The following is a 144,179-nucleotide window of genomic DNA, read 5'->3' as shown; positions in this document are numbered from 1 at the left end:
AGTGGAGGTGCAGAGGAGGCAGGTGGGAGGGTTGGGAAAGCACAGAGGTGGGTGCCTGAGGCTAGCTCCCCCGCTTCACAATTTTACCAACGGCCAGCCCATGGGCTATCTACTATTTTTTAAATCTGGACAATTCCATATTGTTAATAACAATGATCATAAAATAACAGTGATAGGCAATGTTTGTCGAGTGTTCATTACAAGCCCACCTCAGTGGTAAGTGGCTCTATATAAATATAACGTTGCTTTCCTTGGTATTAATGCTGATTTCATTCTTATCAAATTACATTTGTTCATGACTCAGTTGCAACACAGCAGTGAACATCATTTGGGGGTCTTGCTTACTGGGATTCTGAGCACAGTTCCTTTAGAGAGGAATCCCTGAACTGTGTGCATCTTGGTGGATGGCCAGGCCAGGTGTGCCATGCTGACTGCTACTGAGTGGGCATGTGACCTCCACTGGGCCAAGAAGAAGCTCCTGCCCCAGCCTCTGCATCCAGGAGGGTGACCCAAAGATGCCGGCATGGTGGAGAAAGTTGCTCACAGTGGCTGCTAAACAGAGCGGGTATCCAGAGTGGCCTCTGCCCCCAGGGCATGTCAGCATTGGCACTCAGTGTCCAGGAGGGGCCACACTGCCAGCAACAATGACCAGACTGGAGGGCCCTTGGCTCCAGCCCTGCTGCTGAGTCTACCTGGGTCACTGCTCTTTCTCCAGGCTTCCCTTTAGTTCTGGAAGTTTCCAGGGACTTCCTCTCTGCTTCACCCTAGAGATTTTGACAATTCACTCACTGACTAAATGGTCCTGGAAATCAGGAAGTGGATATGGTAATATCTGGGCCAGCAATGCCTAGTGATGTAAGTCATGTGGATGTGTGTCACCCCCCCGCCGTGACTCCCTGACTAGTTTACATTTCATATGAGCATCTGTATTATTAACATGCATTCCTTCATTCAACAAATAATACTGAGAGCCTCCTCTATGCTAGTTCTAGAAGATGGCATGTCTTTGAGCAAAGAAATAGAGCCTGAGATTTACATAAGTCTTCATCAGCAATTAAAAGATATGTCAAAGCTTCCCCCCACCAACCCCGTCCACCACCCACACCCCTTTCTAGAGGGGTGGGGTAGGGAAGGTGGGAGGGAGACGCAAGAGGGAGGGGATATGGGGATATATGTATACATATAGCTGATTCACTTTGTGATACAGCAGAAACTAACACAACATTGTAAAGCAATTATACTCCAATAGAGATGTTAAAAAATAAAATAAAATGTGTTGGTTACTCTTAAAAAAAAGTATGCCATATCTCACATAGCCAGCTTTTTCCGAGAGAAATTAGAAACTCATTCAAGGACACAGAGGACTAACCATAAGTGAGGCAGATAAATCTCTATTCTGTGTCTGTGCTTCAAAGTCTCATTTTGCAAAACATCATTATAATAATTGATCTGAGTGACAAAATAGGTGGGGTTTGGCTTTACAATGGAACCATCGGCAAGGGCTTTATGAAGAGAGATGTGCAGATTCCTTCAGCCCTTGGTCTCCGTGGTCGTGAAAGCCTTCAGCTACCATAGAGAGCAGTGCCAGCCAGAGATGAGGAAGAGATTCCAGTTCTCATTTAAGGAAATGTATACTTGCTATGTATCTCCTAGCCTGCCTCAGTCATCAGGTGTGAGGAAAGACTGGAAGCTTCCTTCCGTTCCATTCAACTTCTAACTGTGGTCGTGACAGGGAGGGTGGGAGGGAGGGAGACGCAAGAGGGAAGAGATATGGGAAATATGTATATGTATAACTGATTCACTTTGTTATAAAGCAGAAACTAACACACCATTGTAAAGCAATTATACTCCAATAAAGATGTAAAAAATAAAAATAGTAAAAAAATGATGCAGAGGTGGCCACGGACGAGGTTCTGGTCCAGGTGCACATAACGCGCCATCAATCAGTCTGATGTACTAGACACGCAGCCGCTAACGTGGTGATGGACTGACTTTGGCATACTCATTCCTGGGGACTCTTCTTGCGCCCTCTGTTGCTTCCCCTGGGTCAGGAGGCAGCCTGGACATCATGGGATCTTTCCCTGTGTGATCCCTTCCTGCTGGGACAGTGCAGCAGAACCAGGGTATCAACCCTCAGCTTTTGAGTTCAAAAATGCCCTTTGCGACTCACTGGAGAAAGCATGGTTTACAAGAAAAGCCATTTGAGTCACAGAAACTAAAATCCTGATGGATCCAGGGATATACATTTTATACCATAAACAACAGATTTGGAAGAGCATAGCATAAAGTGAGAGCCAGTTTTTCCTGCCGCGTGGGAGAATTTTTAATCATCCCCAGGCTGGGATGAAGGAGCACAGAAAAGGATGCCTGACAGTTAGGGGTCAGTGAGTGTCCTGAAACAGGGCCCAGGCTGGTCTGTCCTCTGGAGCCAAGTCATGCACAGAGGGGTGTGATAGTTAATGTTATATGTCAACTTGGCTAGGCCAGGGTGCCTGGTTGGGTGGTCAAACACCAGCCTAGATGATGCTGTGAAGTTATCTTGTAGATACGAATAAGATTTAAATCAGTAGGCTTTGAGTAAAGCAGATTACCCTCCATAATGCAGGTGGGTCTTGTCCAATCAGTTGGAGACCTTAAGAACAAAGACTGAGCTTTCCCAGAGAGGAAGGAATTCAGCTGGAGACTGCAACATAGAAATCCTGCCTGAGATTCCAGCCTGCTGCCCTGTGCAACTTGAACTCAGGACTGAGACATGCCCTCTCACCGGAATTTCGAGGCTGTTGGCCTGACCTACAGGTTTCACACTTGCTAGTTCTCACAATCACACAATTCTGTGAAACAATTCTTTAGAATAAATCTCTCTTGCTCTCCCCTCTGTCAATAGACAGACCCATAGATGAGAAGAAAGAGCAAAAAAAAAAGAGAGATCCTATTGGTTCTGTTTCTTTGAAGACCCCTGAGTAATACAAGGTGTGGATGACAGATGCCCCTCCCCACCTAGAGAAGTTTGGGCACCCAAGGGCAGAAGCAATTTGTGCCTTACTTCTTAGCTGGAGACCAACATCCACCACCCCAGGTGGTGTGATGCAAAGTGACCGCTGGTGCAGCCCCGCAAAGTTCCGCACAAAACAGAATGTCTCTTCTGTAATAGTCAGGGTTCTCCAGAGAAACAAAACCAAGAGACCAACAGGAGAGAGACAGAGAGATTAATTATAAGCATTGGTTCACGTTGTTATGGAGGTAAAATTCCCACAAAACTAGGAAATCTGATGGTATAATTCAGCCACAGGTTAAACCAGTTGGGAAGGGGTGTCAGTCTTGGAGTCCAAAGGCCAGAGAAACGGGGGAGCCAATGTCATGGGCAGACGATGGTTTTCACAGCTCAAGAAGAGAGAGAACTTGCCTTTCTTCCACATTTTGTTCTATTTGGGCCCTCAATGGAGTAAGAGATGCCCACCCACACTCGGGAGAGTGGATGAGTCTTCTGATTCAAATGCTAATCTCTTCCAGAAACACCCTCACAGACATGCCCAGAAATGTTTTAGCTGTCTGGGCATCCCTTAGACCAGTCAATTGACACATAAAATTAACCATTACACCTTCCCTGCTGAGAATTGCTCAGTGGATGCTGAAGGGGAGGTCAAGGACACCTGCAAAGGGCTCCAGGTAGAAAGATCTCGGTGGACCAGTGACCCCCAATTAAATGGGAATGTGGATGTCTCAGAAGCTCACAAGAGTAGACAATGGCATCCAAGGACAAGACGTCCCCTCCCGCCCAGGCTGCAACAGTTTCTAAACTCACAGCCCTTGAGTGGACACACCACTATGTGGGGAAAAGGAGGAACCCTTAATTGCCCGAGGAACCCCTGAAGTGGCTGTGGTTGTGCTTAATGAACCAGGGCTCATTCATTTCCGCCATTTAGTGGGAGCTTAGGGTATACATGAAACGAAATTGCATTTTGGATGCTTGAGTTTGAGGACTGAGACTCATGCTCTCTGCAGAAGCTTGAATACTAACATGGCAAATTCTACATCTTCACTCAGGAAAGTTAAAAAACACTCTTGGTCATAAGTCATGGTGTTTTTCAGTCTGGAGTCTATAAATTCATGGAGAGCACTCAAGTCCTATGATGATAGGGATCTTTCTATTGATGTTAACCTTTAAAAGCATAAACATAATCTGAGATCCTAGACATTCATGTTTGCCTCTGAATCTGTGATAATATTAGACCAGGTTGCAACCAGATAAGGAAAGGGGTCCCCAGAAAAAGAGAACCAGGCATGGTTTTCTTGACATAAGAGAAGCCATTTCTGGCCTAAGCCTGGTCACAATGCTTGCCTTTGAACAGGTCTCAGTAATGAATCTTAAGGGAATAAAATAAGGCAGAAACAAACAACTGTTATCAGGCAAGCAAAGTAACAATAGCAAAGATAATGTATCAGTTGTAAGGACTCCCAGTTCTGTTTCAGTGGTAAGGATTAGCCTGAAGACCAGCCACCAGATCAGCTGGAACCTACGGGAGGATGATGTGGACCTTTTCTGACCCTCGTGACTTCAATCAACTAAAGCTTGAACTCTGTTGACCACCCAAGCCCCTTCATGAATATACACATACTCTTAGCCTAAAACATCCCCAATTTTGCTGTTCCGGGGAGACACTGCTTTGGGAAAGACCCCTGGGTGTTCTCCTTACTTACTGCAAGGAGTAAATCCTTCCTTCTCCCATCTTTGGCTTGGTTGTGTCTTTTGGCTGGACACCCACCAGGAGGTGAACCCAGTTTTCAGGTAACAATGTGATCACCAAACTGGCAGCATTTCACTTTTGTGTTTCTCTCAGGGATCCATACGAAGGCTTTTTCCCTTTCAAAGGGGTCTGTACAATACTAGTAAAGAAGAAGGTGGAGGAACGGGGTCAGAAGACTTGTTCTCGGGTCCTGGGAACGCCACTCTCTCATCTCTGGTCAGTTTCCTCACCTCCAGTGGTCATTTTGGAAATTAAATCAACTAAAACACAAAATGCGGGCTGTAAATTATAAGGCCCTGTAGAACTGTAATGTCCATTGAAATTCAGTTAGATGTTTCAGTAGTTTTCATGGCAGTTTGCTGTGTATGTGTGTGTGTGTGTGTGTGTATTTTGAAAAGGAAAATGGAACTAAATGTCTAACATTAAAACTATAACCATGGAAGTCCTTTGCTTTCTTATTACAAAACAAACACCTATTTTGTCCATTGAGGACACAGCAGTTTGTATAAACTGGTACTGCTATTGAAACCTGTGGGGCTCCTGGGCATGGAAGCCTTTCAAAACATTGCTACTCAGGGAAGGGAGGGATGCAGAGACAAGGGAGGAGCAGTCAAGAAACAGCAGTGCAGCCTTGGGGCAGGGTCCTGGTTCCCACCACAAGAGATACATATAACATCTTTGAGCTCTTTATAGAACAAAAACCCTCAATAAATGGAAGATGTTAGCATTCTTCACTCCGGAGAAGCTCATCAAGAGACCACCTGCAGCCAGATTAAAGGCGTGCAGGCCGTGCCCACACCCTGATCCTTATCAGCAACCCTTCCCTTGAACCTTTGTTATAAAACTCCTCACCAAGCCCTCCCAGGTTGGGACACACAGTTTTGAGGGCATTAGCCCACTGTGTCCCCCTTTGCCTAGCAAAGCAGTAAAGCTATTCTTTTCTACTTCACCCAAAACTCTGTCTCTGAGATTTGATTCAGCACTGGTGCACAGAGGCTGAGTTTTCAGCATCACTGTTTTGAAAAAAACTATGAATTTTGGAGTCCAAATGAAAATGAGTTCAAAACATCTGGTGGGGATGGAGGTGTGGATCAGGGTATCTATTACCTTTCTCTTCTCCTTTAAAGAGCTTGATGACTTCTTACACAGGATCTTGATTCTGCCTCATGGCCTAGGGCATTGAGCGTGTCATAGCCACTTGGGAGCAAGATGATTATGCTATTAAATTGAGTGCAAAGTCAATCAACAATCTATCATCAAAATTAAAATGTAGCTTCTAAATGTAATTTGGCTCCCCCATGATATGCTTGTGTTGGAAGCACAGAAAACCTAATCTAAAATGGCTGGACATTTCCTAGCCAGAGGCAGAAAAGAGTCACCGTGATTTAAAGTGATAGAAAGACTTTAAGGGCTCATTCACGAGGAGGATGTTGACTGTTCTTCTTTTTCCCCAATCTTCTGAATATTCTAGTCTTCCCTAATAGAGTAGGAACCGTTGCCTCTTCACAAGGTATTTAAAAACACTTTCAAAACAGGGTATGAATAAGAGATAATGTGGCTACTGAAACTGAGCATAACCCTGTGGGGCTTCTGGACACAGAAGGCTTTCTGTCCCCCATTTCTTGTTTGTAGGGAGTAGAGGCCAGCCTCCATGACCTGCCCTGAGTTCCAAAGGGCAGATTCTTTAAGCTCTTCTGCAGAACTAAAACCCCCACCAAACAGAAGAAGTTCCAGAGAGAAGGTCACAGTTTGATTACCTCAAAGCTCATCAGGAGACCACCTGAGGCCATAGTAAAAGAGGCCCTGCACACACCCTGATCCTTATCAGCAACCTCACCCTTGAACCATTGCTATAAAACTCCTCACCAACTCCTCTTGGGTCATACTTCTTCAGGGCAAGAGCCTGCTGTGTCCCCCTTTGCCTGGCAAAGCAATAAAGCTATTCTTTTCTACTTCACCCAAAAACTCTCCAAAATTTGATTCAGCACCAGTGCACAGAGGCCAAGTTTTTAGCATCGCTATGACATAATTTCTATATGAACATGAGTTTGAAACTCTCGAAGTAGTCACCTTCTGTCTCCAGAATCTGTTTCAGTGATGTTAGAACATATAAAGCCATGTTGGAATGGCTTTCTGAACTTATTTATAAGTGATTCAAGAAATACAGGCTTAAATTTTTTATTTATACTCTGTTTTTAACTTGCAGAGAAGGCCTCAAGTTAATCCCCTTTACTCACTATTCTCAATTCTGAAAGACTTTAGACAATTTTAAAAATTAAAATCCACCATCAAAGAGCAAGGATTTGCCAACAGTGAGAAGAACGGGACTGTCTTTGAAAGAATTTGTTGTTTACCACTATATGCCTAGTTCCAGCCCATAGGACTTGTTAAATAAACAGCCATACTTCTGAACTTGTTCAAAATGTTTTGGATGTGTGCTGTAGAGGAAGAAAAACTTAACTTTTTTTTCCTCTACCACCTTAGGCTTATTGGCTGGAACCCTGTAAACTAGACTGACAAAAGTCAGATTAACAAGAGAAAAACAGAAGTTTGTTGAAACGTGAAGCTTCTATACACAAGAGAGTACCCAATGATGAGTAACTCGAAGGAGGGGTTAGAACTTGGGCGTGTATAGCATCTTAACAAAAGAACAACACACTTTCATAGAAGTGATAAGACATAGAAAAAGGACTTTGAACTTCTAGGGAAGGCAAGCTCTGGGAAGGTGAAGATATGAGGACACTAATGGAAGAAAAGGGCTACCTAGTAAAGTGAGTTATGTAGGTTTCTCTGGGGCATCTCTGGGCTGATAAAGGTCCAGAGTTGTCTCCAAGAACTATCTTCTGTCCTTTCTGGTCGTGTGGGAAGGGGGAACACCTTTACAAATGTATACTCTGCTTTTAGGCAAATGGGGGAGAGCAAGGAATTTTTCTTCTATTGGCTCTATCTTCAACTCAAAATACTCTTTATTTCAAAGCGTCCTATTTGGGGATGGCACATCCTGCTACCCTTCAGTGCTGTAAGCCAAGTGTGACTAGTCAGGGATATGCTTGGTTTCTTTTTTATTTCAATATATTAAAACATTCTTGTATTTATATGCTGAAATAAATATAAAATTTGAAAGTTATATAAATCTATTCTTTTTCAGATTATTTTCCATTATAGGTTATTACAAGATATTGAATATAGTTTCCTGTGCTATACAGTAGACCTTTTTTGTTATTAATAGGTGTTTACTGAGCACATAGAGTGAGTCAAGCACTGCAGGCTCACAGATTAGGAAAACATGCTACTACTTCCTGAAAGGCTCATAGTTGAGGTCATTTTCTCAGAACTAGAAACTGGTTTGGGGGCTGGATAGTCCTTTGCTGTGGGGGCCATCCGCTGCCTTATAAAATGTTTAGTAGCATCCTTGGCCTCTACTCACTAGATGCTGTTAGCAACCCCCAAAGAGTCACCACATAAAAAGTCTCCAGATATCATCAAATTCCTCTGGGTGGGGAGAGTGGTTCAAAAGCAGAGTAGATGAGAACTACTGCTCTAGGGGAGCAAGAAAGACAGTTAGCAGGGGACGCACTGCCGGGTGGTGAGTGCATGATGGAAACACACAGAGAAGTCCCATCCCCATCCTGCCTCCTGCAGCCTGAGGGACCAGAGATGGATGCCAGAAGGGCAGCATGACCTGAGTCTTGGAGCATAAGTGGAGATTATGAAAATAAAATTTCAGGGAAAAATATTGTTTTTAGGGTAATAATGACCCAATCATATGGAGATGTCTGGTAAGCACTTGAAAATTCAGAGGTCACACAAATAGAAGTGGATGTTGAAGTCCTGGGTTGTAGTTAAATTAGGAGAGAACATCCAGGGACAGGAGAAAAAAGCACAGCAAGTGGGGAAAGATGTGTCAAAAAAAGGATCCCTCAAGGGAAACACGAAAGAAAAGAACAGAGGGGGAGAGTTTGTAACAGTAAACAGGGCTGGATATTTGGGTGTGGAGAAAGCTGAGAAGAAGCCTCTTGGCTTCTTCAAGAGGTCACTTGAGGATCTTACAGGGAATTTTCAAAAACCAAAGTATAAAGGACACACGTGGGAGACGAGGCTGCTGTGAAAGGGGAGAGGGAGTGCTGTTTTAAGGCATTGTCAGGGTTGAAAGAAAAATGGATTTGTTTAGAAGAGCAAAAACATAGAGCTGTTTGGAAGCCAAAGGAGCAGAATAGGAGCGAAGGGAGATTTCAGGGAAAGGGCATACACTTCATGGAGCAGGGCCTCAAGGACTCAGAAACAAGAGAACAAACAGGATGCTTCCTTTCAAAGGAAGTGTCTGCTTTTGCCTCAGGGAAGGATGTAGTCAGGCCAATGCTCCTACTGATACAATCACAAAAATGTGGATAAATTACAGAATTATATTCTCAAGGCATCAAAGAACTGTGGAAATGATAAGGACTAGAGGAACTAAGATTTCACATATGGGAAAACCATTCTGAGGTGAAATGATGGTGGCCATCCGTGCTTCCACAGGGGCACTTTCAATTCCTGGTGGGTGCTGGGGATAAGGACAAGCAGAGGGCTTCTGCTGAAACAAAGAGAAGCAGCAAAGCATGTAAGGGCAAATGAGACTGCTGTGACAAACTGGAAATGAGAGGGGCCTCAGGACAGCTTCTGGGTTCTGGAGCAGTGTGGGAGACGATGGAAGCAAGCCAAGATCTCTAAACAACAAAGCGACTTTGCTTACATTCTCTTGGTGCTTAAAAGGCAAAGTCTTTCTGGGAGTCTGCCTGAAACACAAAGCAGATCTTCCCTGAAGTCGTTTGCCAGATTTTGAAAAATGTGTGTGGAGGTGTGGCAGTTTAAAATATGTTCACAGATGCTTTGATACTCTTCCCTTCAGTGGAGCTAATTCCCCTTAGTGACTCTCTTCCAGGGAATAGAACGTGGCAGACATTGATGGAGTGTGACTTTTGAGCCTAGGTCATAAAAACGCTGTGATTTCGCCCTTGCTTTCTCTCTTGAGTCACCCTTTCTGAGAAAAACCACCTGCCATGTCATAAGGATGCACAAGTGCCCTGTAGAGAGGCTACGTAGTGAGGAAATAAATTCTCTGGCCAAGAGTCAGAGAAAAAAGGAGAGCCCAGGTGAACAGCCAGAGAACTAAGCTTGTAAGATCTTCCCGCTCCAGTCCAGTCTTCACCTCAGTGGCAATCCCAGCCCACGTCTTGGCTGCAACTTCGTGAGAGACCCTCTGCCAAATCACCCAGCTTAGCTGCTCCCGAAGTCATGACCTACAGAAACTGACATAATAATGTTGGTTGTTTTAAGCCTCTAAGTTTGGAGTAATTAGTTATGCAGAAATAAACAAATATTACACATATAAAGTTAAAGGGCTACTTTGAAAACCTCTGAAGGGCAGAACAGAACTTTCTGGTCTTTCACAGCTGAGATGAAGACTTGCTAGGCTCTCTATCAAAAGCCAGAAACATGGTGAAGCAGATGTAAGCTGAGTCTTACTAAAAGTGCTGCTCAGCACCTAACTCAGCTCAATCTTGATTACAGTAAGGTGATCAGTCCCTTATCTTCTCTGCCTAGCAAAGGAAAAAGCAAGTCTTTCTGTTGGAAGCTAACATCCCCCGGAGTCTCTACTGTTCTTTTATCAATATACACAATATACATTTTAAAAATTAGATAGGCAAAGAGGGAAGATCATATTGAGACAGAAGGGAAGGGACAGGATACAACCTTTAAAAGAATGACACAGCCATTGAGAATACAACATAAACAGGTTAGAACCAACTAGGCCCAAGATGGCAGAAGATTCAACGTCCAGTGGAACTTGAGCCTTATTATAGGCTGGTTGTAATACATTAGCTAAATGACACACCCACAGGTGCCATGACTGTTTTGAGTCTAACCCTAAAAGGTCAAAAAGTGAGTGGTGACCCAGTTCTTTGGAAATCTCTCCCCCTTTCCCAAAATAGTTGGAATAATCCTCCCACTTGTTAGCCTATGAAAGTGCCCAACACATAAAAACTAACTACCCCATATTTCAGAGCCTCTCTCCCTTCTGGGACAGACTGCATTCTGTCTATGGAATGTCTATCTCTCTAAATACAGTTGCTTTCACTTTACTATGGCTCTCTCTTGAATTCTTTCTTGCGTGAAGCCAAGGACCCTCACTTGGTGGCCCATCCCAGGGACTCACCTGAGACCGAAGACATGACCATCCTCTTGCGCCCCATTTTCCTGCAACAATATGACTAATAGTCAATTGAAAGAAAAAAATATTCAATAGAAGTAGAAACACAGATAAACTGGATAGTGGAAATAGCAAACAAGGATTTTAACTTGATTAATATGGTTCTTTAAATGAAGGAGAAGAATCATAATATAGAGAAAAAGATGAAGAATTTTCGCAGAGAACTTAAGTTCAGAAAAAACCAAATGAACATGTAAAATTGAAAAACGTATAATATCTCAAGTTGAGATAATAGTGGGTAGATTTAACAGCAGACTGGACATGCAGAACACAGTATTAGTGAGTTGGAAGAAAAGCTAGTAGAAATCACCCAAATTGCAGAGAGAATAAAACAGTAGGAAAAACAAGTAAGAGCATAAATGCCCTATGGGATACTCTCAGAAGGTCCAACATACGTATGTTCAGTGTCCTAAAGAGGAGAAAAAAAGAGGGAAAATTGGGCAGAAGTAATAGAGAGATAACAGCTGAGAATTTTCCAGCAATGAAAAAGGAAGAGAGATACTTTATCTTCTGAAAAATTAATTAGCGAAAGAGAAGAGAGGAGGAAGAGGAATTCTGATGCTGAGGTGTAAGAAGCCATGTCTTCTCAGTGAAGCAGGACATAGGTTCACCTTCAGAGAGTGAGGCAGTTTAAGGAAGTAAGTGTGAAACTTGAGGAGAACAGAAAAGGGGTAGATCAGCCATTCTGGGCAATTCACTAGGGAATTAACTAGAATAAACTACAAGAAATGTCAGGTAGCAAGGAGACCTCAGATGAGGTTATATAAAATAATTTTGTGATGAGAGCAATGAATATGATTATCTTTTTCTAATAACATCTACAAGCTCAACATCAAGACCACACACACACACACACACACACACACACTCACACACACACACACACCCCCCACATGAATCTAATCAAAGTTAGGCAAAAGCAAAAGGGAGGTCAAGAAATCAAACAGATACTGAAACTTAGGACACTAGTAATAGAACAGTTAAGATGGTTGATTATCTAATCCAGACCAAGTGGGGAAACTAAGATAAAAGAATACTGATGGACTGAGAGAAGAAGGGGAAGGTTGCAGGACTGCTGGTTTGATGGAGGGGTAAAAAAGGACATTCAGAGTGAGACAGTGGAAGATACCAAAGGTCGTAGCCACGGTGAGGAAGTTTCCCTCCTTGAAGGCAGAGTAACTCTCAGTGGTTATAAGATCCAGAAAAGGGCCATGAATAACAGTTTTTGAAATGAAATTGAGGTGAAGATTGTTGATGTCAAAATGGTTGAAAAACTGTGAAGCCAAAAGTTGCTTCATTTCCCTAGATCTGAGGAAAGAACCCAGGTGAGACCCCTACACTCTCCCCTATATTTTATCTCTCCACACAGTTTCCTACCTTAAGCTAAAACGTAATATTTTTACCGGGATTTTTAGTTAAGTTCGAATTTTTAAGGAAAGTTTCATTCTGCAAGCTTCCTTGCTGACATGAAGCAGTCTTTTTAAATGTCTGCTCAAACGGTTAAAACTAAAAATAGAGAAATAGCATTCTTTGAAAAGTCACGCTTTTATAAATGCTCGCCTATTTTCGTTTTGAATCCCAGCTAAAGATAACATACAAACTTATAGAATTTGTACTTCCAAAAAAATCCACCTGGCTCTTGAAATTCAAGGTGAGAAACAACAGGCCAGCACGTTTTTAAAAAAGAAGCAGGTAAGAACATCCAGCTCAACCTGACAGCTCAGCTTATCCATCAAACATCAGCACTGATAGCAAATTGTTGGGACAACTTAGAGAAAAGGTGACTTGGAAAATGCAACAGTGATATGTGTGACCATGGCCTCCCCTTTACCCTGCCTAGATAATTAAGGCTTCCTGTTTGCCTGACGGTGATCTATACCTTGTGGAGCTACAGGTGGTAATTTGTGAAACATAGTGTTGAAATATTCTATAGATCTGTGGTTGTAAGGCACTTGGAGCATCAGATAACTCTCCAGTGCATGTTAGATGTCTCTCAAAAGGGGCTCCATGATTTAACCACACGTCCATAGAAATGTCTTCATCCTCAGATGCAGTTAACTCCGAGAACCTCAGAAGTGTCACTTCTTTTCATGAAACTTAGTTTCTTGCCGTTGTTTCCTTAAATTGAGGACTGTTTCTTGCCGTTGTTTCCTTAAATTGAGGACTTATAAGCAGAATCCACCTTTATTTTCTTTCTTTTTATTGAAATATAGTTAATTTACAATGTTGTGTTAATTTCTGCTGTACATCAAAGTGATTCAGTTATACATATATATATATATATGCATTCTTTTTTTATATTCTTTTCCATTACAGTTTATCACAGGATACTGAGTGTAGTCTCCTGTGCTATACAGAAGGACCTTGTTGTTTATCCATCCTATATATAAAAGCTTACATCTGCTAACCCCAAACTCCCACTCCATCCTTCCCCAACCCCCTCTCCCTAGGCAACCACCAATCTCTTCTTTATGTCTGTGAAAATCCACCTTTAGAACCAAGGACAGAGTTAGTGGACTTACATAATTTTCTAAAATACTATTTCTATTTTGTTTTATTCTGTCATGTACCATACCTCCCCAAGGTCAGAACTTATTTTTAAAATCTATTTTGCAGTGTTTATTCAGAGTGTTAAAACCAGAAAGAGACTAATTTTTCATAAGCTTCATTTCATTTCCATGGCATTGGTCTGCACTTCTAAGTTTTAAAGACATTAGTAAGCTTCTAGAAATAGTTCTTTGAACAATAGCTGAGAGAACATGGCCAGTTTTTATCAGCAGGAAGCCTGACTATCCTAGGATGTACTTTTTCTTTTGTAGCATAATAAGTTCATTTTATAAAATTCACCTTGGATTTGGGACTTAGGAACAAAGTACCAAAGAAAATCCAATGGAAATTTATAAGGATCTACATAAACATCTTCCTAACTTTGCACCAAAGTGACTAATGCACGATTTTTAGTTTCTTAAATCATTATCTCCCCATTGATAGGAGATAGCTTGTTCTAGGGTGACTTTAAGCTTTTCTTTCTCCCATTTAGAGCTTTTGTGTGGCATAACATCAACAATATTCAAAAGCAGTCACTCTCTCTTCTGCCAACTGCAGTCTCAATAAAATCAGTGAATAAACCCCAAAGAAACCATCACTACATCGTCGACAGTTTTGCAAACGAAGCGTCTTTTTCATGTTGGGCTTACCAAATTAAAAGTTCCAATGGGAAACCTGTGAATTAAAATCCCACAGCCATTTTAGCTTCCCAACAATTCTGCTTTTTTGAGAAAAGTTTGCAGAGCCTGTTACACTAGCCCATTGCATCTCCACAGGTTACTTCTATTTTTAGCAATAAGAACTTTAATTTTCTCTAAGGTCATCCTCCATAGCTAACTCTAGAGGTAGCTAGGAGAGCTAAGTATTGAAACTTACATCTTCATGTTTTATAAACTCTATGTTCATCACTTCCTCTTGAAAATCACTATTTTAACACAATTCATTAGAGCTGTAGTCTGAGCCAGGCTTGTTCTCAGGCTATGAGGAGAACCCTGAACTCAGGGCTCAGAAGGAGTAGGAAATAATGTAACAAATCCCAAGATACATCTTCCCTAAAGACTGACTGTATTCCTTGAGGGGTAATTTACAACTCAAACACTGGAGAATAGAATAAACATTCACGTGAATTTTGGGGCCAGAACACCAGATTTCAAACACCTTTGGGCCTTTGGGCTGGTCATGTCTTGGGCTGGACATGACATTAAATTTAACTTAGAGTTTTTGTTTCTATGGTCTCAGAAAATAAGTCTAAACAGAGCAGTCACTGCAGAACTTGAGTTTCAAAATAGATTTCCTCTATGATGCAAAACACCCCAAGTTAAGATATATAGGAAAAGTTCCAGAAGTGGCAGGTTGCCCTGCAACTGTCTTTGAATTCTATGCCTTGGGATGGTTTGGTCCTATTATAAAATGTTGGACACAGCTAATCCTCTAGGGCAGCGTTCATTCAGCAAAAAGTCATTGAATGTTTGCAAAGGTGTCAGGTATTGAGCTGTGCCCTCAACTCAACCACCTTCCCCAGGTCTGCTGTGTTGGCCCTCTCTCCTCAAATTCTGGAACATCTAGCCCCCTTTTGAGGCCCGTTCTGGGGGACCCCATTCAATTCACAGCTGAACCAGATGGGTTTTATTAATATTTAGATCCAGTAATAATAAAAACCATAGTGGGAAACCATAAATACATCTCTACCAGATAAGATCCTACTGTGTGCCAGACCTGAGTGTCTTGAGAGTGAGGAAAGGCCGATAGCCTAATTCTTGTCTTTAAATAATTGGTCATCTCAGTGTGCAGAAGAGTGTACATGAGACAATAGATGAACAAACTTAAATAAACAGAAGAAAAAGTCTAACATGTCACAGTATACGTTGGATATGTACAAAGTATAGGTAACCTAGACAAGGTAATTCACACAGTGCTACGTTCATAGAATAGTCCACACGTTGACCCTCAGGAGAAGACCATGACTCAGATCTCAGCAAGGATACAGGAGCTGGAGACCCCTGAGGAGCAGCCAGTAGAACACCCAGAAGAGATGCAGAAAACAGAGGACTGCAATCAGGGGGCCCCAGACAGATCCACACCTGATTTTCCAGAGCAGAACCAGCCCAAGGCATAAAATTCAAAGATTTTTGCAGGGCAACCTGCCATTTCTGGAGCTTTTCATATGCATCTTAACCTTCCTTTTCCAAGCATTTTGGCCCTAGGAGTGACCTAGGGTTGACAGGATGTGCCCGCCCTCAGAGTGGCCCAGCCCTTTCACCTGGGCTCTGCCTCTGTGTGGCCCAATCATGTGCCAGTACCTTCTCAGAGCACAGAAAACCCTTCAACACCTGGTGTCAAGGTGCTTTCCCAGTGGTTGGGAGTGCTAACAAGCCCCAAGATTCTCTGCGTGGTCTCTGTTCTGTACCCAGAGCACAACTGCTCCAGGACATTTCTGACAGAACGTCCACCCTTGCTGGGCCATTGTATCCTGCATAACAAAGTGGCACATTTAATATGAATAGATTTTCTAGTTACCTCATTTGCTGCTTAATGACCTACTGTACATAATCTTCAGAATTTTTCATATATCAGATTAGCTGTACCACATTGGTTTCTAGCCTATTCTTTCTGGGAAGCATTTTTACAGACTCATTAGTCAACCATCCAGTCTTTGTGGAGGCAAGGTATTTTCAGAATATCTTTTTTTTAATTAAAGTATAGTTCATTTACAATGTTGTGTTAGTTTCAGGTGTACAGCAAGATGATTCAGTTATACATATACATGTATATAGGTGTATATATATTCTTTTTCATATTTTTTTCCTTATGGTTTATTACAGGAGACTATCTCCCTTTTGATCAGTATAAGAAACAAGAAACCCCCCAAACAGAAGAGCAGTGGTTAGGGCAAATGTATTAACTTCCAGCGGCTGCTGTAATAAAACCTCTCACAATTCCAGAGAAATCCAAAGTCAGGGTGTTGACAGGGCCACACTCCCTCTGGACGCCCTAGGGAAGAGTCTTCTCCTTGCCTCTTCCAGCTTCTGGTGGCTCCTGGGGCTCCTTGGCTTATGATGGGATCAACCCATACTCTGCCTTTGTGATCCCATGGCCTTCTTTTCTCTCTGTATAATCTCCCTTGGTCTCATTCTCTTAAAGACCCTTGTCATTGGCTTTGAGGCCCCCCCGATAATCCATCATGATCTCCTCATTTCAAGACCTTTAACTTAATTACATCTACAAAGACCCTTTTTCAGAATAAGATCACATTCACAGGCTCCAGGGCTTAGGACAGGGATACACCTTTTTGGTGAACATCTGTCCCAGTTTTCCTGAAGATGAGGGGTTTCCCAAGATGTGGGACTCTTAGCACCAACATGAAGACTAGCTGGTTACCCTAACAGTAAGAAGCAAACTTCAGAAGACTGACATCCTCAGGCAGCGATTCTCAAAGTGTGATCCCCAGACCAGTAGCGTCAGCATCCCCTGGGAATTTGTTAGAAATGCAATTCTCGGGCCCCACCCCAGACCTATGGAATCAGAAACTCTGAGGGTGAGGCTCAGAAATCTGTCTTAATAAGTGCTCGAGGTGATTTTAAAATACACTAAAGTTGGAGAATCACTACAAGTAAGATTTTAGTCTTGGCCAAAATGTGGGCAAAGGAAAAATACTAACTGGAACTGTGGCTCTCAGCTCTGGCAGCACATTTGAATCACATGAAAAGCACTGATGCCCAAGCCTCATAATTGGTCCAGGGTGGAGCCTGAACAATGGTGTTTTTTTTAGAAGCTCCCCAGGTGATTATAGTGTGAGTCGGGGCCAAGAACCTCAGCCACAAGACTTAATCCAGGGGCAGCATAATGAGTGTGTGACTGAATTTGGGTTTCAGAAGAGGTTTGCCTGGCCCCTTCATGCTCCAAGTCATAGCATAAACAAAACCATGCTTTTATTTTGAACTTAAAAAGAATGAAAGACCATATTTCTTTGGTCTAGTTACAGATGGACTACAAAATGTAATTTCAGGGTAGTTCGAGAAAGAGAATTATGTGAATATTTTAGGTGTGAAAAAGGTCCCAAATTAAGGCAGAGTAAGGTAAGGATTTAATGTGGAAAAAGAGCAGAAATACTGAATCTTTAGCTGAGAGGGAGGCTACTTCCCACGCTTGATGATGTGGGCTCACTAAGGAATTACAGCATGTGGACAGTATGCTGTCCTCTGCACATGTGACCCCAGCCACCATAGCAGCATTTTGACTACCATCTTTTCCCCCCACATAATCTAAAATCAAGTTTTAGTTTTACCTCAGGAGTACCTTATACGGATGGAGCCTGAGCATTTAAAACCAGGAAGTTGGTGATGAAGATCTGGGAGCCAACTGATAGATGCCATGGGTATAAATAAGAGTATCCTGGAGAGAAGATATGAAGGCTGGGGCTTCCCTGGTGGCGCAGTGGTTGAGAGTCCGCCTGCCGATGCAGGGGACACGGGTTCATGCCCCGGTCCGGGAAGATCCCACATGCCGTGGAGCGGTTGGGCCTGTGAGCCATGGCCGCTGAGCCTGCGCGTCCACAGCCTGTGCTCTACAACGGAAGAAGCCACAACAGTGAGAGGCCCGCGTTCCGCAAAAAAAAAAAAAAAAAAAAAAGATATGAAGGTTGAGTGTAGAGCCTGCAGCAATTCGTCCACTTGTTAGCAAGTGGGAGGAAGAGAAAGACCCAGGAGAGGGAGAGAAGAAATCAGCAGAGAGGAGGGGCAGGGACAAGGGGGCAGAGAAACATGGGAACATCTCTGAGAGGACACTGGGCAAGATCCTCATCAGTGACATGACGAGGGCTGGTCCACAAAGGTCAGGTGGGAAGTGCTTTCAAGCAGTTTAGACAACTTTTACAAAAATATGTGTCTGTAAAGGGTAGGATAGGAATCTTAGGAAATACCAGGGTCATGGGATGAGTTTTTTTTAAAGACAGAGCAGATCTAACCATATTTTACAGGGAAAAAGGAGGCTATGAAGACAGAGAGACCAAGGATTCAAGAAAAAAGTCAAGACATGGAAACGACCTAAATGTCCATCGGCAGATGAATAGATAAAGAAGATGTGGTACATATACACAATGGAATATTACTCAGCCATAAAAATAATGAAATAATGCCATTTGCAGCAACACGGATGGACCTAAAGATGACCATACTAAGTGAAGTAAGTCAGACAGAGAAAGACAAATATAGGTTATCACTTATATGTGGAATCTAAAATATGACACAAATGAACTTATCTGACAAGCAGAAACAGACTCACAGACTTAAAAAACAAACTTACGGGTATCAAAGGGGAAAGTGGGGGAGAGATAAATTAGGAGTTTGGGATTAACAGATATACACTATTATGCAACAAGGGCCTCCTATATAGCACAGGGAACTATACTTTATATTTTGTAATAACCTATAAGGGGAAAGAATCTGAATATATATATATATATAAACTGAATCTGAATACATATATAATCTAAATATATATATAATCTGAATATATGTATATATATATATATATATAAAACTGAATCACTTTGCCATACACCTGAAACTAACACAACATTGTAAATCAACTGTACTCCAATAAAAAAAAAGGATTTAAGAGAAAGAGTAAGGCTGTGGAGTACCTTTCCTAAAGAGACCAGAAGGAGTAGATCCCACAAAGGGGCAATTGTGCACATTTTGGAGGGAATAGGTATTTCTTTGTAAACAGGAGCAAGAGAAGAGATGGGGCTGAGAAATGTTGTCCATGAGAGAAACAGAGTCAGGGACTTATGTTGAAATGGCTTCAGTTTGAGAAGTAAAATGAGAGGTGAGCTCGTCTACTAAGAGCTGAGGGAAGAGCTGGCAATAGGATGTGTGTGGCAGTTGCCATGGGAAAGCAGCGGAGTCGGTTCTGTCCACACTATTGACATTTGGGGCTGGATAATTTTTTGTTGTGGGGAAGGGGGTGAGTATCCTGTGCACTGTAAAATGCTTAACAGCATCCCTGACCTCTACCCGCTAGAGAAGGTAGCATCCCTACCCCAGTGGGGGCAACCAAAAATATCTCCAGATATTGCCAAATATTCCCTGAGGGTAAAATCTTCCTCCTGCCAACCTGTTCACTCAGTGGAAAAGGAAAGACAAATCCTAAAACAAACAGGAAAAGGGAAACTAGGGTGATGGAAGGAGAGTAATCTATCTTTGGGGAGAAAAAACTACAACTAATATCCTGATAAATATGGGTAGATACGGTTTTATTAAAACAAGAATAAAGTACATTGAGTACTTATTGAGGCAACAAAAAAACTATATATTGGAAACTAAAAATATGAGATCAAAATGGAAAAGATAAGAAAAGAATTAAAAGACAAAACTGAAAAGAAATCTTCCAGTTAGTTAGACAAAATGATAGACAAATGAAAAAAATAGGAGAGAAAAATAAACAAAACGAAAGTATCGTTCAAGAAACCAACATTCAAACAATAAATGTTTTAGAAAATGAATTCAGAGAAAAATAGAGGGGAATAAATTACCAGATAAATAATCTAAGAAAATTTCCAGGAACTGAAGGACATGAGACTCCAGTTGGAAAGATGGCCTTAAACATTCAGTACAAGAGGATGAAAGTCACTTGACTTCAAAGCACATCTCTGTAAATTTTCAGAAAATTGGGATAAAGGGAAGCTCAATAACAAAAATTGGGGCACAGACAAAAATTTGTAAATAATAATGGTATTTGATTTATTTTCAGCAACAATGGAGCCTATAAAATAATAAAAAACACCTTTGAAAATCTTAAAAAACTACTAAGTGTTGACAAGGATTTGGAATTAATAGAAATACCATACATTGCTGGTGGGAATGCAGAATGTCACAACCACTTTAGGACACAGTTTGGGCATTTTTTAATAAATCGAAACATAAACTTACCATATGACGCAGAAATCCTACCCACTTATAGAGAAAGAAATGAAATAAAAATATATGTCCATATAAAGCTTGTGTGCAATGTTTGTTGCAGAATCCAGTGTCCATCAGTTGGTGAAGGGACAAATTGCAGTATATTCATACTATGGGATACATCTCAGTTGTAAAAAGGAAAAAATGCATATAACAAAATGGATGAATCTCAAAAACATACTAGATGAAAAAGGACAAACACAAACATCTATAAACTGTAGGATTCCATTAATATGAAATTTTGGAAAAGGTAAAACTATAGTGACATGAAGCAGGGCAATAGTTGCCTGAGAATTGACTGTAGAGGGACAAATTTTTAGAGTGATAGAACTGTTCTATGTCTTGATTGTAGGGGTATTATTTACACAGTTATACATAATTACCAAAATTATGAAGCTATATACTTTTTTTGAATTTTATTTATTTTTTTATACAGCAGGTTCATATTAGTCATCAATTTTATACACATCAGTGTATACATATCAATCCCAATCGCCCACTTCATCCCACCACCATCCCTACCCCGCCGCGGCTTTCCCCCCTTGGTGTCCATACGTTTGTTCTCTACATTTGTGTCTCAAATTCTGCCCTGCAAACCGGTTCATCTGTACCATTTTTCTAGGTTCCACATACATGCATTAATATACGATATTTGTTTTTCTCTTTCTGACTTACTTCACTCTGTATGACAGTCTCTAGATCCATCCACATCTCAACAGATGACCCAATTTCGTTCCTTTTTATGGCTGAGTAATATTCCATTGTATATACGTACCACATCTTCTTTATCCATTCGTTTATCGATGGGCATTTAGGTTGCATCCATGACCCGGCTATTGTAAATAGTGCCGCAATGAACATTGGGATGCATGTGTCTTTTTGAATTATGGTTTTCTCTGGGTATATGCCCAGTAGTAGGATTGCTGGATCATTTAGTAATTCTATTTTTAGTTTTTGAAGGAACCTCCATACTGTTCTCCATAGTGGCTGTATCAATTTACATTCCCACCAACAGTGCAATAGGGTTCCCTTTTCTCCACACTCTCTCCAGCATTTGTTGTTTGTAGATTTTCTGATGATGCCCATTCTAACTGGTGTGAGGTGATACCTCACTGTGGTTTTGATTTGCATTTCTCTAATAATTAGTGATGTTGAGCAGCTTTTCATGTGCTTCTTGGCCATCTGTATGTCTTCTTTGGAGAAACGTCTATTTAGATCTTCTGCCCATTTTTGGATTAGGTTGTTTGTTTCTTTAATATTGAGCTGCATGAGCTGTTTATATATTTTGGAGATTAATCCTTTGTCTGTTGATTCATTTGCAAATATTTTCTCCCATTCTGAGAGTTGTATTTTTGTCTTGCTTATGGTTTCCTTTGCTGTGCAAAGGCTTTTAAGTTTCATTAGGTCCCATTTGTTTATTTTTGTTTTTATTTCCATTCTTCTAGGAGGTGGATCAAAAAGGTATTGCTGTGATTTATGTCAAAGAATTTGATTTATGTCCTATGTTTTCCTCTAAGAGTTTTATAGTGTCCAGTCTTAAATTTAGGTCTCAAATCCATTTTGAGTTTATTTTTGTATGGTGTTAGGGAGTGTTCTAATTTCATTCTTTTACATGTAACTATCCAGTTTTCCCAGCACAACTTATTGAAGAGACTGTCTTTTCTCCATTGTATATCCTTGCCTCCTTTGTCATAGATTAGTTGACCATAGTTGTGTGGGTTTAACTCTGGGCTTTCTATCTTGTTCCATTGATCTATGTTTCTGTTTTTGTGCCAGTACAATGTTGCCTTGATTACTGTAGCTTTGTAGTATAGTCTGAAGTCAGGGAGTCTGATTCCTCCAGCTCTGTTTTTTCCCCTCAAGACTGCTTTGGCTATTCGGGCTCTTCTGTGTCTCCATGCAAATTTTAAGATTTTTTGTTCTAGTTCCGTAAAAAATGCCATTGGTAATTTGATAGAGATTGCATTGAATCTGTAGATTGGGTAGTAGAGTCATTTTCACAATATTGATTCTTCCAATCCGAGAACATGGTGTATCTCTCCATCTGTTGGTATCATCTTTAATTTCTTTCATCAGTGTCTTATAGTTTTCTGCATACAGGTCTTTTGTCTCCCTAGGTAGGTATATTCCTAGGTATTTTATTCTTTTTGTTGCAGTGGTAAATGGGAGTGTTTCCTTAATTTCTCTTTCAGATTTTTCATCATTAGTGTATAGGGATGCAAGAGATTCCTGTACATTAATTTTGTATCCTGCTACTTTACCAAATTCATTGATTAGCTCTAGTAGTTTTCTGGTGGCATTTTTAGGATTCTCTATGTATAGTATCATGTCATCTGCAAACAGTGACAGTTTTACTTCTTCTTTTCCAATTTGGATTCCTTTTATTTCTTTTTCTTCTCTGATTGCCATGGCTAGGATTTCCAAAGCTATGTTGAATAATAGTGGTGAGAGTGGACATCCTTTTCTTGTTCCTGATCTTAGAGGAAATGCTTTCAGTTTTTCACCATTGAGAATAATGTTTGCTGTGGTATATGGCCTTTATTATGTTGAGGTAGGTTCCCTCTATGCCCACTTTCTGGAGAGTTTTTTATCATAAATGGGTGTTGAATTTTGTCAAAAGCTTTTTCTGCATCTATTGAGATGATCATATGGCTTTTATTCTTCAATTTGTTAATATGGTGTATCACATTGATTGATTTGCATATATTGAAGAATCCTTGCATCCCTGGGTTAAATCCCACTTGATCATGGTGTATCATCCCTTTAGTGTGTTGTGAGATTCTCTTTGCTAGTATTTTGTTGAGGATTTTTGCATCTATATTCATCAGTGATATTGGTCTGTAATTTTCTTTTTTTTTGTAGTATCTTTGGTTTTGGTATCAGGGTGATGGTGGCCTCATAGAATGAGTTTCGGAGTGTTCCTTCCTCTGTAATTTTTTTGGAAAAGTTTGAGAAGGATGGGTGTTAGCTCTTCTCTAAATGTTTGATAGAATTCCCCTGTGAAGCCATATGGTCCTGGACTTTTGTTTGTTGGAAGACCTTTAATCACAGTTTCAATTTCATTACTTGTGATTGGTCTGTTCATATTTTCTATTTCTTCCTGGTTCAGTCTTGGAAGGTTATACCTTTCTGAGAATTTGTCCATTTCTTCCAGTTTGTCCATTTTATTGGCATAGAGTTGCTTGTAGTAGTCTCTTATATTTCTGTGGTGTCTCTTGTAACTTCTCCTTTTTCATTTCTAATTTTGTTGATTTGAGTCCTCTCCCTCTTTTTCTTGATGAGTCTGGCTAATGGTTTATCAATTTTCTTTATCTTCTCAAAGAACCAGCTTTTAGTTTTATTGATCTTTGCTAGTGTTTTCTTTGTTTCTATTTATTTCTACTCTATGATTTCTGCATTATGATTTCTTTCCTTCTGCTAACTTTGGGTTTTGTTTGTTCTGCTTTCTCTAGTTCCTTTAGGTGTAAGGTTAGATTGTTTATTTGAGATTTTTCTTGTTTCTTGAGGTAGGCTTGTATAGCTATAAACTTCCCTCTTAGAACTGCTTTTGCTTCATCCCATAGGTTTTGAATCATCGTTTTTTCATTGTCATCTGTCTCTAGGTATTTTTTGATTTCCTCTTTGATTTCTTCAGTGATATCTTGGTTATGTAGTAACATATTGCTCAGCATCCATGTGTTTGTGTTTTTAATGTTTTTCTTCCCTGTAATTCATTTCTAATCTCATAGCATTGTGGTCAGAAAAGATGCTTGATATGATTTCAATTTTCTTAAACTTACTGAGGCTTGATTTGTGACCCAAGATGTGATCTATCCTGGAGAATGTTCCATGCACACTTGAGAAGAAAGTAATCTGCTGTTTTGGGATGGAATGTCCTATAAATATCAATTAAAACTATCTGGACTATTGTGTCATTTAAAGTTTCTGTTTCCTCATTTATTTTCATTTTGGATGATCTGTCCATTGGTGTAAGTGAGGTGTTAAGCTCCCCCACTATTATCGTGTTACTGTCGATTTCCCCTCTTATGGCTGTTAGTATTTGCCTTATGTATTGAGGTGCTCTTATGTCGGGTGCATATATATTTATAATTGTCATATCCTCTTCTTGGATTAATCCCTTGATCATTATGTAGTGTCCTTCCTTGTCTCTTGTAACATTCTTCATTTTAAAGTCTATTTTATCTGATATGAGTATTGCTACTCCAGCTTTCTTTTGATTTCCTTTTGCATGGAATATCTTTTTCCATCCCCTCACTTTCAGTCTGTATGTGTCTCTAGGTCTGAAGTGGGTCTCTTGTAGACAGCATATATATGGTCTTGTTTTTATATCCATTCAGCCAGTCTATGTCTTTTGGTTGGAGCATTTAATCCATTCATGTTTAAGGTAATTATCGATATGTATACTCCTATGACCATTTTCTAATTGTTTTGAGTTTGTTTTTGTAGGTCCTTTTCTTCTCTTGTGTTTCTCACTTAGAGAAGTTCCTTTAGCATTTGTTGTACAGCTGGTTTGGTGGTGCTGAATTCTGTTAACTTCTTTTATTTTTTTTTGTGGTACACGGGCCTCTCACTGTTGTGGCCCCTCCCGCTGTGGAGCACAGGCTCAGTGGCCATGGCTCACGGGCCCAGCTGCTCCACAGCATGTGGGATTCTCCCTGACTGGGGCACGAACCCGCGTCCCCTGCATCAGCAGGCGGACTCTCAACAACTGCGCCACCTGGGAAGCCCTGAATTCTGTTAACTTTTGTTTGTCTGTAAAGCTTTTGATTTCTCCATTGAATCTGAATGAGATCCTTGCCCGGTAGAGTAATCTTGGTTGTAGTATCTTCCCTTCCATCACTTTAAGTATATCATGCCACTCCCTTCTGGCTTGTAGATTTTCTGCTGAGAAATCATCTGTTAACCTTATGGGAGTTCCCTTGTATGTTATTTGTCACTTTTCCCTTGCTGCTTTCAATAATTTTTCTTTGTCTTTAATTTTTGCCAATTTGATTACTATATGTCTTGGCGTGTTTCTCCTTGGGTTTATCCTGTATGGGACTTGCTATGCTTCCTGGACTTGGATGGCTATTTCCTTTCCCATGTTAGGGAAGTTTTCAACTATAATCTCTTCAACTATTTTCTATGGTCCTTTCTCTCTCTCTTCTCCTTCTGGGACCCCTATAATGCAAATGTTGTTGCATTTAATATTGTCCCAGAGATCTCTTAGGCTGTCTTCATTTCTTTTCATTCTTTTTTCTTTATTCTGTTCCACAGCAGTGAATTCCACCATTCTGTCTTCCAGGTCACGTATCTGTTCTTATGCCTCAGTTATTCTGCTATTGATTCCTTCTAGTGTAGTTTTCATTTCAGTTATTGTATTGTTCATCTCTTTTTGTTTGTTCTTTAATTCTTCTAGATCTTTGTCAAACATTTCTTGCATCTTCTCGATCTTTGCCTCCATTCTTTTTCCAAGGTCCTGGATCATCTTCACTATCATTATTCTGAATTCTTTTTCTGGAAAGTTGCCTATCTCTACTTCATTTAGTTGTTTTTCTGGGGTTTTATCTTGTTCCTTCATCTGGTACATAACCTTCTGCCTTTTCAACTTGTCTATCTTTCTGTGAATGTGGTTTTTGTTCCACAGGCTGCAGGATTGTAGTTCTTGCTTCTGCTGTCTGTCCTCTGGTGGATGAGGCTATCTAAGAGGCTTGTGTTAAGTTTCCTGATGGGTGGGACTGGTGGTGGGTAGAGCTGACTGTAAACTTTTTACTGAGCTCTGCTCTGGTGGGCAGAGCTCAATAAAACTTTAATCTGCTTGACTGCTGTTGGGTGGGGCTGCGTTCCCTCCCCGTTGGTTGTTTGGCCAGAGGCAGCCCAACACTGGAGACTACCTGGGCTCTTTGGTGGGGCTAATGACAGACTCTGGGAGGGCTCACGCCAAGGAGTACTTTCCAGAATTTCTGCTGCCAGTATCCTAGTCCCCATGGTGAGCCACATCCACCCCCTGCCTCTGCAGGAGAACCTCCAACACTAGCAGGTAGGTCTGGTTCAGTCTCCCCTGGGGTCACTGCTCCTTCCCCTGGGTCCCGATGCACACACTACTTTGTGTATGTGCTCCAAGAATGGAGTCTCTGTTTCCCCCAGTCCTGTCAAAGTCCTGCAATCAAATCCCACTAGGCTTCAAAGTCTGATTCTCCAGGCATTCCACCTCCCCTTGCCAGATATCCAGGTTGGGAAGCCTGACGTGGGGCTCAGAACCTTCACACCAGTGAGTGGACGTCTGTGGCATAAGTGTTCTCCAGTTGTGAGTCACCCACCCAGCAGTTATGGGATTTGATTTTACTGTGATTGCGCCCCTCCTACCCTCTCACTGTGGCTTCTCCTTTGTCTTTGTATATGGGGTATCTTTTTCAGTGAGTTCCAGTGTCTTCCTGTCGATGATTGTCCAGCAGCTAGTTGTGATTCTGTTGTTCTCACAAGAGGGAGTGAGAGCATGTTCTTCTACTCCACCATCTTGGTTCCTCTTCTCCACTATATACTTTTAATGAATGAATTTTATTGTCTGTAAATTATGTATCATTAAAGGTGGGGGAAAAAAACAATATATGAATCTGAAAATAATTATTCACAACCTAAAATTTTATGCCTAGCCAAACTATCATTCAATTGTAAGAGTTAAGAAAAACACATCTTCAAACATGCATGGTCTCAAAAACTATATCTTCTGGCACTCTGTCTTAGTAGGAACCCAAAGATACATTCCATCAACATGAAGAAGTTAACCAAGAAAGAGTAACACATGAGAACCAGAAGACAAGAACCCCAACACAGCAGAAAGGTTGAGTACCTGAGAGGTAGATAGATGGACAAGCCAGGATGAAAGCTGTTCTGCAGTCCTACTGCAGCAAGAAGATGGAGCACTATGTATGAAAAAATAATGAAGGAAAATACAGATGACTTGAGGAATTTGAATATACTGAGGATAGATACACCTTTGGTAGAAAGTTTGGGATTAAAATAGTGATAAGTACATGAAACCTAAGCAAAGAAAAAATTAGGCAGTTATTAGCTCCAAGGAAAGAAAATGCAATGACATGGGCTTCCCTGGTGGCACAGTGGTTGAGAGTTCGCCTGCCGATACAGGGGACATGGGTTCGTGCCACGGTCTGGGAAGATCCCACGTGCCGCAGAGTGGCTGGGCCTGTGGGCCATGGCTGCTAAGCCTGCACATCCAGAGCCTGTGCTCCGCAATGGGAGAGGCCACAACAGTGAGAGGCCTGCGTACTGCCAAAAAAAAAAGAAAGAAAGAAAATGCAATGACAATACATTAAATGACTCAGCTCTGGATTATATTAACACACTCATAATCATGAAAATACCAAAATTGATTAAAACAATGTTTATATAGCTCTTAGCATTTCAGTTTCAGATGTTACATGTGGACTTTCTAAATGGACTATGAGAATTTACCTCCCTCTCAATCTTTCCCTTCTTCTACTCTCTGCAGATGAATGTGCTTACCTTTGAAAACCCTGGCCTACAATTCAAGATTAAGTGAAAGGCTGCAAGATTTGTGATGAGCATGATTAAGAAAACAAAGCCTAAACTATTACCTGAATACCAATATTTAAGAATTGATCTCAAAGAACTTCAAAACTATAGATAAGTTAAAATCCCTAAGGTCTAGAACACAATAAATGGTTTTAAATATATCTTCAAAATGGAACTAATCATAGTGCCTACCTCATGGGGTCAATGTCCAGGTTAAATGAGAGAAAACGTGAGAGTACTTAGAACAATACCCGGCACAGTGTGTGCACCTGAAACTCCTATCAGCAGTAATGGCAGTAGTTGTGGTGATGGTGATGGTGGTGATAGTGATGGTGGTTCTGACAGTTGAGGTGGTGCTACTGGTTGTAGTGGTGGTGGTGATGGTGGTGATGATAATGGTGGTGGTGGTGTCAATGGTGGTCATGGTGGTGGTGGTGGAGGTGTTGGTGGTGATGGTGGTGGTGGTGTTGATGGTGTTGGTGGTGATGGTGATGATAGTGGCGGAGGTGATGATGGTGGTGATGATAGTGGTGATGGTTGTGTTGTTGGTGTTGATGGTAGTGGAGGTGTTGGTGTTGGTGGTGGTGGTGGTGGCAGCAGCTGGCAAGGTAGGAAGTGGTAATGCAGTTGGGCAGGCTCACCTTCCACCCACCCATAGTCTCTGCTCCCCTTTCTGGCATGTGGCTCCTGCCCATTCTGTTGGTTGAGACTCAGTTGCATGGCCACATCTAAGTGTGAGGAAGGCTGGGAAGGGTAGTCTGGTTTCATGCCCAAGACAAGAAGACAGGCTGGTGAACAGCTAGCCATCCCTGCCCTGGTGGCCGTCTGTAATCTGGCCTGGCCTTCACCTACCTTTTTAGGTTTCAATCCTACCACCCCACTCCAAGCTCCCTATGCATTTCCCAAATTGCAACAGCTGCTATTATCCCAAAAAGCGTTTTCCTGCCTCTGTGGCTGCCCCTGTTGGAATGTCCCTTTCCCTATCTCCACACATCCAATTTCTGTGTGTTCTTCAAGACCCATACTTTGTCACAAAGGATTCTTTGGGTTAAAATGTATCTCACTCCCTTCCCATTCTTCATCTATGTGTCTTTCAGAGACCATGCCACTTTTACCTTCTTTGTGGGCATGTCCATCACATCCATTAAAAATCAAGCTCCTTGCAGACAGATGGTCATGTCTTAACATTATGCTTAATCAAAGCAGACATGAAAGAAAGATTTGTACCTAATTACATCATTCTCTCTATGTTCCTGTAGAATTGATACAATGCCTCCTATAGAGCAGGTACCAAGTAAACTGATGCCAACTCAGACCCTCAGATGCCCCCTTCCCCCATCCATGGATGGACCACAGCACTCCAGCTCCAAGGATGAAATCTACTGCATCTACAGTAACTGAGAGCAGATTTGCCATAACTTTTAGCAGGCGTGTCCCCTAACTATGCCCTTGTCAAGGGCATGGAGAGAAGTACTCTCTCTTACCTCAAAACCAAGCTAGAGGGAAATTATTTTCTTTCCCCCTATTTTTCTTTTCCCTTCCTCTCTTTCCCTTTCTTTTTCTCTTGGATTTTTTTTTTCAATCTTACCCTTCCTCCAATCTCACTCCTCTCCTGGACTTTGTTTCCTTAAACAAATATTTATTTCTTTGTGTCTATGTGTACAAGACAGATCTGGATCAATAATCGTAATGAAGTACAAAATTACACAAGCATGTTTTTCACTCTTTGGACTTCTGCAAGCCAGCAGAAAATTTTCCAGAACAGACAGGACAGCAGGGAGAGAGACAGTAACCCTGGTTCCCTCCTCCCCACCCTCCGTGAATCCAAGGCCCTTTTGCTTACAGATATGCTGCATGGCTCTATTCAGACAAGGTAGTTTGGATCCACCTCAAACAAGCTGCCAACTGACATTTTGCAGGTTGATGCAGATTATGCTAGAGATGCTGAAATGCAGTTCTGTGAGCAGCCAAAATAGAAATAAATTTTCAGTGTCCTCTCACCCGAAGGTCAATAATTGTGCTTGAGGAACATATCATGCTCCACTAGCCAGCTTTTCTTCTTTGACAGATGATCTTGTTAACATTTACTTCAATCAACTTGGGGTATCTGCATTGTCATCCTCGTTGATTGGTGTCATCCGGTTGCAGACCTAGACGGTAAGAATTTTGGCTGTTTCATCATTGTCCATTGAGGTGTCCTTGAACAAGTCATTGTGGGGAGAAGAAAGATGAGACCCTTTCCAGAGTGAAGGAAAGAGCATGTAACCCTCTAAGCACTTTGCTCCAGACAAGCCAGTGCCCAGTGATGAGTACGGGTCTGAGAACAGACTAGGGGATGTGTGGGAGAGGGTAACAATTGTGCCCACAAAGACCAACAGCCAGGCATCAGGGCTGCTAGAGGCTTTGTCATAGGAGCTAAAGGCACAGACCCTGAAAACAGTCTGCTCAGATGAAAACAGCGGTTCTCCCATTTACAAATGACATGGGACATTGTTCAGAGGATTCTGTGCTTCTGTTTACTTACCTGGATAACAAAGAGCATCAACCTCAGAAGTTTCTTGTGAGAATTATGATGATTAAAGATGATTAAAATGAGATTGTCCTTGCAAAGCCCTTAGCAGGGCACCTGGCTCAGAGGAAGTGCTCCCTTGAGTATTAGCCAATGTTGGGGACTGGCCAGATGCCCACCACCTCTGTCTCCTCCCTCTGAGCAAACAGAACAACTATATTTCCCAAGCTCCCTTGCAAATAGAGCTGTACTGTGCAACTAGTTCTGGGCAATGGAATGTGGGTGGACTCTTGTGCCAGTTCTAGGGCTGACAGTAAAACAAACCTTGTGTAGTGCGTTGAAGAGTGGCTCCCAAAAAAAGACATATCCAAGTCCCCAACCCCCAGAGCCTGTGAAGATGTCCTTATCTGTGACAAGGAGTCTTTGCAGATGTAATGAAGTCAAAGATCTTGAGATGAGATAACCTTGAGTCTAGGGTAGGCCCTAAATCAAATGACAGGTATCCTCGTAAGAGAAGAGAAAGGGAAAGAGAGTGAAAGAAAGAACAGAGATACACAGTGAAGGGGTCCAAGTGTAGATAGAGGCGGAGATTGGAGTTATGTGTCTATAGCCAAAGAAACTCAAGAATTGTCAGAGGCACAAGACGCTAGGAAAGAGGCATGGAATGGATTCTCCCTCAGTGTCTCCAGAAGGAACCAACCCTGCCAACATCTTGATCTTGAATTCTGGCCTCCAGAGCTGTGAGACAATAAATTTCTGTTGTTTTAAGCCCCCAGTTAGTGTCAATTTTTTATGGAAGCCCTAGGAAACTAAGACACCAGGTAAGCACTCAAGCTCTTTCTCTCACAAGCAAATGACCCAAGGAGAGCAGACTCACCCAAGAGATGGAGCCTGAATCCCTGAGTCACCACCTGGATGGAGAGCTACCCGGGAGAGCTGACAGTGCTTATCAGATTGTACAGGAGTGAGAAACATGCTTCTTGTATACTGAACTGCTGAGATATGGGGTTGTTTGTTACAGCAGCTAGCATTAATTACCCTGAGCAATACAAATATTATGATGAAGAGATCAAAAGTAGGAATCCAGGTGAGACAGAAAGGAAGAGCAGCCCAAGAGCAGGAAAGTTGAACAGAAGAGGAGGCAAGTGGTTCTCCCTCCTCACCCTCAGTGGTATATCAAGTTCTGGGTCTTGGGGATTCCCTGGCAGTCATTGCCAAAAAAAAAAAGTTCTGGGTCTTTCTCGTTCAGTTGCACTCAAAACTCTGCTGGTCCCACCTTATCCTCAAAACCTGCTGGAGCTATTGTTGGCTCAGAGACATAGTCAGACCCCTTATTACAGAACAGGGCTGTCAAGTCCAGGACCCCATGGAGAAACACTAACATGATGTCCTGGGGAGACCTCACATAGAGGAGGAGTGTGGTCTCAGGCCAAAGCCAACCCAAGAGCACACCCAGGACTGAGCCAACACTGCTCAGGCATCCAGGTTAAAGCAAGATAAAGATGGTATAATCTGTCCAGAAGACAACTCAGTTTGTCAGATCGTCCATTAAGAAAACTGGGAAATCATAGCCTGGGGCTTAGAAACTATAGGAAAAGAGGAGAGATGGTGCTCAGGAAATTCTGAGGGGCCACAGTGCAATCTGTGTCATCCCAAATGGAACTGATTTTAACTGGAATAGCTTATCATGGTCCTAGGACAGCATAGGTGCAGGGAGACAGGCTCTGTTCTGTGCAGCCAGGCTGCCTAGATCTTGTGTCCATCAGAGAATTATTGTCACAGGCATCAAGGACCCTCCTGGAAAGCAGTAACCCTCTGGCAGAGAGCCTTGAGGGAGCAAGACTGGACCAAATGCAAGGGAACGAGGATCATTTGGAGAGCAGCCTGGAGGGTAAGGGGGCCGAGCGAGACTCCACAAAAACAAGCAAGGGAACATCTGGAAGGAGCAGGGAGAGTGGGCCCTGGGGAGCATCCCTGGGGGGAGGGATGGATGCACACATGCAGAGAGCATTACTCCTGTTCATCCTGAGATGCAGAAGCCATGTCCCAGAGACCTGAGCGCCAAGTCATAACAAATCAATAAAGAAGGCAGCATCCCTGAAACGACCTGAATTTCCTGTTCTCTGACCTGAAAAAGCAGAGGAGCATTCACAGGAAATTCCCAAGGACGAGAGGGAGGGTTTCTTGGCTGAAGTTCCAGTGATGAAGCGGGTGAGGCTGCTCCAGAAACATAAGTCAATTCTTCCCATTTTTTAATTCTTAAGAAGCTGATTTCTTCATAAAAGGAGGTTGTAAAACGTATAATATAAACAAAACATATCTTCCATATGGTCCAGAATTCTTGGAACCTGGAGTTCTGGCTAAAAATGCCCACACATCTCCCTTGTCTCACAGTCTTGGCTTGGACTCCCCCAGAAGCAAACTTTAAGGCAAGGATTTGGATGAAGGTGGTTTGACAGGTTGGTTATCAGAGGCAGCATGGGCGGGGAAGTGCTGACATGAGGCAAGAAGGGAGTAAAGCCAATAAAGAGCATGTGGTCGAGCAGGTCACTACGTGCTATTGGGGGTCACCTCCACCAGGATCTCTGGAAGGCAGGATGGTACAGCCTCGGAGTGACCCCACCTGAGGAGCAAGGGAGCCAGGATGGTTGTCCTCTAGCCCCCCACTGGGCATTGGCCAGGGACTGCCTTGAGTAGCAGTGATGCCCCATCACCACCGAGACCTGCATGCAGGCTGAGACAAGCCCCCAGGGAGTAGCAGAGGCTTGCAGGAGGCCATAAGCATTAACTGGAGTGACCAGGGCCAGGAGACACGGGAGACACGCAGACCATTTGTCTCACCACATCAATCCCAACTCCCCAGACCAGACATACCAAGAGAAGTGGACAGACAGCAACTGTCCAGGGAACTTGGTCCATATACGATGCCCATCTCCATAGTTAGGCCACCAAAGGTGACCCTTGTGTGGCAGAGAATGTACCACCCCTCTATATCCATCCTCCCAGGTGTCCGTCCCTTGTCCCCTTCCTGGAACTGGAATGTGGACATCATGGTGATCCATCTTAAACCAGAAGGGAAAGGGCAGGTCCTCAGGATGGAGTCAAACGAGACAGAAGGAACGTGTTTCTGATCCCAGGAGCTGCTCTCCCAGCCCCGGAAGGCTTCACCCAGACTGTCACAGGTGAGACAAGCCTGTCGTTGGAGCCACTTTTACTGGGGGTCTTGGTTAAAGCAGCTGAGCTCAAATCTCGATTGCCACCCCCTACCGTCTGCTTTTCTGAGATCTGGACGGTAATAGCAATGGAGAGGCTCCATATGTGTTTGCTTCCGAGCTTTCTTCCGCTTCCATTCCCAGGGAATTTTAGCAAAAGGTTGTGTAGCCTAGCAAGCGGGGGGCCTCCTGAGGCCTGGCTGGAGGAAAGCACAGCCTCGTGTCTCTGATGGAAAGTCGGGGATATGTTCAATCAGCCCTGTTTGTGGGTTAAGCTTCCTTGGGAGACACGCTGGCCCTTTAGGACTCTGGGCCGGGTCCAGGTGGTGCAGCCATGGACCAACCACTCCATTTCTCACAGCCTTGCTTTATTTGTTTATGAAATGCACGGGTGGATGAGATCCCACCCCCGGCCCACCCCCGGTGGCTTGAAGCATTGAACGCTTTTTGATTTATGAACAGGAAGGCACATAAGGGAGCGGTAGATGGGGGTGAGAGGACCGAGTGAGTGAGTGCTGGATTGAGAGCCCACAAGTTCATTTAGACCCAGACAGTCACCAAACACACTCCTCAAACAGCTCCCTGGAATCACCATCACACACCCCCTCGGAGGTTATCACATTAATAAAGGATCCCGAGTTCTGCTTTCCCATCCAACATTCAGCTCCACCAGGAGGATGCCCTTGGAGCTACACTGCAGCGGGAGGGTGGCAACGTTGGGGGAAAATTACAAATGCTGCAGAGTCTGCACTGCCCCCTCCCCACTCACAGCTCTGCAGCAGCAAAGCCATTCCCATGGCCACTGTGCTCGTCAGCTTGGCTCAGTGCCCTAGTGCTGCAAAGGCTGCCAGCTAGCTGGGTTGCAAACAGATCACACACAAAAGAGCCTGAGCAACACCTGAACCACGAGAAGATCTGCGATGACAGCCAGTGCTGGCCCCAGGCCAACCTCTGCAGCAGGACACACCTATGCGTGGCCTTTGCCCACAGTTCTGCGGTCTTGGTAGCTGTTGATGCCGTGATGCTGCCAGGTCACTTCAGCCATCAACACCTCCCACCTTGGGGGATCCCACAGAAAATATGGGTGTGACGATGCTATGCAGCTTCCATCCACAGAGACTCACCCTGGTGACACGGTGATCTGCCGGTCATCTCAATGGCCTCATCCCTGGGCCACCATCTTGGACCTCAACAGATTTCTACTCGACGCGTTGATGTGTCTGCACTGTCCTCATGGAGAGGGGTAAACTGTGGTCTCCCCCTGCCAAGGGATTCTCCATTAGCTAGTGCAATAATAATTAACACACGCATAGCAGGTAAGTTACAAGACCACACCAAGTGCTAAGGTACAAGAGATACAGCACAGAAAACACCACTGTATGAATTTCCTATTGCTGCTGTAACAAATTACAGCAAACCGGTACCTTGAAATAACACAAATTTACTATTACAGCTGTGGAGGTCAAGAGTCCAAAATGTATTTTAAGGATTGAAAATCAAGATGTGGGCAGGGCTGAGCTCCTTTTAGAGGCTCTGGTGGAAGAGCTGTTTCCGCCTTTTCCACCTTCTGAATGCCACCTGCATTCCTTGGTTCACAGCGCCTTCCTCTGCCTTCAAAGGGCATCACTCCAACCTCTATGCCATCATCATATCTTTTTCTAACATGATCCTCCTGTCTCCCTCTGATAAGGACCCCATGATTATGTTGGGTTCTCCCAGACAACCAGTATGATCTCCCTACCTCAAGATCCTTAACTTAATCACATCTGCAGAGGCCCTTTTGCCATCTAAGGTAACATATTTATATTTTCTGGGGCTTAGAACATGGGCATCATTGGGAGCCATTATTTTATCTACCACCTCTGTTGGAATTCGGAGGCAAAAGGAACTCCTAAGGGCTTGAATGAATGAGGGAGGCATCATGGGGACCACTAAAGATTGTAGACCCCTAAAGCCACCCTATGTGCATAAGAAATTGGTATTTGATGCCTCGTACTGAGTGATACAGGTGTCAAGGACCACAGGCTCTCAAGTCAGACACAGATGAGAGATTCCACTTCACCCCTCACAAACTGCATGACCCTAAGCATTTCCTGAGCCTCTCTGAGCCTTAGTTTTCTCATCTGTAAAATGGGGATAAAGCACCTACTTTATAAGATTATTAAGACTCAATGAGATAATATATGTATAAAGTGCTCAGTGGCTTGCTTCAGCCTGACACACAGAAGGGACTCTGTTCCCTCCCTACCACCCTGGGGACTTTATTATACCCACTTTACAGAGGGGGAAATTGAGGCCAGTGGAAGTTATGGTTCTTGCCCAGGACAACACCGGTGGAAGTAACTGAGTTGGAGTCAAAGCCTGGCTCTGCTGACCACAGGTGCAGGGCGGTCTGCTCCCCTGAGAGGGTAGGTGGAGAGGAGGAGCTTCATTCCACATGGAAGGAATGACAAAAAATATGCTAAGCAGGATCCTGGATTTGCAGTGTTCAGACACCTGCTGTCTTCACAGCCACCACAGGCTTGGGGATTCGTTTGCTTTTTTATTTTTATTTTGTGGAAGGAAGTGTCCTAGAAATGTACATGTCTTGGTGCCCATCTATCCTGATTCTATTGTATGTCTACACATTGTCCGCTGGGCTGACTTAAAAAATCTACCAGATGACTGCCTTTCTAAGACCCTCTTAAGAAAGAAAAATGAAGCATGAAGGCTGATTTTGAACTCTGACCAAATCAAGGTCTTGCTTGGCTGTTGACTGAATGAAACCACAGGGTCCCTTTATGTCTCTCAAATATGGATTTTCATGCCCTCAACTACAATGGGAGCTGATTTCCTCAGAGTACATGCAACTTGGATATGTATTTATTCATTCACTCTCCCAGCAAATATTTAGCAAGCAACTAACTTGCCGTCAAATGGATGTCCCTGACCTCACGGAGCTGAGCAGAGGATGTGACACTGATCAAAGAAGCACATAAATGCATGTGAAAGTGAAGCTGTAATAAGAGCCTTCAAGAACAGGACCTTATGTGTGGAGTGGGGGTGTGAGGGGAGGAGTTGCACCAGAAACAGTGGTGTGTTTCCTCCACCTCCTGAGCACACAAGTGGACAAATTTCCTGCTTTCCTAGAAAATATGTGTAGCCACGTGCCTGTGTTCAGACCAGTGGAACTGCTTTGAGTCATTTCTGGGCCTGGCCCTTTACAAACCTTTGATGCCATCTTCCATGAGGAGGACAGCCATGGCTCAGAACACCTGCCTCAGGCTCTGCACTGAGTAAGAAATAAGCTTCTACTGGGTGTGGTCTCCTGGATCTGGGCGCTGAGCTCTTCCAGCAGTTAGTTTTACCTCAACTGCTCCTGAAGGTAACTTGTCAGCTCAGAACTAAAGCATGGTAGGAGGTAACCGGATGCAAAGACTGAGGGGCAGGCTGAAACGCCTTGACATGGGAGGAAGGCCAGCACATCTGAAAAGCTGAAGTATCCAGAAAGTGAGGGGAGAGGGCACGTCAAGGAGATTGGCTTTATCCTAAGAGCACAGGGAAGCTGGTGCAAGGCTTTAAGTGTGGGGACAATAAGGCAAGGAAAAGGTGACACAATCAGATTCACATTCTTAAAAGAGTACTCTGGCTGCTACAGGGGAATGTTCTAGAAAGAGAACAGCGGGTGCAAAGTGGAGGAATCAGAGGAACAGTGAAGTGATCCCAGTGTGAGTGGTGAGGCTCTCTCCCAGTTATCAGGTCAACCCAGACCTTTGGACCAGTGGATCATTAGAGAGTGGGGCACAAGCTCTCCTGTCTCGAGGTGGATATGCTCCGTGTGTGGCTTCCACAGCACAGTGGATGGTTAGAGGACTAGGGCGCGGGTGGCCGTGGCAGTACCAGAGGGAAACATGTAGTCAGGGTGATGCTTCTGGCATTGGTAAGGTACACATGAGAACATGGCAGGGAAGACTTCTCCCAGTCTAACTGTGCTTTCACCTGCAACCAGGTGTCTCTGTGCAGGAATCTATCTCATAAGTCAATGACAGCCTGGCTTGGGACAAGACAGTCATCTCACTGGAACTCCTCAGTTCATTTTGCAGGTGGGCTAGGAAATGGTTCTTTAGTTGAGGGGCTGTAAGAAAAAAACCCTCCCTGAAACCCAAAAAGCACTAACAGAGAAGCCTTTCTCCATCCATCCACCCTTTGTGAGCTGTCACAACTCGTGTGATGGCATCTTTATAAACTCTCAAGCAGCAGAGACCCTGCAACACTGGCACATAGAAATAACGAGAATGGTAGCTTCGGGGATTCAAAATCTTCATATTCACATCTGCTTTACAGGGCAAGGAGCAGAGAAAGGGCTAGTTCAGTGTTGTACTTTTGACAATCCTCTGGTCATTTTATCCATAAACCCTGATGAGGCCCTATGCAAACCCATCATTATCCCTGCCCTGCAGACCCACCCCTGACTCCCACGGAGGTCACATAAAACAAAGTAACAGTCACCGATATTCAATTAAGCATCTGTTAGCAAAAGAACAAACTATTTCCAAAAGGGCAACGTGGCACTGAGCAGAGTCCACTGTCACAGCTGTGAGGAAAACGTCAAGGCAGCAACTGAGAGGAAACAGTGGCAATGAGAACACATCAGAGCCAGGTGGTCGATCAGTGGGGTTGCGGAGCAAGGCCAGTGTGTTATTCAGTCCAATCACATTACGGTAAAGGACTTTCAGGAGAGCTGGTGAGCCCTGCCCCTGAGAAGGTGGATCTTGTGGACTGAATGTGCTCCCCCAAAATTCATAGGGTGAAACCCTAACTCTTAATGCAATCATGTTAGGAGATGGTACCTTTGGGAGGTAACAGGCTTTAGAACAGGTCATGAGGGTGGACCCCCATGATGGGATTGGTGCTCTTATAAGAGAAGAAGAGACACCAGAGCTCTCTCTCTCCACCATGTGGGGACACAACAAGAAGGAGGCCGTCTGCTTAGAGACAGACGGGTGGTTGCCAAGGGGGGAGGGGGACGGATTGTGAGTGTGGGGTTAGCAGATGCAAACTATTATATAGAGAATGGATCAACAACAAGGTCCTACTGTGTAGCACGGGGAACTATATTCAATATCCTGTGATAAACTGTAATGGAAAAGAATATGAAAAAGAATGTATATATATACACACATATATACATGTATGTATATGTATGTGTGTGTGTATATATATGTATAACTGAATCACTTTGCTGTACAATAGAAATTAATACATTGTAAATCAACTATACTTCAATAAAATAAATTTTAAAAGAAGAAGAAGGATGCCTCCTGCAAGCCAGGAAGAGAGCCCTCACTGGGGAACCAAATCTGCTGGCACCTTGATCATGGACTTCCAGCCTCCAGAACTGTGAGAAATAAATATTTATTGTTTAAGCCCCCCACTTTATGATATTATGTTATAGCAGCCCAAGCTAGGATATTGGACATTGCACAGTGACTGAGAAACCCCACCTGGATCATCCATGATTTGAATTGGAGTCAAGTGAAAACTCCTTAACATGCCATTAATATGAATCCTCACCTTAAACACAAATTCTAAATGAACTCTAATCGTAAACTCTTTCCCCCTATCTAACCTTCCCCTACAATTATACTAACTTATCGAGGTTAAACTTCAGGGTATACAAAATGTGTGCATTCAAAGGTACAATACTAGGCTTGCAAGACTTGAGAAAAGACAACGGCATGAAGTTAAACTCAAACAACTCAATTAAATGACCTATGGAGATGCCTACCTCATGCATGAGATGGTCTCTCACTGTCACTTGAGATGGAAAAATCCCTTCGCCTCCCTCAAAACACAAGGATGGAGTGTAAGGAAGACAAGAAAGAACAAAGAAAGAAGCTAAAAAGAATAGAAAAGAAGAGAAAAAATATTGTTAATTACAGATCATAGATAAGACTGTCTGCTTGGAAATCTTAAAGAATCCACTGAAAAATGATCAGAGATTATGTAGTTCAGTAAGATGAGTAGTTAATGAGTTAAATATACAGATATCAGTAGTTTTCCTAGAAAACAGCAAAACCAGCTAGAGAACACTTTGGGGAAAGATTCTATTTAGAAGGACCAAAAAACTATGAAATCCCTAGAAATAGAACAGAAAGAAATCTGCAAGACCTATATGAAGAAAACTATAAAACTTGACTGAAAGTCATAAAATGCTCTAAGGACAATATTATAAAGACATCAATTCTTCCCTCACTGTACCCCAGTTTAGTTATAAATTCGTGTAAGTCTGCTTGTCCGTGGCATTTTATTTTTTTCCTGCATGTCTTGGATGTTCTATTCTTGGATGTCTGTGAGACCCGAATAATTCTTTCCTTTTTTAGTTCATGTGAGTGGGTTTCTGCTCATTTCAACCAAATGAGTCAACCTAGGCTGCTCTCCCATCTCTCGTGGGCCCATATATCTTGGGTCTTGGATCCTCTTATGCATCCCCCTGCATCTCTCTCCACATGAAATTTTGCAGCTTCTTGCAAAAAAAAAGTTTGTTTTAAGAATTTGGGGCAGCTTTAACCTGCCACCATACCAGCTTCAGCCCCTACTCAATATCTCCTTCCCATTAACTGGCTCAGGTCCCATGACTATTGGTTCAAACTCACGAGGAAAAGATTCCTATTGTCAGAGCCCACCTCTTGGGTCAGGTGCCCACCACTGGCCCAGCTGGCTACAGCCAAGAGCAGAGTCCCATGAATTGGGTTGACTCAAGAAAAAGCATGCTGGTGGTGGAGGTGACGATTGACTCTTTACCTCATGGTTTATCATTAATAATCTTCCATTTATCACACACCCACAATGAGATATTTTAAATCCCTAACATTTTCCCATCTACCTTGCCAAGAAGATTTTATCATCACCTTGATAGTAAGGAAACCAGCTGCTCAAGGTAAACTTCTCTGCGGTCACTTGGCCAACCTGTAGGTCAGAGATGAATCCAGTTCCAAGTCCCGAGTGCTGGGGTCCTGTCTCCTGGCCTGCCCAAGTTTGGGTAGCAGTACACCCCCCCCAAGCTGGGGTGTGCTAATACATCGTATCTCTGGGTCTGCAAAGTTCAGCACCTCTTTCTCCTGGGCTTTGCCCTGACTCTCCTCCACCAGCCAACCACCCAGGCTATTTAACTACAACTCCCACCATCTTTCAGATGGCTGCTGAGGGTGGCAATTCCTCAGGAAGACTTGAATGATTCTCCAAGCCTGGATGAGCTGTCTTCTCTCTGTTGCACTGCAGTATGAATCTCCCCATTTTACTGTCTATTTATCGGTGCCTCTTCCCCACCAGCCTGCCAGCACCGTGACAGCACCAAGTACATACATGTAGTAGGAGTTCAATAAACATGCATGAAATACAACTGACACCATGTGCAGCCCAGCTCGGGTGCACCCTGGAGAGGAAAGTTCCATCCTCTTCTCTGCAATGAACACTGCAGCCCACGGGAGCAGAAAGGCCCTCCAAAGGCGGGAGTCATGAGCCACTGCTCTTTCCTCTGGCTCCACGAGTCCATAGACCCAACACACCCAATTCAATGCAGAGGGAGGTACATTTGGAGTCCCCCCACCACATTGCTGTTGGCTGGAGTTTTAGACTCTCATGAATCCACCTGGGAAGTAAAAATTTAAATTCATCCCTGTGGTTCACAAGAAGTTAGATACACCCTTGTCCTGTGATTGGAATGAAGGTGTATCAGAATCATTGAGGGGTCTCTCCAAATGTCACAGCCCTCACCCTACTCCCTTCCTTTTGCTCTCATGGGGATTTGTCAGGGAGGGAGGGAGAGTTTCCTGTCCCTTAGAATATTGGGGAAGAACCCCTCCCTAGGACTCCCTGCTTTGAACGAAAAGTCCCCTCTTGGGGGAGCATCCTCACTATAAAACCAGATTTGCTTCCAGATTTGTTGAACTGTGCTGGCCATCAGGTCCAGACACATACAGCAAGGGGATATCCCACTTCCTTTATGTGAAATATTGGAGAGAATGAGAGAGAAATGGGGTTGCTGTGAGATGGGATGTAGAGGGAATTCATCGGAATTCCTTAAGCACTTGTTTTGTTCCCAACTTTCTTTACATTGGTGCTCCAGGGAACTGCAAAGAACACTACATCACATTCATACCCCTGCTGTCTAATGAAGCTTTCTATGGAGAGCTCCCTCAACCCACTGTCCTCTTTTCAGCGGGGACCACAGGTCATCAGGAGTCCCAAGAAGCCCTGGCTGCTTGCCAGTGCTGCAATGATCCTACCTAGTGCTTGTCTAATTGGAAACCCATCAGAGGAGCCCGAGTTCGCCCTGTCCCTAGCAGCCCCAGAGAACTGTCCAGGAAAAGGAATGAAGATGAAATGCAGCTTCCACATCAGGTTCTCATGCGGCACAGCTCCAACCAACAGCCAGTCTCCGGGGCGGGGGCTTCCTGCCACCTGGGGCCCCAAGGCAGGCACTCACCCCGCCCCCTGGCTCTTGACTCGAAGGAGTGTTCTCTGCATGTGACAGTCCTCTCCTCCCTGCCTACTCTTTGGGGTGTGGGAAGCAATTCACCTACGAGGTTTGCAGGGGAAGAGATGGAATGGGAGAGAACTTGCAGCTTCTCCAAATTGCAGGATGTGCTAAATAATCCTAACAGGTGGCAACTCACTCCCTGAGGGGTGTCAGGAGCTGTGGAGGGGATGGGAGGGCAGACCAGAGAGCCACCTGGCCCTGGAGCACCCCAGGTACGGAGAGCTGCTGATGAGCGGCAGACCAGCCCTCAATAGTGGGGGCATCCCCTGCGGAGCTCCGAAATGCAAAATGCGCCTGCTGTGTAAACCTGGGTGACTGCCCCTAAACAGATGCATCGCCCTCCCCCTTCTTGTTCTCCTGGATGAGTCTTAATTCCCCAGGGAACATTCTGACTCTCTAGCACCCCAGGATCCAGGGCTCTAATCCAATCATAAGAAGAAAATTCATCGCCATCGCCAGTCAGAGGTTAGAACTCTCCAAATGAGACAGGCACAGCTGAGAACGCATCTTCCATTCTCAGCAGGAAAGCTCCTCACAGAAGGCACCCACCGTGTTTCAGCTCTAACCCTTAGAGGGAGAAGAAAATAGACATCTAGCCTTACTTCTAGCAACGGTAACTTCCCAAGTTAATATAAAGGGAGAAGTGGAGGCAGACACTTGAATCATGCATCTCAACTCCATTTTATTACAACATCAAGGAAAATAATCAGTTGCGAGAGGAATGATACTGGAGATAAACAGATATTAAGCCGCTCACAATTGCATAGTCTATGCCTTCCTACAAGGGTATAAATATCACGGGTCTCTGTACATGCATTGTGGGACTGTGGTGCACGTGGGTATCATGTGCAGATGATTTCCCTCGAAGGTGTTGTTCTTTTAATTTCTTGACAGGGTGGTTGAAGGTGGTGACTTCTGGCAGACTAGGAAGGGGCTCTCCCGCTAGGACTGGGACCCAGCCTTTTTCTTCTGGAATTTTCTGAACTGAGACTGAATGGCCACTGCTGCGCGTTCTGTCTCTGGTGCATCCATGTCGATGTCGAACTCCTCTTGAACCTTCTTCTGCCCATCTGGAGCAAGAAAAACACAAACATAAGGCAATCACTGAGCTGCAAGCAGGAAGACGGACAGCAGCTCTGGATCAACAAAGCCTCCGGGGCACCACGTGGCACCACCCCCAGCACAAGACCTAGTTTGCAAAATACAAGCCTGTGGAGTGCGTCCTGAACCTCCTCCGAGCTCAGAAGAAGCATCTTCTGGTTGCTTGGCCTCTACCCCTGTGAGGGAGGGACGATGAAACTCAAAGACACAGTCGCAACATCGTAGATATCTTCTGTGCATGATTTTCTGTTCTTATGGCCCCATTTAACATTAGGGTTAACAGATACACACTACTATGTATAAAATAGATAAACAACAAGGACCTACTGTATAGCACAGGGAACTGTACTCAATATCTTGTAATAACCTGTAATGAAAAAGAATCTGAAAAAGAATATATATATATATATATATATATGTTTAACTGAATCTCTTTGCTGTACACTTGAAACTCACACAACACTGTAAATTAACTATACTTCAATTAAAATTTCATTTTAAATTTTAGCAGTGATGTTACTTTCCTCTGGTTTCTCATGTAGATACAATTTAAACAGTGCTACAGATATGGACCCAGTGATACAACCACTGGAGCTAAAAAAGTCACTGAGTTTCTGTGCACACACCCTTCTATTACCAATGAGATTTACTTATTGAATTAGGGCTTCTGTTTTTATCATTGTCACAGATGGATGACACCATTCGACCTTCACAATCAAGCTGGACTTTCACAAGTCTTACGTTTTGTTCCAACAAGGTAGGCTTTGCATTTTTTGCTAAGGCAGAGGAATGAACTCATTCACGGTTACGATCATTGAAAATAGGATACAAGCCAAAGCGAAGTGATCACCTGTGCTGATTGTCCCTGTGTGCTGTGACCTTTCCAGCTAAATGCTGAAAACAAACAGATAAATAAAACCCTCTAATCACTCCTTCGGTCTAGTGAAAGTTAATCATTAGAATCATTAAAGGCATTATTTATTTTGCTTTTCTTTTTTGGACCAGGGATTAAACCCATGACCCCTGCAGTGGAAGCGCAGAGTCTTAACCACTGGACTGCCAGGCAAGTCCCAAAGGTATTATTTTTTAATACAGACACAAGGACCCACCCCAGACTCAGGGCTGCCTCTTTGTATGGCCACAGCGGAAGAGCTCCTGAGAACAAGACCAAGTTAGATAAATCAGCGTCCCTGCAGGTAGGGCCAGACAGCCCTACTTTTTAAGAAAGCCTCTCAGGTGATTCCAAGATGCAGGCAGAGTTGAGATCCAGCTACTTGGCTTCAGATGAAGTAACAAACAAGGTCCTGAGGTTAATTCCAGGAAGAACTGGGGGCAGAACCCACCTCGGCACCTGGACGGAGAGCAACCCTGCCACCCTGGGCTCACACCTGGAGCAGACGGGCCGGACAGTATGAACAGCACGTCTAGCTTGGGGATGGGAAAATCGGGGGCCTTTGAGGCAGGAGAGGAAGCCCAGCCAGGGAGCAGGGACAAGGCTCTATTCCTTGACTTTGTCACCAGGCAGCCTGAGTTCATCACTTAACCTAAATGTGGTCCGTCTTTTCAATGCCTGTCTTAGTGCCCTTGGATGAAAGTATTCAGGCAGCGCCCCCAGCATAGAGGGTAGAGGACACTGGGAATATATGCGAGACAGGTTCCTTCTCTCCTGTTTACTCTGTCCTGTTCTCTCTCACACAATCTCGTTCTCTCTCTCTCTCTCTCTCTCTCCCTCTCATAAATAGCTAGCTAGATAGCTAGGTAGTTAGAAAAGATAGATAGATGATAGATAGATAGATAGATAGATAGAATGATAGAATAAGTAGATAGATGAGAGAGAGAGAGAGAGAGGGAGAGAGATGCATCTGGTTGCGTGACATTTCCCTTGTAGATCCTCGAGCAGGCTCCTCTCAATTTTCCCAGAGACTAAGCAGGTTCTGCCCGGAGCCCTCCAATCCCACCTGCATCTGGGAGGAGAGGATGCTGGCTTTGTAAGCCTTGCCGGACTGATCGGTCCATGACCTAAATCAGCAGAATTGTTTTCCTCTATCCCAAATTGACTGCCGAGGTCCCTAAGTGCAGAGATTTTGAGTGCATCAATGTCCAGGGACTATTTGGGGCAATCTTTTTTAACCCATGAGAACCCAGATGATATGGAGAATAGTGGGATTGTCTCTTACTGCATCGGGTAGCCATCCACATTTTACTCCACACTGCAGGGCCCTTTCTTCAGAGACTCTCTAAGGGGCAGGGCCATTCGGAGGGATAGGAGTTTCCTGAACCTCAAGTTCATCCTTTAAAAATGTTTCACTAATGTTATCACATGAGCCCGGGACTAAAGTGCAAATATCTAGCGAACCTGAAATGTGATGGCTCCAGCTCACCGGCCCACAGCAGGGAGGAGAAGCAGCAGCTTCTGTACCAAGATTGTCATAAGATGGTTTGGAGACCCAAGCCCCTGTCCTCCCGGAGGAACCCTTGCATCTACTGTACCGTGATTGCAAAGGGCTAAAATGAGCTCTGACTCAACAGAAGATGGGAGATTTCTTTTTCAGATTTAAAATGTCGCTGCAGCCTGAAGCTTTTGAATAGCCTGGTTTATCTTTTCCCTTTTACAATAATGGAAGAAAACAGCAATATTATTTTTTGACACATGATGAATGAAGATGCGGAAAATTATGTATATTTAGGGAATGTATAATGAGACAGTAAGGGCGGGTCATAAACATGAATTTCCCAATTATATCTTCAACTAATATCTTCAGCCAAAAGTGATTTATCGATTTCTCCCTCGTTTGAAAAGTATTCCAGTGTTTACAAAAGAAACCACTAATATTTCAGGAATCGTTACTCTCTCTACTTTGTAGAGTCAAACATGTCTTGGGGAAGGTCTGCCATGGTTACTCCTGCTGAGCCGTCCAGGGACGTGCAAAGCAGGAGGGGGACCCAGACTGTGGTGGAGAGGGGACAGCTAATTAGAATCGGTGGCACAGTGTTCAATGCAAATGATGTGAGGGCCTGGAGATGGGTCCATGTGGTCCTGGGAGCTAGAAAAGCAGAGCTCTGAGCACCCCAGACTCTGCAGGAGGGAAGGGATGATGGAGGTGAGCATCTGAGGGACCACTGCCAGTGCCCAGAGCCCCTGGCCCTGCAGAAATCTCAGTCATCAAGCTGCCTGTCAGGCTCTTCTCCCATGACTTGGGTGATGGTGACCACGGAGGGTGCAGGGTGGCCATACGAAAGCCTCCCTTCCCCGTCACTCCAGGGCAGAGGAGAGATGCCTACCACCAGCAGCAGCTGAGACCCAGAGGTAGGACCTCAGCCATGTCCGCTGGGGACAGGAAGGGCCCCAGGAGGGTGTGCTCCCTCCAGGGCCCACCCCATCCCTTCCCTCCACCGCATTGTGGCTCTCCTTGGGGCGATCACTATCTTATTCTACTTCCTGCTCTCCTCCCTAGTTTGTGGTCCATTGTCCCACTACAGCATGAGCTCCATAAGGGCAGGGACATCACCTGCCTTGTTCCAGTGGCTCAGCCAGGGCTCGGCACATCGTAGTTGTTCCATGAGTAACCAATGATTGCAAGTGAGTCCGTTAATCAATAAGGCAGGCGGCTGTCCAGTGCAGGCCTTTCCTGGAGGACTACACCAAGTCACTCACCCTGGGTGGGAACCGTTTCATTTCCACGTGGCAGGGGGTCCTCAGCCCCTCTTCCACCACATGGCCTCTCGAGGAGGAGACTGGGAGGTGCCACGGCAAAGCCTCCGTGGGGCCTTGACCTCAGGTGACATGGTGAGGAAGAGGTGAGGTTCCTCTCTCGGATGGAAAATGTGGCCACTTGGAATGACGTCAGGAAGCGTTTTCTAAAGGGTTTTAGGGGATGGTCAGGGCCCTGGTGGGAGAAGGGGTGCCCAGGCGTGCAGAGGTGGGCATCTTCCGATACTCCCACTGATGGTGGATTCTCATGCCAGGGAGCCCCGGGTGGGCTAAGCCCCTCCATGCCCAGAGCAGTGCCTGCCACCAGCACCATGTCAGAGAATAAACAAAAGGCAGGCCTCACGTCAGGCAGACAGAGCCCTCCAGCCCCCTGGCGGATGGAGCTGACTCCTTCCCAACCCTCAGACCCTCCCGGCCCGGATGAGGCCGCTGGCAGAAGCAGGGCTGTGGGTCAAGGCGAGGTGGATTGGGGGTGTCTCTGCCTGCTCTGTGGCTCTCAGGAAGGTTCCTAGCTTCTCTGAGTCTCAGTTTGCTCATCTCAAAAATGGAGAAGTAAAAATATTTTTTTAAAAGCCTGCTCCGGGAGTTCCCTGGTGGCCTAGTGGTCAGGATTCTGGGCTTCCACTGCCGTGGCCCAGGGTCAGTCCCTGGTCTGGGAGCTGAGATCCCACAAGCCGCACAGCACGACCAAAAGAATTTTTAAAAAACCTTTTTAAAAGCCTGCTGCACCTAGTCACCAGTGTCATGTGCAAATCCAGGCCATGGTGTAAATTGCATGCAGGCCCAGTTGTGACGGGCAGGCCTTGCTACATCAGAGACGGCTGTGGACAGTCACGTGGTTCTCCAGCCCGGCCAGGGCCCTGCATCTGCTCAGTGGTGAGACTTACGGGTGCTTGGGCCCCAACGTGAAGGGGAAGGGATGCTGTCCAGCAGGGCCGGCCATGCAACCTCCAAACACAGCCCGGCAGGGGCGTCAAGGCATCAGGCCCCTCAGGTGGCCTGTGGCATTTGCTGGGCTTGTGTTTGTTGGGACGGTCCCTGCTCAGCAGCACAAAGCACAGAGACTCCTCCACCTAAAGAGGACCCCCAGGTCCCGTGAATAGACACCTGGGAGAGTGCAGAAGGGCGGTGCCAGTCCCTGCCGCTGGGAGGCCCTGAGGGCACCGGGCTCTGCACAGCTTCTCCATCAGAAGGGACAGTAGACCTTGGTGAGCTGTGCAGGGGACCTGAGCCGTCTTCATTTCCAGATCTCCCTGCAGCCACCCCGCTTGTCCTCTGCTGCCACTCACATCTGCACTGGGTGGGCTGCACCTGACGTTTTTATTCAGGGTCCCGATGCCTGACGTGGACAAAACACATCCCGCTCGGTTCCTGGCGGTGGCTTTTGAGCCTGAGCGCCTTGTAAACTGCCGGGGACTGAGCAGTCCTTATCACCTGTATCTGTCTGGGGTCCTGGAATTCAATCATTTCTGTATGTCCCTCCACGCAGGAGTTCTAAAGCTTACCAGAAGAATGGTCAACAGATTATTTATTCCAATCCACTGGTGTGATACAAAAAGATAGCAATTGCCAACTCCCCTGGAGAACGAGAGGAAAACCCACTTCCTGACAGTAGAGCTCAGGAGGTGTGAGTAGGACCCCAATTGCCATGTTCCGTGGACCAGGGCCCCCCACAGACCTTCAGGCCCATTGCCTGGAGCATCTGGTCTCAGAGACATGAGGCAATCTGAGGAGGTGAGGATTAAAACCTATCAGGCGGGGGCTTCCCTGGTGGCACAGTGGTTGACAGTCCGCCTGCCGATGCAGGGAACACGGGTTCGTGCCCCGGTCCGGGAAGATCCCACATGCCGCGGAGCGGCTGGGCCCGTGAGCCGTGGCCACTGAGCCTGCGCGTCTGGAGCCTGTGCTCCGTGACGGGAGAGGCCACAACAGTGAGAGGCCCGTGGACCGCAAAAAAAAAAAAAAAAAAAAAAAAAAAACCTATCAGGCGGGACAGCTGACTGTTTCCACCACAGTATCCGTCTACCTACCCGTTATCCATCTCTCCGTGTCCCCATCTACCTTCTCTCTGAGAACAAAAGGCACAGCTGCAAAAGCGTCCCAAGCAATTAGACTTTCCTCCCTGGGAAGACACTTCATCAAACAACCCAGGCACAACACAGAGCACTACCGATGGCCCCAGCCTGATGAAAAAATGGTGCTTCCTGGGGCTTGGGATGTCTCAGGATTCAGCGCTGCCATGACCTCCCCACCAGGAAAACATCCAGTCTTATTCAGATTTATACTTTGCACGGCTCTAGGTATTCCTTACACCATTTTCCTGAGATATTGCCTTTTCCTTGCAGAAACTGAGACAGGGAATGGCCCTGCTGGTTTTCATTTTATTATATCATAGGAGAAACGTTGAGGTAGCCCTTCTTAAAGATGTCGTTATGTTAAGAACCAGTCTTCCCTGAGCATTAAACAGATCTTCCTTCCTAGACGTAAGTGGATTTTCTTTTACAGATCATTTGATGACAAATGGAAAATCGAGAATCATAAATATAAAAGGAAGGAACTGCTACCGGGTAAAGACAATCCCAAATGGATATGACAAGTCTATGATGCTGTCATGAAAATCCATCCAATGGGAGAACGGTTTGATAGACTACAATCCTCTTTGCATGATAAACACAGAGTGTGAACTGATAAACACAGATCATCCCTACAGCCCATCAAAATTTCTTACTGAGCAGCTGTATTAACCAGTAGGGCTGCCATTATGAAATGCCACAGACTGGGTGCCTTAAACAGCAGACTTTTTTTTTTTTTTTTTAACAGTTCTGGAGCCTGGAAGCCCGAGACCAAGGTGTCAGATGCTGTGGTTTCTCCTGAGGCCTCTCTCCTTGGCTTGTAGACGGCTGCCTTCTTGCCATGTTCTCACATGGTCTGGGGTCTCTTCCTCTTCTTATAAGGACACCAGTCAGATTGGATTAGGACCCACCCTGATGACCTCATTTTAACTGAATCACCTCTTCAAAGGCACTATATCCAAACACAGTCACATTCTGAGGGACAATGGCAGTTGGGGGGCGGCGGGGGTCAGGGCTTCAGCATAGGAATTTGGGGGGAGACAGAATTCAGACCTAATCTAACTTTGGGGCTCTCTAGGTTTTAAAGTAACTTTGCATTCTGTGCCTTGTCTGGCTTCTGCAAACGTTTATGAGAGCGGCAGGGGATATCCACCGTCCCCATTTTACAAAGGCTCAGAGACCATAAGGTGCCTCACCCAGGAGCACCCAGTGAGTGCTGGCCATGGGCTGATTCAGAATCCAGGTCTTGTTTTTATTCCCCAGGATGTTGTTCCTTTCAGGGCCTTAGACAGAGGCCAAGATGACAGCCTTCTGTATGGACCAGTTAATGTTGCTTAGGGGGAAAAAGAAATCTTAAATAGTCCAAGTCTAAACACATGGTACCATCTACCAGTTTGGAAAATCTGCCCGTTTACTAGGTGGTCCAGGAGAATTTATACCAAATTCTGTCGTTCGGCAAATGACCTGGAAGGCCTTGTACGGGCCCATCACTCTTCTAGGGGCTGTGAGAAAACAGAGCGCAAGCACAAAACCCTGCTCTCCTGAGAAAAGAGAAAATAAAAAGGTAAATTCATGGATAAGGATTAGAATTTCAGAAATTTCAAAAATAAAGCAGGGTGCTGAGTGGGAGAGCGAGTGTGCATGCTTTAAGGTGGCCAGGTAAGGTCTCTGGGAAGGGGACAGAGTGGAGGGAGGAGGCCCGAACCCAAAGCAAACCTCACACCCACCTGCCCAGATTGGGAGCGGGGGGCAGGGGCCCTTCACCAATGAGAAAACACTTTTTGAAAAATTATTCTTCACTTGTTGAAAAAGTATTCTTCATCCATGCAGTTACCATCAAAGTGGCAGACTTCAAATAATTAGCATAAATTCTGTAGAAATTACCAGACATGTAGTCATCCAAGGTATAACAGAGCTACTCATGGATCCTGCAACAGCTCAGGATATGATTTTAAAAGTTGGAAATTCAGCATCATTCCAAAATCTATCATATTAACCACCACGCTTGATCAAAGGAACTCTCACATTTGTTTACAATGAGGCAAAGTCATTGCCTAAAGATACTGGCAGTAATTCGTGAACCCAGGGGCTTGTGCACACACACACACACACACACACACACACACACACACACACACACACACACAGGTAAAGGCTTTCGTTTACACGTTTATAACCCTCCATATTTTAGGATTTATTTTCTAGAAACATATTACCTCCTAAGGCCTAATCCTGTCGATCAGAAATTTGCACATAAGCAGTAAATTGGGATATAATTGTCCTGAGTAGGAGTTTGCCTTGATTAGGAGGCAAAGCACAGAGCGTACTATAAAAGGACCTAAATTTTAGCACGCCATCAAGAAATAACAGTCATTTAACTTAGTATGCCCTGCAAATGGGGTATTTTAATGCCAAATTTCTTAGAATGTCCTACCTTCTTTCAAAGAAAAATGTTAACTTGGAAAGAAGTAACATCGGTCAGTTGGGTTGCCCTTGATACATATAAGCTAACTGACACATTGTGTTCAGGCTCCTGGGGACCCTGAGAGCTGGCCACTGACCCTCTCCCGACCAGGACTACCACAGAGTGGCCCAAGGACAGCCAGCATGGCTTCCTTCATAAGGATCCAAACCCAGCCCTCCAGGCAGGAAAAGTAAAGGGACAAATAAGAAAAGTAAGAATTGGAATGTTTATCCTTTAAGCCTCAAATTGGGTCAAAATACATCCAGAGAACAAGGCAGCTAATGTTAGGGAAAAGGTCAATTCCTCCTGGGAAAAAAATAATAATAAAAATAAATTGGTATACCTAGTTCATCACGATGTTGACACAGAGAGCCATTTCATGAAATGCCAATAAAAACAAAGACAACACATTCTTTAAAAAGCTGGAAATGAACAGGAAGAGGCCACAGCATCCTCAGCCAGTTGTTCCTGAGTTAAAACAGTGCCTCCCTTGCTGGGCGGGAGCATGGAATCCCAGCAAGCCAGCTCCGAGCTCCGAGCTCTGGGCGATTTCTCGCTCCTGCCCGCTGGCTCAGGATTTATTGAATGGAGGCTGCTGGTGCGGAGAATTGCAATTTTCCAGTTCTGTGCTAAGCGGCAGAGACTAATGAGCAGGGTCAGGCATTAGCGGCGGCAGGCAAGGGGGTGGCTTTCCACAACTGCAGTGTTCTCTCTCGCATCAAATGAAAACACATTTCCCATTTCTCCTAACTTTGCATTTACCAAGTTAGCGCCCTTTTGGTACTTACAGCTTTTTCCAAGAGAGAGAAATTCTCTTTTGTCCTAAAATAGAGGCCTTCTGAAACCCACAGCCCCCACTGTTCCCATCAGGCTTTGTTAATATGAAGCCTCTCTCTCCCATAATCCCATTTCTCTGGCCCCTACCTGGATGTACCTTGCTCAGATGACTACCCAGCTGTGGCATTTAGGTAATCAGATAAGTGCACATCTGTGGGAATCAATGGAAAAGAATAAGCACTGGTGAGACCAAAAATTTCCCCAAACTCATTAAGTCTAGGAAGAGAACCAAAAAACGATATAAATATCGTTGAAAAAAGTTTTTCTATTGGAAAGGCAAAATCGGTTTCCTAGTTGTATTAGTCTGCTAGGGCTGCCTTAACAAACCACCACAGACAGTGCAGCTTACACAGCAGACTTTTATTGGCTCCAGTCCTGGAGGTTGGAAGTCCAAGGTCAAGGTGTGGGCAGGCTTGGCTCCTCTGAGGGCTCTCTGCCTGGCATGTAGACGGCCGTCTTCTCACTGTGTCTTCACACGCTCTTCCCTCTATGTGTACCTGTGTCCTGATTTCTTCTTATAATGACACCAGGCATCTTGGATTAAGGCCCACCCTAATGAGCTCATTTTACCTTCATTACCTCTCTAAAGTCCATATTTCTAAATACAGTCACATTCTGAAGCACTAGGGGTTAGGGTTTCAACAGATGGATTTTAGGACATATAATTCAGCCCATGACACTAGCCAAAATGTCTCCATTTTCTAGGAAAAAAATAAAGGCGATGAGGTATGATAAGAAACAGCTTCGCTAGAGAAGCCTCAAATTCAAGTTCCAACTGACTGAGTGTGGTCAGATTTGCCTTTCTGAGGTTCACATCCTCCCCTGTGTTTGAAATGGGCATGATCATGAATCAAGGCTTGTTTCTGTCTCAAGACGTTTACAAGAGAGTGTGCACTGGCTGCTTTGTAATGTGTAAAGAGCAATGACAAATTCAGGGTTATCCCCTGGTGGTAATAGATGGGGGCCTACAGGCTGGGTTGCCCAGTACCCTCTCTTTCCACCTTCTCCCTCCACCACAGGTGTCCTGGGAGCAGAATTCTGCCACCCAGGCGAAGGGCCAGCCCAATAGGTGCAGCGTGGCAGGATCTGAGAAGGCAGAAGTGAACCCAGCGGAGGCAACCAAACATAGGAAGAGGCCCCGTCCGGCAGACACAGAGGCAGAGGCATCCACAGGGTTTCGCCAGGGCAGTCGGCAAACATCAAGCATCCTGTGCCCAGTTCCAAGGGCCGGGCAGCAGCAGCAGTAGAAGGGCTTCTGCTGGAAGAACTTGCCGTGTGGTTGAGTGTTTCCGTATGCATTGTTCCTGGCTGTGCACAGCCAGGGCTGGGTTCTCTGCCTCCCAGAAATTCTGCAAGGCACCGATAACCTGTAATAAACCCCTTTCAGCTGAATCTAGCAAGAGTGGATTCTGCTGTCTGTGCCACCATCTCCTTCCTACAGGCACACCTAGCTTATGTGGGGCTGTGGGAGGAGAGGGGAGTTATGTAGGGAAAGGGTTGACATCAGATAGCAGACTTTCATTTTATTTACATAGAAAATTCTTTACTATGTGCTGGAGAATAACTTGAATGAAAGTAGGTAAATAAGAACCTGTCGGACACAAGGATCACACTTCAGATGTTTCTTTCCTCTTCGGAGTACGTGGTGAAAATTCCTTCCCAGGAATCAGCAGCTAACTCACTTAACAGCAGACCTCTCAGAAAAGCCCCCGTTTTCCCTCCTTCACACTCTGAAGACTTCAAGCTGATTAGGGGTAAGGGGAATGTGGAGAACTTATGAGTCATCTAACACCTTAGACCTGCCCTCCATGCAAGCCAGCCAGGTATGTAAGTGCTCAAGAAACTCCACTAGTAGAAATGTGTTGTGGCCGAGTTGATTTCTTGCCTCTATTGACCCCCTTTTTCTTAGTTATAAAACCCCTGATTTGGTGCTGGGCACATGGTTACCCAGAATAAGCTTTTTATCCTCCTTACTGTTGGGTGACGTAGGTTCTGATCAATGCAATGTGGGTAGAAAGAAAGAAATCTCATTAAAAGAAAGCTAACCCTTTGCCCTTTTTACTTATTCCTATCTGCTCCCTACTAGCTGGAATGCAGATGAAATGGCTGGTGCTCGGGCAACTATTTTGGACCATAAGCCTTATGCTAAGGATAGCAAAACAGTAATACAGATGCTTGATGTTCCTTGAAATTATCCTGACTGCCCTCGACTACCTACCTCTAGATTCCTTTTGTATGAGAGAGGAATAACCGTTTTTGTTTAAGCCATTGTTATCTTAGGGTTTCAGCTTCTTATAGATAAACCTCATCTACTTACACATATGTCCTTATAAGGGTATAGTTCATTTAAAAGCATTTTGTTTCAAGCTGATAACAAATTCAAATACACATCCCTGTGCATAGTATGGCTTCATTGTCTTCACTTAACTACATGCTTGTTCTTCTGATATATACATCTGTCCAATTTCTGATATGGCTGGCCATTTCTTTATAGCACTTAATACTTTAAAAATCTCAGGGGTTTTTACAGAAATATTGCCTGCATATCCAGTAACCTTTGCCAACCATCACTCGCAGGTTTCCCTGCTTCATCTCTCCTTTTCTCCTCATGGGGCATCAGCTTCTCTCACCATACCCTTCCCCTTCTAGCTTTTGAAAGTATGTAGCTTTTCAAGTGCTTGAAAATTTAAGAAATGAACATGAGCTAGGTGGAGCTCCTAGGAAGGCATTCTCCCCAACCAGGTTTTGGCCCACTCCTTCCATTCTGCCTCAGGTCCATTTTCTTCTCTTCCTTTCAGAGCTTTGAAATAATTGGAGGGTTTTCCTTTCATTTATGTTACCTGGTTTTACCACTTCAGAAGGGTGGAACCTTCTCAGACTCACTTTTTCCCCAGCGTCTAAACTTCAAAATACCAGCTTTAAAGGATTAAATTCTGAAAATTTCACCAATATAGAGAATTTTCTAAAGTTCCCAAGTTTGAAATGAAAGAAAAGTCAAATGCAATCATAATCACGGGACATGTTCAAGTAGCTTCAAAGCAGCAATAATGCACCTAATTAATACTAAAAAACCTCACTTGACCCCATCGAATTTCTAACTCCCCTCACTGCATCATTCTAGAGAATTTGATTTAAAGGGGGAAGGTAGGTATCACCTCACACAAGTCAGAATGGCTATCATCAAAAAATCCACAAACGATAAATGCTGGAGAGGGTATGAAGAGAAAGGAACCCTTTTGCACTGTTGGTGGGAATGTAAATTGGTACAGCCACTATGGAGAACAGTATGGAGGTTCCTTAAAACACTAAAAATAGAGCTACCATACGACCCTGCAATCCCACTCCTGGGCACATACCCAGAGAAAAACATGGTCCGAAAGGATACATGCACCCCAGTGTTCATTGCAGTGCTGTAAACAGTAGTCAAGACGTGGAAGCAACCTAAATGTCCATCGACAGAAGAATGGATAAAGAAGATGTGGTGCATATATACAATGGAATATTACTCAGCCATAAAAAAGAATGAAATAATGCCATCTGCAGCAACATGGATGGACCTAGAAGTTGTCTTACTGACTGAAGTAAGTCAGACAGAGGAAAAGAAACATAGTATGATATCACTTATATGCAGAATCTAAAAAAGAAAAATTGATACAAATGAACTTATTCACAAAACAGAAACAGACTCATGGACTTAGAGAAGGAACTTATGGTTATCAGGGGATAATGGTGGGGAGAAGGGATAGTTAAAGGAGTTTGGAATTGACGTACACACTGCTATATTTAAAATAGATAACCAACAAGGACCTACTTTAGAGCACAGGGAACTCTGCTCAGTATTCTGTAATAACCTAAATGAGAAAAGAATTTAAAAAGGAATAGATACATGGGTATGTATAACTGAATCACTTTGCTGTACACCTGAAACTAACACAAAATTGTTAATCAACTATACTCCATATAAAATAAAAAGTGAAAAAAAAAAAAAAAGAAAGGGTGGGGGGAAGGTAGGTGCTAAGGTAGATGGAATGCATTCCAGAACTCCGAGCCAGAGGAGAAAAGCTGATGAGGACAAAGGCCAGACAAGCCTTAGGGTTCTCGTGAAATTAGCCAAGCTTTGTGAATGACGTGGAAAGCAAACAGCATTGTGGGTTGGAAAATCATCACATGGACGCCAGAGAGGGACCAAAGCTGTTTTCAGACTCTGGACCCGGGGTTCTCTTTTCCTCCCCTTTGCTCTCTGCAGCAGGCACTGACAGATTAGAGAGGCCTTTCTCCAGCAGCGTCACAGGTGCTTCTGCACCCTTCCTGGACCCCCCCGCCCCCGCCAGCAGCTGAGCAAGGTGGTGCGCTCTCTCCCCTGACACATACTGCTCCAGCTCTTCAGACCTGAGCCTTTAATCCAGGCGGACCGGTGTTTTCCTTGGCAGATTTTCAGGGATTACAAGATTTCTTAGACGCACAAGACTATTGGGCAGATGTGTCCGCTGTGTATATAGAATTTGACTTCGGAAGCAAAGCTTTGAAAGCAGGTCTGGGAAGCATGGCCAGAGCTCGGTACCTACCAGGTCCAGCTGCAGCCAGACCGATCAATCCCCATTACAGCTCAACAGCTTAAACCCGAGGCTGCCATCAGCATTGATTTCCCCATCTGGTGATGCACCTTGTGCTTCACAAATGTCCTGAGACAGGGACGGGCTCTGCATCGCGGTGCGAGCCTCTGTGCACAAATGCGTCTTTACATGTCAACAGAGATGCACATTCAGCTCCAGGAACTGCCGGCCCGTGGGTTTAGACTCAACACATTCTGGTCTCTTGATCCCACAGTGTCAGTCTTCCTTCCACACCCCATTTTGTAGGTTTCAGTCAAAAACACATCACTTCTGTTTGCTTTTTTAAGGTGACACTATCTTAAGAGCCCATGACCAAGTGCTTGCTGATTTGTTGGAAAGCTTTTTAGACGTGAGTCATTTTAAGCTTTGGGCTTCGTCATTCTACTTACCGGGAAGATGGGTTCACATATATGTAAAAAGAGAATAAAATCAAACACCCAAGGAAGAATAAAGTGATGCGATTTCTGGGCGAGGTAGCTCAATCCCACAGAGCGTCTCAGATGCGGGAGGAAGAGCTCACAGTAGAGTTTGGGTTTTAGTTTTAAGCATTGTTTAATCATAACGTTCTGACGAGGAATCCCAAGAAGAAATGAATAAGACGTGCTTTCCCAGGTAAGTGGAAATGTGTGAAAGCCCCAGAGTCCTCTATTGGTTCAGGTGAAGAACACCTGGGAAGAATCCAGATGTGGACTGTGCTCGGTCCCACGAGCCCTGCTTAACCAGGGCTTTATGTGACCCTGTGCCAGGAAAGCAAGGCCTTGAACTTTGTACGGAGACCATCTGCCCCCCCCCCATCCAGGAGTTCTTACAGACCAAAAATAAAGCAGAATATTTTTCTTACAAGAATTCCAAAAAGAAAACAATTTCCAGTGTCAGGCAACCTAATCAAAACAGTATTTAATTTTGAAATAAATTTTTAATAACACATAATTTTTCAAAGGACCAGCATGAAAATATTGTCCCTTGAAGCATTCTAATGATCAACGGAGGTAGTAGAAGCATTCCTGTCTAGATTAAAAATGGAAGCAGTGAAAAAATATCCATTTTTGGTGGCAGCAGCTCAAGGGAGCATTAAGTAGAGGCTGATGACAAGAAACTGATGAGAGAAACCAATTTAGATAGAATGCTAGGGGGAGAAAAAGTCTAACAGTCTAACAGTCTAATGCTGGGGGGAGAAAAAGTCTAACAGTCTAACAGTCTAATGCTGGGGGGAGAGAAAGTCTAACCGTCTGCTCGAGAACAATGTGCTCCCAGAGCCATAGCATCTGACCTTTCACTAAAGTCATTTTAAACTGAACTGAAAATCTACACAGCAGGGACTTCTATTCTGCCAGCTGTGAATGGCCAGGGCAACCTAGCAGGCTGCTTCCAGCCCAGATATGGAATTGGCAAGATTTTTGTTTTGTTTTGTTCACCTCTGAGGTGTGTGAACAGAAAAAGACTGAAAGACTGAACATCTTATCTGCAGCTCGCTCACAATGCCTTCAAAGACCCTACGCTAGCCTTCCCTACGCTAGCCCTCCCTACACTAATCTAGCTCATGATTTCAAAATTATAGTGCCGTTCCTGCACGCCTTGTTGTCATTTAAGATGTCAATGGGCTGGATTGATAGAAAATGCAAGTGAGACATTTTCCAGAAGTAGCTGCAACTCAATATTCAATTGCCATGGGGCTGGGGAGGGTACACCGCTGACAACCTCACATACCATTCCAATGATGCAGGGCAAATGGTGGCATTGCCTGGCCCACAAGGGAAATGGTTATAAAGTTTCAAAAGAAAATTGCAATACCTTCTGGCTGCAAAATCACAGTAACAATTTAATTTCAGGGGTTAAGGGAGCACTGACAGCAGCCTCTTTATGCGCACAGGTGTGCCCATTTTCGCCCTAGGAGGCCACCCACCTCTTTGTGTCCCTTTCATGCATGGACTCTTGTCGTCTACACCTGTCCTCGCCTGGAGGCTGGTCCCCAGCCGGGCAGCCTCGTTGTCAACCTGAATGAACACCACAGAAACATCCACGGAAATAAGTCACGTTCGGAAACGCAGTTTGTCCAGACAAAAGGCCGTATTTTTCCATTTTAACCTATTTTGTTGAGATAGTTAACGTTAGTTATCACATGTCCACAGCCAGTGACAATCTGATTCAGATTCTGTCCACTGTACTTTCTTTCCCCTCTACTGCTTCCACCAAGAAATAGCATCTCATTTCTTCTTTGGACTCACTGGCAACATTCCCTCGATGTGTACAGAAAAGAGACAGAATCAGAACGTAGCCAAATTAGACAAGAGTCCAAAGAGAACATCGTCCCACAAAGAGGACATGGGGACCAAAAAAGTGAAATGATTCACTGTGAGTGAGCCGCCAGCAAATGGCCAAACCATAGAATGGCAGAGGGACCAGAGACTCTGGGGATTCACCCTTCCCCCACCCGCTTCACGAGAAAACTGAGACACAGAAGGGGTGTTCAGGCCAGACCACGCCGCCGAGCAGGTTCAGAAGCTCTGCGATCAGGGGAATGGCTAAAAAGTAAAGAAACTTAAAAGCAATTGACTGAAAGGGGAAAAGCCCTGCAGAGGAGGCAGATGTGGTGTCAGCTCTTCCATGGATAGACCCAGCAAAAATTTGATTCTAAACATTTCTCTATTCCTTTTGAAATTCCTAGGAAACAATTACTGAGCGTGACTACCTGGGAGGAACATTTAGAGCAGCCAGAAAATGCACTGTCATCTACAACAGGCATCGCCATGGGCTGTGTCTGATGACCCAGCTCATCTTTAAAGCTCACTATAAAAACAAGGTCTTTATGGGCTGGTGAGAAATTGAATTTTGGTGAGCGCACATCAATTCAAACTGCCAAGAAGTTCATGTTTGCCTTGAAATTCTGAAACCCCGAAACCCCGAAGCCTAAGGAAGGCCAGAGACAAGAAGCCTCATCTCACTGTGATGAGCACGATTAGTGATCACTGTGCTGTGGGAAATGGGCCCTGCCATGTAGGATGCTTGGCTCTGTGAGCTGATTGTGATTGGACGAGTCTAAAGGGAGAGTGACTTCCCTCGCATCAGCACCAAAGCCACGAAAGCATCCCTCTGACATCCGAGGAGATTTTGCTTTCTAAATGAATGCCAGAGCACAGTTCAATTTTTCAATTATCTTCAGGGTCTGGGACGGGGGGAAGGATAGAGAGAAAAGAATGTGCTTTGGAAAGACTGAAGAAGCCACTTGCCAAGCACAGAAATAGAGCGAGCTTCCATTTCGCATAATCGTAAGTTCCTGGAAGGAGTGTTCTCATAAATACTGTGAGGAAGGCCACCTCGTCATCTGCCCATTTCCCATCCTTCCCCTGCGGCCCCCCAGGTCTGGCTCTGTCGAATCAATACATATTTCAGCTGATCATTGGTTGACTCAATTCTAGATCCCAGCAGGAAGAAGGAAAGTGGCAGCTGGAACAGGACAGCTGTAGCAAGAACCCAAAAGCATCCCAGAGGGTTGATAAGAAGCATCTATTCTTTAGTTCGCTTTTTGAGAGAAAGGGGGTAATCTTCAAGAAAAATATAACTTTTTAATGTCTTATTAAATTAAATCTAGTAATATGCAAGTAATTGGCCTTCTCACTCATAAGTGGCAATTTCTGTAAATAATAATAATAAATATTCCTTCACCTTAATGCTGGAAAAAGTGAAGTCTATAAATAATTATCTTTTAAATTCAATGATCCCACAGCCTTGCTTCTTCCCTCTTGAAGTTTCAAAGTCTGGCTTATATTAAAGGGGCTCAAATCCTCATTTCTTTGGGAAATATCTTCACCATTGTGCCCGAAAGAACAATCTCCCTGGTTGTGTGGGGAAGGGGAGGGATGAAGATTTGGGTTCTGGTTTGTACTTAATTAAAAGAAAGAGATGGTCATTTCTCATATTCTTTTAAGCAGCTGATCTCACAGTCACAAGTTTGAAGTTTAATTCAAAGTTCTGGGACCCAGGAATCCAAGAGGGACCAAAATGAAAGCAAATCTGCTCTTTGATGCCTCCCCAGGACAGGGAAGGCAAAGGTTAGCATCTCTAATCTGCAGCGCTGGCTGGGAGAGCACGGTGCCGTCCATCCCAGATCAATACTCCTGCCCCAGGCCAGACGGAAGTTTGTCCAGGTCTCCCGGGGGACACCTGGAGTCCTGGCAGCCCCCCTTCTCCCACCTTTCTGGTGGCCAGGGCGGCTGGCTGAGTTACCCACTGACACAGTAGATCCCACATGCACACTGAAAGCAGTTTTTCTGGAAACTGGTGTGGCTTCCAGCCCCAGTTCACTGGAGGGGGCCTGGACATGCCCCATCCCTATTTGGGCCCTGGTGGCCCCAAACCCCAGGAGGCTGTAAGCTGCTGTCCTCTCCCTACTGTCCCAATAACCCTGACTTCAGGGGGGAACCAGGCCTGCTCTGCCCCCCACCCCCTTTTCTGGCTGGCCTCTCCATAAGGTTTCTCTTGAGACTGGACTGAGATACGTCCAGCCTCACCCCCGTCCTGGCTGCATTCCCGGTAAGCACCCCCCATCTCTGGCCACCTCCCTTGACCCTTGAATGACACCTGAGTTGAGCTGGGAGGCTAAAACTGACTGTGTGAACACACATTAACCTTTACAGGGACAGCCTAATTGCTCTAAGAATGTCAAATATGTCATCTTTCCCAAAAGGTCTGACAGTTTTCCTTCTTTTAGAATTATTAAGCCAACCAACAACACCGCAGTTAAAATAAAAGGATGATATTGATGGACTGCTTTTCTTTTCTTTCCTTTTATTTTTGTCCTGAAACCAATCCAGAATTTGGGTACAAAAATCACTCCTATTCTGTCTTTGTAAAGCTGCAATCACTTACAGTATAACAGGCTACATTTTTAATTAGGGAAGACTGAGAAGGGCACGGGTGACCTGGCCCACAGCCCAGTCGGAGAAGTGCAGGGGTAAGATGCAAGGCAGTTCTCACCTCTCGCCCCTCCTGATTCACTCTCCACCCTTTCCCTAACCGTTGTGCTGTGGCTTTGGTTGGATTCATCCCAAGCGTGGTCCTAGAGGCAATCAGAAGACAGACAGAACGAGATCTGGGTATTTATTCCCTTGCCTCCTTCCCTGCTAGGGTTGTCAGATACGATACGGACTGTTCAGTTCAATTTGAATTTCAGATAAACAACAAAAAACAAGTTTAGCATAAGTACGCTCCAACTATTCCATGGGATATACTTATACTTTTTTTTTTTTTTTTTTTGCTTATCTGACATTGAAATGTAACTGGGCATTCTGTATTTTTATTTGCTGAATCTGGCAACCCTAGAAGTTTGCAAAACTGCCCGAGGCTTAGCTATGTCCTTCAGAAGACCACAGCCCCTGTCAGGCTGCTTCTGCACACAGCGCCCTCTCTGGATTCTGTTGCCTCCCTGCAGGCCCTGCGGTTTCTAGTCTGAGGTGTTACGCTGTTCTTGGTGGGCTTCCCTGAACCCTGCACGCACCTTTGCAAATGGTCCCTTGGTAGTTAACTCTCCTCGAATTACTCACATGGAAGGTGCCCTCTGGTTTCTCCCGGGACTGTGACTGATACATTCGTTACTAAGGACATCCGACCTCACTCTCCCGGCATTGCTTTTCTGAAGTATCGCATCCCCAGCTCTGAGTACCATCTCCAACGTATATTAGGTGCTTAGCAAATATCTCCTGAATAAATGGATGAAGGAATGAAGGAGCAAAACCAAGCTAGAGTCCAGAGTGTTTTGCAGCATCCCTTTTCTGGTTATTAAGGACCCAAAGGTCTGAATTCTGAAGGGATGCTATACTAACCGGCAAAGAAAATGATCCAGGATATACTTGAAGGAGGGCAGAGTGAGTGAAGGAGAAGCAACCGATGGGTTAGCAAAGATGAGTGGGTTACGTGTGTCCCAGTTAACTATTCCCGGGGAATGAATCACTCCAAATTAGCAGCTTAGGCACAAGATCTGAGTATTCTTTGCCCCCAGTTCTGTAGGTTGGCAAGCTCAGCTGAGCTCCTCTTGGACGGAGACACCCACACGGTTGCAGCCAGAAGGCCCTGGGGCTGGGGTCACCCAAGGACCTTCACCCACACATCTGTCAGCCGGGTGGGGAGAGCTGGCACAGTCACTGGCTGGGTGGGCATCTCTCCAAATGGCTGCCCCACGAGCTAGCTGGGCTTCCTCACAGCATGATGGTTTAAGGTAGCAGGACTTCTTAAGTGGCAACTGGCTTCTCCCACAGCAAACGTTCCCAGAGAGAAAAAGCAGAAGCTGCCAGTTTCCTAAGGTCCCAGCCCGGACACTCACAGGCCTCCCCTCTGCTGTGTGCTATTGGCCTGAGGAGTCCCAGCTGCCCCAAAGCAGGAGGAGGGGATTTAGAACTCCCTCTCCAGCAGCCGAAGACCCTGTAGCCATCTCTAATCCTCTTCAAAGCCAGAACCCAAACCAGAAATCCTACAGAGTCACAACCAATATACAAAGTGATCCAGGAATATTCGCCAAGGCCATTAAAAGGTAAGGAAACATATAAAGAGAAGGGAAGTTTTGCACCCCTGACTTGGAGAATTAATTAGATGCAAATCAGTTCTCATACTAAAAAGTTCCCATTATCTATCTGCTGTGCTTAAACCAGGGTAGCAATTTAGAAAGTGCTGGGAAAAAACATATTGTGAAATGAATGATACATATTGAATTGTTTTTAAAAAGGAGTTTGTCTGTGGCACCCCTCGGGCCGGCTGCACGGCAGGCAACGTGCGCAGGGACCCTCACTCAGCATAGCCAGGGCTGGACTGAATGATCTGCTTAATAATTTTTAAGAAGGAGCCCATGCTTTCAATATTCCCTGGACCCTACAACTGATACAGCCAGCCCTGTCCTTTGCAGAGAGCCAAAGATGTAAAAAGGCAGCAATCAGAGAACAGCTGAGGATGAGCTTATAGAGGTTTGTCTTCTAGAGCCTGTGGCTGGGTGACACCGTGCCAACCTCGAGACAAACTCCACTGTGGTGATCCACGGCCTTTGTTCTCCTGCCTCCCCCCAAAGTGGGAGGCACCTGCCCTCTGTGAGGCAAAGCCACAGTGATGCTGCTGGTCTGCTAGACTAGCTTTTAGCGCAGGGCCAGCTAAACCCACTATCACATTTTGAAGTCACTCTTAAAAAGAGGATTCCAGATAAAGAAGATGTGAGATACACACACACACACACACACACACACACACACACACACACACACAGTAGAATACTATTCATCCATAAAAAAGAATGAAATTTTGCCATTTGCAGCAACAGGGATGGACTTGGAGGGTGTTATGCTGAGTGAAATGAGTCAGACAGAGAAAGACAAATAAATACTCTATGATACCACTTATACATGGAATCTAAAAAATACAACAAACTAGCGAATGTAACAGAAAAGAAGTCACAGATATAGAGAACAAACTAGTGGTAACCAGTGGGGAGAGGAAGGGGGGGAGGGGTAATATAGGGATAGGGGAGTAAGAGGTTCAAACTACTAGGTGTAAAAAAAGCTACAAGGGTATACTGCCCAACATGGGGAATACAGCCAACTTTTTCTAATAACTATAAATGGAGTATAACCTTTAAAAATGTCCATTGCTATTGTACACCTGTAACTTATATAATATTGTAGAGTAGTTATCCTTCAATTTAAAAGTTTTTTTAAAAGAGGACTCAGAGCCAGTCTGTCCTCAGCTTGCCAAAGTTAGTGAAAAGTGGTCACTTCCTGAGCACGAGGGGCTCACTTAGGAAAGAATAAAAAATTGTACTTGGAGTGAAATAGCACCATTTCTTGACTGAATCGTCTGAATTCAGGGCCAAATCATGGCAATTAATTAGGATTGATTGGAAACTCCAACTCGTTACTGATTAAGAATGTTGGACAAAACCAATCAGTCGTGTTGCGTGGATTTTACAGAAACACACAACAGTCCCCCGGGGCTCACCCCACAATGACGTTCTAGAATCGCTGGCAGAGAACTTTCTGGTGAGACCCAGGGAGACTTCTGCCCTTGGGTCTGAGTGAGTTCTGAGGGTGCTCTAAGGATGCCAGGAGATGATCACAGAGACACGGAGATTTCCTTTTCCTGCACAACTCAGATAAGACAGCAGGTCCAGCCTAAGAGGAGGTCCAGTCTCTGAAGACAATTCAGCTCACTCTGTTGCTCAAAAGGATTTCTACATGCCTTTGTAATCACAGATACACCCACTGATAGGAACCCTACAAATTTCAACCATCTTAACTCAGGCTGAAATGTAGCTCAGGCTGAAATTCTAGTTGTTTCTCTCTTCTGAAAAGCTGTTTGCTGTGCAAATTAATTCTATAAATAAAATTATGAATGTATCACCTACTTAAAAGAGCAAAACATATTCAAGCACTTGAGACGCATTACGTCCATACAGATAACTGATAAGCAGAATAGGAAGTATTCCTATCTCCTGATCGGGGCAAAGGATAGGATCATCATTTTCCTGGTACAAGCTACTTCATAGGCTTAAAAAGATCTTTCAGTAGCAATTCTTTCAGCATAACTTATAACTAACAGTTATAATTTATAACGCTAAAGCATATGGGCCTTCTCCGTATGATACAAAATTCTATCTTCAGTTAGTCTAAAGCTGTAACATATAATCTCTAAAAGACAGGAAGAGAGGAGGGAAGGGAAGAGGAAATAAGGATAAGCCTACAAATTAGAATATCGCTTCAGTTGTTTAGTTTTGAAAATCAGCAGGGCTGTCCCTGTAATCAGCCTGTGATCACACCTCTTTGCCAGAGAACAGTTAAGTAAACTGATGAAAAGATGGTGCTGATGAGACTACGGTTTCCAGCCTGGCCAAGGTGTAAGTCTGTTAACTTCCTTCAGTTCTATGAGCTCAGACCACAGCCCACCCCAGTGGCCAGTTTACACCCAAGACTCCCCGTCAAGGAGAACTCAGGAGAGAGCGAACTTGGGGACAGGCTGGTGTGTTTAGATGGCGGTCCAGATGATTTATGTGACATTGGGGCCTATCACCTGACTTCTCAAGGAACTTGGCCTGACATCACCTCCCCTACCCACCTCCCAAGTCGGCCACGGAATCGGTTGTGTGTGAGAGCATTTTAAACTATGCAAGCGCCTAAAGACGTACAGAATTATAACCAAGAGCAGGTAAAAGGCTCCATGTCTATTAACGATGCTTCAAGCATGTTTACTCCAAAGACACTGAATTAGAAGCATCGTGTTTGTCCAAGCACGTTACTAGCACGTTGACGTTACTATAACGCTCAGCCTGAAGGGGGAAAATCACCCCTGTAACTAAGATTGGCAGTAATAAATTCCCTGTCAGCACTAATCCCTAAAATAACCTTCACAAAGAATCGATTCACTTGTTGAACGATATTACCCATTGACCAGGTGTGTGTGGATACCCTGATTAAAAGCCAGGCTTCAGAAGCAATTCCAGTTTCATTCCTTCCTCATCTGGATCAATATCAGAAGCAAACATGTGTATCCATATCTTCCTTCCGGAACAGAGATTCTTTAGAGAGTTCAGAGCCAATAGCACAAAGGGCACGTCCTGCTAATAGTATTTGGAAGCCGTGTTCGTATTTCATCCATTCTTGTTTCGAATTTTTTTTCCTGGTTACTTCAAATGCAGAAAAAGAAGGGGAGAAAGGGCCAAGCGACCCCCGACAGAGACCAGAACCGTTTGATTTTTCACCTCGAAAGCTCTGTGTGACTCGGGATTCAGGGCAGCACACACAATACATCAGTCCAGGTGAATTCGAGACCTCATGCAGGTTTTAGCGCTCTAACAGGAAACCGGTTTAGAGCTTCTTGGCCTGGGAATCGTTGCACACCCTAGTGATCGATTACTTTAGGGGGGTGCTTTTCCCACAGCCAGATGCAGTCTCTGAAAGTTTAACCTGCACATTTCTGAGACCTGTGGCAGCTCAACATTCAAGGTTATCATTTTCCCTGTTTGAAGGGGCTTAGAGGCTCAGCGCGGTAATTTTCCACATAACTCGTACTGAGATTCATGCAGAATTGGCATATTACATCCTCAGGGTGGAGGAGAGCTTCACAGCCCCCCGCCCCGGCTTCCAGAACCCTGAGCAGCCTGCAGAACCGACACACATCCAAATTCTCTCCATCCAGTCTCAGACTCTGATTTATCCCATCTGGTATTAGAAGCAGAACCGAGCCATGTGTCCACCACAGGCAGTTACAGGAGATGATCCCTCCATGGCCTTTCTGGAAATTGCATTTCCCCCCTTGCCTTCCATCCTAACCTCCCTGGGCCCAGGGAACCAGACCAGCCCGGCAGCACCTCCTGCCAGAACTGAACTTCTCTCTTGGGTGTGGTAGTAAACACACAGTAAGTCCCCTTCTGTTCCCGGCCTCAAAGCAATCCCTTTCTACTCCAAGCTGATCTTCCATCCTTGCACACACGACCTTGCCCCACACACTTCCACAGACCAAGGGGAGGTGATAGACTAAATGAACCCCCAGACAATCTGCCCAAGTCGATGCATAGGCATAGAAAGGTCATCAAGAATACCACAGGGAAAAAAATGGGGCGTCTGCTGCGCGCTCTGGAGCCAAGGGGGAAAGGGGGTGGGCAGTGTGTAAAGTGCTTTGGGAATAACTATTTGAATTTTATTTCTTATTTGAAAAGTCAGGCTCAGATAAGTGCTAGTGTATCTCTCTGCCTATGAATGCAGGTCCTTCTGAATCAATCTCTCTCTACCTACTTGATAGCAGAAAAACAAAATTACTCTGGGTGTGTGTGTGTGTGTGTTCCCTCAAATCCAAAGGTGAGATAAACTTAAATGTGTATGATTTTTAGTTTTATTCAAAGCAAGGAGAGGAGAGTACCCAGTACAACAACATTTGATCTTATTCATTGTTAGTAATTGTATAATCATATCAAAGCAAACCAAATCTTAGGTGCTCCTAGCATAATCCCACACCTACTAGAAATTTCTCAAGCCATGACCTCTTTTCCAAAGAAGAAGCACCTATTCAAGTTGTGCTGAGTTTTTGCTCGGCTACTCACATCTCAAAGAAACTACAATGGCGGTGAGCCCCATGGTATTTCAGAACGATACCTTCCTTCTGGGCATTTACCTACAGCCTGGATTGGGTGGCGGGGGGATTCTCTTATCAAACTCAGATATGTCCACATGCCTCTCACCTCCAAAGACAGACTTTTGGAAACAAATATATCACAGTTCACTAAGTCAAAAGAAATCCATTCCAGTTTTAGAAATTCAATTTAGCTTCGGTAAGCCTCCAAGCTCTGAAAGTAAGCTCCACCAGAAGTTTATTACTTATAATCTTTCCTTCGGATTGGAAGTCTCCCAGCAACCACTCTACTTCCAGTATTTTCCTATTTTTGTAGGTCAATAAAGGAATTTAACTCTTAGAGTCTCTCTGAAAGATGACTATCAAGATATAAATCAAGAGATCCAGTGAAATTATTGTCTTACAAAAAGATCTTTTGACTGTGTCCAAACTGGTGACGACTGGTGAATAATCTAGATTCAGATGGTAGTGTCTGTATTTATAAACATGTTTGAATTTAATGTAGCAGATGAACGGTAACTGGAGGTCTGAACTGTTGTTTCACTCAAGTAGGGCATTATATCTAGAACCAAACTAAGTCCTTAGCCTAAACTACTCAAATCATAAGGGTACTTTGTTCATATAGGAATGAAAATCCCTGAACCAACAAGATCCTAATGAATTTATTTTTTAAATTAAAACATAATACAACCCTAATATTTCTGAAAAAAAAAAACGTCTTCACACTGCAGGTGAGACGAGGAACATCCGGATTTGCTGGGTTGTGTATCCAGAAGTTGGTGTCCTGGAGAATAAGGACAATTTCAGGGTTGTTCTGGATAGTACGTGGTGGATATATGTCAAATACCACGGCAACAACAACAGCGACACAAAAATAAATCTTAAGAGAATCCAGATCCCCAGCCAATGGCTCTTTTGAGATAATACTCAATATAATAAAATTTCAGCAGAGCCCAAGACTTTAGATCCCACTGGGGTTTTAATGTAGCTGACTTGTGTCTTCTCTGATCCAATTTAGAATTTCAAGTCATCCATAATTCACTACCATAGCCTTCATTGCTTTGTGTTACAGATCTCAAATAAATTCATAATATTTGAAATAAGAACACTTTGGCTTGTAGTCAACTAACAAAATTGAGGGATGTTCATTTTACAATGAATTGACTACTATCCCCACCTTATAACATTTTGATAGTCTACACCTTATATTTCTGCTCTCATGGGTCCCTGTTCCTTCCACATGTGTAGGCAGCTTCATTTGTATTAATAGGAAATATACATTAGATAAAAGATCTCTCTAGATACCCGTGATGACAGAGTAAAATCATCTGAATTTCAATGGAATGTAATATTAGGTTAAAACAGAAATTCCAAGATGATCGTCTCATATTATGAATTTAAGAATAAGGAATTACACAACTTAGATTTTTAGGAAAACATATTTTAGACCATTTCTAGAAATCTTTACCCCAATCTTTGTTGGGTTGTTACTGACTTTTGTCTTTGTCCATCTTTAGAGGCAAAAGCACAAACTTAATATTATAATAAAATACCATGTACGTATATCACACATGAGCAGTTTTATCTGAAATTAAGACAGAACATGTTAATAGCAATTTGAATGTATACAGCACCTTTATTTTATAGCTATCAAATAATCTCTAACTTTTTCTATTCAAAAATGAATATCCTCTAATATCTAGAATTACATAAAGAAAAGTTTTATCCGTAGCACCTTGAATATTTTTCTTTCTATCAACTTTTATACCTCCAGAAAAGGCACACGCAATTTTCACTAGAGTGGATCAATTTTTATCTGAAGGAAATTTCATGCCTTAGAATAGCAGAAGGTAGTGTCTTCTATAACAGCTGGTAATTCCCTCTGGTGCAAAGCAGAGCATGTAGACTTGCTTTGAAGGACCCGTGGATGCCAGGGGAAAACAGCGCTGCTGATGTATCAAGCACAAAGGACCTAGTCTTGCCTTGGTCACCTCTCTGCTTGATCTCAGACTCCATAACTCCTGTATGACCTGGGAGTTGCCTAGAGCAGTAGTTCTCAAAGTGTGGATGAGGTACCCTGGGGGCACTTCCTTCCTTTGAGGGAACCCACAAAAGCAAAATTATTTTTTCATGGTACTAAGGTATTAGTAGCTTTTAAAATTTTCATCTGCTCATAGGTGCACATAGAAAATTCTCATAGAATTTTCTAGAGGCTACACAACACGTGCTATTACAACAGATTGAATGGAGAAGCAGCCATCTTCCATGAAGCCAGACATTAAAGCGATTTGCAAAAATACAAAACTCTTCCACTAAATTTTTTTTTCTGTCTTGGAAAATATCATCACTTTTTATTTTTTAAATGTTATTTATGTTAACATGTCATAGGTTTGTCACTTTATTTTTAATGAATGAATAAGTAAACCCTTTAACAAGTTCTCCATTTTAATTTCTAATGTGGGAACCATCAATAGATATAGCCAACAAAAATGGAAGCTCTTAGGGGTCTTTAAGAAGTTTTAAGAATGGAAAGAAGTTGTGACAGGAAAATGTTTGAGAACTGCTGCCCAAGGGCATCTCTGAGAAGCCTTTTGACTCTAAATACAATGATTCCGAGGTTGGCAGATTCCATGGCTGTGAACTCCAATGATGAGGTGGATATGAATCTGTGAGCCCAGCAAACCGGGAAGCACCCGTGTGGCCGTCCTTCCTTCTCTGTTTGAGCAGCTCTCATTTTGCTCCTCTCTGCTTCCTGACCTCCTTGTTAATAACCCGCCCCCACCACAGCCCACACAGAGAAGATGAGAAACGCCGTGGGCATCGTGAAAGGCTTATGAAAGAATTTATTTCCTCCCCCACCCTCCTCAATCCCCCAGGTCTGATCAGGACATTCTTGGGCACCAATCCCTCTGCTTATTAATATAATGACCATTTCATCCCAGCGGTCACCACCACACAGACCCTGTCCAGTACGATGGTGCCAAACAGGCAGCTGAGTCAGCAAGGCCCCAGATGAGCGCACCACAGAGAAAGATTCTAGTACCTTAGTCTTGTTCAGGCCGCACTCAGACTCATGACTGAGGACCCTAAGTTGTTTTCAGGGCTCTAAGGAATTTTTACAGCTGGTTTTTGAGATTGGCATTATCCACAATTGGACGCACACCAGCCTAAATTGCATCCAGCAGGAAGCAGGAGTAGTTTTCCGTAAAAAGTGTGTTCATTTTGTAACTAAAAAAAAGTAGGAACACCCAGAACCTAACCCCACAGAACCATAACTAACCCTCGGCACTTACTTGGCGATTTTTCATTATGACCAGTCACCCTCTATCACAACCGCTAAAGCTGGGGAGCTGGGCTTCCTCCCAGCTCTGTCTCTTTCCAAGTCCACACTCTTCCCATTCCTGGCCATATCCCAGCTCTTCTGCTCCCAGTCTGTTTCCCCATCCATAAAATGTAATGATCATTCCTACAATTTAAGGCTGAGGTGGAGACTGGAATCAAGGAGGCAAATGCTCTGGTCTCTGCCAGTTATTGTTATCTGCTGGTGAATCCCTGCGGTGACACTGAGCCAGGACCTCCCCCGGTCCAGCACCGCGCTCTGTGTACGAGGGAGAGAGAAGCGAGTTTTAACCCTCCTTTCCTGTGAAGTTGAGCCCTTCACAGTTTTCAAAGCGCTTCTCTCATTTGATCTCATTTTATCCTCACACCAACTCGGACGATTCTCACCAACCCTAATGAAGAAAACAGAGAACGATATTTGCATTGTAACCATGTTGCCCAAAATGGGAGTCCTCCTTTGGGAAGGAAAGTGTTCTCATCACTGCATTTAGCTCAGTTTTCTTTGTAAAGCCAGACCACGGTGCTTACTTTGAGTTGCTAAAATCCACTCCAAACCAAAGTGCAGACGTACATAGTAGCCGATCAGGATGGAAGCTATGATCCGCACCTGCCATATGCCCAAGGCTACAGACGGGAAAAAAGTAAGTAGTTGGACTATTCATGGGGTCTTACCATTTTCACCAGATGTCTTGTCTTTTCCATTGGTTGCCCCAGCTCCTTGTCGCTAAAGGCATTATAAAAAAAAAAGAAAGAAATTGTTATCAGACACTTTCAGGATTATTTTCGTCTCTCTTATTGCTTCAAATACCTCTTGCATTATATCAAGTTCTGTGTTACTTTAGCTCAGATGGTTAAAGCATGATGCTCGTGAGACCAGGAAAAGATCAGCCCGTGAAAGGATGTACCGGAACGTCACAGACCACCACCCCACTGGACCAGATCCACTGCTCTATGCATGCAGTTCACTAGTCACTAGTCACAAGGAAACCAGAGAGGAGACTGTTGATGGATCAGAACAGCATCAAAAATATGAGGGAAACAGCCAAGAGTTTGTGCCAGCCGCGAGATCAGAGCTGTCCCTTTTGTCAACGATTACACTGCTATCGTTTTGTTCCAATCACTATGTTCAATGCCTCATCTTCAAATAAATTGGAATCAACTAAAAAATCTTATGTCAATAGAGTTTCTCCTATTGTTGAGTTATTTTTCTGTCTGTGTTTATAACAGTTGATAACAGCTGTGTGTTTTCATTTTACCAGGTCGACCAAAAGTATGAATATATTATGGTTAGTCTTGAATCTTTGGGCATGATTCTCTGGATATGTGGTCTGGGGAGCTATGTGCACTGTATTCTATATGCAAACGTATAGGCATGTTTCCTTGAGGCTTACCCAGCGACTGTCTTTAATTAACATGATGTTTGGAATTGTTCGAGTCCTTAGAGAGAGAAGTATTTCATTAATCCAATTTTCTGGTCATTATCAGAAAATATGCTTTGAGTTGAAAAAAAATAAAGTGATTGTAAAGTCTCTAAATTTCAGGTGAAGAAAATGAGGCCAGGCAGGGAGCCTGATTTGTCCAAGGTCATGTAGCTAATTAGATGGAAGTTACCACTGGAGACTGGACTTCCTTGCCAAGGTCAGTGTGTTTCAGGAATTGTCATCGTTATGTAACTATCTGATGGGATCATGGAAAGAGAGGCAAGGCGCTGACCAAGGAGAAAATCAATATAGATGACTTCCACCAGGGATAAGTGTGCCCTTAAAATTTATATTTGGGTCCAAGACTTCAGCCTAAAAACAATATTAAAAAAAAATCATCAGTTCCCAATATTGCTCAGGGTTGTCATGAGAAATTCCCAGGTCCTTGGCCAACACTTGATTAACAGAAGCCGGATCATCTGGGAAAATCTTGCTTTCAAGTTCTGATTAGTGTAAATAAACAGGGTGAATGAATGATATAGACTTATGTGAACAAAATTAACCATCCCTGTGTACGCTTATTACCTGGTACATTTGATAACTCGAGAGAGAGGCAAAGCCAAGCCTCCCGTTTATTTCCAACCCCACCACACACATGCCGCACACGCGTGTGCACACACACACACACGCGCGCGCTCCACACACACACCCCATCTCAGTCAACAAGAAGCTCAAACTCCCACCCACGGGGGAGTTCACGGGGTCACGGGGGTGCTCTGCCTCGTCCTGCGAAGAAAAACCACCTTTCTCTGGCAGGAAGTGGAAGGAAAGGCTAGATAAGTGTGGGTTCTTTCTTCATATTTCACTTGAAAGTTCTTGAATTTTCAGAATCCAGACCTGCCCATGTTCCCGCGGAGGAAGAAGGCTGCATCTGGCCAAGCATCAACTGATCGTCAATAAACTCCATTGAGCTCCCCACGTCATGGCATCATTATCTAAAATCTCAACCTGTAATACACATCATCTTGATTTAAACCAAATTACACCTTTCTTAAATACAGTCGATTTGCAAGTAAAAATGCCACTTTCTTCTTGCCTGTACTTATTCTGTCTCCTCTTTTTAAACACAAAGCTGGTAAGTTCGCTGCTCTATGGAAATCTGATCACCATCGTGAAAGATCAAGCTAGAGGCACAGCAGCCACCCCTGGGGGCTGAACCGCTCCAGGGTTTAACCCCTCCAGCCTTCCTCACGTAATTCATAGACAACTCAGAAAACAAAGTGAATTCCACGGAATAAAAGGACAGGGTTTTAGAGTTGAATAAAGTCAAATTCAATGGCATAGAAGTACAAAATAGGTGCACACCCAGCCCCACTGTCTTTAAATGCCTTAAACACTGACATTTTTCAAATGTTGTGAATACTTCGTTCCATAAAAGATCACCTTTTAGAAACCTAAAGAACACCAAGATGAAGTGTGCACAGGGGAGAAGAGGGGTTCATTTTTAAGGATTTCTAAGATAGGGGTTTTGGGTCAGGTCTTATATGATGAAGGTAAAATGAAGCTGATAGATGTCATAAGGAGATGGTGTCTCGGATCAGAAAATGATCCTGACAAAAAAAAAGTAGTCTTTGAAAGCACCTCATTTCAGAATTCGTTGAGACCTGGAGACATTTTTAAGGCAAGGCTGAGAGCAGTGGGGGAACATCCAATAGCTCTCCTGTTCCTGGGGTCTACAGCAGTCAACACACGTGATTTTTTTTTTTATCACCAGGTGAGGTGGCTGAAATTCCCTTGAATCTGTACCTGGAGAGGGTCTGAGTCAGGCTGGATGTCGAGGTGCTAAAGCCAGACATGCCCCAAGTGGTCCTGGGCATCAGTGAATTCTGACGGCATCCCTAACCAGGTAGGTAGCACCACTGTCCTCATCAGCATCACCCTACACATCGTATCCCCCGGCACAGAGGACTTGCTCAAGGTCACACAGCAGGGAGGTGGCAAAGCCTGAGCTCCAACCCAGAAGCACTGGCTCCAGAGTTGCCCTGGGAACCACTGAGCCTGTGCCTCCCCCAATATCCTCCTGAGGCCCCACCCCAGCAGGTGGGGAGATTTCCACATGGAGGGAAAGAAGACAGCGCCACAGAGAAAAATAACTTAAGAGAAAATGCATCACCATTAAAACCCCCTCCTTCTATCTCGCGCCCATTTCACCATCAGGAAATGCTAGGTCCCCATCTAAGGACACGGCCCAAGAAGTTAACATCACACACAGCATCGGAGTCGCCTTCTTCTGCAGCACAAGCTGGAGGCTTGCATGATGCTGGGGTGTCTGCAGAGCGGTTGTGAGGTGATGTGAGGGAATAAGGCAGAACAACGGTCGGGAGAGGTCTTCTCTGGGTCCTCAGCCCTTAAACCCTCACCTGGCAACTCCCACGGGTCTCGGGAAGGAGGTTTCCTTCCTCGGTGATGTTAACTAATACAAGGATAGCATTACAGAGTCTAATAAAAACCCCAATTAAAAGGAGCCCAGGGCTTCCCTGGTGGCACAGTGGTTGAGAGTCCGCCTGCCGATGCAGGGGACACGGGTTCGTGCCCCGGTCCAGGAAGATCCCACATGCCGCGGAGCGGCTGGGCCCGTGAGCCATGGCCGCTGAGCCTGCGCGTCCGGAGCCTGTGCTCTGCAACAGGAGAGGCCACAACAGTGAGAGGCCCGCGTACCGAAAAAAAAAAAAAAAAGTATGATTTTAAATCATGCTTTTAAATCATGACAAGTATGACTTTTGAAGTCATTTTTCCTGACAGCCCCCTTGCACCAAAGGCTACAGGAAAATAACAAGGAACATGTCTTAGTTTGGTCAGTCTGGTTTCTCAGAAAGCAGAGCCTGAGGCAAGAGCCGTTTGTGCTACAACTCAGCTGGGGAGGGAGGTGCCAGTAATGAGGCGGGAGTGGGGGAGTGGGGCCCAGACAGCCCACGCGAGGACTCGTCATCCCTCTGGCACCGCCAAGCGCACCCAGACCCCGAGCCTGCGCCCTCCGGCAATGCTTGAACTGTGTCCCGGGATCCACCAGCTCCCATCTTGCACTGACCCAAGACATGCGCCACAGAACTTAATTCCTGATGCTTCTAGTCTGGGCCGCGTCTCCAACCTGGCATCTGCTCGGGAAAAAGGAGGACGCCCTGGGGAAGGAGGTGGGGACGCACGGTGTGGGCAGGAGGTGACACGTTGTCACTTCAGACCTGCCTGAAGTCTGCGGAGCCCACGCCAGCCGGCCACCCACAGGGGCCTCAAGTGACACGAGAGAGGTGCCTCACTCACATATCAATTTGGCTGGGCGGCTCTTTTCCACCAAGTTGCAAAGTCACGGACGGTCCTTTCATATTAGATACTTCACTAGTGGAAGAGGCCACGCCTATTTTCCGGCACGTAGGCATCTTCAGATCTATTTCCTCCTATACTTTGAGCTCAGAGTGGACATTACACTGTGTCTGACCCCTTTGGTGCTACACGTAGAGGCCGTGAACATATCAGGAATACTTGTCTCAACGATGCCGGCTTGAATAGGAAGCATGCTGGCGTCCTGCCCATCACAGACAGTCTCAAACACAAGCCTGCTGCGTGTCCATCCCAAGCCTCCATGTGCTGTCACCTCTCAGTCCTCTACTCTTCCTTGTGAAATCTATCACAAAACCTGAGTTCTTGGAGTATCACCAGTGGGTTAGGAGAGAGAGGCATTCGCCTTGGGCACAGAATTTAAGAGGGCCCCAAGAAACGCATTAATCAGGACAAACGCTGTCTGGGATCACTTATATGTTCAATCTGGGGTTGGGGGTCATAGGAGCTGAGAGAAGGATGGTGGCTGCCAGGGGCTGGGCGGGGGAAACAGGAGACGCGGGTAAAAGGGTACAAACCGAGTTATGAGGAAGGTCTGAGTGTCCAATGCATACCACGCTGACTGTCATTGATAGCACTCTTATAAAATTGAAATTTGCCAAGAGTGTGAAACTTAAGAGCTCTCACCAAAAAAAAACAGAAAGGTAAATATGTGAGGTGATGGATGTGGAAATTAACTCGATGGTGGGAATCTTTTCATAACATACATATATGTCAAATTATCCGGTTGTACACTTTCAGTATGTTACAATTTCATTTGTCCATTATACTTCAATAAAGCTGAAAAAAGGCAAATAATATCTTAATGCAATATTTTAGAAAGTCAAAAGTACTGCAAAAAGTCATAAACAAAATAGCAACATTGTACACAAAGACGGGTAGCTCGTACCACTGAAGTTCCCTCAGGCTCCTGTGCAGCGCTACCATGGACTGGCCACATGTTTCCCCAAAGCAAGTAAAAGATTCAAGAAGTCAAGTCATTTCAAGGATTTAGAAAATTGTTCTAATACGGCCTTAGAAACTTTTCATCCGCAGCTTTCTCACGGGCTATGACTGTGAGTCATGAATCTGTGCTGTCATTCTGTGGGTTTTGTTTTTTTGGGGTTTTTTTGCGGTACGCGGGCCTCTCACTGTTGTGGCCTCTCCCGTTGCGGAGCACAGGCTCCGGACGCGCAGGCTCAGCGGCCATGGTTCACAGGCCCAGCCACTCTGCGGCATGTGGGATCTTCCCAGACCAGGGCATGAACCCGCGTCCCCTGCATCGGCAGGCGAACTCTCAACCGCTGCGCCACCAGGGAAGCCCTGTGGGTTTTTATTATACGATTTCTAGAATACTGCCATGGAGGGTCTCATCTTTCATACTTTGCCATTGATACCCATAAAACTGGGTATGCCAGTCATATGTCGCACAGGACACGGAATCACAAAAACCTGCTTCCTCATTAATGCAAACTCAGAACCCTGGACAGATTATGTCTACTTGGGAAATCATTCAGCCAGTATATATTGTTTTCATCTTTAGGATAAGACACAAGTTCCCATGAAAAGATATTTATTTTTCATTCTAGAAGGTTGGAAAGAATGAAATATGAAATGAATTCCAGCAGGTGAAATTTGGGGCACAACGGACAGTCCAAGAATATTTTCTGAATCTATACCTATTAAGTGGATAAACCTGTCTTCACTCTAGAACTTGGCTGGATGCTTAATTTGGTGCAATGCGACTAGAGGGTGACCAGTTCCAAAGGCCCCTTAGAGTTGGGGAACGAAGTGCCTTCTGAAGCAGTAAGGGTCCCCGTTCATCCCCAGGGTCCCCAGGGTCCCCCCAAGTCTCCACCCCTTCTTCCTCCATCTTCCCAAGCAACTCGCCCATTGTGCCACAAAATTCTGGAACGAGCTCTCCCTAGGCATGCATTTGCTTTGACAACACTGGAGAAAAGACGACAACCCTCATGGAGCCAGGTCCACAGGGGACAAAGGACAGAGGGACCCACAGAAGCCTTTGGCTCACAGAGGCATTTCTTCTCAGTCCTGTTATCCAGCCATCAGGGGAGGGAAGTGAATGGGCTTCTCAGAGTCCTGGGGTCAGCCTGTCACTGGGGCTGCATTAGGAAAATTCCCCAGTTAGAGGACTCTGGTGTTTCCCAGGCTAAGAAATGAAAGATTCTTTTCAAAAGCAGATTATCAAAATTAGGTACATTCACCAATGCACAAAACCATGGGCAGTGAAGGTCACGGATTTAGCGTCAGACAGAGGCCCGGAAGCAACCCGGGGGTGACGCGCTCCTGGACTAACAATTTACTTTTCCTTCTATGAGGCAGGCACTGGGCCGGGCCCTGAGGATCCCCAGGAGAAGAGAACGTCCTCTGACTTTGCTTGGCTCACAACCTAGAGGGACAGAGACTAAACCAACCATCTCATATGGTGGGTAAGAGCTTGACCAAAGATGACCAAGATCAGGGGCACGGAAAAGGGTCCCCAACTCACACTGGGGTGGGTGAGGGCAAGGGGGGTTCCACATCTTGTGGAGGACCATGAGTCCCAGCGACCCCACCAGCTGGGCATGGCTGGGGAAATCCCTTATCGAGTCTCTGTTCCCTCCTGAGAAGGAAAGATGCTAACCTCTGGCTTCTGCTGTCACAGGTAGGGACCTGACATGCAGCAAGTGTGCTCTCCCCATCTGTCCATCAGTGAAGGAGTTTTCCAGTAGAGGCACTATTTATTGGGCAATATCAAGTGGATGGCATCTCTGTATCAAGGGAAAGGAAAATACATGTTTCAAGGCATCTTTTAACCTTTTCCCCTCTGTCCCCAACATCTGGCCTCTGCTGGACTCTGTCTACCAAGGAGTTGCAGAGATTTGGCAAAAGAGGGAAAGAAAAGTCCATCCCATCCTCAGGGTGGCTTGGAAGCTCTTGTTTAGCAAGTGCTACTTCACACCGTCTATCCCCCGATGATGCATTTCCTCTGAAGTTATTTTTCTGTGTGGCACTGTTTTCCTTTTGTGCTGTTGCATCCTGATATTCAGACTGCTAATGGGTTCAGGGATCCTGGAGCCCCTGAAATGGCAGCATCGTGACAAGCAGAGCCTCAGATGGGTCATAAATAAGAGGAAAAACACCTCTCTGCATGTCTGGCATAGAAGGGACACAGGGACCGTGACGGCTCAGATACTGCATATTCTTACCAGGGTCAATATCCTTCACAGGAGAGATGACAAGATGCAGAACCAGCCCCAAAGATCTCAGCCCACCCTTCTGAGGTGTTTTTTGATCACTGTGTTTATAAAGAAACAAAAAAGGCATGTTCCTATGGTATTATATTAAGGCGTGTTTCTACGGCATTACATATAATGTTTTATTGACAAAAGATCGTGAGTGTCTTAGATGAAATATCAGATTTTAAATGGACACAGATGCGAAATCACAGCGATCGTGCAGTGAAATAAGATAAACAGCTGGGTCAGCCAGCAGGTAGCTGATGGTGCTCAGAGCCACCACAGTCATTAAACCAGTGGCTTCTCAGTGACTTCAAAGGCACACCATGAAAGGCCCCTTCCAAATCAAAGGCCCTGAATCTGTCTGAAGAGCAGAAGAGTCTTTTCTGCCAGCATTTTGTGATAAGGACAGAATTGATTTAATTTCTTGCCACCAGTATTTTAAAATCATCTATATTTCTCCTGGTAACATTCCAAAAACTGAGTATTAAAAAAATCCACTAATTTAATCCCTAAAGGTATAGAAACCAATTTCAGAAGAGAACTTCAGCTGCAGGGTTTCAAAGAAAGCCAAAAAGTTGGTTAAAAAGAAAATGACAGGATCTTGCATGACAAACGCATTAACCTTCATTATTCCTCCTAATTCTTCCGCCCCCTGCTTTCACCTCTGAAAGACAAATAATTCCGCCTTAAATACTGTATTCAGCTTCTAGCATTTTCATCCTGACCTTTATGGTAAAAAGATCCCTCATTTTTAGGGATTGGTGGTTTGCCTTATTGAAATTTGCTTTATACTTTATCCTATAGCCATATATTTTAAATTAGTATTTTCTACCCTTAAAAATCTCCTCTGTGCCCATCTTCTTTTCCAAGAAAAGAAAATTTTGGAAAATAAACACACAAGGAGGAAAGCAAAAAACTACTTATAATCCAACTATTCAGAGTTAATCTAGGTAATCTTCCTTGAAATATTCCAGAGTATTTGCTTCCCATTTTTTTCTGTGTGGACATGCATAAATATAGCCTCCGTTTTATAAAAATGGCATATACCACCCATACAATTTCACAACAGGTAAAGGTTGCAATTTAAAGAATAGTTGCTATGTAACGGCTTCTGTATGGGATCCTCTAATTTCATAGATGCGATGATGAGTCCTATGAGTTCATCGTGGGATGAGTTCATGTCCTATTAAATTCATTTGCAGTAAATACCTCTAAATTTTCAAATCCACGTACCTCAAATATGCCAATAAAATCACTTTGCTTCATTTATTCAACTTAGCTCAACAAAGAGTCACGATGACATGTGTTGCTGTCAATTCTCCTTGAAAATGAAAGGCATGGAAGGTTCCAAATGGTCTTTGAAATTGGGTGGAAGGCACCACCACATTTGCAGTGTTATTTGTTGAATTGTGTGTCCCCAGAATTGGAGCCCTAACCCCCAGGACCTCAGAAAGTGGCCTGATTGGGAGATCGGGTCCTTACAGAGGTGATCAAGTTAAAGTGAGGTCATTAAGACAGGCCTTAATCCAATAGGCTGGTGTCCTTATAAAAAGGGGAAATTTGGACACAGACATGCATAGAGGGAGGACAGTATGATGAGACAAAGGGAGAAGATGTCATCTACAAGCCAAGGACAGAAACCCAGAGCAGATTCTCCTTCACAGCCCTCAGCAAAAACCAGCCCTGCTGATACCTTGACCTCAGACTCGTGGCCTCCAGGACCAAGAGAGAATATACTTCTACGGTTTAAGGCAGCTGGTCTGTGGGATTTGTTACAGCAGTCCTGGCAAACGAATAATGCAAATAAGCAGCACGTCAAAGAACAGAGTCCTCCACTTGGGCTGAACTCTAGATGCACATAGAAGAAAGCTCTGCACTGGCCTTGCCCCGCGTGCCCTGGACCCTGGTCCCAGAGAGCACAGGGGCGTCCTCCTTCCGCATCACTTTGGGCGCCTGCTCTCCATGGGTGTGCCATTCTGTGGGACGGGGCTGAATTCCCTCCTGAACCCCGAAGTGCACGGAGGCAGGATGCTGTCTCGGGCTCGAAAGAAGGTAAGTGTTCTCTTTTAAACCACACGGCGTGACCCAGAATCAGTCCAGAGCCAGGGCTTTCCCAGCTGCATCACGGACGTCCTTGTCTGCAGCCACACGGGTGCAGACAGTGATGCAGGGCAGAGCGACGGCAGAGGGGCCCTGCTGGCTGGAAGCTCCTCGCTGGTTTCTGCGTGGTCACAGGAGCCTGGCCAGAGCCAGGCCCCACGAGTGGGACCAGGTAGCGATGCTGAGCGTCAGTTTAAGGGCCAGGACAGACACCCAAGTGGAGACTGCGCTGAGGCTGCTGTGCGGAAGCTGAGCACCCCCTACTTCACAGCATACCCTGTCTGCTCTGTGAGACCCGGGAGTGATTGACAAGGACCCGGATCGTCACCCCTCCCTGGTCATTTTTTTTTACATGTCTAATACATCAGCTCTCAACTGTAAAGCACCATTTGGAAATTGTTGCAATATACGATTTAACTTATTTTCAACTATGTGATCGTGCTATTCTCTAGACACTGTGAACACCTTGCATAACCTGTTGGGCTTACTTTTAGTTAAGGTGTGATACTGAAGAACCTGGGTTCTGGGGCTAAGAGTAGAGCCAGGGGACTGACTCCAAAGGGAAACAAAAGAACTTCTGGGAGTCTGATAGTCTATATAGTCTGATAGTCTATATCGCAAGTGTAAGACTGTAAACATGTCAAAACTCATCCACCGTACAACTTTAAAAAGGGTAATTTTACTATATATAAAATATACCTTAATAAACCTGACTTTAAAAAAAAGAAAAGAAAGAGAGCCCTGGAATCAGGCTGTCCAGGCTCTCCAGCTCTGTCACTTAGCAGCTGTGTGACCCTGCTCACAACACTTCTCTGAGCCTCAGTTTCTGCTTCTATAAAATGGGCGTAACAATACACCAACCTCATCAGGTTGTGAGAATTCAATGAGATAAAAATAGTCACATTACCTAGATGTGGTCCCTAGAAAATAGTCAGGCTGCCAAGTAATGGTAAAAGAGACTTGGAAAGACAAATGCCTCCTTCTTTTCCATCGTATTCAACTTGCAGTAAGTTAAGGTAACGGAGGCATACGGGGCTCAGCAGTTTGAGGAAAGAGGAAACCCAGCTCTCAAATGTGGCTGAAGGACCCTGAACAAGTGATTTCATTCAGCTGCTTCTTCACCTGCTCAGTTTCTTCTTCGTGGAGAATTAAAATAAATACGATTAAATTAAGCATGTATTTCACATGGCTATGATGAGAATCCAAAGACAGAATACTGGTCTGCATGTTCATTTTTTTTCATAAACTATGCAGCCTCTGCCTGTTAGTTGTTGTTACTTTCACTTGAAGTTCCCTGGGCCTCTGTTTCTGCTGTGGATGCATTTGTGTGTTTGGTATAAATCACTGATTTATTTTCTTTCTAGAAAGAGAAGATGCAGGAGGAGGGTAGACGATGACCAGAGAAGGAAGGTGGAAGGAAGCTGGAAGGACCTAGTGACCCCCTTACATCGTGTGTGCCTCTCACCCAATCGGCAGACTCTCCCCAAGTCTGAGCTTGAATAAAAGGACGTGGGGGTCAACATACAGCCACAGTCAACTCAACCTGCCTGGGCCATCTCTGAAAGCCCCAAGGATCTGTAAGATGCTAGAACAGGGCTCCAGGACCCTGCAGACAGCTCTCTCTCCGTAATTCACTCTGTCTGGGTGTCCCGGTTTATTTTCACACGTTTATCTAGCTTCATAAACTCTTGCCTGGACACTCCTCCTAAGAAAAAGCCAAAGCTCGGTCCCTGTACGTTGACTTGTTGTGACGGAGCGCAGACGTTGACTCAGCCCCACTCGCTACTCCGTGGGCTTCTCCAAAAGGGGGCTGTTCCAGGCTTCAGAAGCTAGTGTCTTTTTTTTCTGGTAATAAAGAAGCAGCCAGGGATTTTTTCCCCACTCAAGTAAAACAAAAATAGCTTCAAAACATGGTAAAAGTCTGAGGTTTTATACTTTTGGAAGAGAGGGGAAGGCTTTGTCCTAAATAAGCTGTCACAGCTCAAGAAGTGAATTAGAAATTAGAAGACAGCAGAAAAGCTATACTATATATAAAATAGATAAACAACAAGGACCTTCCGTAGAGCACAGGGAACTCTATATTTTGTAATAACCTATAAGGGAAAAGAATCTGAAAAAGAATATATATATATATATATGTCTGTATAAATGACTCACTTTGCTGTACACCTGAAACTAACACAACACTGTAAATCAACTGTGCTTCAAAAATAAATAAATAAAATGAACAAAAGAAAAAAGCTACATGGGCCATTGAATCAGCTGCCCCCTGGGGAGGTGAAAATTCTAGCAGTCTCTCCACTTAAAACAAAACATACACAGGCCCCACCCACCCAGAAGCACTGACCAGCTCAGTCTAATGTCTCTGCCTTCTTCATAAGCAATATTGCTCCAAATTTTATTTTCAAATCCCTCCGAAATCCAGAACAATTTAATTTGCTGGAAAACAAAACCCAGCTGTAATTTAGTTGAAGGTTGCCTTCCAGGGACGGGGCTGTTAAAAATGAAGGGAGCTCACGCCACCAACCTGTCTCATACCCGCCCACCTGGTTCTTACTATGGTTAGAGCTTTGTACTTCCCAAGCCCAAAAATGTTCCCTTAATTGGACAAGCATAACACACCTGCCCTCTGTGTCCCTTGACATCACACACACAAGGAGAAAAGGGTGAGGACGGAAGGCTTAAGTGCAGGAAAAGTCTCAGGACGAAACGGGCCCCTCAGAGCCAGCAACCTCACTCAGTAAAGACGTTTGGAATCCAACTCAGGGGAATTTTTCACATTGAGGTTATAGCTTAGCATTTATATGGTCTTTAAAAAATATATGCTTTCCAAGTGTTTTTGAATCAGTTTTATGGCTCCAACCTCATGACAGTCCCGCGGGGTCAGACAGCATCATCGATTCCTTGTTCAAGCATGTCCCTGGGTGGGCTTCCTCCAAGCTGGCATGAAAGCTGCATCTGATTTGTAGCTAAGACCCTCAAGCCACCTTGCTTCCATGGTCAGGTGTGGGCCATTCCGGAAGCTTCCACATGGAGAGGGGAAAATTATATATAAAAAGTTCCAAGCATGGCAAAGAGATCATGGAATTATGTTGCAGCACTCTGTCTCTCTGTTTTGTTTTTTTTGTTTTTTTTTTAACATCTTTATTGGAGTATAATTGCTTTACAATGGTGTGTTAGTTTCTGCTTTGTAACAAAGCGAATCAGCTATACATATACATATATCCCCGTATATCCTCCTTCCTGCGTCTCCCTCCCACCCTCCCTATCCCACCCCTCTAGGTGGTCACAAAGCACTGAGCTGATCTCCCTGTGCTATGCGGGTGCTTCCCACTAGCTATCTATTTTACATTTGGTAGTGTATATATGTCCATGCCACTCTCTCACTTCGTCCCAGCTTCCCCCTCCCCATGTCCTCGAGTCCATTCTCTACGTCTGTGTCTTTATTCCTGTCCTGGAAAAGTTCTTCAGAACTTTTTTTTTCTTAGATTCCATATATAAGTGTTAGCATACGGTATTTGTTTTTCTCTTTCTGACTTACTTCACTCTATTTGACAGACTCTAGGCCCATCCACCTCACTGCAAATGACTCAGTTTCATTTCCTTTTATGGCTGAGTAATATTCCATTGTATATATGTGCCACATCTTCTTTATCCATTCATCTGTCGATGGACACTTAGGTTGCTTCCATCTCCTGGCTATTGTAAATAGAGCTGCAATGAACATTTTGGTACATGACTCTTTTCGAATTATGGTTTTCTCAGGGTATATGCCCAGTAGTGGGTTGCTGGGTCATATGGTAGTTCTATTTTTAGTTTTGTTTTTTTCACTAAAAGGCAATCGGCAGCCCCCATTTCCACACCTCCCTTCCCCCACGTCACAGGGCCAGCCCTGTGGCCCTGTGACACTTGCAGTCCCCTACAGGGTCCCTCACTTAAAGGGCCCACACTTGGCATCACGTTCTCGAAATTCTTCATCATGTTCAACAGGGAGCACCACATTTCTATTTTTCACTGTCCCCCCAAATCGTGTCACTGGTCTTCTCCCCACCACCCAGTGACAGGCTCACTTAGACTGCCCAGCTCTGAGCTCCTGTCACCTGGAAAGAGGTTTATGGTAGAGATGGACTGGAGCAAAAGATGACAGAGCTGTGGCTTGTTTTTAAGTGGCCTCATTTCTGATGGGAATCTGCTCTACTCTTCAGCCCCTGTCCTGCTTCCTTGTTGTAATACTGAAGGGACACAGGAGCAGAGCAAGGTCCCCTGAGGCCCCTGCTTGTGACCGTACAGTTATATCACACGGCATATATATTTGTGTCAGGTGAGAATTCCAAATCCTCATCCAAAATTCAACTGCGGGGAAGCTCTTGCATGCATTTCAGTCAAACCTGGCTCTCAGCAAGAACTCAGCATAAAAAGGGTGATGTGGAAATTCACAGAACAGTGCCCCGCAAGTGAACTGAATCTGCTCTGAAGTTGGGAAAGACAAAATCTAGATGAAAAAATAACAGTGAACTTGCAAGAGGTATTTGGTGGAAGTACAGATTGACAAATGGCTACATCTATTTTAAGAAGACATCAAGAGGAAGTAAAATGGCCCACATTTTGGAGGTAGAGAACATTGCCAGAAATAATATTTGTGATGTGACACTGTATTATCTTGGTATTTTGAACAGGACTTATGCATATGTGAGAACTGAGCTATAAATACAGGGATGAGCCCACGCCCTGAACGAACTCCAAAGACAAGAAAATAATAATAATAAGTAAGAAGCCCTCCGGGGCTCTGAGATACAAAGCGTGCAATGATATTCTGCCATAGACAAACGTTAATACCCTCACAGAAGATAGATTACAGGCATATCTAAATTCACTTAGGCATTTCTCACAATCAGAATATGGAACTTTTAAAATAACACAATATGCACAATTCCAAAAATCGTATTGACTGTCCTCATGTAATCTGCTTCCAAAGTACTGAACAGATTTATTTTCACTTAACACTTTTAAAGAAAGATATGACAAGTCAGTAGAACCCAACTATTCATTAATAAGGATGAAGAAAATGTCCAGCATGTTTAAAGCAATTTACATCACTAAGCAGGAGTTAGAAATCAACTACTGTCAGCCCTCCGTATCCGACAGTTCTGAATCTGAGATTCAACCAACCGCAGATTTAAAATATTTTTTAAAAGTTCCAGAAAGTTCCAAAACGCAAAACTTGAATTTGCTGCATGCTAGCAACTATTTACTTAGCACTTACATTGTATTTATAACTATTGACATAATTTACATTGTATTAGGCATTATAAGTAATCTGGAGATGATTTAAGTATATGGGAGGATATGTGTAGGTTATATGCAAATATTATGCCATTTTATATAAGGGACTTGAGCATCTTTGGATTGGTATCCATCCGTGGGCAGGGTGGTCCTGGAACCAACCAATCCCCCTAGGATACCAAGGGATAACTGAATAGTATCCTAATAGATGTGTATCCATTCATTGGACCTGAAGATTGCTAAATCCGCGTGAGGTTCTAACATAGATGACTTTTAAGATTAACCATTAGTTATGGTGGTTATTCTTCAACCAACACGTACTGAGCCCCTACTTTTGTAAGCATTGACTCTTTGGGAAGATTTTGCAGGTCACATCCTTCTTCCCCTTTCCAGGTCTGCACAATGATGTTAACCAATGCTTCCCTGGCACTTGGTCTATACAATGAGTAGCCCCGTACCCTGTATGGACCCTGTCGTCCAGTTAATTTTATGTGAACTCTGTCTCCCCCAGTAACCTATAAGCTTTTTGAGGGGTGGGGCCTGTTCACCCAGCACAATGTCCAACATATAATGGATTCTCCATCAATGTGGGTTGAATGGTATGTGCTGGGGAGATGAAAGAGTGTCAAAGACACAGTCTCTGTCTTTTAAATGTTCATAATCTAGAAGGCAAACAAATTTGAGAGGGTAAGTAAATACCAATAACAGGCATATCTCGTTTTACTGCACTTTGCAAATATTGCATTTTTTACAAATTGAAGGTTTGTGGCAACAGTGTGTCAAGCAAGTCTATTGGCGCCATTTTTCCAAAAGCATTTACTCACTTTGTGTCTCTGTCACATTTTGGTAATTCTCACAATGTTTCAAACTTTTTCATTATTATATTTGTTATGGTGATCTCTGATCAGTCATCTTTGATGTGACTGTGCAAAATGAGTATGACTCGCTGAAGGCTCAGATGATAGCATCTTTTCAGCAATACAGCATTTTTAATTAAGGTAGGTACTTTTTCTTAGACATAATGCTATTGCACACTTAATAATAGACTACAGTGCAGTGTAAATGTAAATTTTGTACGCACTGGGAAACAAAAACATTTGCGTGAGTCCCTTTATTGAGATATTCACTTTATTTCAGTTCCAGTGGTCTGGAACTGAACCCAAAATATCTCCAAGGTCTGCCTGTACCTGCAATGGTTTTGCCATAGAAAAGGACTCTGTTGCCTGAGCAAACATTTTCTAAGAGTTTGATTTTGGGGGTTTAGAATGGTCTTGCACTTTCAAACAGAGCCAAGGAGGGTAAGGCAAGGAATGAAGGCCACTGGTGTAAACTCAAAGTCAAGGAAACTCTGCTGGACGGTGCAGAAGGAAACTTTGTGAACAGAGATCTTTACGAGATATTGTACAAGAGTAGCAATACTGACATTTACCAACTTCATGTGTGATTGGGGTGGGAGGGTGAGGGGGTCGGCTTGGATACGTGAACCTCTAGAAACAAAGTGGAAGCCCTGGTGAAGGAAAGAATAACTTTGTCAAGATTTCTGTGGTTGTTCTTTTTTTACTCGGAAAAAAATAATCCAGGACAATATTAGTTTTAATATGTTTCATGTCTAAGTCCTAAATGGAATTGGGACAGGTATAAAAGAAATTGGACTGTATCCAGGATATGTCAGAAAATGAGAAATTTAATAGGATAGGAAATGTGTAAGTGAAACCTAGCCTGACTTTTGCTCAAGAATCTCTGTGATTTTGAACAGGATTAGCCTTGGGGCACTCAGTTCCCTATTTTAAATGACTACCTGGAATGAAATGACAATAGGGCCTCCTTTAAGTCTAAGCAGGACGGTAGAAACAACCTTCTTTCTCTGGGTCAATGGTCTTTAAGCAGGCCAGCTGCGCCCCAGGAAGGGGCAGGACCACCACGTTCAGCTACACAGGTTGTGCACTGCACAACTCCAGAGGGCACCACTGACACAGACTGCAGAATGGATGGCACCTCAGGGGCTGCAAGGTGCTCAACTCTTACAACTATGCGTGGTGAAGAGAATTTCAGAATGTCTATGTATATCAGTTTAGGATCTAAGATCAGTAAGAAAGAAATTAGATGTTACCAGTAGCTATTATCTGGATTGATATCGACATCATCATTTGGTGGGTGGGAAACAGTGGAAATCCTACGACTGAGGATTGTCCAGAACACCCTCCCTCTTTTTTTCCCTTTTTTTTTTAATTGAAGTATAGTGATTTACAATGTTGTGTTAGTTTCAGGTGTACAGCAAAATGATTCAGTTTTATATATACATATTATATATAATATATATATATATACTATTTCAGATTCTTTTCCATTATAGGTTTTTACAAGATACTGAATATAGTTCCCTGTGCTGTACAGTTGGACCTTGTTGCTTATCTCTTTTATATATAGTGGTATGTATCCATTAATCCTCCTCCCACCACTTTCCCCTTTGGTAACCATGACTTTGATTTCTATGACTCCCTCACTCTTAAGTTGCTCTTGGAATATCACCACATGCTGCACTGCAGTTCCTTGTGCTCCGGTAAGAGGATTTATATTTATACACCTACATTTAACCAACCTAATCGCACCACAGTAGGTAAGTGGCTTTAAAAAATTCCTGCATAGTCACATGCTACAACATGGATGAACCTTGAGGACGTGAAGCTAAGTAATACAAGCCCGTTACAAAAAAAAAAAAAAGACAAATATTGTATAATTCCACTTATGTGAGGTACTTAAAGTAGTCAAATTCATAGAGACAGAAAATAGAAAGGTGGTTAACAGAGGATAGAGGAAGGAGAACAGGGAGTTGTTTAATGGGTAGAATTTCAGTTTTACAAGATGAAAAATTCTGGAGATCTGTTTCACAACGAAGTAAATAAACCATACGATTGAATTACACACTTAAAAATGAGAAAGATGGTAAATTTTCTGTTTTTTACAGGAATAAAAAAATTCCTGCATAAAATTTTCACAGATATTAATACTTCCAGCAAAAGCAACAGGGAAACAATGGAAATGCTACCTAACACTTCTCCTATTAGAATATCTTCACAAGTGCCAATACAAGCTTAAAAATCACACTCAACAAATTCAGCTCAAAAAGAAGCGCAGGGCTTCCCTGGTGGCGCAGTGGTTAAGAATCCGCCTTCCAATGCAGGAGACAAGGGTTTGAGCCCTGATCCAGGAAGATCCCACATGCCGCAGAGCAACTAAGCCTGTGTGCCACAACTACTGAGCCTGTGCTCTAGAGCCCATGAGCCACAACTAATGAGCCCATGTGCCACATCTACTAGAGCACGTGCTCCGCAACGAGAAGCCACCGCAATGAGAAGTCCGTGCACCACAATGAAGAGTAGCCCCTGCTCGTCACAACTAGAGAAAGACCGCGCACAGCAACAAAGACCCAACACAGCCAAAAATAAACAAAATAAAATAAATAAATAATTTTTTTTTTAAAAAAAGAAGTGCAGTTACCAAGACTATTAGTTACCAAGACTATTTGAACTATAGATTTCCATGTTTTCCATCAACAATTATCTCACACAAGTATATACGGTGCCTTGAAATTTTGACTAAGATTAATAAAGCCATCACAATTAGCAAGATATCTAAAGTATAGCTTATTTCATCATTCTGTCATTCTTTTCAATGCTTATTTTTGGTATGTTTCATAACTGCACTTAAGAGATGAGCACATTAGCATGAATAAATAATTTTAAAATAAGTTAATAAAAAATTATTGTGCACGCATGCTCCAATTTTTTCCCTGAGAGGGTACACTCTTCTTGAGAATTGATACCCACGGTCACTGTGTACACCATTCCATTGCTCTGTCACGGATCTGCAGGATGACTGAGGAAATGGTTCCCCAAAAGCTGATAAGCTTTGAATGTTAGTTTTTAAGTACTTGTGGATGTTTATTATTAGAATTACCACAGCTAATGGTGAAAAAGTCAAAGAAAGCAAGGGGCAGGATAGCGATGGTTTCACTAGGGAGAGACCAGAATCATTTCAAACCACCTTGAATTGTTTCAGGGATGTGTTCCCATGGCATAATAGTTTGAAGTTTTGCTTGTTGCATCTCCATCTACAGCTCTTTGAGACTCATGAAGAGAGAGGATCTTTATAGAGGGTTCAACACACTCTGCCACCTTGAACGTGGGCAGGTTTGTGTCAACACCTGTGTCTACTGATGACCTCTCAACCCTCCCAAATGAGGAGACCATCACAGTGGATGCTCTCAGGCTCAGAATTTGACCACTTCACGGCCTCAGGGATTCTTCTGCACATCAAACAAGCGTGCGGAAATGTGGAAAAGAAAAGCCTGGGCACAATTATCCATTTTGCCAGGCTCAAGAAAATAAAGTGATATTTTTCTAACAACCCCTAAGGAAACAGTGGATAATACTTAGTAAGGAAATTATTTATGTAAGAATCTTAGGGCTTCCCTGGTGGCACAGTGGTTGAGAGTCCGCCTGCCGATGCAGGGGACATGGGTTCATGCCCCGGTCCGGGAAGATCCCACGTGCCACAGAGCAGCTGGGCCTGTGAGCCATGGCCGCTGAGCCTGCGCGTCCAGGGCCTGTGCTCCACAACGGGAGAGGCCATAACAGTGAGAGGCCCGCGTACCGAAAAAAAAAAGGAATCTTAATCTTTAAAACAAGTGTAATTTCTTAATTAGTTTTTAAATATTGGAATTTAACCACATGACTGACAGAAAAGTGTATTGGCTAAAAAAAAAATTTCAAAAAGATCTTGGGAAAAAGAAAGAACGTATTTCCTCGCTATATTTTTACTCTCTTGTTTGGTTAAGACCAATGTTAATGAGTATTGTCAGTCTCTGGGGTCCTCTTCTCATGCATCGTATAAAATTAAAATAACTAGTCACTTTGCTAGAACCTTGGCCACGATACAAGTGCAGTGTTATGGGGACAGATGACCATTTCTTTCACCGTGCCACTCCACAACAGTTTTGGATCGTAACAGCCAGCAAAGTGTAATCTCACGTCAATCCAGAAAGAAACTCAGTTATCAAATCTCCATAAGCAAGTATTTGAAAACTAACATTCAAAAGACATTCCAGGCCATTTGGTGAAGGACTGCAATATGGATGACTTGAGATATTTCAGTCTTAGGAAATCCACCAGTGTCCTCAAACTGGAGGCTGAAACCTCCCAGAGCCAAGGACTCCCTGTTCTTCCTTATAGCTCCATCATGATATGAAAATTGCCCTCTTTGAGTGGGGCAGTTCAAACTTTGGGGCTTCTTCCCTTTAGATGTCCTGCAGGAGCGTTTTCAATGTGTGGATGATTACCTTCTTGCTTTATGATTCTAATTTGTCTTCCTTTTATTTAAAAAGTGGCAGATTAAGAGTAAAATATAAAATAATGGCATTTAGTGGGTGCTTGATTTTTCCACTGGCAATGTTATAAATATGGCCAAGCGTTTCCCTTTCAGATATGGAACAAGAAGTCATTTAGTGAGATTCTGAAGCATAAATGTAGGGCTATTTGCAAGGCACAAACAATATTCAAGCAGATTGATGCCTGGAATGTGTAACTTATACTGAATGGTTCATGTAAAACAGCCCAGAAATGGATGTTGGATTTATGGGTTTGGGCCGTTGCCAGATGTGGCAAGCTTGCTTGGCCTATGACACAAAGCAAAGAGCTATAGAACATTCTCCTATCTGTACACAAAGGGCACCTGTACCAAATCGAATGGAAAATGTTTCCCCATTCCTTATTTATACCTCACTTCATTCCAAAGACTGGAAGAACGGTAAGTAGTTTGTGCCTGGGGACAATAAAAGAGTGGAGACAGACCCCACGAGACTGCACAGCAGCCTGGATGCACAATTCAATGTCCTACTTCCCAGGAGGACAAATATGAATTGATGTCTTTTAGCATATGAATTGTCCTGTATTCCTATTTCAAATATAAATTAATTTGAAATATTTAAATATGCACCTATAATTAAAATGTTTGTTTTAATTAGTACTAACATTGGTGCTTCATTTTTAAGTATTAATTAAAATATTTAAATATGCAACTTGCTTCCTGTATGCTAGATATATTGCGCCTGCAACAATACTCCAGATTCACAGTTTGGCTGATGACGATTGGGCATATGGAGCTAACTTACTAAAGATCAGTTTGGACTATTTCTTATTCGCCTCTAATCCCAGTCAAATTAGTTTTCCATTTCAATACATCAGCCATTTTTCAAGGTAGTCACGGGTTCTGCCCCTCAGGTTACCACCCCTTTTTGTTTGAATTTCACAGAACTTGTCTGAATCAAAATAATCTCAATGTAGAATAACCCCAAACTGAAGGATATTAGAATTCTCCATCCCTCCCTCAGCTCCCTATTTTCCTTGACATTTTCCCAAATGTCAAGAGTTCTTTCTATTGAGATTCTTCTAAGTTTTTCTCATTTTCTTTGCCTGCCGTGAAGGTATTTATTTTGCATGTATAACAATGCACCCATTTCCAATTTAAAAGGATTTAAATGGCAAACACAGGTTTCAAACCCATAAACAACAAAAGAGAGAATTTTTTGCTTTCCAAACTCACCTGGACCACAAATCTCAACATTTAGAGAAGAGGGTGCTGGTCTGTTGGTCACAGTAACTGATAAATCCACAACCTGAAATCTACTGATTCATCCAGTAGATTAATCTACTGAACATTACAAAGTGCCAAGCCAGGAGCCAGGTCTGTGGATGACTCAGGAAGTTCAAAGTCTAGGTAGGATAATTCTAATAAATAAAATGCAACCCATAATACTTGCTATGGTCTGGATGTTTGTGTCCCCCAAAATTCACATGCTGAAATCCTAACACCCAAAAGTGATGGCATTAGGAGGTGGGGTCTTTGGGAGGTGATTAAGTCATGAGGGTGGAGCCCTCATGGATGGGATTAGTGCCTTTATAAAAGAGACCCCAGAAGGCTCCTTCACCCCTTCCACCAGGTGAGGATACAGTGGGAAGTCTGCAACCCAGAAGAGATCCTTCACCCAAGGATGCTGACACCCTGATCTCAGACGGCCAGCCTCCAGAATCGTGAGCGATAAATTTCTATTGTTTATAAGTCACTCAGTCTGTGGTACTTTAACAGCATGATCTTTACTGCAGTGTTTCATAAAAATATCAATCAAATATAATATATACCTGTGCATATGCATCCCATAAAATCTTTCTTTTCCCCCACTATGAAGCCCTTTCTGGAAAGTCATTCTAAATTAATGGAAAGCCCCAGGCTTGGGTTCATGATATCATTCAGGTGTTCAAATAGTTCAGTGTGCCCCGTGGACCAAGAACAGAAAGACCCCAAACAAATTGTGAATTCTTTCCACCTATGACAACACCTCTGATAAAGCACTGAGAGAGGAAATTAGAATTTTAAAAAATAATGCAGAGAATGTGTTCATCATAAATTCGAGGCACTTCCCATTACAAAAGCTCATGTTTCCTCTTCATCTTGATCACACTATTCTACTAAACCCCTAATAAAATCAATTGTGAGTCATTTATTCAATTTTTCTCTCTAAAAAAAAATACATCTTGCATTCTGTCACTCTTAGAATTCAAAAGAGAAAAACGGTGAGACTTAATCCCACAGTATTCGTTAATGAAATGCAGGATGGGGGAAATCAATCTTATAATAATCCATTACCATCACCAGCCCAGCAAACACATTTTCTTGCTCCACTGTGGCCTCTTCCCACTTAGGAAATGTTGAAACTCGAACCCAGGTTGCAATTGGTGTCTTTCTAGACCTACTGTTCCCAATTAGAGTAGAGAGAGCATCTATCAATGTGTGATCCAGCAAAACCATATGGATTTTGCTGGATCTTCCTATATCTCCTCTCAGGTATATCCCCAAATGAGGTTAAAATTACATAAGGAATTGCATTTTCATTTGACCTTCTCTTGCTAAGCCTTTGGGGCCAGTTGCAAAATCTACACTGTGCACAGTTACCCTCAGAATCCGTGCTTAACTGGTCTAAATTATACTGTTCCTTGCAAACCTATTACTCACCCGTCAGCATCTGTTTCAGTTCACTATTACATCATAGGAAGCACACAACTATACTAATTTTCATTTTAGGCCTGTTTCATCTTACTATTTCTCTCACCAAAGGGTTACCCTGAGAGCTGAGTAGATGAGCCCTAAACCCGTGTCATATGTGATTTTTAAACCAATGGCTACTTCCGGGAAAAAAATCAAGTCTTTTCCATCCCCCGCCCTCCAATATAAGTGGGCAAAGCTTTCCCTTGCAATCTCTGTCCAGAGCAACACTGTTCACTGCTTTCTTCTTGCTTTAGAGATTTAATGTATCAGGCAAGTAGCTTCTGATTCTGTGCTAAGGATACACATGTGGGTCTAAAGATTTGACCCACAAAATTCCTCGGTGTGTTCAAACCATGGCTTGACAGGTGTGGTCCTTTTGTCGTGGCCAATGTCTGGATGCGAGAAAGGCCCAGAAACCTGGCACCAAATTGCACATCCCATCCAAGCCGATGCAAGAAAAGAGACTGTGAACAGCAACAGGGAAGCATCAGGAGAGCGCTTTCCCAAAGGAGTCTCAAGTCTAATTCACAGCTGTCAACAGATGCATTATGCAACCAGGAACTCCCCCATCCTCTCACAAACAGGGCGATGGTGTGTGTCATTTTTTAAATCAACTCTCCAAATGTGTGCCTTTATGCATTAATATCTTGCTCCTGGCTCTCCTAAATAAGTTCTTTTAAAAAGCAACTTAAAAACAGACACCTGAATGAGAAGATGGAACTGAGTGTCATTGTTGGTGGAACTTTTTTTCAAATGGTATTATTAGGTCACGAAAAAAAAGGAGCCTTTCTCTTTCTTGGGCAGGGAAGAGATGAGAATACATTTTGTAAACTTCAACCTTGGTGTTTAGGATTTTTGATCCAGTGAACGTACCGAAGGCTGTATCCTGATCCCGGCTAAATTGTCTTCCAGCTCATTTCGTAGATTGTTCCAGGCGCATCTGACACACTTTAATACTGAAATGCCAATGAGACACCCCTGCAAACCACCTCCACTCTCTCAGGTTACCCTAAATTTGGACTTTACTTTCCTTGCTATACTTGAGCTGCTCTTTTCCATCACATGCCATTTACCCCTAAAAAGCGTCAAAGGGGAAAAAGATGTGTGGTCGTAAAGTCACCCAGTTTAAAACCAGCTCCAGGCTCAGTCCCCCCACCAAAGCCTGCAAGAACTCAAAGAGAGAGCTCACCCCAGGGAGCCTGTGGCCCTTTAGGGACCTCTCCTCCCAGCCCAGCTGTGAGCTAGGGAATTTCTGCAGCCGGCACTATACCCTGACAGCTGGAGCAGCAACTCTGTGCCCATCAGACCCAAATAAATCCTGAGGTCAGGGGAAAGTCTGACAAAATCCATTGCTTTGGCCCTCTGGGGTAAGTAAATGATCATCTGAAATCCATCCCCGCCTGAGAATTATTAAAATTAGAAGCTACATGGAAGTCATCCAACTAAAGAAAAGCTTAGGGGGAAGGGGGGAGAGATCCCGTCCTCTACCCAGAAAAGGAGCTTCTGTTCAACTTTATTAAATGTTTTAAGCAGATTTAAGTTTGAGTCAAGGGACAAATTCCCGCCCTCCGAGGGGCACGCTCCCAGAAACTTGGAGATGAGCTGCAGACCTGGTCACCGGGGCTGCACGTGACGTGGGGGGGGGGGGGGGGGGATGGGTGCAGGAGGAAGAAAGGCGGAGAGAGCTGGAAGGGAAGCAAAGGGGGGCAAAGGTGTGAGATGTTCATGTTGTGGGATTTTATCAACATTTAAGGAAGAAGGCAGAGTTCTTGGAAGAGCCCGCAAAGGCCTCTGACGGAATGCTGGGGGGCGGGGCCGCGGCTGCAGAGCTGCCCTAATTACATGTTCAGCAGAAACGAGGTTGTGATCCTCATGATGGGTGAGCTCTGGGAAGTTTGCTGTCTCCCTGGGGACCCACAGTTAAGTGACACTGCCAAGCTGAGGCATTCTCGAAAGCTCATGAGTGTGGCATGGGACAAGGAGCCTCTGCTGAAGATGGGTGACAGCCAGAGGGGAGAGCCAACGGGGGGATCCCCACACCCGAAGAGTCCCCTTTAGCTAACTTGATGGAAGAGGGGGGCCCCCTGGGCTACACAGGCTTCTAAGCCCTTCTTCTATCTGAAACTATTAAGTTGTATAAAAAAACCCCACCCCACACGGCCATCCCTTCTACTTGCAAGTATGGTGAGCCGATGCAAACAGAGAATATACTGAAATCTCTGTCCAGTCTACAGAAAGCCCCTCACCTGAGCATTCAGGAAAAGAAGGCCTGGCTCTCATTGCCCTGTCTCTGTTTCAGAGCCCCAGCTTCCTGGCCTCAGCTCCCCACTCTCCACCTCTTTCGCTTTCTCTGGCATGCATTGTTCATACGGATCAGAAAATTCCATACGCAATTTGGACATCAAGACCCACCCGAGTCCTGGATCTGCCCTTCACTAGCTGGTGGCTTTGAGCCAGCTGACCTTGAACTTCTCTGAACCTCAGTTTCCTCATCCATCAATTGGGAATCATAATAGCACCTACTTCACAGGCTTGTGGGGAAGTTCAAATAAGGTTACTGGATGCCCTGCTTGGTACTGGGGACACTGGGCAAACAGGAGCTGCTGTGGTGGAAGGTTTGCTGCTGCTGGAAGGTTTCTGCCTCCCCATCCTCCATCCACGCTCGCACTCTTTCTTGCCCGATCCCTTGGCTCCAACCCAAACCCTGTTCCTAAATTTTATAACGCTTTGCCTGCTCCGTCTTCATGTCATGTTTATATCAAAAGTCACCCATCAGAGAGATGAAAGCAGGGAAGAGGCATTTTATTTCTGAAGTTGTTAATTTTACTGTAGATTTCAAAAAAAAAAGATGACCCATCTGTCAAAAAAAAAAGGATCAACCGTCTGTCAAAAAAAAAAAAAAAGGCAAAATAAAAGATTTTTTAAAATAATGATTTAAGTGCCGGCCAAAACGATATGAAAGTGAATTTATCTCAGCTACCAAGTGGAATTAGAGGGTGTTGGTGTACAACCCCAAAACTGCCTTTTTGAAAAGAAAGACAGAGAATAGGGTCTTTTAAAAAATACAATGAGCTATCAGTTTGCGCCAACAAACTCTTCTGGATAAACAGATACAGAGCAGTGACTTTCAATTGAAAATTGGAGCCAGAGTTTCTCCCGTCTTAGACACACACGCCCATACGCGCAGATTTTTTGTGGTTCATACAATTTGCATTTCTCTACTGGTTTTACTCTGATTAACTGCAGATGTAGTTTGTACAGGCAATGCTTCCACATGGCCGTGCAATGCAATCCTTCCCTCACTTCTCTTCTGAGGCTGACTTTCGTCAGCTGGCCTGTCTGCTCACATTCTGACAGGTACCCACCAAGGAAAACACGTGAAGACACACACGCTGCAAGAGTGCAAATCTTCGCAAGGGACTAAAAACACTCAGCTTTCTCTCCTGAGGTCTAGACCCCAAAGCACTTTCCAAAGTCACAATTAAATCACAAGCAAAACAATGAATCCCTTTCTCTACCTAAGGTGAATTTTTAAAAGTTGCAAACTTAACCAATGTCTGCACTTGCCATGCAAACCCAGATATGAACAGAGTCAGTCTCCCAAGCAAATGGTTCCAGGGTCGAAGTGTTCTACATTTTCTGAGCCTAACTGAGCCCCTTCTCACCCCCAGGTTTCCCTCCAGGAGTCAAAGCCCCACTCACCTCACTCATGATGCTGTAACAGCAGCTCCAATATCTCTACCAGCCACACGGAGAGCACTGCTCAGGGGTCGCAGCTCCCCGGTCCTGGCTTTTCTCTTAAAAAGGGCTGCCCAGTGGCATCATGCCTCCCGTGAACCAATGAGATTCATTCACCTGTCTGAACGCCTGGCAGATATCTGAGGGCTCCCAGGGCCACCTAGTGGAGCAAAGGAAGAAGGCGGGCTCGGTCACATCTCCAAGTCCTGCCAGGGAGGGAAGGAAACCACAGATGACAAAATAGTCAAAGTCAGAGGCACACGGATCATCACAGGTTTGCCATTGAACATAATTTCAAGGGGTACAGGATTTAGACATGTGGAAAATGCACTTTCAATGTCGGTGGACAGAAGGGATTTTTTTTTTCAAAGGAAGACCAGTTCTGAAAATGCCGGTGCCGGCCGTTCCACACCCCTCCTGGTTTTCTCAGGAGCTGCCGTTTCCTCATCCTCTGTAGCACAGTCTCAGCCTTCAGAGTTGAACATTCCCCACTCCTCCTCCAGTCCCAAACCTGCCAGCCTGCTTGCACCCCAGAAACTCATCCCCTGGTGGGGTCATGGACTTGGAGAGTCACGCTGGGACCTCAGAGGAGAGCAGCTCCCCCAGCTTTGCCTATTGGGTGTCATAGCCTCACAAGAAGCAGGAGGAAAATGGCTTTGACCCTGGAATCTGCCCGTCCAACCTGGCTGTGAAGATCCTTTTGCCCAGGTCTGGACTCCTAAGACCCTGAGAAGCATCCGAGTGGGCGCTTGATTTTCACAAGGTATACGTCACAGATGAGAATGTGGCTGATGCACAGAACTGAGATGCGTGTGACTGCCTGTCTCCTTGGTCCTTCCTGCAGCTTGCCGGCTTCAACTGGGCCCAGATTCAAGCACAGGAGCCTCAGAGTGGTAACAACGATGCCTTCTCATGGCAGATCCTCCGAAGGATAACAGTAACTTCTCACGTGCCGAGGACCTACCAGAAATACAAACATACCCAAGTGGTGACTATGGAATAGCTCATGTAGATAAATAAATGAGGACCTGGGTACAGCTATATGATCCTCAGATGCCCCACGGGTCTCAACTTTCACCCAGAACACAGACATTCAATCAACAGCTGCTCTTGGAATCAATGCTAGTCACAGCCCTGTCTCTGACTCTCCTGCATTGGCTTCCATCACCTCCATCACCTCAGCAGCATCTCCCTTCAACTTCCTCCTCCACGGCTCCTTCCTCCCTCACTTCACGCCCCAGGGGGTTTTCAGGCCACCTCCATGCCCTTCTTGTCCAGGCTTTCTGTTCCCAGTGGGCACCCCCAGCTCTGTATCCCAACAATCATGGCAAATCTTAATTCTCTCCCCATTCCCTGTACTTTCCTGATTGTCCTTACTGCCTGGGAATGGCCCACGGTGACCGCTCCGGGGTGGAGTCCCACCATCTCTGCCTCACAGCCACCCTGGGACGCAGATGCCCTGGTGGGACCTGGGAATATTTGGGTGACCTACTGTTTGAAACCCGACCTGTTGGATCCACAGAAGCTACTTCCTGAGTTTGGAGGAGGAAGTAAGAAGTGGTGACCGCAGGGCAGGTGCAAGATTTAAGGAGGCACTCACTCTCAGGTCCATGCACATGCTGACGCTGCACTTGCTCAAACCCGAGAATCAGCGCCTCCTTAAATTGTGTGCCCTGGGTGCCGGAATTGTGCAGCCTGGTCCTGGCCCTGCTGGCAGCTCCCCAGTTCCCAGGAGGGGGTTGATGAGCTTCATACCAAAGAATAAAAGCACAGTGAAAGGAGAGAACAGAACCCCTCTGGACACCATCAAAGAAGAGGCTTGAACGTGGTTCTTTGGGGAGTGTTCAAACGAGAATGTACATTTCAAGATGGAACCAGGACAGATAAATACAATCAACAGCACGAGCACCGGATGGAAACTTCAAAACCTGTGAGCACAGGCTGCCCGAGGAGGCTGAGGCAGAAGCGCTGGGTCCGAGCCCTCATCTGTGCCCTGTGAGCACACGTGAGCAGGACCACGAAGCAGCAAGAAACACGAGTCTCCTATGGCTTGTGGGAACCCATCTTCTTAATTTATAGCCGCTTTAGGTGGGAATTGTGTCTGTAGAAAGGCCCCTTTCAATGGGAAGATTGGTACATTCATTATAATAAATCCTATTTCACAGAACAACAGAAATGGACTTAATATATAAATTATGCATACATGCACATATCCTAACCACACAAATCATTTGCAAGCTATCAAAGCATCTGCCTGCTGGCACATCCTGACAGCGTGCTCCTTAAATTCTCACCCTCCTTCCTCCCGCCCCCTGTTCCCCATTTCACACGTGGGAGGGCCCAGGTGGGATGCTTTTAGGACTCCCCAGCGGGTTAGAAAGTGGAGTTGGGAAGAGGAAGGTCAAGGTGGAGAAATGGGACTGCAGTGCTATCCGCAAATGCACCACAGACCAAGGAGGGAGAGCAGGGCTCCATCCTGCCCTTGAGAAGCAGAACCACACCCTCCGAAGGGGAGCCTGTGTGGCTGGGAATTCAGAGCACCCGGTGGCTGGAGGGAGCGGGGGAGCTCTCCCAGCGGCAACCTTGGCGGCATCCCATGGTTTTGCAGGCTGTGCTAGGGCAGAGGGCACAAGAGAAGGGGCACCAAGAACCAGCCTGTGCTCTGCTGCCCTGGCTCTGGTGCAGACACGGATTTTCTCCTCCCACAGACACACGTACAGAATTGCAACAGCTTGAGATTTAGGGATCAGTAAGTACACTTTAGCGGGGGTTTCCAAGGGGAGGGGCCAGGATTGGTGGTGTACAGAGTATGGGCTGTGGCTTTACTGAGTAGAGCGTGCAATTGATTGGGACAAACTGGGGGGGGGGGTGTAAAAGTTATGGATGGATGATGATATAGGCTGAATTGTGTCCCCCACAAAATTCATGTATCAAGGTTCTAACCCATCATAACTCCAAATGTGACTGTATTTGGAGATAGGGTCTTAAAAGAGGTAATTAAGGTAAAATGAGGTCATATGGATAGTCCCAAGTCCAATAGGACTGGTGTCTTATAAGAAGAGGAAATTTGGACACAGTCCCATTACAGAGGGAAGATGTGGAGACACAGAGAGAAGATGGCCTACAAGACAAGGAGAAAGGCCTCAGGAGAAACCAACCCTGCCAACACCTTGATACTGGATTTCCAGCCCCCAGGACTGAGAGAAAGTAACTTTCTATTGGTTAAGCCTCCCATCCTGCAGTGCTTTGTTATGGTGACTCAAGCAAACATGTAGAAAACCTAGCAAGCACTTGGAGAGGACCTTTGGGGAAAGGCTAGAAGGACCTTAAAGGGGATTTCATCAGTGTTTGCCATGTCCCCCACAGTTTAACACTATTCATTCCCCAGGGCATCTTTAGTAAAGCAGTTATCTCTTGTTAATAAGTTGTGAGGTTGTGTCTGTTTTAGAAAACACAAGGCAGAGACAGCTTCAAGATGGCCGAAGAGTAAGATATGGAGATCACCTTCCTCCCCACAGATACACCAGAAATACATCTACACGTGGAACAACTCCTACAGAACACCTACTGAACGCTGGCAGAAGACCTCAGACCTCCCAAAAGGCAAGAAACTCCCCACGTACCTGGGTAGGGCAAAAGAAAAAAGAAAAAACAGAGACGAAAGAACAGGGATGGGATCTGCACCAGTGGGAGGGAGCTGTGAAGGATGAAAGGTTTCCACACACTAGGAGCCCCTTCGCGGGCGGAGACTGTGGGTGGCAGAGGCGGGGAGCTTTGGAACCGCGGAGGAGAGCGCAGCCACAGGGGTGCGGAGGGCAAAGCAGAGAGATTCCCACACAGAGGATCGGTGCTGACCGGCACTCACCAGCCCAAGAGGCTTGTCTGCTCACCCGCGGGGCGGGCGGGGGCTGGGAGCTGAGGTTCGGGCTTCGGTTGGATCCCAGGGAGAGGACTGGGGTTGCTGTGTGAACACAGCCTGAAGGGGGTTAGTATGCCACGGCTGGCTGGGAGGGAGTCCGGGGAAAAGTCTGGACCTGCTGAAGAGGCAAGAGACCATTGTTTCGGGGTGCGCGAGGAGAGGGGATTCAGAGCACCGCCTAAATGAGCTCCAGACATGGGCACGAGCTGTGGCTATCAGCGTGGACCCCAGAGACGGGCATGAGATGCTAAGGCTGCTGCCGCCGCCACCAAGAAGCCTGTGTGCGAGCACAGCTCACTATCCACACCTCCCCTACCGGAGCCTGTGCAGCCCGCCACTGCCAAGGTCCCGGGATCCAGGGACAACTTCCCCAAGAGAACACACGGTGTGCCTCAGGCTGGTGCAACATCATGCCGGCCTCTGCAGCCGCAGGCTCGCCCCGCACTCGGGACCCCTCCCTACCCCCGGCCTGAGTGAGTCAGAGCCCCTGAATCAGCTGCTCCTTTAACCCCATCCCGTCTGGGAGTGAACAGACACCCTCAGGCGACCTACATGCAGAGGCGGGGCCAAATCCAAAGCTGAACCCCGGGAGCTGTGCGAACAGAGAAGGGAAATCTCTCCCAGCAGCCTCAGGAGCAGCGAATTAAATCTCCACAATCAACTTGATGTACCCTGCATCTGTGGAATACCTGAATAGATAACAAATCGTCCCAAATTGAGGAGGTGGACTTTGGGAGCAACGATATATAATTTTTTCCCATTTTCCCCTTTTTGTGAGTTTGTATGTGTATGCTTCTGTGTGTGATTTTGTCTGTATAGCTTTGCTTCTACCATTTGTCCTAGTGTTCTGTCCGTCCAGTTTTTTTGGTGTTTGTTTGTTTTTTTAGTATAGTTTTTAGTGCTTGTTATCTTGTTATTGGTGGATTTGTTTTTTGGTTTGGTGGCTCTCTTGTTTCTTTTTCTTTTTTTTTTTACTATTTAAAAAAATATTTTTTAATACTTTTTATTTTAATAACTTTATTTTATTTTATTTTATTTTATGTTGTCTTGTTCTTTCTTTCCTTCTTTTTTTTCCTCCCTTTTATTCTGAGCCATGTGGATGACAGGTTCTGGGTGCTCCAGTCAGGCATCATGGGTGTGCCTCTGAGGTGGGAGAGCCAAGTTAAGGACACAGGCCCACAAGAGACCTCCCAGCTCCACATAATATCAAACAGCAAATATTTCCCAGAGATCTCCATCTCAACACCAAGACCCAGCTCCACTCAATGACCAGCAAGCTACAGTGCAGGACACCCTATGCCAAACAACTAGCAAGACAGGACACAACCCCACCCATTAGCAGAGAGGCTGCCTAAAATCATAATAAGGCCACAGACACCCCAAAACACACCACCAGACATGGACCTGTCCACCAGACAGACAAGATACAGCCTCATCCACCAGAACACAGGCACTAGTCCCCTCCACCAGGAAGCCTACACAACACACTCAACCAACCTTAGCCACTGGGGACAGACACCAAAAACAACGGGAACTACGAACCTGCAGCCTGAGAAAAGGAGACCCCAAACACAGTAAGTTAAGCAAAATGAGAAGACAGAGACACACACAGCAGATGAAGGAGCAACGCAAAAACCCACCAGACCTACCAAATGAAGAGGAAATAGGCAGTCTACCTGAAAAAGAATTCAGAAAAGGATAGTAAAGATGATCCAAAATCTTGGAAATAGAATGGAGAAAACACAAGAAACGTTTAACAAGGACCTAGAAGAACTAAAGAGCAAACAAACAGTGATGAACAACACAATGAATGAAAATAAAAATTCCCTAGAAGGAATCAATAGCAGAATAACTGAGGCAGAAGAACGGATAAGTGACATGGAAGATAAAATAGTGGTAATAACTACTGCAGAGCAGAATAAAGAAAAAAGAATGAAAAGGATTGAGCACAGTCTCAGAGAATTCTGGGACAACATTTATCGTACCAACATTCGAATTATAGGTTTCCCAGAAGAAGAAGAGAAAAATAAAGGGACTGAGAAAATATTTGAAGAGATTAGAGTTGAAAACTTCCCTAATATGGGAAAGGAAATAGTTAATCAAGTCCAGGAAGTACACAGAGTCCCATACAGGATAAATCCAAGGAGAAACAAGCCAAGACACATATTCATCAAACTATCAAAAATTAAATACAAAGGATAAATATTAAAAGCAGCAAGGGAAAAACAACAAATAACACACAAGGGAATCCCCATAAGGTTAACAGCTGATCTTTCAGCAGAAACTCTGCAAGTCAGAAGGGAGTGGCAAGACATATTTAAAGTGATGAAAGGGAAAAACCTACTACCAAGATAACTCTACCCAGCAAGGATCTCATTCGGAATTGATGGAGAAATTAAAATCTTTACAGACAAGCAAAAGCTAAGAGAATTCAGCACCACCAAACCAGCTTTACGACAAATGCTACAGGAACTTCTCTAGGCAAGAAACACAGAGAAGGAAAAGACCTACAATAACAAACCCAAAACAATTAACAAAATGGGAATAAGAACATACATATCGATAATTACCTTAAATGTAAGTGGATTAAATCCTCCAACCAAAAGACAGACTGGCTGAATGGATACAAAAACAAGACCCATATATATGCTGTCTAAAAGAGACCCACTTCAGACCTAGGGAAACATATAGACTGAAAGTGAGGGAATGGAAAAAGATATTCCATGAAAGTAGAAATCAAAAGAAAGCTGGAGTAGCAATTCTCATATCAGAATAAATAGACTTTAAAACAAAGTCTATTACAAGAGACAAAGAAGGACAATACATAATGATCAAGGGATCAATCCAAGAAGAAGATATAACTATTGTACATATTTATGCACCCAACATAGGAGCACCTCAATACATAAGGCAAATACTAACAGCCATAAAAGGGGAAATTGACAGTAACACCCTTATAGTAGGGGACTTTAACACACCACTTTCACCAATGGACAGACATCCAAAATGAAAATAAATAAGGAAACATAAGCTTTAAATGATACATTAAACAAGATGGACTTAATTGATATTTATAGGACATTCCATCCAAAAACAACAGAATACACATTCTTCTCAAGTGCTCATGGAACATTCTCCAGGATAGATCATATCTTGAGTCACAAATCAAGCCTTGGTAAATTTAAGAAAATTGAAATTGTATCAAGTAACTTTTCCAACCACAACGCTATGAGACTAGATATCAATTACAGGAAAAGATCTGTAAAATTACAAACACATGGAGGCTAAACAATACACTACTTAATACCCAAGAGATCACTGAAGAAATCAAAGAGGAAATCAAAATATACCTAGAAAAAAATGACAATGAAAACACAATGACCCAAAACCTATAGGATGCAGCAAAAGCAGTTCTAAGGAGGAAGTTTATAGCAATACAATCCTACTTTAAGAAACAAGAAACATCTCAAGTAAACAACCTAACATTACACCTAAAGCAATTAGGGAAACAAGAGCCAAAAAACCCCAAAGTTAGCAGAAGGAAAGAAATCACAAAGATCAGGTCAGAAATAAATGAAAAAGAAATGAAGGAAACAATAGCAAAGATCAATAAAACTAAAAGTTGGTACTTTGAGAAGAGAAACAAAATTGATTAGCCAGACTCATCAAGAAAAAAAGGGAGAAGACTCAAATCAATAGAATTAGAAATGGAGAAGTAACAACTGACACTGCAGAAATACAAAGGATCATGAGAGATTACTGCAAGCAACTATATGCCAATAAAATGGACAACCCAGAAGAAATGGACAAATTCTTAGAAAAGCACAACTCTCTAAGACTGAACCAGGAAGAAATAGAAAATATGAACAGACCAATCACCAGCACCGAAATTGAAAGTGTGATTAAAAATCTTCCAACAAACAAAAACCCAGGACCAGATGGCTTCACAGGCGAATTCTATCAAACATTTAGAGAAGAGCTAACACCTATGCTTCTCAAACTCTTCCAAAATAGAGCAGAGGGAGGAACACTCCCAAAGTCATTTACGAGACCACCATCACCCTGATACCAAAACCAGACAAGGATGTCACAAAGAAAGAAAACTACAGGCCAATATCACTGATGAACATAAATGCAAAAATCTTCAACAAAATACTAGCAAACAGACTCCAACAGCACATTAAAAGGATCATACACCATGATCAAGTGGGGTTTATCCCAGGGATGCAAGGATTCTTCAATATACGTAAATCAATCAATGTGACACACCATATTAACAAATTGAAGGAGAAAAACCATATGATCTCAATAGATGCAGAGAAAGCTTTTGACAAAATTCAACATCCATTTATGATAAAAGCTCTCCAGAAAGTAGGCATAGAGGGAACTTTCCTCAACATAATAAAGGCCATAAATGACAAACCCACAGGCAACATCATTCTCAATGGTGAAAAACTGAAAACACTTCCACTAAGATCAGGAACAAGACAAGGTTGCCCACTGTCAGCACGATTATTCAACATAGTTTTGGAAGTATTAACCACAGCAATTAGAGAAGAAAAGGAAATAAAAGGAATCCAAATCAGAAAAGAAGAAGTAAATCTCTCACTGTTTGCAGATGACATGCTACTCTACATAGAGAATCCTAAAGATGCTACCAGAAAGCTACTAGAGCTAATCAATGACTTTGGTAAAGTAGCAGGATACAAAATTAATGCATAGAAACCTCTTGCATTCCTATACACTAATGATGAAAAATCTGAAAGTGAAAACACTCCCATTAAGAAAACACTCCCATTTACCATTGCAACAAAAAGAATAAAATATCTAGGAATAAACCTACCTAAGGAGACAAAAGGCCTGTATGCAGAAAATTATAAGACACTGATGAAAGAAATTAAAGATGATACAAATAGATGGAGAGATCTACCATGTTCTTGGATTGGAAGAATCAACATTGTGAAAATGACTATACTACCCAAAGCAATCTACAGATTCAATACAATCTCTATCAAACTACCACTGGCATTTTTCACAGAACTAGAACCAAAAATTTCACAATCTGTATGGAAACACAAAGGACCCCAAATAACCAAATCAATCTTGAGCAAGAAAAATGGAGCTGGAGGAATCAGGCTCCCTGACTTCAGACTATACTACAAAGCTACAGTAATCAAGACAGTATGGTTCTGACAAAAACAGAAATATAGACCAATGGAACAGGATAAAAAGCCCAGAGATAAACCCACGCACATATGGTCACCTTATCTTTGATAAAGGAGGCAAGAATATACAGTGGGGAACAAACAGCCTCTTCAATAAGTGGTGCTGGGAAAACTAGACAGCTACATGTAAAAGAATGAAATTAGAACACTCCCTAACACCACACATAAAAATAAACTGAAAATGGATTAAAGACCTAAATGTAAGGCCAGACACTATCAAACTCTTAGAAGTAAACATAAGCAGAACACTCTAAGACATAAATCACAGCAAGATCCTTTTTGACCCACCTCCTAGAGAAATGGAAATAAAAACAAAAATAAACAAATGGCACCTAATGAAACTTCAAAGCTTTTGCACGGCAAAGGAAACTATAAACAAGATGAAAGACAACCCTCAGAATGGGAGAAAATATTTGCAAATGAAGCAACTGACAAAGGATTAATCTCCAAGATTTACAAGCTGCTCATGCAGCTCAATAACTAAAAAACAAACAACCCAATCCAAAAATGGGCAGAAGACCTCAATAGACATTTCTCCAAAGAAGATATACAGATTGCCAACAAACACATGAAAGAATGCTAAACATCATTAATCATTAGAGAAATGCAAGTCAAAACTACAATGAGATATCATCTCACACCGGTCAGAATGGCCATCATCAAACAATCTACAAACAATAAATGCTGGAGAGGGTATGGAGAAAAGGGAACCCTCTTGCACTGTTGGTGGGAATGTAAATTGATACAGTCACTATGGAGAACAGTATGGAGGTTCTTTAAAAAGCTACAAATAGAACTACCATACGACCCAGCAATCCCACTACTGGGCATATACCCTGAGAAAACCATAATTCAAAAAGATTCATGTACAAGATTTTCCATTGCAGCTGTACTTACAATAGCCAGGACATGGAAGCAACCAAATTCTCCATTAACAGATGAATGGATAAAGAAGATGTGGCACATATATACAATGGAATATTACTGAGCCATAAAAGAAGTGAAATTGAGTTATTTGTAGTGAGATGGATGGACCTAGGGTCTGTCATACAGAGTGAAGTAAGTCAGAAAGAGGAAAACAAATACTGTATGCTAACCCATATATATAGAATCTTAAAAAAAATTTGTTTTTAAATGGATCATGAAGAACCTAAGATCAAAATGAGAATAAAGGCACAGACCTACTAGAGGATGGACTTGAGGATACGAGGAGGGGGAAGCTTAAGCTGGGACAAAGTGAGAGAGTGGCATGGACATATATACACTACCAAACCTAAAATAGATAGCTAGTGGGAAGCAGCCGCATACCACAGGGAGATCAGCTCGGTGCTTTGTGACCACCTAGAGGGGTGGAATAGGGAGGGTGGGAGGGAGGGTGACGCAAGAGGGAAGAGATATGGGAACATATGTTTATGTGTAACTGATTCACTTTGTTACAAAGCAGAAACTAACACACCACTGTAAAGCAGTTAAACTCCAATAAAGATGTTAAAAAAAAAAAACAGAAAACACAAGGCAATGACGAGTGTGGCCACAGAGGGCGAAGCAAGCTGCCCGTGGGAAATCAGTGCCCACGGGTGACACAGGACGCATCTGCGTGTGCACCCCACACATCTCCACGATGCTCGCAGCCAGTTCCACGGGCACCCTGACACAGAGTGCTCCTCTCTCACGTGCCCAGGTGGGCTCTTGGACCACAAATCTCAGCCAGCCCCATCCATGCACTTGGGGCACTGGTGCCCCAACCAGCCATGAGACCACGGATGGCAAAAGTCCTCCTCTTGGACTCCCCAAGGACAAGGGTAATAAACAATAAACCTTGCCATGTCGTTCTGATACGCAGTCATGTTTGAGAATCACTGCTTGAAGCAGTGATAGGACACACACACACACACACACACACACACACACACACACACACACATCACTTACTCACTCCTTCCAAACTTCCCAGGCTCCGTCTTGCCACCTACCCCCACTCCCCTTACCTCCTGTTAGGATGTGCACAGACATTGCTGACTCTTACATGGACCAGTCTTATTTAAACAGCTTCAACACAACCCTATCCTATGACCCTCGTCAGATCAGCCAAACACCATATTACATGATAGATGAAGCCAGGAACCAGAAGCTTAGAACTTTAATCCTTGACAGGAGCAATCGTTTTCCCTATGACCTTGGCCACGCCTCTGCATTCCTCAGTGTCTCATTTCCTTCACTGGTAATATAGAAGTATTAAAACCTCACATCTGCCAACATAAGCAAAAATATATACACTAAATATATTGAGCTGGGAAATAAATTTTGAAGGAACTTCAGGAGGATTAGATCTACAGCTTCCTATATTAGACCTGGGGGAATCCTTCAGCCCTGCTGAATTAAAATACAGACATGTGGTTCTATAATTTATGAAAAACTATACAATATGGATAGATTATTTTCATCTTCTTGGAAGCATGATCCTGCCTGAAGGTGCAAATTTGGACCAGGCGGTCTTTCAAATCTTCCTTTGGGCTTACTTAGAGGGATACTATATATTGATGACCTAAGGCTTTTCCTCAGACTTTCAGACCCAATGCATCACTTGCGTACAATGGGAGATGTGGGAGTTTTAAAAATATCCACCTCCTCTTTCATTTCTCCACGTTTGCTTCTCTACCACTTCATCTTTTGTGGCTTTTTGTGAACTCCATGTGCAACCGCAGTGCCGTCCTAATCCCTGAACATGAAAGGCTTCAGGGCAGAGAATGTGGCCATCCTCCCGTGATGGAGGATTCGTCAGCTCAGCATCAGTGGCTGGTTTTCCCCCTCCCTTCTGCCTTTACTGCTCCCCAACCAGAAGTCAACACTGGTCCCTTGGGGAATATAGGTCCCCACCCCAAGTCTCAGCATCCCCACCCTAATGGGCAGACCCAGCGGGCTCCTGTCTTTGATCCCCCACCTTGTTTCCTGCTGCCTTGAATTCTTATCCCTCCTCCAGATCCCAGCCCTCTGCCAACCTCTGGATGTCACATGGTCCAGAGCTGGGAGGCTACCCTGGTTGTATCTACAAAAGTGCAAATGCAACCTAATTCTACAAACCGTTCCTAGAAACATTTCTTTATCACAATGCTTCATTCATGTGTTTGCTGTTTACACAAATCTAGTCTCTCCTTGATTTTAAGTCTCTTGAAAGAGAATGACACCATCCCACCCAGTACACTCTTCCACTGACCCCGCCCAGCATGGCGTCAGCTCCCAACACTACTTTCCAACAAATAAGCATCCTATTGGTCACTGAGTGTGAATGTTGCTATATAAAGAAAACTCTTTTTTTTTTCTATAAAATTAGATTCACTTTCCAAAGCTAATGTGTAAGAATTTTCTCTTTTGAAAAGGAGAAAAGAGGATATTTCAAAAATCTCTATGCTATTAAGACAACTTTTTAAAACATTTCAAAAAATTGCTGGCCATTACAAAGAATGAAATAATACCATATGCAGCAACATGGGTGGACCTGGAGATTATCATACTAAGTGAAGTAAGTCAGACAGAGAAAGAAAAATATCATATGATATCACATGTGAATAATGATACAAATGAACTTTTTTACAAAACAGAAACAGACTCACAGACTTAGAGAATGAACTTATGGTTACCAGGGGAGAATGGTGGAAGGTGAGGTGGGTAGGGATAATTAGGGAGTTTGGGCTTGACATGTACACACTGCTATATTTAAAATAAATAACCAACAAGGACCTACTGTAAATTAATTAATTAATTAATTAATTGCTGGCAAGAGATTGACTTGTGGTAAACCTCCATGACTGTGTTTTACTGCCTTTTTAAAGAAAAATATAGATTAATAGAAATATTCGGTAATGGCCTTCCAAGGTTTTAGTAAATATCGCACAGCTGCCGTCGTGCCCCTGCTACTTCGCCCCTGCCCAACATGTGGGCTCCCCACCTTCTGTGCTCTAGAGCAACAGTCCCCAACCCTTTTGGTACCAGGGGCCAGTTTAGTGGAAGACAATTTTTCTAAGGACTGGTGGCGGGGTGGGAGAGGAGCGCGGGGCAGGGATGGTTCAGGCGGTAATGCGAGCGGTGGGGAGAGGCAGTGAAGCTTCACTCGCTCGCTGCTCACTTCCTGCTGTGCGGCCCGGTTCCTAACAGGCCGTGGACTGGTACTGGTCCGCAGCCCGGGGGTTCGGGACCCCTGCTCTAGAGGTCACCCTTAACTGGCCACTCTGGATGATATATGTGTACATTTTATTATTTCTGGAAGGCATTGCAAGTTTGTTATCTTTGAGCTTTCTCTTCTCTCCCACCCACCCCATATCTCTCTGTCTCAGCTAAAATAACTTGAGTTTACTTACCCAACCTTCCACCCCACCTTGACCCTTGGTGAGGTCACTCTTTATTTCAAAAGGCTCCACCAGCAGAAGAGAAAGGGGGATTATATGGGAGACGGACACATACGGGTCAAACCCCTCTGCCACGATTCTGTGGACCCTCTCTCTTGTCTCTTCTTCTAATTTCAAGTGCAACAGTCTTACCTGAAGCTGCTACTGTTCTCAAGGTTTAAATCACTCCCAGTTTAGGGACTTCCTTGATGGTCCGGTGGTTAAGACTTCACTTTCCAGTGCAGGGGCTGAGGGTTCGATCCCTAGTCAGGGAGCTAAGATCCCACATGCCTCATGGCCAAAACACTAAAACATAAAACAGAAGCAATATTGTAACAAATTCAATAAAGACTTTAAAAGTGGTCCACATCAAAAAAAATCTTTAAAATAAAAAAGATTTTTAAATCACTCCCTGCTTATAGATGAAAAGGTCATCTTACCACCTGTGGTCCCTTTTAGCCCAATTAAATGTCCAAGTCGGTCCCCGGGATGAGGCCTCCTGGACAGCTCCCAGAGCCACCGTGCCACACCCTGCAGCGTGCTCTTTGATGGAAAGGTCAGTGGGTGTTTGTATTCAAAGAGCCCCTTCTCAGAAGGCCAACGTTGGGGCCTGCTGGGAGGGCTGTCCCATCTCGGCAGCTGTAACAGCATTCAGAATCGTGCTTTGTTGCGTCCTTAATTATTCTCCCTGTCTTTCCTTCCTACACAGGTGAACTCCTCCAATTCACTCTCCAACAACTGTACTCAAATTTTCAAATCAGTGATTCTGCAGAGCCATGCCACTTGTCCGGCGTTACAGGCTGAATTGTGGCCCCCATTCCCCGCCCCAAACCCCAATTCATACATTGAAGTCCTAACACCCATGTGACTGTACTTGCAGATGGGGCTTTTAATGACGTAATCAAGGTGAAATGAAGTCATATGGATGGACCCTAATCTAATATGGCTGGAGTCCTTATGAGAAGAGGAGATTAGGACACAGACACACACAGAGGGATGACCTCGTGAGGACACAGGGAGGAAATGGCATCTACATCCAAAGAGAGAGGTCCCAGGAGACCAACCCTGCTGACACTTTGACCTTGGACTTCCAGCCTCCAGACGGTGAGATAATAAATGTCAGTTGTTTAAGCCACCCAGTGTGTGGTCCTGTGTTATGGAAGCTCAAGCAGACTTGGACACTGGACCATGGCTGAGGTTCTTTCTATGGAGGACGCTCCAGTGGCCACCCCAGACCCTCGCCCTCCCAGGACGGAAGCTTGATTCCCCGGCTGCTGAGTGTCGGTGGTCATGATGGACTCAGCCCTGTACTCAGTCCCCCGGGAAGCCTGCTCTCAACCCAAGGGAGCTGCCTCACCCAAAGCCGCTATGCCATGCCGGAGACACAGCCACATCCAACAAGGGCCTGGCCCCCTTGTCGCAATTCAGGACAATTCTGCAGGGTTATCCATCCCAGCTCTGAAGCTTTCTGTGGGATCTGCTGGAATCACAGCCCACATGCCCCCTCGGCTCCACCCTGGCCTTCACTCTGTCGACTGGGAAAAAGAAAAGCACAACCTAAAAATTGAGAATGACATTTTATTTGGCAGGCAAAGCTGAGGATTTAAGCCTGGGACGCAGCATCTCAGATCACTCTGAAGGACTGCTCTGAAGAGGTCAGGGAGGATCCAGGATATACAGGAGTTTTTGCAACAAAGACCAGGTAGTCAGAACATCAAAAGATTACTGTTAATTAAAGAAAACCAGATATCTCAAGTTAATGACTTTAGCGCTTTTCTATGTATGGGGAGATGCAAGAGTCTGGGCTCATTGAAATCACTCCTTTGATATGCACCTTAACCATCTAGGGCCAGTATCCTGCTTTTCTCTATCTTGAATCCCCTCACAGTGCACAGCTGGGGGCGGCTGCAGTGGCTGAGAGCTGGGCAGTGGGCAGCCCATTTGTCTCCCTCCTGAGTTCCCTCAGGGCTCACCGAGGGGGTGGCTGTAGTAGTGTGATGGCTGCGACATCCTTTGTTTACTGATATGCCAGGCAGCCCTTTTTCACTCACAACTCCCACATGGCTATGATGACAGGACACCCCCTCGATCACCCTGAGAATATTTTAACCTCCACCTCAGAGTCTACTTACAGGTACAACCTGACACAGACAGTTGTGACGGGAGAAAGCAGACCCTGACCTGGGGTTGGGAGCTGGACCACCTGCTGGCCAGCTGGCCAGGAGAACCCCCAACGGCAGCAGGTGGAGCGCGGAGGCCCCTGGGGTGCAGCCACACGGTGGCTGAAGCATTCACCCTGGTGAGATGGGGTGCTACCCCTGCAGAAGCGAGCATGCAGGGTAAGGAGATGCATGTCAGGCTTTCAAGACATAGGTAGGAAAGCGTAACCATATTGACAGCAGAATGTGTTGGCTGTTGCTGAGGAAATCAAGGATTGGAGAAAAATAAGGCAAGGCTGGGTGATTAATTAGGAATTGAAGACTAAGTGTGAAGCCAAGGGCACCGGGGAGACTGAGGTTCGCAAGACCGCAAAGCAGAAAAGAGGCTGCAGCAGGGAGAGAGCTGCAGAGATCTGCAGTTTCCCTTGAATCTTGGACGGAACAGTGATCTATGCAAAAGTCACTCCCTGATGCCGAAGTGGAAGCAACCTCCCAGCACTGGGGAAGAGCCCCTGAAGAATCCCTGGAGGTCCCACGGAACTGGAAACCGTGCCCGTTCCCACCAGGCAAAGAGGAGCAATCTTGGGCATGGGGTCAAGGCCTCAACGGCCCATGCCTTAGTGACAGCGTTAAACCAGTCCCAGAGTAAAGACTGTTCTTGGCTCACATAACAAAGCCTGACAGCAAGCCTCAGAAGACTCACACCGATCCACAGGTGACCTACTCGTGTGCCAGAAAAATAACCCAACGCTCTTTGGAAGAATGCAGTAAAGTCCGGCACCCGACAATCTGATATTCATAGCATCTGGCATCAAAAACTCACCTGGCACATACCAAAAGAACAGGAAAATACAATTAGTTCACTTCGTAGAAACTGATCGCAAAGGGGATGGAATTAGTAGGCTCTCCCTCCTATGTCTCTGCTCCACGATCCTTTATGTGGGACTCTGCAATGCACACTTCAGCTTGGCCAGCCACTCGTTTCCAGAGTCAGCCACGAGGGAGCACGGGAGGGATGCTTCAAGGATGGAGGAGGAAGGAGAGATGTGTTCCTTCCCGTTTCTTTCTTGCTCTTCCTGCTTGATTCCTGTTCCTCTCGGTGGCAGCACCTCTTCACCCCAGCAGCGCAACTCCTCCTGGCTGGATCTCCCTGGTGGTTTTGCCTACATTTGCAGAACAAGCCTCACCGGGCTCCTTCCAGACACACCAGCCCGAGCCACGCTGCACCCCCATCCTCAGAGGTCTGAAGCTCAGCTCCGCGAGGCCCTTCCTCTAAAGCTTCTAAGTGTTAATAATCCCAATTCTTCCCTTTGTTCCCTCAGCCCCAAGGGTGGGAGCTGCTTCCCACACTTGCTTCCTCTAGGACACCTTAAGGTTTTCTTTTTGCTCCTTTGGTCCCTAGTCAACAACTCTACTCATTATCAATTTTTATACCAACTCCAATCTGAGCAAAAACTGGTGTGATTTCTGCCTCCTGATGAAGCCCGCCTGGATAGCCCCTTAGGCGCCTGGTTACAGTTAGCGCTCGCAAAACTGAATAAGGTAGGGAATTCTAGTAAGCTCGTTTTTTCAGATAAAGAACCTGTGGTTCAGAGAAATTGGTAATTCGCCTGAAGTCCCACAGTTAGTAACTGTAAAGGTTTGTTTTTAGAAACAAGCAGCATGACTCCAAAATGTGTGTGCTGCCTGCATGGCAGCCTGTAATGATAACATGCCTGGACGCACTGGTATCGGGGGAAGTGTCCGTCAGAGGCTAGAGAAGGCTTAGGAGGATTCGTAAATACTACACACGCTCAGCCCGTGATCACGAGAGCACCCAGGAGAAGTCCTCGGGGTCATGTGGGATGAAATGAGTCTTGCATCTCAGACAGTGTCTACGTGAGAAACCCCAAGTGATCCGGAAATAAAAATACCAGGGAACAGGTGGTTTAGTTGTTGTTACTCACCCACGATATAACTTTCAATTCCCTGAGTTCAGACAATCCACCTGTTTTCCCTCAAGAGAAAAAAAAAAAAAGTTTATATGGTAGTAAAATTTTAAAATTTGATCAAATTTCTTCTTGGGTGTATAACCTGATGGATACCACTGTCTCATTCCGTCAAACCCCTTAATAGAGCCCTTTCCTTGTACCAAGTGTTGTTCAGGACAAAGATCTGGAGTGGGGGGCGGGCTGTGTGTACGCGTGTGTGTGTCCCAAGGGCTGGAGAAAGGGGCAGACAGAAAGTAAACAATCATAACGTATTCCCAGTGGCACCTTCTAAGTCAAACAGCATTTAAATGGGTCATGAAAGAATTATATATGGTGCCCACTCTCTGGACCTAATGCATATGTCAATAGATGCTGGGAAATTGTGCTAGAATCTTGCAAGATGAAAGCAAAATTGTCCACATTTGATCTCCTGCAAAACCTTCCTGTCATTTTAGTCATTTCAAGACAGTAAAGCATTAGCATAAAAAGTAAGTTCACTCCATTTAATATGAACACTTGCTTTAATTAATTCCAAATACTAAATCCCACCAAAGAACCTATTACCAATATAGTAAAAATTAGAAAAAAATCTCAGTCAGTTCAATTCAGTGAAATAAAGTCTTTAGAAAAATTTAATTCCCTAATTAAGCAGCTGGCCGGGTGGGGAGGACGAATGCAATGTTCTCCCCACAGTGGCTGCAGAGTTACTAAACTCATAGATGAGATATTCTAAGACATAATTGCAGAGAAGGAAGGTTAAAAATGCATAAATGTCATCATATACTCCTGATGATTCACCTTGAAAGTCAACTCCAGAAGAAAAGTTCCAGAAAATTCTCATATCTCAAAGAATTTCCCTAAGTGCCTGATGAGCTGAGAATTTGATTCCCATTGTGTAACAGGTACAATCCATTTTTTAAATAAATTAAGTATATTATTTTTTCATAACAATGAGATCTGATATTTACAATTATAAAAAGAAAAGAAGTGTAGTGTAGATATCTCCTGCTGTCATCATTCCTTTCAGCATCTGAGGATGGAACTTTTTCACATATAATTCTCTTAGTCGATGTTGAAACTATTACTTCCAAGTAGTTTTGTCATTTTTATGAAGATGAAACCTTGAAGATAATTAAGCTAGAATACTTAAGTGGTAACAATCTAAATGCAAGGAAAGTAGCTGCTCCCCATGCCCACAAAAAGATCAGTGGGATGAAAAACATTCACAGGTCATAGTTATTTGATGTGGAATGCACCCATGTTCTTACTTTGAATTGTAGCTCAACTATAATAATGCTTGTCCATTTTATTAAAATTAGCCACACGATAAACACGTGAATATTGGATCCACTTCCAGTTAAATAACAACACCGATTTCAAAGAAGGAGTTCAAGAAAAAAAAATGTGTTTAAGTTGGGAAACCAAGAATTTTTCCTTTATAAATTGTTTTAATTAATAACAGCTTTCAGGGTCACAAGTAATTTGCCTTTTGAAGTATGGAAAATTCACCTTGATCCATGAAAGCTAAGTTTTTCTACTCTAAAAATATTAACCTCCTGTGGAGTCAAATTTAGATGAGCATCTTCACGTTTGCGTGAAGTTTAACTTTATTTTCTAAAGAGGGATTCTGAAGCATGCTCATTTTTACATCCCCCTGTGTGTGCAAAGGTAGAGCAGAGAGAGTCCTCTTGCTTAGGGTTATTTTGGTTTTGAAAAGTAACAACCATATCCAGCTCGCTTAAGCCCAAGAGGATTGATGGCAGGGAAGCATCCCGCCTCCTAGAAGTCAAGGGCAAGATGAGGATGAACACAGAAGGCTGGGGGTGGGGGGTGGAGGCTGCTAGGGAACCAGGAAGCACTAGTGATTGGCTTCTACCCTCTTTCGCTGCAAACTGGGCTTCTCGGCTACTCAAGGCCCACGTGGATGGAAGATGACCACTGCAAGCCCAAGTTCACGTGTAGTGATTCCAGCCACATTTGGTCTCTGTGTGTACATGTGGTCAGATTGCCCAGAAATCAGCCCAGCGTGGGGTACACCCCTGGATGAATCAGCTATGCATGGGATGTGGTCACGTACCAGAATCATGTTCCCCAGAAGCCCCCCCTGAGCCTGGCAGGACCAGCACGTCCTCAAAAGGGGACTGGTCAGACAGCCTGTCAGCTACTCACAGAAATAAACGCCCCATTGGAAGCCTCAGAGTGACTGGATTCTAACGCCAAAGAAACCTGGGGTTGACACCCTGTAGAGCCCAAGTTCCTAAAGAGGAAGCAACTGGCCCTGGAGCAAATGACTGATCCTGGGTCATGACCACGCCACACTTTACAGGATGCTTAACACCCCTGGCCCACCCAGTAAATGCCAAAGGGGCCCCTCCTGGTCACTGTGACTCTGAACCTGCCCACTTTGCTTTAAGTACTTCCTCAGAGTACAGCACTGCATCCTGTTGAAAATCAGTGCTTTTCAGTCCAAACTTCTTGAAACACACAGGGACGGCTCCCAAGCCCTTAAGTAAGGTGCAAAAGAGTGCAAGCTATTTAGTATAAGACAGCTGTCTCTGCCAGCCTACCGGCTCTGCGGGATTAAGCAAATACCCTAACCTCCCTGAACTATGGCTCCTCACCATCCAAAAAATTAATCAAATGACACTTGCCCTATAAACGTATTGTGAGGATTAAGTGAAATTAGGTATTAGGTTAAACCATGGGAAACGTCTGGTTTCGTCGGTCAATTGCAGTTGAATATCTGCAATTTCATACGGCTCAGACCAACACCCCAGGGCTTTAGCACTGCGCCTGGCACCTAAGAAGAGCTCAATAAATGGTAAATATGAACCCTACAAGGACGTAAGTTAAACTTGGATTGTGCAAAATACAATAAAAAATAATAATTTCTAGGTAAGGACTTTGTGTCCCATCCTCCAATCTTGGACAGAATATATAGCACATGCCATGAACTAAGGTATAAACAATGATGGGAAGACAGTATCCTTTGGGGAAATTTTAGTTAAATGCCATCTGTGACAGCTCATGACAATTGGAAGAGCGAAAAGGAGGCACCTTCCCAGTGGAGCCTTAGAGCATGGTGACCAGCTGTCCTCCGTTTATAGGAGATGCTGGAGAAAGCTAGAGAAAGTCATCTGTGATGACTCAACAGTCATCCCCAGGAAGACAAAACAAAGCATTCCTCTCCTCTCCAGAAGCAAGGAAGTGGGGCTGCGATTGGTAGCTGAAGGGATTGTGGACTTGGAGATGATTTTCATTTTTCTTGTTTCAGCCTTACCTTTTGCATCATTTTGCATAAAAGAAATAGCTTTTCTTTCAAGCTTCCCAAGGTCCTCATCACTTGCATACAAAGGCCACCTTCTGGCCCTTCAACTGGCCAGCAGGTCAGGAAAGCCCAGAGTGTGTGAATTGCCTGGGTACAGCGGGAGAAAGTTCCTTGGCACTTTTCCACTTGCAGTTAACTTTTAATTAAAAGGTAAAAAAGACACTAATTATTGGTTAACAAATTTCAATCTCTATTCAGACAAGGGAATTAGTGTGTCTTAAAAAGATCTCGATAATTATTTCTTGCAGTTTAGAAAAGGGGTGATGATAAAAGTATTCCTCTGCCCCTACTCTCCCCTTCCGGTTTCAGGAAGCTTGAATGTCAGGGCAGCTATACCCAACTCCTGTTGGAGCATTCAAGATTTAAAGGCCCCTTTATAGAAAACTTCAGGAGGTGGGGCACGTCCCCCAGTGGAAAGGGAAGCTGTTGGCAGGCTGGTCACCTTAGGAAGCTGGTCCTGCACTAGACTCCCTTCCAGATCAGTCTTTTCTTAAGTTTATTCCTGCTTTGCCCCCCACAGAGCTTGGTTTTCTAAATGCAGGTAGGAATATCACAAAGTCAGGAAGGATTTTCTCCACATTCAGAGGTTGCTAGAGCTCAAAGAAAAATGTTCCCAGGTAGGAAAACAAGGCAACCTCTCCCCTCATCACCTTAACAGATCTCATGTTGCAGAGCTGGCCAGTGGAGAGAAATGCTTCTCTACCCCTCTTCCTGTGTTATTTGTACTTTGTGATTTTTTTCTCTCCAAGCTCTCCTTCTGAGACATTCTTCACTTTTTTCAGAACCGGTCTTTTCTTTCCTTCCTTTCTTTCCTTGGATGGAAAATTGAAATGGTAACGTTTACTTGATAAGAGTAAGTCAGCCACTGAGAATGGAAAATGGGGGTTGCGGGGAGGTCAAAGGCTTTCAGCTCCTCTGGTGAAGCCGTATCAGATGGCAACATGCTGAGAAGCCACCCACCCCATGAATAAATTAGAACCTGGTTCGAATATAGCAAAAACATCCTCTTTCACTTGATAGACCTCAATGTAGGTCAGTTTTCAGCTGCTCCGCTGGACCCCCAGCACATTTTGAGGTCACAGAACTGAGGACTCCCCAGGGCTCGAGCCTTACAGACCAAAGGGCAGAGGAGAAAGATTTGCAAAGGTGAAGCCAGAGTGCAGCCACCCACTGCGTTCAAAGACACTCATTCTCAGAAGGAGGGGAAATGCGCCCAAACAGATCTTCCCCTCTGTGCCCATGAGCGGGTCCCTCAGCCTGGAGTCTGCCCCCAACCTGGGCCAGCTGTCCTCAAGCCCTGCCCAGGTGTCCCCTCCACCTGCCCCATTGCTGCCCCCTCTGAGAATTCGCCCTGCAGCCTCCTGCTGATGGCCTCGCATCTCCACGGAGCCACCTCCAGGGCGAAGGCTTCTTCCTGATTATAGACCATCTCATGGTGAAACCCAAAACCCTGCTGACCCCAATGCCCTCCTCAGGAAGTCAGAGTGTCCTAAGTCAGGCAAAAACACATGACTTCCTGTCTTTCGGGGTTGTTTTAGTTACTAGGGCCACAAAATACCACAGAATGGGTGGCTTAAACAGCAGACATTGATTTCTCACAGTTTTGGAGGCTGGAATTCCAAGATCAGGCGCTGGTGAGAACCTGCTTCCTGGCTTACACGGGCCACCTCCTTCTTACATCCTTATATGCCCTTTATTAAGTGCATGCCTGTGGAGGGAGAGTTCTCATGTCTCTCTCTCTTCTTATAAGGGCACTAATCCCATCACGGACCCCACCCTTATGACCTCTTCTAACCCTAATCACCTCCCAAAGGCCCCACCTCCCAACACCATCCCATTGTGGATTAGGGCTTCAATATGTGACTTGGGGATGGGGAAAGACACAAGCATCCAGTCCATAGCACAGCTCTGCTCCACAAGTGAGCTGTGGGACTTTGAGAGAGCCGAGTGACCTCTCTGAGCCCTGCTTTCTCACCCTTCAGTCAACCTGGGTCTGACTACAAGCTGTTGGTCCACTCAGATGGGTTTAACAGAAAAGAATTTACTGTCGAGACTGTGTACCCAAGTGTAGGCAGGATTAACAAAGCAGCAGAGGAAGTTAACCACCCAGGACGAATAACTTCAGGAAACTCTGTCAGCATCTCCCTCTGACTAAACGGAGTCAAGAGGCCTGGTCAGTGTGCTCCATGGGGCAGCTTCCAGGCTGAGCAGGCAGGAAGAGTGTGGTGGAGAATGGTCATTGAGGGCAAGTTCAAGACATCTCAGTGTACACTTTTGTATTGCTTTCATATTCAAGTCATGCAAATGGGGTTCCTGTTCAAATAAATGAATATAAAGGAAAATTTAAATATTCAGGGAAGTCAATCACTGGGACACAGTGAGACCCAGAATGAGAGAGGAATTACACCCATCTGCTCCTCCCCTGCCCCATTGGTCCACAAAAGGGGCAGAGAAGGGAAGAATCTCTACATGCCCCAGAGTAGAATCAACACATCAAAATGGAATCAAAATGGAAAAACAACACAAAGAGTGATACATAGTGTAGAACTGTGGTCTTACTTTATTGTATCCTGTGTAGCTGCCACTGCGCAATCACTGGGGAAGATTTGGAAGTAAAACAATCTCATTAGAGCAGTGTCCTCCTCCCTGTGGGCAAAAAGAGACCCATTCACAGCCAGCGAGGAGGCGCCTGTAATGGAAGCTGGTCCTGGGAAGAAGCCAGACACTCCTGGACACAGTGATGCCAGGGCTCATTGTTTTGCATGGGGCAATGAAAGGTCGTGTAATGGGAATGACATGCTTTCATTGGGTGAGACCAACTACATTGTCACCAAGTAGAAATAGCACTCACCTTGGGAAGGTGCTGGCTTTGCAGGTGGCCTAGGAAGGCGGTCAACTGCCCATGTGGCTGGTGGTTGGACCAAACTAGAGGTGGGGAGTCTGTTTTCCTGAGCACCCCCTGGACAATGCTGACCCTTCCCCTTGGGGTCTCAGCAGCAGTAACCTTCTCCACCAGCATCCAGACCAACCTGGAAGCTCTCAGCATCCAAGCCTCATGAAGGAACCACACTGAAGAAAGTCTGCCCTCTTAAGGGGAGAGGAGCAGTCTCCCGAAATCGACCTGACCCTTCAGTGAAGAAACTATGCCTCCATCCCCATCCATGATGAGTTCAGTAAAACATAGTTAAAGCCATGTGAAGATTTAAAGCCCCTCCTCTCCATCACCGAGCCCCTCTAGAAGATAAACCGGTGCTTCCCAAATCAAATGAACATGAGAAAAATACACAGCGGTCTGAACCTTGTATAAATATGTAATTCTGAAAAATATGATTGCTCTAACTTCAATGTGCATTTCTTTCCTATTGTTCATGCCCAATATCCTTAAAACATCGCTTCGTAAAAGCTTTATTATATGAAACTTTTTGTACCATTCTCCTCTATTATAAAAGCATTGTTATTGCAGAGCTCTCAACTTATTTGGGCAGCACCGTTACACAAGACACGCACACGTGCGCACACACACACAAATCCCATTGTCTTGTACAGATGAAGGTCAGGCTTTCAAGGCCAAGAAGTCCGGCATTCTAAATGTGAGGCTTGCATACCAGAAGCACTCACGAGATGCTCATGACCCTCGAAGGTTAAAATTCCTTACCCTTTGCAACAGAGACTGAGCATTTTACTGCCCTAGGGTGAGTAGCAGAGAGGTTCATTCGTTCATTCAGTGTACAAGGGATTAGTACTCTGGCACTCATGTAAGTAACACTTATTGAACACATATAGTGTGGAAAGCCATGAATTAGCCTCTGTGGGTGCCTATGGAATGTACAAGATGGGACTTCATCTTAGAAAAGTCAACATCTCATTAGGGACAGTAGAACACCCACAAACAACTGGAATACAAGGTTAAAATCGCCAAATGAGAGTTGTAGATGGTTATGTTGATATGCGGATTTGTTTTTCCTGCAGTAGCTTGAAAAACTTCAAACTTACAGAAAAAGTCAAAGATTACAACAAACACCTATGTATGTTTGACCCCAATTCACCAATTAAATCCTCCCAACATTTGAGTCCCCCCCTCCCTCTCTCTCTCCCTATTTGTTTATCATTTGAAAGTAAGTTGAAGTCATCATAACACTTCATTCCCAAATCTTTTATCCCCAAATATTTCTTCTAAGGAAAAGGATATTTTTCTACATAGCTTGAATCTCGTTGTCACATCCAAGAAATTTAACACCGATAAATGATATTATCAAATATACTGTCCGTATTCAAATGTCCCAGCCATCAGAGAACTTTTCAAGGATCATGCAATGTATTTTATCATCATGGCTCTCTGGCCTCCCTTTACCTAGAACAGATCCTTTGCCTGTGTTTTTATTTTTGTTTTGTTGGCAACATCCTTTTTAAGAGGCCAGGCCGGTTGCTTTGTTGAATGTCCTACAGTCTGATTGAGTCTGACTGTGTCCTCAATGTTAGATTCAGGTTAAAACAACTTGGGCCAGAATGCTAAATATTTGATGCTGCGCCCTTCATCTTGCATCAGAGCAAGAGCCGGTGAAGTCAGCTTTTCCCATGACCCTGATGCTGACAGATGGCTGGGCTGGGAAGGGAAGTTTCCCCTTGTAATTAATGAATAACCCAGGGAGTGTTACTCTGAGACCATGTGTCTATCCTGTTCCCCAACAATTTTTCATCCCATGACCTTCACCTGACTCTATTATAGTCATGATTGCAAAATAAGGATTTTCTAATTCCATTCTTTTCCATCTAATTCTGTCTCCTCCTTTCATTTTGTTCTGCTTTGCTTTGGCCACGTGGATTTTAAGGAAGGTGAGATTCTGCCTCTAGCTGGGATAATAAAGGAAACCTTAGGAAGGACAAGGCATTTGGAAATGCAGAAGGAGATTGAAAAAGCCATCAGGACAACCAGTTGCTAGGCTCTTGGGGCGACAAGAGAAGGTCAGGGTCTGTTCCTTACCCTGCTGCATGGAAAGCTCAATACACCTCATGCTGAATCCCATCCCCAGACACTGTGCAGCTCAGCTTGGTCAAGTACCCCCCATCCCTCAGACACACCCCTGTAGGGCACACCTGCTCAACACAGCATCCCAAAGCATCAGTGTGACTTGAGGGTTTGGGGAAATAGACATTTTTATGTTAAAACAAGTGGGAATGTGATAAGAACGTAAATCATAGGGGTAAGTGGGAAACTGAAATAGAAAATTACGCAAAAATGTTGTGCTTTTGGTAAGTCATTCTGGGTTATCCCCCAGAACTGCAGGGACACGCATCTCTCTCTTCTGCAAGGAGAATGCTGAGAGAAACATTTGGGAAACACTGTCCAAAGCCAACGAAGCAATGAGGGACCACAAACATCAGCGATCAGGCAGGAAAAATACACAAGGGGTAAACTCGACTGTACAACAGCAAGTGGGAAACTAACAGTATTGACTTCCTTGAAATCAATATTGCGGTCACGTGACGGGAAGATTACTAACAACTAAATGTTTAAACATTTTGATCTTCATAACATCCTTATTGGTAGAGAGGGCTTTAGTTGGTCTCCTTTGTCTTATCCTCCAAATACTTCATGGAATGTGTTAGTAAAGAAAATACAGGTTCTAAATTTTTTTTTTTTTTTTTGCGGTACGCGGGCCTCTCACTGCTGTGGCCTCTCCTGTTGTGGAGCACAGGCTCCGGACGCGCAGGCTCAGCGGCCATGGCTCACGGGCCCAGCCGCTCCGCGGCATGTGGGATCTTCTCGGACCAGGGCATGAACCCGTGACCCCTGCCTCGGCAGGCGGACTCCGAACCACTGCCCCACCAGGGAAGCCCCTAACTTTTTTTAGGCGTTTAATTTTAGGGATTTTATTGTAGGGTTCAAATTTTATATTTTGCAGAGAGAGAGAAAGAAAGAGAAACAGAGCACTCAAAAAAGGAAACCAATCGAATAGAATAAGCATCTCAAAATCTTAGGAGGATTTGGAAACTGGCCCATCATTTCATAAAAAGGAGAAAAGAAATTGAAGCTTTAAAAAGAAGAGAATGTATAACTGATTCACTTTGTTATAAAGCAGAAACTAACACACCATTGTAAAGCAATTATACTCCAATAAAGATGTTTAAAAAAAAAAAAAGAAGAGAATGAAGTCACTATTTTCATGAAATTTTTAAAAATCCAAACTCTAAGGGCTCAGAGTTAGCTAAGCCACCATAAAATGAAAACCAATAAAGCCTGTCAGTGCACATTTTCATGAAGTGGAAGCTATGCTCATTTTTATAATTACAAAGTAGGAGACTTCTTTGGGTCCGTCTGTCAATTTTAATTCAGGCGCTCTTAAATATTTAGTTTATTGCCTCTTTGGAACTGGAGTCTCAGCGGATAAAATTTTAATGGTGTTAGAAAGCACACTCCGGTCTCACCTCTGGCTGTGTCTGTGGAGGGTGTTGGATAACAGACCTCTCACTTGTGGAAGAGAGCCATTCACACTTAAAAACCCGTGGCCTCTAAGGCAGCCTGGACAGCTGATCACTGTGCCCTTGGTCCTTCCCACAGGGGACCTACGTCAGCGCTCAGAGGATGGCAAAGTAAGTGACTGAGCGCAGAGCCCCACCCACCTCTGCACCAGCCAATTCTGGAACCATCTAAACTGCATCCTTCCTGATTGATCAGTTTGTAGTTACGTGTTTATGTGTCTAAGGTCTGTCTCCCCTGCTAGACTGGAAGCTCCAAGAGGCTGGGGATTGTGCTGCTAGTCTAAAGGGTGAACATTTGCTGAATGAATGCATGAATGAATTATGCTTCCCAAGGAGCAGTCATTGAGTCTCAGAGTTTTCCTCCTTGCCTGGACATCAGTTATTTCACCAAATGGGGAGGCTCCAGACTCCAGCTTCCTGTAAGTTGTCATTCATCCAGCTCATGTTCTCTGAGACCCTATCACGTCCCAGGTGCTGAGAATAGAAAGATGAACAAGACGCAAAGAAATGTGTGAACTCATCAATCAAATCAAAGCTTGCCTTCCAATAGTTTTTTTTTCCAGTGGTAAGTACATTGAATTTTTCACTCTTAAAATGCAAAAAATAAAAATAAAATAAAAACTCTGAAAGACCTGTAGGAAAAAGAAATACCTTTAACAACATGATAAGTATAATTCACACTGCTGTATGTTATACTTGAAAGTTGTTAAGAGAGCAAATCCTCACGTTCTCATCATAGGGAAAATTTTTTTTTCCTATTTCTTTAATTTTGTATCTATATGAGATGGATGTTCACTAAATGTACTGTGGTGATCATTTCCTGACATGTGTAACTCAAATCATTATGCTGTATATCTTAAACTTATACTGTGCTGTATGTCAATTATATCTCAATAAAACTAGAAGAAAAAAATAAAATTATACATTTATATGAAAAAAATGCAATATGAAAACAGAAATTATAAATTTAGGAAGAGAAACAAAAGTGGTGGCAATCTTGACTCACCAGTATCTAGGCCCAGAGAGGACAGGTTCTCTGATTTCACTTCTGGTAGCCCCCAGTTTTTCTCTCCTCGAAACAGCAGACATTAATAGAGAACCCCTAAATTTCCTATACACAGAGACCATCAACAGCCAAATAGAAAATGGGGTTAGTCTCCAAAGTCTACTCCTATTGGCTGGTAGTGTCTGCCTGGAGTCACGGGTGCCATGTGCAAAGTGGGAAAAGACCACCATCAATTAGTGATGCAACAGACACCATGGGTGCCACATGCCGTATTTTTGTCAGTCCTGCCCTAGGAGGTGGACATTAGTACAAGGCAGACATGGAGAAGATCAGAGGAGCTTTTTTCTGACCGTGCCTTAGCCCAGTATTGGGCATACAGTAAGTGCTCAAGAAAAATTTAATTAGATTAATTAGTCTCCACTCTAGTAATGTTCACTTGGTGAGATTCATGCCACACTTTCTGTACCATTTTGTAGCTGAAGAGTTTATGGGAAAGTGATCACTTTAGGATGGAGACACTGCAAATAACGTTTCTTACGGTTCTCATATATGACTATCTAATAGAGTAACATTCTTCTATTGGACTCATGCAATAGAGCCCAAGACATTCCTGATTTAATTTATGCCCAAGAAGATTCCTTGTGTTCCCCCATGACAGGCAGCCCTTACTGAACACTGTTATGATCATTTATTTATTCATCTGCCACTTCTGCAAAGACAATGATGATTTCTAATTCATTTTTGTTTCATCAACCCGGGAATAGTAACTGCTACATAGCAGGTTCTTATTAAATTTTAATTAAATTAATGAACTGGAAAGTGGAATGATATAACTACTGCCGGTTATATATTTTTTGACAAAAATAGCACAAAAATATTATGATTTTTTAAATATATAAATGCAATTATAAGGAACTCAACAACAAGAAAATAAACAAACCAATTAAAAAGTGGGTAAAAAACTTGAAAATACATTTCTCCAAAGAAGATATTCAAATGGCTAATAAGCACTTGAAGAGATGCTCAATATCACTAATGATTAGGGAAATGAAAATCAAAATCACAGTAAGATACCATGTCACACCCATTAAGATGGTTATTATCAAAAAAAAAGAAAAGAAAAGAAAATAACAAGTGTTGGTGAGGATGTGGAGAAATTGGAACCCTTGCGCACTGTTGGTGGGAATGTAAAATGGTGCAGCTGCCGTGAAAACAGTATAGTATTTCCTCAAAAAATTAAACAAGGAAGTATCATATGATCCAGCAATTCTTATTCTGAGTGTAGACCCAAAAGAATTGAAAGCAGGGACTCAAACACATATTTGTATGCCAGTGTTCACAGCACCATTATTTACAATAACCAAAAGGGGGAAACGACCCAAGGGTCCATTGATGGATGAATGGATAAACAAAATGTGGTATATGCATACGATGCAATATTTTTCAGCCTTAAAAAGGAAAGAAATTCTGACACATACTCTAACATGGAAAAAACCTTGAAGACATTATGCTAAATGAAATCCATCAGGCTCAAAAAGACAATATTATATGATTCCACTTGTATGAGGTACCAAGTGTGGTCAAATTCATAAGTAGAATGGTGGTTTCCCAAGCTAGGGAAAGGGGAAAATGAGGGGTTAGTGTTTAATGAGTACAGAGTTTCAGTTTGGGAAAATGAAAAGTTCTAGAGATGGATGGTGGTGATGGTTGCACAGCAATGTGAATGTACTTAAATGCCACTGAAATGTACACTCTATTTAGTGCCACTTAAAAATCATTTAAATGGTATCTTTTATGGTATGTATATTTTACCACAATGAAACAATTTTTATAAACAATCAGTTCACATGCCCTTAGGATTATGTCATTTTACTTTTGTGGAGTTTATCCTACATATATAGTCACAAACACATGAAACTACATATGTATACAGTTATTTGTTGCAGCCTCATTTATAATAGCAAAATATTGGAAGCTATCTAAATGGCCATCAAGAGAGCACCAGCTAAATAAATCATCTTTCCAAGCATGCAATGGAAACTTTTGCAACTGTAAGAATAAATCAAGATGTTCTTTATATACTCATATGGAAAATTTCCCAAGATAAATAGTTGAATGAAAAAAAAGCAAGGTACAAAGCAGAGTATATAGTATGCTATGATTTGCTTTAAAAATGGGGGGAGAATATGCCCTTGAATGATTTGTATATGCATAAAACTCTCCTGGAAGATTACACAAGAAAGAAATGAAAAATATTGCCTGGGAGAAGGGAAATGGAGCAGGGAAAGGAGGGAGGCTTTTCACGTATTCCTGTTTAAGTTTTTATTGACAACCCTGTGAATGCACCATCTGTTCATATAGATTGCTAGAAACCACGTTTTAAAATAAGAATAAGCTGGTTCAACAATAACCCCCCAAAAAAGTGATTATGGGGTATTTTTACTTATATTGAACATCTGATGATGTCTAATTATTTAGATGCACTGTATTATTTTCTTGAGGCTCCCATAACAAATTACTACAAACTAGATGTATATAAAGGAAGATTCCCTCACAGTTCTAGAGCCCCAGACCTCTGAAATCTAAGTATTGATAGAGCCATGCTCTCTGGAGACCCTAGGGGAGGATCCCTCCAGCTCTTCTAGCTTCTGGTGGTTGCCAGCAATCCTTGGTGTTCCTTGACTTTCAGATGCATCACTCCAATCTCTTCCTCTGTCTTCACAGGGATTTCTCCCTATGTGTATGGCTCTGTGTCCAAATTTTCCCTTTTGTAAGGACACTAGTCATATTGGACTTAAGACCAAATAATTTTATTATATTTGCAAAGATACTATTTCCAAACCAAGTCACATTCACAGGTTCTGGATGGATATGAATTTGGGGAGGACACTATTATTAAACTCAGGACATGCTCTAAAGATCATGGCTGGTGTTTCAGAGTGTTTATATAATTACCAGCTTTCTTGGCCCCATCATAGAAACCTCATGTCTTTCTCTCTCCCAGGAAGGTTGGGGTAGAGATGCACCCATAAGGAACACCTAAATGATCTAACACAAGAGTTGATACATTCACTGGTCCTATTATTATTCCCCTGGTCTTTTCCAATTCCAATCCTGTGACAATGTTGGTCACCAGTTTTAGGTATTTCTACTCAAACCAGTCCCCACTGGGATTATTTTAATAGTAAGGTTAAACTAAAGGACTTACTTGAGAATAACCACCACACTGTGATAAATTGCTGAGGGTATTTACTAAGTTGTTAAACTAAGTATAAGACGCTAACCACAATACAAATATGAGTTAGGTTCTTACCTGTATTTTACTTTCCTAGGAAATAAATAATATTCTCTAGTTGGGGACAGCAGTTTAGTTTTGTAGTCCTGGTCCTGTAGTCTATGAATTATGATCTAGCATCTTATTCTTGGCTGTACTGAGGAGTTAACAGTCTTACTCTTCATTTTACTCAACATCCAGTTATTCTGTTACTGAGTTCTGCTGCTGTTGCCAAAAATGCTCACAGAACCACTTCTTCCTTATTCATCTCCTTTGCTTCCCTTCATCCCTTGTATCTTCTGCAACAAACCCTGCATCATACTGTGTTCTCTGGCCCCTACTATGAAAGAATAAAGACAGAAAAGATGGTGGTCAAGACACAGGATGTGGATTTCAATTACCTGGGCTCAGATCTCAAATGTGTTACTTACTAGAGGAGCAGCCTCACACAAGTTACTGGACTTCTCTGAGCATCAGCTGGCAAGGAAGTCCTCTCTGAAGAGGTGATATGAATCTGAGACTTGAGTGATGTGAAAATGTACGGAAACAGTGTTCAAGGCAGAGGATCAGCAAGTACAAAGGCCCTGAGATAGAAACAAAATTGACCAGTGAAGACAAGTAGGCAGGGGAGTTGGCAGTTGGTATTACAGTGCATAAGTATGTCGATGGGTGATGAAGGGGTAGGGGTGCCAACTGAAGTCAGAAAAGTAAGGTAGAGCCAGATTAAGAGAGCTTGGAGGATTTTTTTCTTAAGTATAATTGTTACTGAACTCAGGTCCAGCTGCTCACTGCTCGAAAGCCAATACTCAAAAGAAAAGTGTTGGTAGGAAAGGAAAGGTTGCTTTATTCCAGAGGTTGGCAACCTGGAAAGAAGCTGGACTCATGTCCAATAGCCAACTCCCCACTGCTGATTAGGGTACAAGAGTTATTAAAGGGGAGTTTCAGGGGTGTATAGGTAGAAGTAGGGGGCTACATGCACAGCATCACAGTCAGCTCTGACAGTCATCTTGAAATTGGTCATGTGATGTTCTGATCAGTGTCATCTTGATTATTTTAACTACAGTTAATCTTTAGTTTCAGGGTTGGTTTTTTCCCATTTCCTTGAGGCCAGTTCTTGAAATTGTGTAAGGTGGAGCAGCTATGTCATGGCTACAGTCTGGTCATCATGTAGTTAACTTCTTCCACCTGGTGGAGGTTTCAGTATCTACAAAACAGCTCAAAGGATATGGCTCAGAATATTATCTATAGCCCTTGAGGAGGAACTAAAAGTTCTTCACTTTGTGTAATGACTAAGCTATTATTATTTTGTCCTGTTTGACTATTTTCCTTCACTTCTGCATTTTCTCACTTCTCTAAATGTATTCTTTGGCTAAAGTTTTCTACAGACAAGAGGCAGGCAGAAGCCATGGGGCAGGGGGGCAGGGGTTTGTCCCAGGAAGGCCCCATAGGGTCCTGCTCCATTTCATGAGAAGTCATTGGATAGTTTTAACAAAGGAAAAAAGTATTATCTGATTTACATTTCTAAAGACTCTCCTTGCTATTTGCAGAATGATGTGTAATGGAGCTAGAGTGAAAGCAAGAAGACCAGTGAAGAGGCTAGGGCAGTTGTCTAGAGAGGCGGTGATGATGGCTTGGACCAGCTTGGGAGCTGTGGGGATGAGCCAAGTGGATGGGTTGGGGAAGTACATTGTGGAGGGAGAGCTAGCAGGACTTGCTGATGCATTTATGAAAAGAGAAGAAGCATAATGGAAAGAAAAGAAGCAAGGATTACTTCTAGATTATTTTTTTCATTTTATTACTTCTAGATTATTTTTTTCATTTTATAGTGAGGGATCAAAAGTTCTGTTTTAAACTTTTTGGTTCAGCAGCCTATTAGACCTTGAAATAGAGATGCCAAGGGGGTGGTTGCATATATGAGATTAGAGCTCAGGGAAGAAGTCAGAGATGAACATCAATTTGGAAGTCATCAGCACTTAGTTATTCAAAGTCATGAGACCATAAAAAAACTCCTGAGGGGAAAACATAAATGAAGAAAGAAGGACAGTCAACCACCAGGAGTTTTCCAACATGTCATCTGGTAAAAACAAGCAATAATGAAGGCAGTTTGAGGGAGGAAGAAAATCAAGAAAATGAATCAACTTGGAAACCAAAGAAGAAAGTCTTCCAAGAGAAGGAAGTGGTCAACTTGATCTAACACTGCCAAGAGGACCTCTGAGGCAACCCATGTGGATGTCTTTGATACTGACAAAATGGTAGTCATTGGTGACCTTGACATGAGCTGATTCCATACTGTGCTGGGGGCAGAAGCTGGACTGAATCAAAAAGAGAATGGAGGAGGAGGAACTGTGCATATAAAGTGCTGTTCTTAGCACAGAGCCTGGCACAGAGTAAGCTCCAATGAATGATAGGATGTATCACTAGGCATCACAGGGCATGGCTCCTCTGCAGCCCCACGTGACTCCTAAGCTGTAGATTGCTACAGATAGAAATTCTAAAGTTAACATGCTCTCCAAGATGCTACATCACCCGGGAAAAGGGTAGCAGAGGAACTTGACCAGGACAAAGTATTTTTTTAATTTAAAAAAAATGTAAATTTCTAGGGCTTCCCTGGTGACGTAGTGGTTGAGAGTCCGCCTGCCGATGCTGGGGACACGGGTTCATGCCCCAGTCGGGGAAGAACCCACATGCCGCAGAGCAGCTGGGCCCGTGAGCCATGGCCGCTGAGCCTGCGTGTCCGGAGCCTGTGCTCCGCAACGGGAGAGGCCACAGCCGTGAGAGGCCCGCATAATGCACACACACACAAAAAAAACTACATTTCTGTTACCCAATCATAGTAAAAAACTGATGATCAAAACTACTAGAAAGGGCTTCCCTGGTGGTGCAGTGCTTGAGAGTCTGCCTGCCGATGCAGAGGACACGGGTTCGTGCCCCGGTCCAGGAATATCCCACATGCCGCGGAGTGGCTGGGCCGGTGAACCATGGTCGCTGAGCCTTTGCGTCCAGAGCCTGGGATCTGTACTGCAAAAAAAAAACAAAAAAAAAAAAACTAGAAAATACATGATGTAAATGAAGAAGCAACAGAAGCTTGAGACCTAAAGTGCCAACTGGGTCCTGAAACATGGGTGGGAGGAGCGCACAGTGATTTGGAGGAGCTGTGCTGCTCATGTAGACCCAAGTCCACACCTCGCTAGATGAAGGAGTTGTTCTGTGAATAGGTTTTTTCTTTTTTTTTTAACATCGCATCCCCTGATGTCTCAGCACTTCAACAATGTCATCAGAAATGAGAGATGCGGAAGTTGAGGAAGATGGCGGAAGAGTAAGACGCAGAGATCACCTTCCTCCCCACAGATACAACCAAAATACATCTACACGTGGAACAACTCCTACAGAACACCTGCTGAACGCTGGCAGAAGACCTCAGACCTCCAAAAAGGCAAGAAACTCCCCACGTACCTGGGTAGGGCAAAAGAAAAAGGGAAAAACAGAAACAAAAGAATAGGGACGGGACCTGCACCAGTGGGAGGGAGCTGTGAAGGAGGAAAGGTTTCCACACACTAGGAGCCCCTTCACGGGCGGAGACTGCGGGTGGCGGAGGGGGAAGCTTTGGCACCACGGAGGACAGCACAGCCACAGGGGTGCGGAGGGCACAGCAGAGAGATTCCCACACAGAGGATTGGTGCCGACCAGCACTCACAAGACCGAGAGGCTTGTCTGCTCAACCGCCGGGGAGGGCAGGGCTGGGAGCTGAGGCGCTGGCTTTGGTCGGATCCCAGGGAGAGGACTGGGGTTGGCAGCGTGAACACAGCCTGCAGGGGGTTAGTGCACCACAGCTGGCCGGGAGGGAGTCCGGGAAAAAGTCTGAACCTGCCAAAGAGGCAAGAGACCATTGTTTCAGGGCACACAAGGAGAGGGGATTCAGAGCACCGCCTAAATGAGCTCCAGAGATAGGCGTGAGCCGCGGCTATCAGCGTGGACCCCAAGGATGGGCATGAGACGCTAAGGCTGCTGCTGCCGCCACCAAGAAGCCTGTGTGCAAGAACAGGTCACTATCCACACCTCCCTTGTGGGGAGCCGGTGCAGCCCGTCACTGCCAGGGTCCCGGGATCCAGGGACAACTTCCCCAGGAGAACGCACAGTGCGCCTCAGGCTGGTGCAATGTCACGCCGGCCTCTGCCACCGCAGGCTCGCCCCGCAGCATCCGTGCCCCTCCCTCCCCCTGGCCTGAGTGAGCCAGAGCCCCCGAATCAGCAGCTCCTTTAACCCCGTCCTCTCTGAGCAAACAACAGACAACCTCAGGCGACCTACACACTGAGGCGGGGCCACATCCAAAGCTGAACCCCGGGAGCTGTGCAAACAAAAAAGAGAAAGGGAAATCTCTCCCAGCAGCCTCAGGAGCAGCGGATTAAATCCCCACAATCAACTTGATGTACCCTGCATCTGTGGAATACCTGAATAGAAAACGAATTATCCCAAATTGAGGAGGTGCACTATGAGAGCAAGATTTATTATTTTTTCCCCTTTTCCTCTTTTTCTGAGTGTGTATGTGTTTGCTCCTGTGTGAGATTTTGTCTGTACAGTTTTGTTTTCACCATTTGTCCTAGGGTTCTGTCCATCCGTTTGTTTTTTTGCTTTAAAAAATTTTTTTTCTTAATAATTATTTTTTATTTTAATAACTTTATTTTATTTTATCTTACTTGACTTTATTTTCTTTTATCCTCTTTCTTTCTTTCTTTCTACTTTTTCTCCCTTTGATACTGAGCCTTGTGGATGAAAGTCTCTTGGTGCTGCAGACAGGAGTCAGTGCTGTGCCTCTGAGATGGGAGAGCCAAGTTCAGGACACTGGTCTACAAGAGACCTCTCAGTCCACGGAATATCAAATGGCAAAAATCTCCCAGAGATCTCCATCTCAACACCAACACCCAGCTTCACTCAACGACCAGCAAGCTACAGTGCTGGACACCCTATGCCAAACAACTAGCAAGACAGGAACACAGCCCCATCCATTAGCAGAGAGGCTGTCTAAAATCATAATAAGGCCACAGACACCCCAAAACACACTACCAGATGTGGACCTGCCCACCAGAAAGACAAGATCCAGCCTCACCCACCAGAACACAGGCACTAGTCACCTCCACCAGGAAGCCTACACAACCCACTGAACCAACTTCAGCCACCAGGGACAGATGCCAAAAACAACAGGAACTACAAACCTGCAGCCTGAAAAAAGGAGAGACCCAAACACAGTAAGATAAGCAAAATGAGAAGACAGAAAAACACAAAGCAGATGAAGGAGCAAGGTAAAACCCACCAGACCAAACAAATGAAGAGGAAATAGACAGTCTACCTGAAAAAAGAATTCAGAATAATGATAGTAAAGATGATCCAAAATTTTGGAAATAGAATAGAGAAAATGCAAAAAACATTTAACAAGGACCTAGAAGAACTAAAGAGGTTACAAGCAACAATGAACAACACAATAAATGAAATTAAAAATACTCTAGAAGGGATCAATAGCAGAATAACTGAGGCAGAAGAACGGATAAGTGACCTGGAAGATAAAATAGTGGAAATAACTACTGCAGAGCAGAATAAAGAAAAAAGAATGAAAAGAACTGAGGACAGTCTCAGGGACCTCTGGGACAAAATGAAACACACCAACATGTGAATTATCAGGGACCCAGAAGAAGAAGAGAAAAAGAAAGGGACTGAGAAAATATTTGAAGAGATAAGAGTGAAAACTTCCCTAATATGGGAAAGTAAATAGTTAATCAAGTCCAGGAAGCACACAGAGTCCCATACAGGATAAATCCAAGGAGAAACACACCAAGACACATATTAATCAAACTGTCAAAAATTAAATACAAAGAAAATATATTAAAAGCAGCAAGGTAAAAACAACAAATAACACACAAGGGAATCCCCATAAGGTTAACAGAAAATCTTTCATCAGAAACTCTGCAAGCCAGAAGGGAGTGTCAAGACATATTTAAAGTGATGAAAGGGAAAAACCTACTACCAAGATTACACTACCCAGCAAGGATCTCATTCAGATTTGATGGAAACATTAGAACCTTTACAGACAAGCAAAAGCTGAGAGAGTTCAGCACCACCAAACTAGCTTTACAACAAATGCTAAAGGAACTTCTCTAGGCAAGAAACACAAAAGAAGGAAAAGACCTACAATAACAAACACAAAACAATTAAGAAAATGGGAATAGGAACATACATATCGATAATTACCTTAAATGTAAATGGATTAAATGCTCCCACCAAAAGACATAGATTGGCTGAATGTATACAAAAACAAGACCCATATATATGCTGTCTAAAGGAGACCCACTTCACACCTAGGGACACATACAGACTGAAAGTGAGGGGATGGAAAAAGATACTCCATGCAAATGGAAATCAAAAGAAAGCTGGAGTAGCTATTCTCATATTAGACAAAATAGACCTTAAAATAAAGACTATTACAACACACAAAGAAGGACACTACATAATGATCAAGGGATCGATTCAAGAAGAAGATATAACAATTGTAAATATTTATGCACCCAACATGGAGCACCACAATACATAAGGAAAATGCTAACAGGCATAAAAGGGGAAATTGACAGTAACACAATCATATTGGGGGACTTTAATACCCCACTTTCACAAATGGACCAATCATCCACAATGAAAATGAATAAGGAAACACAAGCTTTAAACAATACATTAAACAAGATGGACTTAACTGATATTTGTAGGACATTCCATCCAAAAACAACAGAACACATTTTTCTCAAGTGCTCATGGAACATTCTCCAGGATAGATCATATCTTGGGTCACAAATCAAGCCTTGGTAAATTTAAGAAAATTGAAATTGTGTCAAGTATCTTTTCAGACCACAACACTATGAGACTAGACATCAATTACAGGAAAAGATCTGTAAAAAATACAAACACATGGAGGCTAAACAATACACTACTTGATAACGAAGTGATCACTGAAGAAATCAAAGAGGAAATCAAAAAATACCTAGAAACAAAAGACAATGGAGACACGACAACCAAAACCTATGTGATGCAGCAAAAGCAGTTCTAAGAGGGAAGTTCATAGCAATACAATCCTACCTTGCACCAAAATCAATTAGAGAAAAAAGAACAACAAAAAAAAAAACACCCAAAGTTAGCAGAAGGAAAGAAATCATAAAGAACAGATCAGAAATAAATGAAAAAGAAATGAAGGAAATGACAGCAAAGATCAATTAAACTAAAAGCTGGTTCTTTGAGAAGATAAACAAGATTGATAAACCATTAGCCAGACTCATCAAGAAAAAGAGGGAGAGGACTCAAGCTGATAGAATTAGAAATGGAAAAAGAGAAGTAAAAATTGAAACTGCAGAAATACAAAGGATCATGAGAGATTACTACAAGCAATTCTATGCCAATAAAATGGACAACCTGGAAGAAATGGACAAATTCTTACAAATGCTCGACCTGCCAAGACTGCACCAGGAAGAAATAGAAAATATGAATAGACCAATCACAAGCACTGAAATTGAAACTGTGATTAAAAATCTTCCAACAAACAAAAGCCAAGGACCAGATGGCTTCACAGGCGAATTCTATCAAACCTTTAGAGAAGAGCTAAAACCTGTCCTTCTCGAACTCTTCCAAAATACAGCAGAGGGAGGAACACTCCCAAACTCACTCTATGAGGCCACCATCACCCTGATACCAAAACCAGACAAAGATGTCACAAAGAAAACTACAGGCCAATATCACTGATGAACATAGATGCAAAAATCCTCAACAAAATACTAGCAAACAGAATCCAACAGCACATTAAAAGGATCATACACCATGATCAAGTGGGGTTTATTCCAGGAATGCAAGGATTCTTCAATATACGCAAATCAATCAACGTGATACACCATATTAACGAATAGAAGGAGAAAAACCATATGATTATGTCAATAGATGCAGATAAAGCTTTTGACAAAATTCAACACCCATTTATGATAAAAAAAAAAAACCCTGCAGAAAGTAGGCATAGAGGGAACTTTCCTCAACATAATAAAGGTCATATATGACAAACCCACAGTCAACATCATTCTCAATGGTGAAAAACTGAAACCATTTCCACTAAGATCAGGAAAAAGACAAGGTTACCCACTCTCACCACTATTATTCAACATAGTTTTGGAAGGTTTAGCCACAGCAATCAGAGAAGAAAAGGAATCCAAATCAGAAAAGAAGAAGTAAAGCTGTCACTGTTTGCAGATGACATGCTACTCTACATAGAGAATCCTAAAAATGCTACCAGAAAACTACTAGAGCTAATCAATGAATTTGGTAAAGTAGCAGGATACAAAATTAATGCACAGAAATCTCTGGCATACCTATACACTAATGATGAAAAATCTGAAAGTGAAATTAAGAAAACACTCCCATTTACCACTGCAATAAAAAGAATAAAATATCTAGGAATAAACCTACCTAAGGAAACAAAAGGCCTGTATGCAGAAAATTATAAGACACAGATGAAAGAAATTAAAGATGATACAAATAGATGGAGAGATATACCGTGTTCTTGGATTGGAACAATCAACATTGTGAAAATGACTCTACTACCCAAAGCAATCTACAGATTCAGTGCAAACCCTATTAAACTACCACTGGCATTTTTCACAGAACTAGAACAAAATATTTCACAATGTGTATGGAAACACAAAAGACCCCGAATAGCCAAAGCAATCTTGAGAAAGAAAAATGGAGCTGGAGAAATCAGGCTCTCTGACTTCAGACTATACTACAAAGCTACAGTAATCAAGACAGTATGATACTGGCACAAAAACAGAAATATAGACCAATGGAACAGGATAGAAAGCCCAGAGATAAACCCACACACATATTGTCACCTTATCTTTGATAAAGGAGGCAAGAATATACAAGGGAGAAAAGACAGCCTCTTCAATAAGTGGTGCTGGAAAAACTGGACAGGCACATGTAAAAGTATGAGATTAGAACACTCCCTAACACCATACACAAAAATAGGCTCAAAATGGATTACATACCTAAATGTAAGGCCAGGCACTATCAAACTCTTAGAGGAAAACATAGGCAGAGCACTCTATGACATAAATCACAGCAAGATCCTTTTTGACCCACCTCCTAGAGAAATGGAATTTAAAAAAATAAATAAACAAATGGGACCTAATGAAACTTCAAAGCTTTTGCACAGCAAAGGAAACCATAAACAAGACCAAAAGACAACCCTCAGAATGGGAGAAAATATTTGCAAATGAAGCAACTGACAAAGGATTAATCTCCAAAATTTACAAGCAGCTAACAAAAAAACAAATAACCCAACCCAAAAATGGGCAGAAGATCTAAGTAGACATTTCTCCAAAGAAGATATACAGATTGCCAACAAACACATGAAAGAATGCTCAACATCATTAATCATTAGAGAAATGCAAATAAAAACTACAATAAGATATCATTTCACACCTGTCTGAATGGCCATCATCAAAAAATCTAGAAACAATAAATGCTGGAGAGGGTGTGGAGAAAAGGGGACACTCTTGCACTCCTGGTGGGAATGTGAATTGATACAGCCACTATGGAGAACAGTATGGAGGTTCCTTAAAAAACTAGAAATAGAACTACCATATGACCCAGCAATCCCACTACTGGGCATATACCCTGAGAAAACCATAATTCAAAAAGGGTCATGTACCAAAATATTCACTGTAGCTCTATTTACAATAGCCAGGACATGGAAGCAACCTAAATGTCCATCATCAGATGAATGGATAAAGAATATGTGGCACATATATACAATGGAATATTACTCAGCCATAAAAGGAAACAAATTGAGTTATTTGTAGTGAGGTGGATGGACCTAGAGTCTGTCATACCGAGTGAAGTAAGTCAGAAAGAGAAAAACAAATACCGTATGCTAACACGTATATATGGAATCTAAGAAAAAAAAAAGTCATCAAGAATCTAGGGGTAAGACGGGAATAAAGACACAGACCTACTAGAGAATGGACTTGAAGATATGGGGAGGGGGAATGGTAAACTGTGACAAAGTGAGAGAGTGACATGGACATATATACGCTACCAAACGTAAAATAGATAGCTAGTGGGAAGCAGCCGCATAACACAGGGAGATCAGCTCGGTGCTTTGTGACCACTCAGAGGGGTGAGATAGGGAGGGTGGCAGGGAGGGAGATGCAAGAAGGAAGAGATATGGGAACATATGTATATGTATAGCTGATTCACTTTGTTATAAAGCAAAAACTAACACACCATTGTAAAGCAATTATACTCCAATAAAGATGTTCTTTTAAAAAAATGAAAAGAAATGAGAGATGCTAGATGTGTGACTTAATTGGAAGATCACACTCAGTGACTTCTCCCACAGGCTGTAACAGCATGGTACCAGAGCATCCTGTATATGGGAGGAGAGGAGAACCTTCTTCTTGCCATCATTATATTCATAGAGCATGTGAGTTCAGCCAAAAAACAAAGAAGCAAGCAAAATGCCATGGCCTCTTGCATCTCTGAGCCCCAGATTTCTGAGACAGCAGCTGATCAACACTGTCAGATGCTCCCCCTGTTTTCCTTGCCCCTTGGGCTCTGAATCTGCTGTGCTGGGACATGAGCAACGTGCTAGCCCAACCTAGTCCCACTTCTTTCCAAGCTCTGCAGAGATACTTCACCCGGTGAGCCAACTGATGTGTCGATATGTCTGATAAAGAAGTAATCATGTGGAAAATGGAGAGCATCTCTCCATTCCCTCTCCAAGCCCTTGAAGTGCAGAAGAGATGGATACATTGACTCAAAGACTCAGATACTCTAGCTACATTCTGTGCTTCCTCACTCATTCAACAAAAATATATTAAAACCCTATTACTGGCCAGAAGCTGTTCTAGCCAACAATGTACAAAACAGCAACACACAAGGCAAAATTTTAGGGGCCCTCATGAAGCTTATTTTCTAGTGGCAGAGACAGACAATAAACTAGCAAAGGAAAGAGACTATAATGCCCATTTTGAATACTAATAAATGCTATCAAAAATAGTATAACAGATGAAGGAATAGAGGTGGCAGGAGTGGGACATGGGATGATTGCAGATATGGCCGACCAAGAGTCCTGTCCGTGGAGGTGCTGTGTTACCATTGAACTGGATGAAATGAGGGGACAAACCTGGTGAATATCTGGAAAAACAGCAAGGATTCAAGGGAAAAGTTACTGCAAAGATAAAAGCCCTGGGGCAGGGATGAGCTTGGTATGTTCTAGAACTTACAAGATCAGTGTCTTTGAAGCAAAATGAGAGAGAAGACACATGAAAGAATTCAACATTATAAAGTTACATAGACATCAGACATGTAGAGATTCGTGTGTCATGATAAAAAATTTTGGAATTTTTTTCTAAATGTGCTGAGAAGATTTTAGAGCAGAAGAATAGGTTTGAAACAGGATAATGGCAATGATCTAGTTTATATTTTTAAATATCACTTTGGTTATTTTGTAAAGTAGAAGCAACGGGAAGACTATTGCCGAGAGACGATGGTGCCTTCTACAGGGTGATAGTAATGGAGGTTGTATTAGTTTTCTATTGCTGCTGTTATGAGTTACCATAAACTCAGTGCCTTAAAACTACACTGATTTATTACCTTACAATTCCTTAGGTCAGAAGTCCCATACAGTCTCATGATGCTAAAATGAAGGTGTTGGCAACGTTTCATTCCTCTCTGGAGGCTGTAGGGAAGAACTTACTTCCTGTTCATTCGAGTTGTCAGAATTCAGTTCCTTGTGGGTACAGAACCTGAAAGGCCTCTGTTTCCTTTCAGGCTCTAAAATGAGGGCTGTGCCAAGCTTCTAGAAGCTGCTACATTCTTTAGCCCATGGCCTCTTTTCTCCATCTTCAAAGTCAGCAACAGTGGTTGAGTCCTTCTTACATCTTATCTTTCTTACTCACCTTTTGCCTTCTGCTTCCACTTTGAAGGGCTCATGTAACTAGATTGGGCCACCAGATAATCTAAAATAATCTCCCATCCAAGGTCTGCAACCTTAATTACATCTGCACAGTCCCTCTTGCCATGTAAGATAACAGTCATAGGTTCTAGAGATTAGAGCATGGACATTTTTGGGGGGCCATTATGCTGTCAACTACAGAAGTGGTGACAATAGTTGGATTCCAGATGTATTTGAAGGATATTTCCAAAAAGACAATGGATGAAAGATGTGAAAAGGAGAACCAAAACCAGATGGCCTGACTCCAAGTGACATCACTTACTGACATGGGAAACAGTGGGCTTGGGGAGAAATTTAGCACTGATAGGTAGATTTGAGGTGTCTATTCAACATCTAAGTGAGAAGTCAAGTAGTAATTTGGATAACAAGTCTGAAGCTTAGGGGGAAAGTCAAGGACAAATATAAAAATGTGGAACTATCAGCTTACACCTGGTTTTTAAAGCCTGAGACCTATGGAGAGATTATAGATAGAGATTGTAGATAGAGAAGAAAATCAAAGACTCAGTCCAAAATGAATCAACATTTAGACATGACAAGAAGAGAAGAAGCCTAAACAAACAACAAGAAAAAAACACGGGAAGAGAAGTTAGTAAAGTAGGAGGGGGAGAAGGGAGCCTCATGGAAACCAAATGAGAGATTTTAAGGAGGAAGTGAGCAACTCTACCAAATCTCACCAATGGGTCAAGCAAGATGAATGCCAGAATATCCATTGGATTTGATAACATGGTGGTTGTTGGTTACCTTGACCACTGTGATCCTAACGGGAGGATAAAAGCTTGTTGAAATTTGGAGGTGAGACAGTGGACTGTAATTTGGGGCAACTCTTTTGAGGAATTTTGCTATAAAGAACAACAGGTTGAGTTGGGGACAAGAGTGGGATGAAAAATCAAAGAAGGACAATGTTTTGGTGTGGGAACTGGTCAGCATGTCTGCTGATGGGGGTGACCCAGGAGAGAAGGAAAAATTGATGGTGCAGGGAAGCCACCTGCAGTAGCCAGAAGAGAGAGGATCCAGGGCACTCTGGAGGGTGGGGTTTAGACACAGCAGATCCTTTATCACAAGAGAGAAGGCAGAGGGCACGAGTCAGACAGAGACTCTTGTTGGGCTGGCAATTGAAATAAAACATGATTATCAATTGGGAGTGATCATCATTCAGCAAATACTTGCTTCCTTCCCCCAACATCTCCATGTTGATGTGGGGTTTGGTCTTATGACTTAGTTTGGCCAGTGGAATGTGAGTGAATGTGAGATGAACAGAGAATTGAAATGACCTTGCCCAGCTGGGCCTCGTCTCTTTACTTCTCCCACTGTCATGAGAAGAATGTTTCTCTGACCTCCAGAATTAGAAGGGACACATGGAACAAGCAAACCTGCTGATCCATAGATCGATAGGCACGATCACAAATTCTTACTGTTGTATGCAAGTACAGGGATTTTTATACTTGCTTGTTACACAGCAAAAACTGACTGATGCAAAAGGATATTGGCAGTTCCAAGGAGAGAGGAGAAACTGTGAAGTAGTTCTTTCTGGATGTAATAGAAAGAATTGAATGGAGGAAGTGACAAGATAGCTGGGCAGTGCTGAGGAACTACGTGAGGTGATGTAAAGAATTCAAAGTGGGACCAGTCAGCACTGCT

At 43.8% G+C, this 144,179-nt stretch overlaps 1 protein-coding gene across 1 annotated transcript; it reads right to left on the bottom strand.

Annotated features, from left to right (window-relative positions):
* Positions 1–43,030: 43,030 nt before the first annotated feature.
* Positions 43,031–98,858, bottom strand: PCP4 (Purkinje cell protein 4). The gene is made up of 3 exons (XM_082655547.1): positions 98,729–98,858; positions 72,181–72,232; positions 43,031–43,346 (listed from the first exon to the last, which is right to left on the bottom strand). Exons 1-3 carry the CDS (start codon positions 98,735–98,737, stop codon positions 43,219–43,221), a joined length of 189 nt encoding a protein of 62 aa, XP_082511673.1. The 5' UTR covers positions 98,738–98,858; the 3' UTR covers positions 43,031–43,218.
* Positions 98,859–144,179: the final 45,321 nt, after the last annotated feature.

This window comes from Grampus griseus (genome assembly GCF_964374135.1).
Source record: "Grampus griseus genome assembly, chromosome: 5".
Lineage (NCBI taxonomy): Eukaryota > Metazoa > Chordata > Mammalia > Artiodactyla > Delphinidae > Grampus > Grampus griseus.
This window is presented reverse-complemented; position numbering and strand designations above follow the sequence as displayed.

Coding starts and splice junctions, on each gene's coding strand:
- PCP4 (XM_082655547.1), bottom strand. Junction 43,347..72,180: donor CAAGACATCTGGTGAAAATG/GTAAGACCCCAT, acceptor TTCTTGCTCCAG/ATGGGCAGAAGAAGGTTCAA.